Source organism: Sorex fumeus, unplaced genomic scaffold, assembly GCF_029834395.1.
Source record: "Sorex fumeus unplaced genomic scaffold, SorFum_2.1 ptg000006l, whole genome shotgun sequence".
In the NCBI taxonomy this organism is placed as follows: domain Eukaryota; kingdom Metazoa; phylum Chordata; class Mammalia; order Eulipotyphla; family Soricidae; genus Sorex; species Sorex fumeus.
Window position 1 is genome coordinate 66,986,269 of NW_026606063.1, and position 121,285 is coordinate 67,107,553.

General features: G+C 43.4%; 1 protein-coding gene and 1 non-coding gene across 4 annotated transcripts; one reads left to right on the plus strand and one right to left on the minus strand.

Moving 5' to 3' along the window:
• Positions 1-40,874: 40,874 nt before the first annotated feature.
• RFX8 (regulatory factor X8) lies at positions 40,875-115,585 on the plus strand. Of its 3 annotated transcripts, none has more exons than XM_056128386.1 (15): positions 40,875-40,933; positions 45,912-46,035; positions 59,517-59,578; positions 61,948-62,034; positions 80,618-80,681; positions 86,047-86,157; positions 86,927-87,004; positions 89,689-89,802; positions 90,828-90,978; positions 93,520-93,578; positions 94,154-94,310; positions 97,478-97,572; positions 102,303-102,417; positions 106,876-107,201; positions 115,436-115,585. In XM_056128386.1, exons 1-15 carry the CDS (start codon positions 40,875-40,877, stop codon positions 115,583-115,585), a joined length of 1,752 nt encoding a protein of 583 aa, XP_055984361.1. The 3 variants fall into 3 exon arrangements, with proteins under 3 accessions (XP_055984361.1, XP_055984369.1, XP_055984377.1); XM_056128394.1 differs by having other exon boundaries at positions 86,927-86,980; XM_056128402.1 differs by lacking the exons at positions 40,875-40,933; positions 59,517-59,578; positions 61,948-62,034; positions 80,618-80,681 and having other exon boundaries at positions 45,964-46,035; positions 86,927-86,980.
• Positions 110,632-110,733, minus strand: LOC130038099 (U6 spliceosomal RNA). Its single transcript, XR_008794598.1, has one exon. It is a non-coding gene; the product is annotated as a U6 spliceosomal RNA (small nuclear RNA).
• Positions 115,586-121,285: the final 5,700 nt, after the last annotated feature.

Consider the following 121,285-nt stretch of genomic DNA (forward strand, 5'->3'; position numbering starts at 1 on the left):
TGAGTTTAACTTTGCTTAACTTCTGTCTGGTGACACTTCTCTTTTCATCTGTAGAAGGATTACTCAGAAAAAAACTGTCCTGTACTAAATAAGAAAATCTGTCTCTACTAGAGAAAATGTGACTTAGCATGACTCTCAATGCTCACAGAGCCCACATTTCTACTGTTTTTTTTAATGCCCAGGCATTATATGAATCACAGTCGACTGACTCATTTCCTAGTTGTTGCTGCTACAAGTAATAGTGATCTGAACCTTTTATGCACATTGTACTTTTTGTAACCTGCAGATCTTTTTTTCTTAGAAAACATCTTCTGGGTAAAGAGAATGAATTACTTGATGTCTCTTATATAAAGCTATATATTTTTTTAAAAGGCATGATCACATGCAGAGCACTAGCAAAAGTGTAAATGTCCCTCCTCTTTCTATCCTGCTCCCCTCAGGCAAGAAGACCATGCTGGTTCCCTTTATGTTTTGGTAGGCTTGAGAGACATGCCCAGTGATGCTCAGGTGTTACTTCTGGCTCTGCACTCAGGGATCACTCAGAGTTCAGGGGACCACATGAGATGCCGGGGAATGAACCCAGGTTGACTGCATGCAAGGCAAACACCCTACCCACTGTACTGTGGTTCCAGCCTCATGGTTCTCTTTACTTTAACTAGCTTCATAGATGCATAATAGGTCCTTAAATGTATTTTACTATTCATTTGTTTCCTAGGCAGAGCTGTCTCTGTTGTGTTTAATATAATGCCAGCATTCAGGAAATCAGTTACCACTTTGTCAGAATCAGCCACCCTTAGTATTTTTTTCCTGTTCTCAAGTCTGCACGGAGTTTATTTTTAATATTAGTGATTTTTTTTCAGAGATTTGTGGTGTCCAGTGATGAAAGACAGCAAACAATGAACAGGCAAATGATGAAATCTTTTCCCAACCATCACCAGTGTTGGTCGTAGGCCATCTAGTGGACCCAAGTGGAAGAAAGCATACAGAGGGTGTTTCCCAGGGCATTAGGGCAGCCACCCTAAGACACACTCTGCTTCTGGCCCAGGTTCCTTACAGGAGGAAGAGTCGCATTGATCCCCAGCTCCCATCCACCCCTATGTACTGTCAACCCCGATTTGTTGGGCAGCTGAGGAGCTTGTCTTTTCCTCAAGTGAAAATGTGCATACTGGAAAGGGAAATAAACATGGTTTATTTTTCCAGGTAAACTGCAGAGTTGGAACTCCACTGAAGATGGGATTTTAGCACTGGAGCACACACAGAGCAAACTTTGATTCTCATGATTGGTGTCACCAAAATTAGAAGTCTTGATCTATTCACCAAATATTTGTGGTGTTTCTAGTGCATGCAAAACTGTTCTCAAACCACAGATAGCTCCAGCTGGGCCCCATGCTCTAAGGAAGAGAGAGAAGAGGTTGGTGGTAGATGGCAGAAATTTTAAGGAACATGAGAATCTCTGTATAATAGAGAATCAGAGAAGTCTCCATGGAGGAAGTTGATGATTTTTCTTTGTTGAACTGTTTTTCATTCTTTTAAAGCAAAATTATAAATACTTGCAATAATAAAAGCAAGCAAGCAAGCAAGAAACCAAAACCAGAGGATCCTTTTACTCCCCCATTCACATCCATTCTCAACAAGTAATCTCTGTTCCACACTTGCTTCGTATAATTTCAGGAGGTAGATTTTAAACTGGCCTGAGAGGGTGAACAGATTTGCAGCAGGGAAGGGCAGGGAGTGGTGTAATGAGCTAGACTCTTTGGAACAGGACAATGTAATTCCAGGAAGTTAACTCTAGGATTCTTTGGAACAGGGAAAGTTAACCTAGCATCCTCATTGTGATGTCTCAGATCTCTTGAGTTCCTGGATGCACTCATAATTGGGGATGAAAGAGAACACAGAGAAAAAGTGGAGGAGAACCACTTAATTCATTCCAGATACCTGGCTTTCTTCAAATTCCTCAGATTTTTTTTTTCTTCTTCGGTTTGACCACAGAGTGAACCCAGGAGCATAAATCATAAGTCTTTACCTTGGGATCTCTCTAGTCCAAGACCTTTGACTTTCAGAACTCTCATATTGCTTCCAACCCCTTGAGCAGTCCCTCTTGTCCTGCTTTTGCTGGCTTTGGAAAGTCAGGCTTCCTTCATTGTGTGCCTAAGGAAGTTTGCTCCATAGCACATACCTTGCTCCCTGAGCAGTTCTACTAGCTCTGTTTTCCAGAGAACTCCCAGCACCTGTCTATGTGCCCATGTCCTGAATGGCCACTATTTACCCCTTTCAAAAACTCTTCACAGTCCATACTGGAAATATGGATTATTAATGATTTAGCTATGTGTAGTCCACAATCTCCATAAGACCTGTCAGCTAGCTGTGATAGGCTCAGTGCCTAGAATCTCAGCTATTTGCAGAATGAACATCTGAGTAATGGCCAACGTCCCACACAAAAGCTTCCCCAGTGGGATTGGCCATGGGGTCGGTGCACATCTGCCCCTAGCTGGGTGATAAAATGTTATGACATCTTCCCCCACACACTGAGTTTGAGTTAAACCTCCTTTATACAGATTCCAACTTCCTCATTCTTGAGGAGAGAGAGAACCTTCTGGAATCTGCTCTGTGCATCACCACATTCTCTGTTCCTTTCCCAGCCCTGCTGTCCCCAGTCGTCAGGGAAAGCTAGTCAGCATATGACACAGAATCAACATACGCCAATCTCTCAGATGGTATTGCACTGTGGTCTGTGCCACACCCAATCATGGACTTGGAGGGAGCCAAGACACAGCACTAAGTGTGTGAAGCCCAGTGATGAACAGTTTCAGCCTCCATCCAGATCTCTAGTCACTTCATCTTTGGTCCATGTTCCTGATTCTCTTTCTTGGATTCTTTAGTCTCTTCAGTCCCACTCAGCTCCTCACATCAGCCTCAGATCCGCTGTGATAGGGTGAATCAGGTAGGGCTAGGTGTCACCATGAGTGACAACCATGCAAGTATGGTTCCTGCTCCATGATCAGTGTTTATATAGGGTTGTTGGGGGAATCTCTGCTCCTGAAAATCTCATAGGGAACCCAGGTCAATGGGAGCTCCATCTGCACTTACAGTTTCAGGATCACATTGAGGTGGCAATAGAACAAGTCACACACACTTCCAAGCTTCTTCTCATATTTTATTTCTAAAGCATCCATATGGCTTTGTGGAATTTCAGTGTGTGTGGGAAAGACTGGCGGGCTCTGGAAGCTCCTCTTTCCTCTAAGGGACCTGTTTGTCAGGCACATGGCCTTGGCCATCGTGTCCCAATCGGGGTCTTGCTCACTCTTTCTCCACTCACAGGTGTGGAGCAAAAAACTTTCCTGACTAAGGAAATCGGACTTTCTGCAAGAGGAAGGACCAGATCATCATTCACTTGAGACCTGAGTCATATTTTTATAAAGAATTCCCAGGACAATTTCAAACACCTTCTCAGCCCATGGTTTTTGTTCAGTTGACCAAGTAGATTCACAAACATTTGCTGACTCTTGTATGCCAAAAACACGGAGAGGTTCTGGGGCTGCACCTGCCAACCACACACTGTCCCTGCTGAGAGAGGACTAGAAAGATAGGTAGGTACCAAGGCTATGCTGACCTTGAAACTCAGGGTAATGCAGCAGCCCCAAGAATCATCCCGGGGGAGCCCATAGGAAGCCAGGATCAAGGAACAACCTCATTCAGAGACAAAGGGCCAAGCACAAGGGAATGCTCAGGCCCTGGGTTCCCAAAGCACATGCTTGTGTTCCAAGAAAACAGCTGCTTCGAACCAATAAAGGCATGTCTAAGGTGGCTACTTAGAGACCCAAGTTGCAACTTCTCCTCCCACAAGTGTGGGAAGCAGAACCATTCCATTACTGATCCTGAATGCAGGCCCCACTGCAGCAATCTTCTTCTCTAACTCAGAGCTATATTCTCTGGGGGCAAGACTAGGCACTGCCCTGGTTGGGAAGGATGTCTGGAGAGATGGGTGATATTACCCTCCTTCTGTCTCAAAATATTTTTCAGTAATGATCATGAATTAAAATGGACAATAAGAATGGCTCCAAAGTGCAATGGAAGTGTTCTTTTTTTATGAACGATTTCATAATCACAATAGTAAAACATAAAATGTTTGCATACATGTATATAAACCCAGAACCACAAAGAAAAGCAGCAATAAATTAGAGCCTTTTAATGACATTAATGCATGATTTCTGTTTGCTTGTTTTGTTTTGGGGCTGTATTATCTCTAAGTACTATCTCCTGCTGTACTAACTCTCTGGCCCTGAATGCATGTTTTGTGTACAAACCTAAAATTTGGTCTGCCATGGGAAGGAACAGTATGATAGTAATAGATAAAAGCAAGACAAATGGGGGGAAAAATTGAATTTTAAGTACTCTCATTTTCAAATTACTCAAATTTAATCATGTATTTTATGTACAGAGAATATGCACCGACCTAAGATCGTATACCTTGGGGGCTGGAGCGATAGCACAGCAGATAGGGCGTTTGCCTTGCACACAGCCAACATGGCCGACACAGGTTAGATTCCCAGCATCCCGTATGGTCCCCCGAGCACCACCAGGAGCAATTCCTGAGCGCATGAGCCAGGAGTAACCCCTGAGCATCGCCGGGTGTGACCCAAAAAGAAAAAAAAATCATATACCTTGTAGTTTACATGCTTTACCACTAAAAATTATTCAGAATAAGGTCATACATATAATACAGGTACTTGTTTGCCTTGATGATGTAGGTCCAATTTCTGGCATCCTATATGGGTTTTTGAGTTCATCAGGAGTGAACCGTGAGTGGAGAGCCAGAAGCAAGCCCTGAATACAGCCTGCTATGGCCCAAAACCAAAATAAAGTAATATAAAATGAAATAAATTTTTTTAACATTAAAAACTCCAAGGACGGTGCTAGGGTAGAAGTGATTCTTAATCCACTTTGTCTTTGCCATAATTCTACAGTTTGTGGAGCTTTATAAAGGGCTGGGTGTGAACTTCCTCAAAAGATACACAAAGTCAATTTGCTCTCCAAGGTAATGGGTATAACAGAGCCCAGGTTAATTTGGGGCCTACTGGGTAATCACAACTTCTCTGGATAAACTTTCTTTCCATGTGTAACACTGACAATGAGTCGTGGTGGCAGAATTCAAAAAGATTTTTGAGATTCATCCCATCCCTATGTACACACACACACACACACACACACACACACACACACACACCCCTCCTGTTATTCAGTCACACATGAACCTAGGGAGAGCTGGGGGTATTTTGTAGATGAAGCCAGGCCTCAAGGGAGATTAACCTTTAAGAGAGATTATCCAGGTGGTTTGACCTAAGAGCCTTTTCAATCTGGGTGTGGTATCAGAAACTAGGAAACCAGAGATTTAAAATAGGAGAGAGGTTGAGCCTGGCACATGTCTCTCAGTGCTTTCCATATGAAAGACATACAAGACATTTCCGTGTGAAACATTCACATTGTTTTCTGTATGCAAGGGCAAATGCTAGATGGCACATAGTGAGTAAACTACAAGGCTAACCCAGGACTGAGATCTGGATTAAGGAAAGAGTTTGTGTCTGTGGGGAAGAGCTCCTCTTAGGGGCGGGGGTCCTACAGAAGCAGACAGGTGGATGGGGGTCCTTGGCAATGGGAGTCTTGGGAAATAACAGAAACAATATGTGTCTAAAGAAGTTGCTCAGGGGCTGGAGGGATAGCACAGTGGTTAGGGCGTTTGCCTTGCACGCAGCTGACCTGGGTTCGATTCCCAGCATCCCATATGGTCCCCCAAGCACTGGCAGGAGTAACTCCTGAGTGCAGAGCCAGGAGTAACCACTGAGCATCACAGGGTGTGACCCAAAAAACAAATAAATTAATAGATAAATAAATAAAAATAAAGAATTACTTTGTTCAGTAGAAAATACTATTGAATAAAAAAAATTAACATTGTATTAAAACAAAAAAAAAAGAAGAAGAAGAAAAAGTTGCTCTGTTTTCTGTCCAAATGCCTGAAGTTGGACCTCCTTGGTGGAGCCAATCTGAGGCCTGATAAGACTGACTAGTTCAGGCTCTGCCCAGTTAAGGCTGGACCCCCTCAAAAGGGGAGAATCTTCTGCAGGAACAGGAAGCTGGGATAAGAACATGAGAGGGGACTACGAAAAGTCCAAAGATCCTCCCTGTGACAACAATGCAACCTTTATGCATGCAGAGAGCTCAAGGCAAGACATTTGGAAGCCATCCTTCACAGTCACCACTTAAGAGCTCTCCCCTCTGGTAAAGTAACATTGTCTCTTGAATACATTACTCTTCTTCCAGTTTGTTTTCTAAATTAAAGTATTTTATTTCTGTTGTTCAGAAACCCTCTTCTACAAAGATAGATAAAGGACATGGGAAATCTGGCGTGGAGATCAAGACTGACCTTTTCTTCCAAAGAGTCCTTCCTTGTCTCCAGTCTATGGCTACAGCACCCCCAAATGCAGTGGTGGCATCAGTGCCCCTGCCGTAAAAAAATCAAGTCTCTCTCTCTCTCTCTCTCTCTCTCTCTCTCTCTCTCAACTTTTAAGGACTAAATGTAATTTGAAGATTTGGGATAAAGTTGGAAAAGAAGAAAAACACCATTCTTTTAAAGTAGATTGAAACAGTGAACTTCCTGGTGTGTGGAAGTTGGTTGAAATTCTCCTGACTCCAGTTTATAACATCTTTTTTTAAAAAAAAAAAATTGAAAAAAAAAATTGAAACAATCTAACCAGCTAATTTCCCCTCCACTATGCACCCTGCCCCCCCATGCCATAAAAAGGGAGGCCCAACTTTTCTGTAAAAATCTGGCAAATTGTTACTACAGTAACATTGATTAAATGGGCAAACCCAATGTCTCTGTGTGTGATTGAACCCCAACCTGGCCCCACCTGCTTGGGAAATTTGGGTTTGTGGTGACCCCAGGGAGGGGCTGCCAGCCGGAGGACACTGCACTCTTATGAGGAATTTTTCTTAACCAAGAGGCATGCCTCTTGCAGCCTAGTAGAAGTATACACTGAGGGCTGCAGACAACGCTGAAGCCAGAATGTCCATTTGAATTTCCACTTTTATTTGCCACCAAGCTCTGCCCATGTGTGCCAGAGAGCTTGCTCCAGCTTCCCAGTGCAGCAGTCCTACGTGGCCAACCTTTCCTCCCTTGGCACACTTTGACCCTTTGTGGGGTTGGAATTGGCAGGACTCAGCCATAGCCAGCATCGACCTGAGGTCACTGGCATCCTGCTGGCCCCTTTTTTCCAAGAACCCAGGCCAGGAATAAGACCCTCCCTCTGGACTCACAGCCTTTTGGAGTCAAGTTCCATTTGAAGCTCAATAATATCTTTTACATGTGTTTTATATTGTTTTGACCTCCTTTTTTTGTAGAAATAAAAATTGACCTTAGGATGGTCACAGTCCTCCCGTTGTTCATCGATTTGCTCGAGCGGGCCCAGTAACGTCTCCATCATGAGACTTGTTACTGTGTTTGGCATATCTGTTATTGGGTAACTTGCCAGGCTCCGCCATGTGGGCGAGATACTCTCTGTAGCTTGCCGGGCTCTCCGAGAGGGGCGGAGAAATCGAACTCGGGTCCGCCATGTTGGCCGTTTGTAAGGCAAGCGCCCTACCGTTGTGCTATCGCTCCAGACCTTAGAATGAAAAAAAAAAAAATCAAGTGTATCTCGCAGCTTGGTGGCTGCGTGGAAGGCTGGGGGATGCTAGCATCTGCCGTCTGGTGCTCTGGGCAGATGATGCCAGTGCTAACACCCCAAGCAGGCAGGCAGGGCACTCCAGCTACTAACTTCCTCGTTCCCTTCTTCCACATACTCCACCACCATAATGAGAGACTGCTATCACCCATTAGTCCCAAAATTTCACGTGTATGTATGTGTGTGAGTGTTTGTGATTGAGAGTTTGTGTGTGAATGTGGGAAAGGGTGTGAGTGTGGGAGTGTGGGAGTTTTAGGGTGTGTCTGAATGTACATATTATAATGGAGTTTGCTTAATCAATCACACCAAAACCATCTTTAGGCCAAAAAAGCAATGTTTTTATAACTGATGTCAGAGACAGACTTCAGCTAAACAAACTGGCCTGAAGCCACAGCCCAGAATAGAGGCTCAGAGCACCTTTCATAGTGTTTCTTACAATCATAGCAAATGATGAGACAGAGAAGGGCATTAGAATAGAGGTTTTAAAGAATGGGAGACTAACACCCAAGAACAGAAGAGATAAGTACCCGGAGGATTACTCTATAGCTTAGAAGCTGGCCTTGCATGCTGGGTGAAAAGGTAGCTCAGATGGAGAAAGAACCACCAAATAAAAGGTACTAGGAGGGCCCACTCGGGATGGGAGATGCGGGCTGAAAGTAGACTATAGACTGAACATGATGGCCACTTAATACCTCTACTGTAAGCCACAAAACTCAAAAGAAGAGAGAGAACAAAAGGGAATGCCCTGCCACAGAGGTTGGGTGGAGTGGATTGAGGGATGCTGGGACCATTGTTGGGGGAGAATGGGCACTGGTGGAGGGATGGGTACTCGACCATTGTATGACTGAAACATAAGCACAAAAGCTTGTAAGTCTGTAACTATACCTCATGGTGATTCACAAATAAATTTTTTTTTAAAAAATGGAGTTTTTCAATTGGATACTTTGTCACAATTTACCCTAGGGAGAATATTGAGGGGCTGCTGTAGCTAGGAACCTTTGTGTTTAGTACATTCTGTTTTAGATTCCATATAGACATTTATTAATTTAATAATTTTTTCAGTAGCACTGACTCCTTCCTGCCTACGTAACAGGTTGGTTTGGGTCCTCTCTTCTGTTCTGAATCATACCCTATGATTTATGGCTCATTCATCATGTCTGCCCAGTTCCCAGAACGGGTTTCACTTCTTAGTTACTAGCTTAGCAGACTGTTTGTACCCTTGTACCACAGCACATGGGGCTGGAGCAACCCTGTACTGTTTGGCCTCCAGCACCACGAGAGACGCATCCCTTCCCCCAACAGAACAAAGCTTTCCTTTATAACCGGCTAACAACTGGTTGATACAATTTGTGGCACAGAAGATAAGAATTTCAATTTTTAATTTTGTCGTGAGAAGCCCAGGGGAACGCAGGTAATCCCTGGTCTGCCATTACGGCTACGCAGGCACCAGATTGAGATTTTTACACAGTTCTACCAAGCAGCATTTCCTATGTCCCAGGCACTGTCGGTCAGGAAGTGCCATCTTAAGTAATAAACTGTCTGCAGACTCAATGGAGATCAGACAGGAAAAGAAGCAGTGCATAACTATAGAGAAGAAAGCCCCATTATCTGTGATTTGCTTGAGCCCACACTTATTTGAGCCTCACAAACTCTGTCAATGGACCATGGGCACTGTGGGCAGCCTAACAGGGAGGGGGCACAAGAGCAGGAGGAAAGGATGGAAGGAACAGGCATCCAGACACATGGCATCATGTGGAGTCTCAGGAGGAGACTTCAAGAAAGAAGTGTTTGACCACAATGAAAACTTCGTAGGCCTCCATCTTCCATAGAAAGAAGTTTCGTTAAGTTGTTCCATCCTCAAGAACGAAAATAAAAACAAAAAAAAAAGGATAAAGAAGAAAATAAGAAAATAGGAAAGAATGAAAAGGAAAGGTAAGAGGAAGGGAAAAAAGAAAAAAAGGAAAAAAGCGAGAAAAAAAGAAATATGGCACTTTAGCACTGTCCTCCCATTGTTCATCAATTTGCTCGAGTAGGCACCAGTAACATCTCCATTGTGAGATTTGTTGTTACTGTTTTTGGCATATTGAATACGCCACGGGGAGCTTGCCAGGCTCTGCCATGCAGTTTGGATACTCTCGGTAGCTTGCCGGGCTCTCCTAGAGGGATAGAGAAATCGAATCCAGGTTGGCCGCATGCAAGGCAAATGCCCTACCTGCTGTGCTATCACTCCAGTTCACATGTATATCACTGTATCACTGTCATCTCAGAGAGCCTGGCAAGCTACCGAGAGTACCTCGCCCGCACGGCAGGGCCTGGCAAGCTCCCCGTGACATATTCGATATGCCAAACACAGTAACAACAAAGTCTCCAATGGAGACGTTACTGGGCCTGCTTGAGCAAATCGATGATCAACGGGAGGGCCTGTCATCTCATTGATTGTCAAATTACTCAAGCGAGTGCCAGTAACTTCTCTATTTCTACCAGCCCTGAGATTTTAGCAGCCTTTTCTTACTCGTCTTTCCCAATGATTGGAGGCTCTTTCAGGGTCAGGGGAATGAGACCTATTATCGTTACTGTAGCTGGCATATCGAATACTCCACAGAGAGCTTGCCAGTTTCTGCCTGTGCAAATAGAATACTCTCAGTAGTTTGCCGGGCTCTCCAAGATGCATAAGTGGGTAAGAAGTAAATAATGTGTCCAGAAAGTGGCCTGGAGTGTGGTGGTGGTAGGGCAGTGGAGGTCGGCTGCCAGGGCTGGGTCCCTTGGGTGGGGTGGGCTTTCACCCACCCCACAGCCTGGTGCGGAGTCCAGTGGCATGGTTCTGGGAGCCTCCTTTAATACTCCTGTCTGAGAGGAGTATCCGTGAGTTCTGGAGAGTGGCCGATAAGGAGATTATCTGGTGCCACCAGGGTGTGGCTTATATATAAGCCACACACACACACACATATGTATATATGTATATATGTATATATGTGTGTGTGTGTCTGTATATATATATATATATATAGCACTGTCCTCCCCTTGTTCATCAATTTTCTCGAGTGGGCCCAGTAACGTCTTCATTTTGAGACTTGTTACTGTGTTTGGCATATTGAATACATCATGGGTACCTTGCCAGGCTTTATCATGCGGGCGAGATACTCTAGGTAGCTTGCTGGGCTCTCCTAGAGGGTTGGAGGAATCGAACCCAGCTCGGCCAGGCTGGCTGCACACAAGGCAAATGCCCTACCACTATGCTATTGCTCCAGCGATAATTGTTCCATCTTCTGACCCCTATGAAAATTAGACTTTTGGCCCATTCAGCTTCTCTTCCTCTGTTCCCTAAAGAAAGAATCATCTTTTCCCACTCATATTTTGGACTTCTGTGCTGCAGAGTGATGGGGAAAGGTCAGGATGGTAGGGTCAAGGAATGGAAAAAAGACAGGGGTTCCCAGGCAGGTTCCAGGCTCCACTGTGCAGGATCCACTCTGAATGATGACAGAAGCACTCACAAGCCAGACAAGAGCTAAGTGGCTCTAAACGTACATAATTGGGGGCGGGGGGGGGGAGGCACAGAAGGGGGGCTCTAAAGCACTCTGTTAAGGATATTCGGTGGTCTATGGTGAGAACACAGCATAGGGGCCTGGAGATGGTTAATAGGCTTGAGCACAAGCTTTGCATGGGGGAAGTTCCAGGTTCCACCCCTGGCACTGCATGATCCCCTGAGACAGAGACAGAGACAGAGACAGAGACAGAGAGAAAGGATCACAATGGTCTATTAATTTACAGAGGATGATTCAAGCCTGGGGATACTATCTCAGATTTTGTAGGTCATTTCTAACAGCTGTTTCTAAATCCCATGACTTCTGGGCTAGAGGAGATTCATAAAATCATAACAATGGAATTTGCCAAGATTAAAGAGCAGCAATAATAAGACAGCAGCCAGAACAATTTTAGCCATAGAAAATGTGTCCCACGGATGATTGGCCTTCCTGGATTTAGCTTGTTCAAAAAACCATTGTGAGCAACCATTTGTGCCAAGGAAGTGCACGGATCATTTGTCCAAAGCAGATGTGATCAGCTCAACTGCAGAAAAGGAGTCCCTCTTTCAGAAGCACGTGGAAGGAAATTGTGAACTGACTAATTTTCACCAGGGATGGAAAAGCTTCTTGGAGAAAACTCATTTAGTCCCCCATTTGAATATAGAGTCGAGAAAGAAGAAGGGAGCATCCCCAGATTTCTAGCTTAGATGTGAGGATAGGTGAGACCAAGACTCATCAAGACTCAGGATTCAAGGGGAGTCCAGAGGGCATTTGGAGCCAGGACATTAGACGTACCTGAAGACTTTGTTTTGCCTGCTTCTTGAGATAGGACAATGTGTGACAATTCATTTTCTATTTTCAGTAGTTGTTAGGTTTGATTTGAGCTATTTTTCCTGCTTTTCTTTTTTTTTTTTTTACTATTATAATTGTATTCCATCTCACACTCTTTAACGGCAGATTGCTAATCTCCTGTAGCTGAAGTTTTAAAATTATTCTTGGCTTGGATTTGCATAACTCAGGGTTCTTTCTCTTTTGTTTTCTCATCCCCTGCTGGGGGCGACCCAGATAATTTCTGGTCACAGCTGCTGATCTGTGGCTGTAAGTGATCTCCTGGAAAATAGCCGTGAAGTTGCTGGAATTATCCTTTTAAAATTTTTATTGCATTTCATGACACAGAATACTGGAGGATTGTTCTTGTAGCTAGATCTCAGTTCCTGGCATATCCCCAACCACACTGTATTATCAAAGAGCTTCATGCATTTTTAAATAAAATTATCCTCCTTTCCAGAGTCTTTCATTTCTTTTTCCAGGGACTTGTTAAAGATCAATTACACCTCTACACACAGGCACACAAATGCAGAGTATAACTAATTATTGCTTCCATTATCCACTGCATACATGTAGACCTTTTACTTCTCTTTTAAGTCATTCTTGGAAATTATTAAATCTTTCTCTGCCTGCTACATAGGTAATTTTTTTCTTAGCAAGTTATTATTATTATGTAATTGATTTGTCCTTGCAACTCTAAATCTGTTGCTGCTTAAGAATTACCCAACTCCTACTCTCTTCAGACTATAGGAAAGGCTGTAACAACATTAAGACTTATCTTCTAAGGAAGAATATCAACTGTAAAGATGCATTAATTTCCTTTATATAGAGCTGAAATCGCATTTTAAAAGATCACTACATATAAAACATAGGAACTTAAGTCAGGAAGAAATATATGCAAAATATCTAACTAAAATGATTAAATTTTCAAATTATAATCCTTAGGAAGGTCTTTTGCAAGTCAGTAAGAGGGGGAAAAAGTATATCAATGGATAAAGAAAACAATCAATTTTTTAAAATCCATGAGACATGAGAAAAATCAACTTTACCAATAATCAAAGAAATTAAAATATAAATAACAAAATCACAAACATCTATTTTGGGGTGGCCAGAGGGGTTGGGGCTACACCCAGAAGTGCTTAGGGATTATTCCTGGATCTGTGCTAAGAGATAACTCTTGGAGAGGATGGAAGACCACAAGTAGTATCAGGGATTGAACCTGGTTTGGCTATATGCAAAACAAGCACCTTACCTGCTGATATGTCCAGTTTGCAACCTTTTATTTGACTCCTTTTGGTTTGTGAAGTCACAAACCATGGTGTCCAGGGCTTACTCCCATCTCTGTGATCTGGGATCTCACTTTGGCTGGGCTCGGAGAACCATATGTGCTTCCAGGGATGGAACCTGGGCCGGCCATGTACCAGGCAAGGATTCTACCTGCTGAACTATTGCATTTCACTTGTATCAAGACTATAATTTTATTCATTGCTCTGTTATTTAGAATGCATGGAGGGCATAACATTTCATCTTTACTCAACTACAAAAGTATATTGCCTTATAATAAAAATAGAAAGATATTATGGAGCGGGGGGGGGGGGGGTCAAAGTAGGTGATTGAGATTTTTCCCAAAAGGAATAGAATATTCTTTATTGATATGCCATAGAGAAAAGCTGCAATATTTTACTGATTTGACATGCTTTGGAGACCCTGAGGTGACAGAACCCTGGAGAGCATCTGTCAAACTGTGAGAAGGTAAAAGTCAACATAGTGTCAGCAGCTGAGCCAAGTGCAGTGCAGTCAGCTTCAGCGGTTGCTGCGGTCAGAGCTGACAGAATCCATTGTAATAGAGACATGAATTATTCAAGTGAGAATGGCTCTTGTGAAGTAAATTCAAGCCTCAATTGGAAAAATAGTAGTTTCTCAAATTCAGTATTTCCCACAGTACTATGTTTAATTTAAATCTGAGACTAAATTAATGAGTGGCTGCTTAATAATTTATTATGCTTTATCCCGACTTTTTCATCTATATATAACTGTAAGGATGCAATAAAATAGTTCCAAGGTTAGGAAAGAGATTTTGTGAACAATCTAATCTTAGAGAAATTCAATGCATGTAATTCAAGACCGACGGTCTCTCTAACACACACTTACTTTATCACTTCATTCCCTTACCATTTGCATTGTTGCTTGTCTGTTTTTACATTTCTGATGTGTATAAGTGAAACAGAAACCAAAAACTATGCAAAAGAAGTTGGAATTGCAATGAAAAGATGGTGCCATTTCCCTGCAATATCATTCTGGGATATTGTGAGTACTTCGTTCTCAAGGAAATGTGCCTTTGTTTGAGTTGCTGATCACTACCGATGACAGCTTAGACTCTTAATTGTAGATTTTTGTCGTGTAGTATTGAAAACATTTCTGTGTAATTTCTTGTGGAGGTGATAGTTATGACAGTCACTAGTCTTTATTTTTTTTCTTTTTGGGTCACACCCGGAGATGCACAGGGATTACTCCTGGCTCTGTACTCAGGAATTATTCCTGGCAGTGCTCAGGGGACCATATGGGATGCTGGGAATTGAACCTGGGTCAGCTGTGTTCAAGGCAAACACCCTACCTGCTGTGCCATCGCTCCAGCCCAGCAGTCACTTATCTTGTCCCTAATTTCAAGTGTTCTGAGCTAATAAGTGCACAGTCCTCTACCTCCAGGGTCTCAGATAGAAGGCACAGAAGTAATACCAGAAAAAGGAGGTCACATGGGTGGTTTCTGATACAGTCTGAAGGGAGTGACTCATAACAACTCGAGAGTGGGCCCCAGGCATGCATGGAAAGAAGCCACAGGAGGGCGAAGGCTACCTACCAGTCAGAAAACCAAGACTGCTAGACACCCACAGCACTAGCACCTTGACCTCAGACTCCTAGTCCCTAGAATGGTGAGAAAATAGCTCTTCATGTGCGAGTCCCAAGTCTGAAGCTCCTAGTAACAGTAACCCTAATAAATGAACTCACTTAGCAAAGTCATTATAGCATGCCTTTCCCAACTGACTAAACTCCTTCTTGAATTCTTTATTATTTTCCTGCTGAATGTCTCATTATCATGTTAATGAAACCTGCTATATTTATATAAAAGTCAAGTCCGGAGCATATGTTCACATATATGTTTAGCCATAAAGTTATCTTTATTTTTCGTTGACGTGATGTTTATTCCATCTCAGTACTTATTGCCAAAGGCTCTATTGTCAATCCTTTTAGCATTTGAGAACATACTCATGTCAGCCATATGTGTGAGCCAATGTTCTCACTAACTTTATTATTTTGTTTTTGTTTTTGTTTTTTATCCCAGGGGAACTTTCCTCAGAGTGCTTTGTAGCCCATCATATTCTGGTTCAGAACATTCCCCTCATTTTCTGTTATTTTAGATCAAGGTGGGCTTGGAGGATGAAAAGAGTCTTGTCCTTTAGGGCTTCAACTCCTGAGAGGATTTTGAGATTGAGGTAGAGGGAGAAGGAAGGGGTTTCCAGGCCTGAGACAGTGGCCCAGCGACTTCATTTTCTTATTCAGACCCTTGTTCAGGTTGCTCCAAGGGGAGCTGACTCTTATTCTTCTGTACAGGCTCAACTCAGTGATATTCACAGACACACAGGCTAATAGCACCTTTCGTGATTCTTCTGGGACCTTATATTTAATTTCACTGCTCAGAATCTGACACTTAATTCATTGTGAGGTATTCCTATTTATATTACTTAAAATAACTATTTCACATTACCAGAATAAATTAAATTGCTTCCATTCACAATAAATGGAGAACAGATCTGACCATCACAGTGAGATGGAGTGTGGGAATGGGGCAGTGACTTTTCCTCAAAGAATTATTACTTTCACTCCTAGAATCAATAGACTTGTATAGTAAAGTTTCAGGCTATAAAATCAGTACCCAAAAGTCCATGGCTTTCGTATACACAAATAGTAAAAGAGAAGAAAGTGGCATGAAGAAAACAATCCCGTTCACAATTGTGCCCCAGAAAATCAAGTACCTAGAATCAGCTTCACTAAGGAAGTAAAGAACCTATACAAAGAAAACTACAAAACATTGCTTCAGGAAATAAAAGAGGACACGAGGAAATGGAAAAATATCCCCTGTTCGTGGATCGGGAGAATTAACATTGTCAAAATGGTAATACTTCCCAAAGCACTGTACAAATTCAATGCGATCCCTATTAGGATACCCATGACATTCTTCAAAGAAATGGAGCAAACACTCCTGAAATTTATATGGAACAATAAGCCCCCACGAATAGCTAAAGCAATTATTGGGAAAAATAAAATGGGAGGAATCAACCTCCCTAACTTCAAACTCTACTACAAAGTAGTAATAATTAAAACAGCATGGTACTGGAACAAAGGCAGAGCTGTAGATCAATGGAACAGGGTTGAATATACTAACATCTCCCCCCAAGCACATGATCATTTAATCTTTGATAAGGGAAGTGGGGCAAGGAAAGCCTCTTTAACAAATTGTGCTGGCAAAACTAGACGGCTACATGCAAAAAAGTGGGCTTAGATCTCTGCCTAATGCCATGTACAAAAGTAAGATCAAAGTGGATTAAAGACCTCAACATCAGAGTGGAATCCATATGGTACATTGAAGAAAAAGTTGGCAAAACCCTCCATGACGTTGAAGCTAATGGTATCTTCAAAGATGTCACGCCACTGACCAAAAAAGTGAAAACAGAGATAGACAAATAGGACTATCTTAAACTAAGAAGCTTCTGCACCTCCAAAGAAACAGTGACCAAAATACAAAGACAGTCTACAGAATGGGAAAGGATATTCACCGAATATACATTCAACAAGGGGTTGATGTCAAGGGTATCAACAAAGTACTGGTTGAACACCACAAGAAGAAAACATCCAACCCCATCAAAAAAATGGGGCAATGAAATGAATCGAAACTTTCACAAAGAAGAAATCCGAATGGCTAAAAGGCACATGAGAAAATGCTCCACATCATTAATCATCAGGGAGATGCAGATAAAAGCCACAATGAGATATCATTTCACACCACAGAGACTGGCCCACATCCACAAGAACAAAAGCAGCCGGTGCTGGCATGGATGCGGCGAGAAAGGGACCCCCCCTTCACTGGTGGTGGGAATGCCGACTGGTTCAGCCCTTTTGGAAAACAGTATGGAAAATTCTCAAAAAATTAGAAATTGAGCTCCCATTTGACCCAGCAATACCACTCCTGGGAATATATCCCAGAGAGGCAAAAGAGTATAGTCGAAGTGACATCTGCACTTGTTTGTACATTGCAGCACTCTTTACAATAGCCAGAATCTGGAAAAAAACTGAGTGCCTGAGAACAGATGACTGGTTAAAGAAACTTTGGTACGTTTACACAATGGAGTACTATGTAGCTGTTAGAAAAGCTGAAGTCATAAAATTTATATACAAGTGGTACCGCATGGAAAGTATCATGTTAAGTTAAATGAGTCAGAAAGAGAAGGATAGACATAGAAAGATTGCATTCATATGGGGAACATAAAGTAACAAAATAGGAGACTAACACCCAAGGATGGCAGAGATGAGTACCAGCAATTTTGCTCCATGGCTTGGAGGCCAGCTGGGAATTCTAGGGGAAAAGGGAGCTCAGATAGAGAAGGGAACACCAAATAAAGGGTGTTTGGAGGATACTCCCAGGATGGGAAATGCATGCTGAAAGTAGACTATAGACAGAACATGATTGCCACTCATTGCCTCTTTTGCAAGCCATAACAGCCAAAAGGAGAGAGAGAACAAAAGGGAATGTCCTGCCACAGAGGCAGGGTGAGATGGGGGGATGGGGGGTATGAGGGATACTGGGATCCGTGGTGGTGGGAAATGGGCACTGGTGGAGGGATGGGTATTTGATCTTTGTATAACTGAAACCCAAGCACAAAAATTTGTAAGTCTACAACTGTACCTCATGGTGTCTCACTAATAAAAATTTTTAAAAAAGAAAGAATTATTACTTTCAGTCAGAGAAGCCTGTGTTAACTTATTCAACACATGAGATGGCAACAGGAAAGCCCAGGGTAGAGAATGGCCCCATGTTGCTTGAAGTAATGAATTATTACCTTATTTTTAATTAAATAAATAACTTAAGATCATCAGGATCATGGGCTGGAGCGATAACACAGTGGTAGGGCGTTTGCATTGTGCGCAGCCAGCCACCCCAACCCAGGTTCGATTCCTCCATCCCTCTCAGAGTGCCCAGTAAGTTACCGAGAGTAATCTCACCCACACGGCAAAGCCTGGCAAGCTACCCGTGATGTATTCAATATGCCAAACACAGTAACAAGTCTCAAAATGGAGACGTTACTGGGCCTGCTCGAGCAAATCGATGAACAACGGAAGGACAGTGACAGTGACATCAGGATTATAAATGAATAAAAATAATATGTGAGTCCTACTTTAAAGGTTAGGGAACTTGTTGGATTGGAGAGAACGCAGGGCAGTGGTGCTCGGTCTGAAGACTAGGATGGATTGCACCTCATGAATACTTCCCAGGATTGTCACACTACTTTTCATCCCCAAGAGGAATTCAACAATCAGTGTTTTAAAGAAGGACTGTGTTGGCAGGTGTGGTGATGTCTGCCTGCAGTTGAGGAGTGAAGCCTGCCCAGCCTTTGCTGAAATTAGTGCTGTTTTCAGTACTGCATTTCATCACACAATTGTCCCAGCCTGTTTTCTCTGACAGCAATACCAGCACAATTAAACCAGAATTTCTCATAATAGCCACACCTGCATTTTTTCACAAACAGTTGTCATCAAATCTGATATAATGGAGTACACTGCACTCACGAAGCACCTACTCATGTCATTTAATCTTTATTAATAGCCCTCAAAAAAAGTTACTATCATCCCCTTAGCAAGTGAAAAAAAGAACCTTGCTAAGATCAGTGTTAACATGTTCTTAACTTGTCAAGACCCTTGCTTGAGATCACACAGTGGCCAAGCAAGGGACTAAATTCTGAACTCTGACCCAGTCAGTCACCAATTCACTGTCTATTAGGCCCTGTGGACTCCACTCAACCCAGTGTGAAGCATTCAAAAGAACGTGTGAAGTCGAGAATTAGTGCACATTTTTTATAACTGTTTTATTTCTGTGATAAAGAACTTTTAACAGTGACATGTAGCATTCTTTGTTGGTTGGTTCTTTAATTTTGGAATGGAGGGCACACCCAGCATACTCAATGTTTACTCTTGCTTCTGTGCTCAGGGATCACAGTGACATGTAGCATTCTTTGTTGGTTGGTTCTTTAATTTTGGAATGGAGGGCACACCCAGCATACTCAATGTTTACTCTTGCTTCTGTGCTCAGGGATCACAGTGTTCAGGGGACCAAATGGGACACCAGGGATCAAAGTCAGGTCTGCTGCATACAAAGCAAGTGCCCTAACCACTGTACTCCAAACAAACTCCAGCATGGTATTTTGGGATATACCTTTGTAAATTGATTGCTCAGGGACTTCTCCTAGCAGCTGCATCAGGATTTTTCCCAGTGATTCTCAGGAGATCGTGGGATACCGTAGATTGCAATAAAACCTGTGCCTTTTGCACTCAAAACTAGCACTTTGAACAACTGTCTGGTGCATTATTTTTAATATTTTTAAGGAAAAAGATCATAATTCCAAAGCCCCAGTTTTAAAATCTGAAGGACAATCAGTGATATCCCTACCCTCCTATCTTTCAACCTTTGTTCTTTTTCTCTTTTGTTCATAGTTTCCGCTTCCCTGGCTCTCTGGGGCTTCACCCCTGCATGAGTCCTGGCCTAAGCGTCCGGAAAGCATCCTGGAGGGCGTCTGCGGCTGGGTAGCGGAGGTAGTGGAGGTAATGGAACTCTGCCGGGCTGCTGGGAGCAGACAGAGGATCTCCACTCCACTCCTGGGTCCGTTGAGCCTGGAGTCCGAGGTCACAGAGTTCCGCCTCCCTGGCTCTCTGGGGCTTCACCCCTGTGTGAGTCCCGACCTAAGAGTCCAGAAAGCATCCTGGAGGGTGTCTGTGGCTGGGTAGTGGAGGTAGTGGAGGTAATGGAGGTCTGCCGGACTGCTGGGAGCAGGCAGAGGATCTCTGCTCCTGGATCCATTGAGCCGCAGCCAGCAGCCCAGCTGACCTCCACTACCTCCACTACCCAGCCGCAGACGCCCCCCAGGATGCTTTCTGGACACTTAGGCCAGGACTCACACAGGGGTGAAGGCCCAGAGAGCCAGGGAACTGGAGCTCTGTGACCTCGGACTCCTGGTTCGACAGACCCGGGAGCAGAGATCCTCTGCCTGCTCCCAGCAGCTTGGCAGACCTCCATTACCTCCACTACCTCCACTACCCAGCTGCAGACGCCCTCCAGGACGCTTTCCAGACCGTGCGGCCACAACACAGCCACACGACACATCATCAAACACTTAATACAAGACTATTGCACCATATTTGAATGTGTTAAAATATGGTTTGAAGCATGGAAACACCTGTATGGGAGATTAGAGGCCGCCCTAAAAGCCTCTATTCCTCTAGGAGGGCCTGGCAAGCTACTGAGAGTGTTCTGCCCACATGGAAGAGCCTGGCAAGCTACCCATGGTGTATTCGATATGCCAAAACCAGTAAATACAATGGGTCCCATTCTCCTAACCCTGAATGAGCCACCAATATGGCAGCAATAAGAAAGATGAGGAAGGATAGGCTCATAAAATCTCAGGGCCGACCTAGGCTGTCAAAACGAAGAAGGACAAAAATGAGTGTCTGTACTTTCAATGCACGTACGCTGGCATCCGATGAATCCATTGAGGACTTGATGGAGCAAGCGTGAAAGATCAAGTATGACATCATTGGTCTGACTGAGACGAGAAGGCATCAATCACATTATGCCATTTTTGACACTGGAGAAGAATTGTTCCTCGGAACATGCAACAAAAGAGATGTCGGTGGTGTTAGTGTCCTTGTCAACACGAACTTGGCCATAAACATTGATTCATTTCAGTGCCTAACAACCCAAATCAGATGATTACACTTGAATAGATGTGGCTCACTGCCAGCAGTTTCTATCTTCATTGTCTATACACCAACATCCAATTATGATGAAGGAGAAATTGAGAAGTTCTACATGGAGCTGGAGAAGTTCTATAAAGAAGACCACAACTTCTACAAGATCATTGTGGGTGATTTTTTTATTATTATTAGTGAAACACCATGAGGTACAGTTGTAGATTTACAATTTTTTGTGCTTGGGTTTCGATTATACAATGATCAAATACCCATCCCTCCACCAGTGCCCATTTTCCACCACCATGGATAATATCCCTCCCATCCCCTCCCTCCCATCCCATCCTGCTCTGTGGCAGGGCGATCCCTTGTGTTCTCTCTCTCCTTTTGGGTGTTGTGGTCTGCAAAAGAGGCTTTGAGTGGCAAATATGTTCAGTCCATAGTCTACTTTCAACATGCATCTCCCCTCCTGGGAGGCTCCTCCAAACATCCTTTATTTGGTGCTCCCTTCTCTATCTGAGCTGCCCTTTCCCCTAGAATGCCTGGCTGGCCTCTAAGCTATGGAGTAATCCTCCTGGTGCTGATCTCAGCTATTCTTGGGTATTAATCTCATATTTTGTTACTTTATATTCCCCAGATGAATGCAATCTTTATATGTCTATCCCTCTCTTTCTGACTCATTTTGCTTAGCATGATACTTTCCATGTTGTACCACTTGTATATAAATTTCATGACTTCATCTTTTCTAACAGCTACATAGTACTCCATTGTGTATGTGGGTGATTTTAATGCCAAGATAGAACCGAGAAGATTGGCCTAAGAACTCTACATCGGGACCCATGGCCTAGAATGGAACAAAAAGGGTGAGAGGCTGAGTTCATCATGTCGACCAACACCATCCATGGTAACTCACAATTCCAGAATGCCGAATCTAAACGTTGGACATGGGAGTCTCCTGGTGGACGGTTCCAAAACAAAATTGACTACATCATATTCAATTGATGGTTTTGCCTGACCAATGTTGCTGTCGTCCCAAAATTCCAAATGGGATCAGACCACTGTCTCCTTCTTGCAAAATTCTACTTCACAGATTGGGGAGAAAGAGCTGCAGAGTTTAAGAAGAGATCTCCCAGAACGACCACCAACTGGGAGCTCTTTGGCACTATTACAGAAACATGGGAAGATGCCGTTGTTGACAACATTGACGAGGAATACAACCGACTGTTCAGCACCTCCATGATTGTGCGAGGAATGCCGAGAGAGAAATAGCCACAAAAAGCTGACTGTCTTCGAAAACCCTAGAGCTCATTTGCCAACGTGACTTAGTGCAAGCCTCAGGCAACTGCAAGCGAATGTCCGAGCTCGCAAAGCAGTGCAGAGAAGCAATAAAGGAAGACCTCAAAGAGAGAAAAGCAGCCGTGCTGGAAAATGGGGCAAAAGCTGGCCGCAATGCCCGCCTGTCCTTTGCCAACTACAAGATCAAGATGACTGACCTCCGATGTCCTGATGGATCCATCACATCTTCCAGAAGGGCAATAGAGATTATCCAAGACTTCTACGTGGATCTCTTTGATAGCCATGTCCACCTGCCCACATACCAAATTCCTCAGGATGGATATGTCATTCCCAAAGTTCTCCCTTCCAAAATCCAAGATGCCATTTTGTCAATAAAGAATCGAACAGCACCTGGCCCAGACAAGGTCAGACCTGAACACCTGAAGAACCTGCCATCAGTACTCATCAATACACTGGCTAGGCTCTTCACACAATACCTGTCTGAATGCAAGGTTCCGTTCCAATGGAAAACCAGCAGGATGGTACTACTGTACAAGAAGGGAGACATCCATGACACTGGCAACTATCGCCCAATCTGCTTGTTGTCTGTCGTCTATAAGCTGTTCACTTGAGTCATCCTGAATAGGATTAATAGAACACTAGATGAATAACAACCATGCGAGCAAGCCAGTCTCTGAAAAGGATTCAGGACCATCGACTGTATCCTCACAATAACCAAGCTCATTGAGGTTTCTCGGGAATTCAAGATGCCGCTCTGTCTAACGTTCATTGATTTAAAGAAGGCTTTTGATTCTATTGAGATGGAAGCGGTCATGGAGGTCCAAGCCAAACAGGGTGTTCAAAGTCAATAAATCAGGATCCTTCATGAGCTGTATTGAGGATTCACTACCAGGAGCTCACCGTTCTACAGGAAGGTGATCATTAATGTCAAGAGAGGGGTTCAGCAGGGTGATACTATTTCACCGAAACTCTTTAGTGCCACCCTCAAGAATGTCATGCGTCGAGTGGAATGGGAAGGAATGGGAGTGAAGATAGACGGTTGGCAACTATACCACCTCCGCTTCGCTGTTGACTTCGTTCTAATAACACCAAACATCAGCCAAGTGGCACAAATGCTAGCCAACTTTGACTGTGAGTGTGGTAGGATCGGACTACAGCTGAATCTAACAAAGACAATGCTTATGAGAAATAGTCTCATTCCTGACGTTCCATTCACTCTCAGTGGGACAAACATCTCCGAATGCAACAGTTATGTGTACCTAGGTCAAGAAGTCAACATGACGAATGACCTGGCACCTCAATTGCGCAGAAGAAAGAGAGTGGCTTGGAAAGCCTTCAGGAATGTCGAAGAAATAGCTAAGAGGACAAAGAACTTCGGCTCTGGGCACATCTCTTCGATTCCACTGTTCTTCCTGCATTAACATATGCCTCAGAGACCTGGGCCCTACGAAAACATGATGAGAACGCTATTCGGGTCTCCCAAAGAGGAATCAAAGGAGCTATGCTTGGAGTATCACACTTCACTCAAATGAGAGAAAGAATCCGAAGTTCTGACCTTCGTTGATGGTCAAGAATCAAGGACACTGCATTTGCCAAGGCATTGAAAATCAGATGGGCTGGACACGTAATGAGATTTGGAGATGACCACTGGAATAGAGCCATTACCAACTGGATTCCACGGGACATCAAAAGATCACGTGACCACCAACCTATGAGATGGTCTGACTTCTTCGTCAAGACCCTGAACGATCGAATTGAGGCTCTTCGTGTTCCTAGAATGAGCATTGGGCTACATTAGCACGTGACAAGGATGAATTGTGACGTTATTGGCACCCACTGGAGCGAATCAATGAATAACGGAATGTCAAGTGATCAAGTGATCAAGTTCATAGTTTGATTTTTTAAAATTTTGTCCTACTTTAGTGTTTCTTGCAATTAATTCTGCTTTCTGATCCTGGACATGTTCCTAATATGTACCTTTGCTCTCTGGTATAAATTCAGTTTTGACATTACACAAATATTTTTTTCTGATATCTTTTCCCAGAGCAATAGGAGCTAACCCACTCTATCAATCATTAAATATTTAGTCATTGCCTTTTAAAAAGTATGGCATTAACAAATAAATCATAGGTTCTAAAGATTTTTAAAAAATAAACAATACAGTCCCTGACCTTAAATAGCTTTAGATTTAGTGAGAGAAAAAAATAAAAACCAAAAAACTGAACCATTGAAATACAGCTGATAGTCACAAGGCAATTCAGACCAGCCCACCTATTAAAGATAACTTAGAGAGGTGAACAGGGCTGGACAGAGAGCAAAGGGGTTTAGGCACTTGCCTTGCATACATCTGCCCCATTTTCATTCTACCACCAATAATTCCATGAAAACTATTAGGAGTAATCCCTGAGCACAGAGGCAGATGTAAGCCCTAGCACAGCCAGGTGTGGCCCAAAATCCCCACTACCACCAATAAGAAGATTCACTAATATAAAAAAGCAAGTAGAAATTTTACCAAAAAAGTTTACCATATCCACTGGTGGATCTCAAAACAAACTATAAACAAATGGAGTGAAAAAAAATCAATGAATTGAAAAGTAAGTCAGAAAAATTCCACCCAAAGAGTGGAAAAGAACAAAAATCACAAAGAGAATTAATGACCTTAAAAATTGAGTGGGAACATGGAAAGTATCATGCTAAGCAAAATGAGTCAGAAAGAGAGGGATAGACATAGAAAGACTGCATTCATCTGGGGAACATAAAGTAACAAAATAGGAGACTAACATCCAAGAGTGATTGAAATCAGTACCAGGAGGTTTGCTCCATGGCTTGTCGGCCAGCCACACATGCTAGCGGAAAACGGAGCTCAGATAGAGAAGAGAGCACCAAATGAAGGGTGTTGGCAGAAGCATGCTGAAAGTAAACTATAGACCAAACATGATTGGGAGAAGCATGCTGAAAGTAGACTATAGACCAAACATGATTGCCATTCAATGCCTCTTTTGCAAACCAAGAGGAGAGAGAGAAAAAAAGAGAATGCCCTGCCACAGAGGCAGGGTGGGATGGGGTGGGGGGATGGGGGATGAGAGGGATATGGGACCTGTGGTGGTGGAAAATGGGCACTGGTGGAGGGATGGATATTTGATCACTGTATAATTGAAACCCAAGCACAAAAGTTTGTAAGTCTGTAACTGTACCTCATGGTGTTTGACTAATAAAAATTAAAAAAAAAAGTACACCCATCCTTAAAAAAAAATTGAGTGGGAAGGCATTGCATGCATCATTGATATCCCAGAAGATAAAGAGGGCAAAATACATAACCAAAAGAATTATGGAAATGACTCATCAATGGGGGAGCTCATCTTTCCTAGTTTTGCTGGGGGTCACCAGGGTACACTAGGAGATGCTCAAGAGACTGCATGATGTCAATATTGGAACCCAACACAGTGATGCCACAGTGCAACTTTCCACCTTGATAAATTTTCCCACCACTATTGTACAGTGACAGTGATTGTGAACTTAGCTATTTTCCCCTTCACTTTTTCAATGGTTTCTTACTTATTTGGGGACATGTTATTAAGTATTCAAAGCTTAAAATTCTTTTACCTGGTCAATCAATCAAAATAGAAAATCAATGGATAAAAAAGATGAGCAAAGTAAGCTACATCTTATACTTCACCTTTTTGCACTATTATTTTATTTATTTATTTTTAAAAATTATTTATTGAATTTTTGTGAGAACAGTTACAAAGCTTTCATGTTTAAGTCTCGGTCATACAATGATCAAACACTCATCCATTCACCAGTGTATATTTTCCACCACCAAGAGTCCCAATATACCCCCCATCCCAACCCTCCCCATGCCTGTGAGGCAGATTCTTTATTTTGACAAAAGATGCACCATTATTATTTGGAATTTTCCCCCAACAGGGTTGGAGCGATAGCACAATGGTAGGACGTTTGCCTTGCGTGCACCCAGCCCGGCTGAGCCAGGTTTGACTCCTCTGCCCCTCTTGGAGAGCCCGGCAAGCTACTGAGAGTATCTTTTCCGCACAGCAAAGCCTGGCAAGGTACCCATGACGTATTCAATATGCCAAACACAACAAGAAGTCTCAAAATGGAGACGTTACTGGTCCAGCTCGAGCGAAATCGATGAACAACGGGAGGACAGTGTTGACAGTGTTGTCCCCCAACAGTCAGACCTGCTGAAAAGGCATTGTGAAATAATTTGTTTTCTATTGCTGGTGGGCTGGAGCGATTGCACAGCGGGTAGGACGTTCACCTTGCATGCAGCCAACATGGCCGACCTGAGTTTGGTTCCTCCGCCCCTCTCTGAGAGCCGGCAAGCTTCTGAGAGTATCTCACCCGCATGGCAAAGCCTGGCAAGCTACCTATGACGTATTCAATATGCCAAACACTGTAACAACAAGTCTCACAATGGAGATGTTACTGGGCCCACTCAAGCAAATCGATGAACAACGGGAAGAGTATTGCTGGTTATGAAGACCATATGGTGTCACACAGTCACTATCTGATATTTTATTAATTAAGTCTGATATTTTACTAATTAAGTCTGGAGGGATTTTTGCCAAAAGCCACATAGTTCTGAGATTGATTTGTGTGCCTCTGGGTTCATGGCTTTGCTGAAAAGCTGCTCATGGAGGCAACATGTGGTCTTGGTGGGGCAGGAAGGACGTGCCAGTTCCGCTCCCCCATTGCATGAGGCTGCATTTGCCCCATCACCACCGGATGATACCTGGCTGTCCAATAAGCTCTGAGGTGGTGGCCACTGTGCCTCTGGTGGGTGGGTGGGGGGAGGTAGAAGAGACAGACACCCTTTCCCTCCGGTGGGGAGGGGAGCACGGCACCATAGCTTAATGCATAGTCCATTGACATTTCTGCCAAAAGCTGCTGGGTTTCGAATTGTTATTTTCTTAATAGTCAACATTTCAGTTTAAACAGCCTTGCTTATTGCCAATTTTCTTTAGATTAGATCATGAACCTGGGTTAACCCATTAGATTTATCAGAATTGCTAACTAAACTTGCCAATGTGACATCCTGCCTTTACATATTTACTACATTTTTAAAAATTTTTATTAGTGAAACACCATACATATTTACTTTGAATATTGACCCTTTGTTATTGAGCTATAACTGGCATATATCACTGTATCAATTTTACATGTGGAAATATAATTACTCCATATGTAAACACTGCATGAGGACCATCCTGGTAAGTCGAGTCACCAGCTATCATCATGCAAAGCTATGGTCTATTGTACTTATACTGAGTGCTAGGTTGAATTTAAGAAATTAATATCTAACAAGATCTGGGAGAGACACCAATGGAAGGCACAACTTAGCATTTGCAAGGCCCCTAGTTCTATACCTGATACCACCTGCTTCCACCCAAGGACTTCTGGGTGTGGTTCCTATTTAAAAAAAAAACTGTGGCATTTAATGTATTAATTGAGTTAATGCATTAACTAGAACATTTAATATAATTAGGGATATATTTTAAATCTACCCTTTTAAATTAAGACTTGAACTTTCATAAAGCCCAGAAATTCCACCTCTCAGTGTCTACTCTAAAGGTTCCAAAACACTACTTTAAAAGATAAATGCACTCTTATGTTCCTATTATGATTAGCAGAGCTATTCATACAGCAATATCTGAAACAACCTAAGAAAAAAATGGCTTGACAAAGAAACTGTGGTACATATGCATGATGGAATTCTACTCAGCTATAAGATGAAATTATGCAATTTGCCACTATGTGGATGGATCTGGAGAGTATCATGCTGAGTGAAATAAGACAGAAGGAGAGGGTCAAACACAGAATATGCTTGTCTCTCTCATATGTGAGATATAAAGAAATAAAGTTAGGGAATAACAAATGGCCAAAGGCAAAAAACCTAAGAACTGGTATGCAGAACTGAGCTTACCAAGGGTGTATGGAAAGGAAGGAGGAGTGTGGGGAATCTGAGACTCTGGTGGAGGAAAGCAAACATGGGTTGATGGTGTAATGTTGGAATGTTGTATGCATGAAGCCCTAGCAGGAGCAGTATTATAAATCATTGTGTTACAAATAAATGAAGTAATAAGGCCCAACGTGGGCAAGAAGATCTACCCTTTTAACTAATTATTTTTTTTTTGCCCTGCCTTTTTTTTTTCCTTTTGATTTCTACTAATTTCCTTTGTTGGTTTGAACAAAAACCACATTTCCCCCATACTTTTAGCAGTGGTTACTATAGAAATTGGATGTGCAGTCTTAATTTATCTGCTTTTAATGATGATACTTTTATCTTTCTGAGTAATAAAGGGATCTTGAAAATTTAACTCCATTTGCCCTCCTCCATATGCCCTTCCTGTCATATATCATAATCCTCTCACTATATTTTATTTTAATAATGATTTTTACAGATGATATTAATTTAGCTTGGCTAATATATTCATTATTTTCATTGAGTTTCGTTCCTTTTTTGTATCATTGCCATCTACCAGATATTAATTTTCTTTTTCTTAATAAATAATTTTTCTATGTCCTGTAGTGTGATAGACCCAGGTAGTAATAAACTCTTTTCATCAGAAACTGTTTTTATTTCTTGAGCCCTAATTCTATTTTTTACATAATTATTTTTTACTGAATCACTGTGAGATGGACCCTTACAAAGCTGTTCATTATTAGGTTCCAGTTATATCTAATGTTCCAACACCCATCCCCCCCACCAGTGTACATTTCCCAGCACCAGTTCCCCATTTATCCTCCCATTACCCTACCCCTGTGAGTTTCAAACAAGCATGGGCAAGTGGGATGAGAGCATTCGATGGAAAGGGTTAAAGGGGTTATGCTAAGTGAAATAAGTCAGAGGAAAGACAATATCACTAATAAACGTGATATAGAAAGGCAAACCGAACAAAAACGAAAACAAGTCTTTGGACTCAGGACTCAGACAATAGAACTGAGGTTATGGAAAGAGAGGAGATGGGAGAGGGGGTCCAGTGAACTGTGGTGGAGGAATCTGGTACTTTGATGGTCGGTACGATGTGCTAAAAAATATGGTGTGAACGTAAATCTTAAAACATATGCAATCTTGAGTCAGGTAGATTGCTCAAGGAACTGAGCATGTGTTTTGCTGTGAAATGCCTGAGTTTGATCCTTAGAACTGCATGGTTGTCCAAACACCACTAGGAGCGACCCCAGAGCACAGAGCTAGAAGCAGCTCCGAACATTCCTGGTATGGCCAAAACACCAAAAACATAGCTGAACCAAGCACAGTCTTGTAAACCAGTGCTGTAGCACTGTAGCACTGTACTCCTGTTGTTTATCAATTTGATAGAGCAGGCACCAGTAACGTCTCCATTGTGAGACCTGTTATTACTGTTTTTGGCATATCGAATATGCAACAGGGAGCTTGCCAGGCTCTGCCATGTGGGCGGGATACCCTCAGTAGCTTGCCAGGCTCTTTGAGAGGGATGGAGGAATCAAACCCAGGTCGGCCACATGCAAGACAAACACCTTACCTGCTGTGCTATCGCTCTTCAATAAAAATTAAATTAAATACTGGGGCCAAAGTGATAACATGTCAGGTAGGGCACTTGCCTTACAACAGCTAACCTGGGTTCAATCCCTGTGGTCCCCCAAACCCTGCTAGGAGTGATCCCTGAGTGTAAGAGTAAGTCCTGAGCACAGCTGGAAATGGACCCCAAAACCAAAATTAATTAATTAAAGGATAGCCTAAGGTAGAAGGAAATGATATCTGATGGGAGTCCTAAAGTAGAAGGAAATGATATCTGATAGGAAGAAAAGAGGTGAGTAAACCAAACAAACATTAACAACACTAAACAAAAATTTAACCCTAAGAATTAAAAAAATACAATTAATATAAATAACATAATCTACACATAGTTTGAATTTCAAGTGGTTACATATCTTAAGGGTTCTACTACCTAGAAGAAGGCTAAATATTCTGATAGATTTATGCTTTAAGAAGTTAAGTGTTTTGTTAAAATTTTAAAAATAATCACTTAAAATGAAAAACAGATATTACTTTCAAAGTGCTAAAGGATTAAAATAAATGGAAATTGTTTTTCCAAATATTTTTTGTTTGTATAAAGTTTTTCGCAATAAATTCATGACATTTAATATTCTAACACCAATCCCACCACCAATACACCTTCCCACCACCATTATTTCAAATTTTACCACTACCACCAAAGCCAGCCCAAAGACAGATCCTAAATAATTTATTTTGAATTGCTTGTTATGAATATCACTTGTATCACTTGTCATCTCGTTGATCATCGATTTACTCAAGTGGGTGCCAGTAATGTCTCCATTGTCCCTGTCACGTGCCAATGGCATCTGCTTCCTCCAGGAACATGAAGAGCCTCAAACTGTTCAGAGTTTTGATGAAGAAGTCTGACCATCTTGTAGGTGGGCGGCCACTTGATCTTTTGACACCCTATGGAATTCAGTCAGTGACAGCTCTAGCCCAGCGGTCATCTCTAAATCGCATTACATGTCCCGCTCATCTGACTTTTGATACCTTGGCAACCAAGACAATGTCCCTGATCTTCAATTGTTGACAGAGTTCAGAACTCGGGATTCCTTCTCTCACTTGAGTGAAGAGTGATACTCCAAGCATATCTCTTTCAATTCCTCTTTGGGTGATACAAATAGTGTTCTTGTTCTGTTTTCGTAGGGCTCAGATCTAGGTCTCTGAAGCATATGTTAGTGCAGGAAGAATGGTAGAGTTGAAAAGTTGTGCCCAGAGTTGGAGGTTCTTCGTCTTCTTAACAACTTCTTCCACACTCTTGAAGGCGTTCCACGCCACTCTCTTCCTCCTGCGCAGTTCTGGTGCCAAGTTGTTCCTCGTGTTGAGTTCTTGACTCAGGTACACATAACTGCTGCATTTGGAGATGTTCATTCTGTTGAGAGCAAATGGAACATCAGGAACTAGTTTGTTTTTCATGAACGTTGTCTTGGTAAGATTCAGCTGCAGTCGGTCCTTTCCACACTCACGGTCTAAGTTGGCCAGCATTTATGCCGCTTGGCTAATGTTTGGTGTTATTAGAACGATGTCTTCAGCAAAGCGGAGGTGATGTAGTTGCCGACCATCTATCTTCACTTCCATTTGTTCCCATTCCAGTCATTGCATGACATTCTCGAAGGTGGCACTGAAGGGTTTCAGTGAAATGGTATCACCCTGCCGAACTCTTCTCTTGACGTCAATGATCACTTCCTTGTAGAATGGTGAGATCCTGGTGGTGAATCCATAGTACAGCTCAAGGAGGATCCTGATGTACTGAGTTTAAATGCCCTGTTTGGCTAGGGCTTCAATGACCGCTTCAGTCCCAACAGGAGCAAAGACCTTCTTTAAATCGATGAGCATTAGATAGAGTGGCATCTTGAACTCTCCTGAAACCTCAACTAGCTTGGTCACCATGTAGATAGGATCAATCATGGTGAATCCTTTTCGAAACCCAGCTTGATTGCATGGTTGTCCTTTGTTTAGTGTTCTGCCTATTCTATTCAGGATGACTTGAGTCAACAACTTGTAGATGACGGACAACAGGCACATCAGGTGATAGTTGCCAATGTTGTGAATGTACAACATCCATGTACAACCTTCTTGTACAGCAGAATGGTCCTGCCGATTTTCCATTGGGACGGAACCTTGCATTCAGACAGGTAGCATTTGAAGAGCCAAGCTAGTATATTGATAAGTACTGGCGGCAGATTCTTTAGGTGTTCAGGTCTGACTTTGTTCTGGACCAGGTGCTGTATGCTTCTTTACGTTGAAATGGCATGTCAGATTTCAGAAGGGAGAACGTTGGGAACAACATATCCATCCTGTGGAATTTGGTATGCGGGCAGGTGGACATGGCTATCGAAGAGATCGAAGTAGAAGTCATGGATAATCTTCCTTCTGGAAGCTGTGATAGATCCATTAGGATGTCAGAGGGCAGTCATCTTAGTCTTATAGTTGGCGAAAGACATGCGGGTGTTGTGAATACTTTTCCTGGCTTCTGCCACATCAGCCAATACTGCTGCTCTTCTCTCTTTGAGGTCTTCTTTTATCGCTTCTCTGCAAGCTTTGCAAGCTTGGACACTAGCTTGTGATTGCCTGAGGTTCGTGCCAAACCCATGTTGATGAATGAGATCAAGAGTTTCCAAAGACAGACGTCTGTTTGTGACTTTCCCACTCTCAGCATTCCTTGAGCAGTCATTGAGGTGCTGAACCTCCATGTTATGAATAATCCACTAAAAATGATCCAAAATAGTTTCCTTGGAGGAAAGTGTGTGAAGATCATTGTATCTCACCCTGGAGACACTAAGCTCTTGTATAAGAGATTTCTGACAAGTTATTACAGGTTGAGGCTTGTGTGCTTATATCACTACCACTATAATTCCGTTGTTCATAGATATGTTCGATGGTCTCTGACGGCTCCCTGTTGTTTCCCAAACACCTGATGACCTTATGATGTGTGTTTAAACATGTACATCTTGCAGAGGTGCTGTTGCTAATGCATAACTGCTACACATCCCACCTCAAGACTGAAAAAACCTGCGTTTAGGCACCCCAAGAGCCTCACCTCCTTGACTAGCCCAGGAACTCGCAAAAGTCACTGTACCATCAACCTGGACTGGGATGGTTTCTCTCAATCTTGGCAGTGCTGCTTTACTCAGGAAGAAGAATTGCCTTTGTGGGATTTGAGGAACTCTCTTGTCCTTGTAGAAGACAAATAGTTTTTTTCTTGGGCAACATGAGAGCTGAGTTTGGGAACCATTGTTTTAGCTTTCCTGTGCTGGACTCTGTGATAAATGGAGACTTTTGTTTTGTTTTGTTTTTCTTCCTTGCAGAGGAAACCAAATGCAGCAGGCTGCTGTATGGCGCGCTGTATCTGATGTGACAAAGGCAACAAAGTCAGGAAGTTCAAGTGATGGATCCTAGGATGGATTCAAACAAAACTCCCTTCCACATTAGGAAATAGAAAATATGAGGCGCACAAAAGATGCAAGAGCTGGTCCCTTGAGACACGTGGAGCCAGTTCAGGTTTCTCTCTTCTCCTCTGAGAGGTTATTCTCATACTTTCAGTGCCTTGGCACTTTCTTTTTTTCTTTTCCTTTTAAATTTTATTCTATTTTTATAAAATTGTTTACAATTTGATTACATTTAATATTCAAACACCAATCCCACCACCATTACACCTTCCCACCACCATATTTCAGATGTTTTAATCCCAAACCCCAAACCCTGCCACCAAGACAGAACCAAAATAATTTATTTTGTTTGCTTGTTATGAATAATCCTCTAAAAATTATTCAAAAAAAGTTTCTTAGATGAAAGTGTGTGAAGATTGTTGTGTTTCACCCAGGAGTCATTAAGCCCTATTATAAGAAATTAGTAACACATTGTTAAAGGTTGAGCTTTGTGTGCATATATATATGTATATATATATTTCTATAAATATATTTCTCCCTAATATTGGTTGTCTTCTACTTTAAACCCCATCCAATGTGCTGTGCTACTCTTGATATATCAATGGTGTAAAGTATGAGATGTCGCATGGCCACAAATACAGCTGTGCAGTCCAGGAGTAGATTCACTCAAAGGTGAGGCTTGTCCAAGCATGTGGAGAGGAGGGAAGGATGGGATTCTGGAGACATGTAAACTTGGAAACACAGAGGTAACTTCACTGTTAGTGGTAGCTGTCTCCGTGTCTCATTTTAGTGACACTTTGAGGGCCAAAGTCAAGCGGTTAAGAGTGTGACATCATGTGCTCTGCCACTTACGGGCTATGTAGCTGAGGACAATGTCCCTTCAAGCTTCCTTTTCTTGCCTGTAAAACAAGACAATCAACTTTGATGGTCTCACAGACTTTAAAACTTATAGCTCTGATTTTTTGAGCCTTTGAGTACTGGGGTGGGGGGAGTGGAGGCTAGAAAACAAGTTACTGAATTTAGCCAGTGAGTTCAATCACATTGGACCTAGCCCAATGCAAAGCCCTGATTCCTCTGGAAAATACAGTGTACATTTCTGTTTCATCCCCAAGATGGCCAGACCACAACGGGAGGTATTGGGAGTGGGGTACTGTTTATGGGACCATCACAGAGCTCAAGACTTCAGAATGGAAAAAGAAGGAAGAAACAGGTGCATGGGGGTGGCAGGTGTACAGTGGCCTGACCCAGACAAAGCTGCCCACATGGATCCTTCTCAGGGATCCCCTCTTCCCTTCCCCCCCTACCCACCACACACACACACACACACACACACACAGAGTATCTTTGTCCAAAGGGCCACTCATTCTAGAGCAGTCACTCCAGTGTTGTGACTGGAAGAGGAAGCCCTCGGCCTCTCCATCAGACTGACTACCTCTTCTGCTACTTACAGCGCAGGCTCAGGAGGTTACTGAGGCCAGCCTCCCCTAGGGCCTCAGGTTGCCCTACGGCCTTGAGCTAGCTGACCACTCAGCAATTACCCTACCTTCAACCACTATTCTGCATGTCCTGTCCTACAGACATTTGGAGGAAGCCCCTTCTCATTCTTTTTTTTTCGGTCACACCTGATCATGCTCAGGGTCTACTCCTGGCTCTGTGCTAAGGAATTACTCCTGGCAGTGCCCGGGGGACCATAGGAGATGCTGGGGATGGAACCTAGGTTGGCCGCATGCAAGGCAAACACCCTCCCCTCTGTTCTATTGCTCTGCCCCCCTCTTCCCATTCTTATGCCTGTATTTGAGACAATCTCTTTCAGGGGTGCCACAAGAGCAGGTAGCATTACAACTTATCCCTACTGAAGTCTTCTTGCCCCCTCTAAGCATGTGCTTCATAAATACTTGCTATGAATATGGCTTAAATCTCTCCCTCCCTCTGTTTGCCATGGTACACCAAGTTTACTCGAATCTAGTCACTTCTGTGTTGGAGTGGAAGAATCTTGCTTCTCCCAGAACCTTCAGGAAGAAGAGAAGGAATAGACATTAGAAATGTGTTAGTGGGCCGGGGATGTAGTTCAGCAGTAGTGAACTTTCTCTGTGTGTTTGTGACGCCCTGGGTTCCAGCCCTAGTACATCAAAATTAACATCATCATCATCATTACCTAGAAATGTGCCCATTTTTTTCCAGGAAGAATTGTCCATTTGTTTTGAGAAAAGGAAGTCTGCTCTGAGCAGCTCAGATACAAAGACGATCTGCCGGTGGTCATGGGGACTCCTGAAAAACTCAGCTGAGGAAGGATGGCGAAACCATCACCCCCTCCTCCCCCCAGAACTAGAAGGTTTCCAGACAGCTGCCTTCTGCTTTCTCCATCTGTTGCTGTCTCTACTTCTTGGTTTATCTACTTCTTGTGCGAGACTCTAAGAAGTGGAGCCAAATTGTTGTGGCCAGCAACAGCCAGACTTGAGAGAGAAGCAGGATGGTCCATGCTGATGGCAGAGGCAATTCCAGTCCCTGGAGTTCTTCCAAGTCTAGGACTGAGGAAATCAGATCTGAGAAAGATTCTCTTGACAACTGTTTACACCTCCAGAGGGCTTTTTGTGGTCATATGACCAATGATTCTAAGGATTGGCTTCTCATAAAATGTGCTGTGCTAGAACAATCCTTAGGCATCTACTGAGACAAACCCAGCAGGCAGAAATGCTCTTTAGAAAATGTTCTTTTTGCAGCTCTCTGCTGGGGAATTCCAATGGTTCATTAGAAAAAGGGGTCACAAATTCCTCTGAAAGGTAATTGCTGCCCTCTCGGTTCTTTCAGAAAGATGTGTAAACCTTGTATTTTATTCAAGATGCTTTGGTGAAATTTATTTCATGGTGGAGATTGACATCAGGACACAATTCCATGCAGAGCAGAATAGAATTGAGAGCAAGCAGCTGTTTAAGGGTTTTTTTTTTTAACAACGGCGAATAAGAACTACAAGAAAGGCTGAGAACTTGTCACACCAAAAAGTCAGCCAATGCAACCATCTAAAAGATGTTTTTAAAAATAATTCCTTCATGCTCATGCAAATTCTTATAATGGTGCATAAATGGACATGAATCCAAAATCGTTGCTTTCATGTACCTTGAAATTCTCTCAGAAAACTATTGAAGAAACTAAAGCATGGCTTAAGATTTTACACACAACCCTGATTTGAACAATTGCTTTTGAGCACACATTTCTAATGAGGTAGTTTATTTAATTTCTATTAGTGCACTCCAGGAAAGAAAACCACTCTTCCTTCTTTTCTCCATTTTCTATCAGACTGCCTAAACTCCCCCACCTTATTTTTTTATGAAACAAAAGAGTTAGATGTGTTACTTTACAAATTGTAATTTACAAGCATTCTTTGATGAATTAAGACTGTTTCTTTTCATTCCATACATTCTCCAAGTTCTTCTGTAGATAACACTGTTTGTTATACCACATGCAGCCATGGAACCTCTGCAGAAAAAGGGGGTTGGAGGAGAAAGGGAAACTGTGGGCAGAGAAAGCAGCCTCCAGAGACATGATATGAATAATCCCAGGAGCTCCAAATCAAAGATTCCAGATCAGGAAATGGCAAAGCTGTGCTTTGTGTCAAGTTGCATTTCCCATTCTCTCACACATGTCTATAAACTTGGTGTTTTTATCCACTCCAGCTAGAGTGTGGGGAGACATCCATTCAAAAGATGAATCCAGATCAAGTAACATTTCACCATATGATAAAGCAGTTTTTCCTTTCTTCAACGTTTTGCTCCTGTTTAGTCTGAAGTTCTCCATGACTTGCTGGTTTTAAGCCCAGGGGACTGAGTGGGTATCTCACAAGCAACAATGAGCATGGAGTTTATTATCTGTTCTTTGTAATGCATGGACCTTATGGATGCTAACTCCACCCTGCAAGCCTTACTTAGAAATACATCTACTGCCTGTGCACACTTGATCTATCCATAAAAAGTAAATAATTGCAAGGATGGAACGAAACATAGCATCCCAGATCAGCGGGTGTCGTGGCAAGGATAAGGCACAACTGGTGTCCTTTCATTGGGTGAAAAAAGGCTAACTGGATAATCTAGAAACCAATTAGACTGAAATAGGCAAAAGAGAGATATTTTTTCTGGCTCAAGGGAGAAATCTTTGTGCACATAAAATGTGGCACCAAGGGTGGGAATATTCTCTGACGTACATGTTGACATTTATTTTCCCTTGGTGTGGTAGAGGGCTGGAGCGATAGCACAGCGGGTAGGGCGTTCGCCTTACAAGCGGCCAACATGGCCAACCCGAGTTCGATTCCTCCGCCCCTCTCGGAGAGCCCGGCAAGCTACCGAGAGTATTCGATATGCCAGACACAGTAACAACAAAGTCTCCAATGGAGACGTTACTGGGCCTGCTCGAGCAAATCGACGATCAACGGAGGGCCTTTACCTTTACCTTTACCTGGTGTGGTAGAGGACTAGAGTAAAACATCAAACCTCATGTTACATAGAGACTGGACTTTTCAGGTCTAAGAGTACAAAAGTAAGTGAATGTCACAAACTTGAAGGTTTTCTGTTGAGTCCATGGCAATTTAATGTTCTTTGTGAAAATAAAAATATGTTATACCTAATTCCACAGAACAGCCCCTGTGTGTCTATGTTCAACCCTAAGGAAAGCATTCACCACATGGTCAGGAAGCCACGCGTGGATATCCTTTCTCGGTGTAGCACCTGAGGAAGCTTTCAACTGTGAATAAATCTGAGAGTGTCCCTACAGAACACAACATGCACAATATAACAGTAATCAGAGTTGGGCTTCTTATGATAATTGTTTAAACCAGTACACCAACTGCCACAGAAGCAGAAGCCAATAGGTCTCTGGAGTGGGAATTGGGGAAAGTAGCACCGTGGCCTCATTTCCTTCTGTCTAACAGAAGCCACTGAGGCTCCAAGGCAAGGCAAGGTCACAATTGCTTCTTACGGTTTTTGGCACATTGAGTGCAAGGAAAGCATCAGGCAAGCTGAAGTTCCTCTGTAGCGTACCTCTGTGGTGTCCCTTTATAGTGTCCCACTGTGGTGTCCCACTGTGGTGTTCTGCTTTGTCTCCCAGGGCACTGCCTGGTGCTGAGAAGGGCCTGGAACAGCACAAATGCTACCTGCTTATCAGGCACATTAGACCAAGTGGGCCCTGAAAGACCATCAGCTCTTCCCTAGGTTATCCCAGCCTCTGAGAAGATGGTGAACATCTCAGGACATATCTGGGATGGAAAGAGCTGCCTCAGAGCAGGACAAGGAAGAATGGACCTCTGAACTCTGCATCATGTGCCACTGTGGAAGACCTGTCCCTCAGTGCAAGGCCCAGAATGGCAGCCCTGGAGCACAGCCTTGGCTTTCTGCAGGAAGAGCACATACTGGCCAAGTCCCATGGTGCCTGCCTCTGCTTTGAGAAACAATAGGAGAGGGAGGCCTGTCCTTCAGAAAACCTCCATCTCCTTTCCCCAAGGATGGTCACCTCTCCAACTGCCTTCAGGGTGTCACCTAGTTGCCCCTTTGCTCAATCCCTGGGCTCATAGGAAGCAGCTGCAGCTAGCCTCATGGAATCCCCTCTAAAGCCCGAGACACCTCATGAGAGTCGAGTGTCTCCTCCAGAGCAGCTTTTCATTTGTTTATTCTTTTTATTTTGGGGGCTATGCCTGGCTAACTACTGGGGGATCATATCCTTGTGGAACCATTCAATGCTTGGGACACTCCTGTATCTCTGGCCTGCTAAGCTCTCTCCTGCTGCAGGTATGACCTTGTTGTTGTTGTTGTTGTTGTTGTTATTTTGGGCCAGACCTGGGAGCTGTTCAGGGATTAATCCTAACTCTGTACTGAGGAGTCACTCCTGGTGCAGTTTAAGGAAATACCTGGGATGCCAGGGATCAAACTGAGGTTGGCCAAGGCATGACAAGAGTCCTAACTGCTGTACTATCTGTCTGCCTCAGGGATGACTTATTTAAAGCATCGGACCTTCACAAGAGAACTCATCTGCGAATATAAATGGGCAAAGCTCTGTTATGATCAAGGGTTAACTATAAGTTCCTTGAGATTTTTTTAAGCATTTTCAAATTTGTAGTTCTTTGAAAAAGTTATTTTCAAATTGGAAAACTTCCAATAAAGCCAATAAACTAATGCTCCAAGGAAGGGTTTTTGTAGACAGAAGAGTGCAGAACCAAGAACATTGTATTTAGCAGGATAGTGTCCTTGTTATTACAAATTTGCTTTCCTTAGGCAGTGATAAGGTCAGAAACATATTAGCTTGCTAGAACCTATAAATTAATTCCTAATTGGCTAGTTGAAGATTTCTTTTCTGGGAAAGCCCGAACTATAAAGTCTTTGGGTTACACGGCACTTTGCAAAAGGGACTTTATTTGGGGTCAGTTTTCTTGTTTGTAGTACTTTGAAATTACATCTTCCCTTTCCCTGCAAAAAGTTCCCTAAGCTATAGAGCTCCCAAGAGGGAAGTACTTGGCAGATTCTTTGATGAATGTCCTGCACTATCTCTCTGGGAGCCTCTTGGTGCTGGGGTCCCTACTGTCCAAGCAACACTTGTTATTTATCCTTTTTCAATAGCAGCCATCCCAGGCAGTTTAGAATGAAGCCTAGTTGTAGTTTAGATTTGCATTTCCCTGTTGCTGTATGATGCTCTACAGCATTTTGTGCCCATACTGACCACAGATCAATCTTCTTTAGAAGAACCTCAGTGTTTTCCCCCCATTTCTTAATTAAGCTGTATTGTTCCTGCTGTTGTTGGGTTGTCAAATTCTTTGTCATCTGAACTAAGAAATCATCCCGGGGGCGAGGAGCTTTAGAAGCATCAGCACCACGTGGCAGGACTGAGCTCAAACAAACTCCTTTCACTGAACACTTCATTGTAAGAGCTGCTGGAGAGCAGGCAGAAGAAGTGGGGTCGGAGGGGGTCAATGAATTAACTCCGTGTCACCCAGTGTCAGAGCAATGAGTTCCCACAGTCCCCAGAGCACCGTTGCCCTGCGGGCCAAGGGCAGGCGCTACATCTCAATGCACATAGACACCTGGAGGGGTCAGCCACTCAGTCTTCTGCCCGGGTGGTTGCCAGAGGCTCCACTGGTCTTAATCAGAGCCCATAAGCGCCCCCAATCTCCCGGGGTGCTCCCAGCTCCAGATCGCCAGAGCCAGCCCGGACAGACCCACGGCTTCACCCGGGCGGGGTGCAGTGGGTGGGTCCTGGGACCCGCCCTGCTGCAGTCCCGGCGGAGCGCAAAGCTTGCAAATCCACAGACGCAGGGCCTGGTCTCAGACCCGAGGCGCAGACCCCAAGCGCAGGCGGGGCCGGCGGAAAGATTTTCCTCCCCGCTGCTGCCCGGGTCCGACAGGTGACCGTGGCCGGGGAGGTGACCACGGCCGTACTGCGCAGCCCCGCGAGGCTCATGCCCTGGCCCCGCGCGCCCGGTCCCGAGCTCCTGCCCCGCCTGCCCGCGCGCCAGGCTCTAAAGTAAACACAGCGGAGCCGGCAGCGCGGCCACCTCCACCCGCCGGGCCGCCGCGCCATGGCCGAGGGTGTGCCCGCATCCCCCAATCGCAGCCTGCACAGCGCCATCATCCGGTGGTGAGCTGGCAAGGGACTGGGTGGTGCTGCGGGGGGTCGCGGGGACCCTCCTCACACACCCGGCCCCGCGGCCCGAGGGCCTGCTGAAAGTCGGAACACACGAACCTACACACACACACACACACACACACACACATACACATACACACACATCACCTGGGACAGACACACCTCTGAACACACTCCCTGTACAGAAACGCACGCACACATACATAGAGGCAGGCACACACACACCAGGGCAGACACACATGCCTGAACACATACACAAACACACAGGCATACACACACGGAAGATAGTCACACATGTCTGAACACATGCCCAGCACACACACACACACACACACACACACACACACACACACACCTCACCTGGGACAAACACACCTCTGAACATACTCCCTGTACAGAAACACATGCAGACATACATAGAGGCAGGTACATACACCCCAGGGCAGACACACATGCCTGAACACATACACAAACACACAGGCATACACACACGGAAGATAGACACACATGTCTGAACACATGCCCAGCGCGCGCACACACACACACACATACACACAAACATACAGGCAGGCACACACACATCAGGGCAGACACACATACCTGAACACATACACAAACACACAGGTGTATACACACACGCAAGATAGACACACATGTCTGAACACATGCCCAACACACACACACACACACACACACACACACACACACCTCACCTGGGACAAAAACACCTCTGAACACACTCCCTGTACAGAAACACACACACACATACATACAGGCAGGCACACACACACCAGGGCAGACACACATGCCTGAACACATACTCAAACACACAGGTGTACACACACATGCAAGATAGACACACATGTCTGAACACATGCCCAGCGCGCGTGCACGCACGCACACACACATACACACACACGTCACCTGGGACAGACACACCTCTGAACATACTTCCTGTACAGAAACACACGCACACATACATACAGGCAGGCACACACACACACACACACACACACACACACACCAAGGCAGACATACATGCCTGAACACACACACACAAGCACACAGGCGTACACACATGCAAGATAGACACACATGTCTGAACACATGCCCAGCACACACACACACACAAACACAGAGGACACACAACCTCCAGGACACACATTAACAGAACGGACACACACGTCTGAACACACATGCCTAAAGCAAACACCCAGGACAGACATACACAAATACACACATGCACACACGCAGGAAACACACACACAGATGTGTACCCAGGACAGGTGCACACACACTCTTTGTGGGAGTCTGCGAGGTCTTTGTAGATCCAGGGCTTCCATCTGGTTTGCTCCGGAAGTGCTTGGCTGTGACCCTCAAGGGCATGTTGGCTGCAGCAGCCTCTCTTGCATCTCAGAAGCTGGCCAGGACAGTGTTTGCTTAGTGTGAGATTCAGAAGGGGCCTTCTCTGACTTAGCAGCAACAGTGCATTTCACATTGTTTGTGAAACTCTCCTCAGCTGTTTAAATAGAAGCAAAAGAACACCAGAAAGAAAAATACACTCTGCTGTTTCTACGGATGAACACGGGGGGTTGTGGTTCTTCATAAATAGGAAAATAATTGAAACCAGTACTGAAACCTTAGTTTTGTAAGATAAATTACCAGTAGATATAGGATACACCCTAAAAAAAGGACTACTTCAACTTCTCAGTATCTGTATTGCAAACCCTAATGTTCAAAGGAGAGAGACAGAGATAGGGAAACAGCAAGAGAAACAGAGGTAAGGAAGAGAGAGTAAGAGAGAGAGAGAGAGAGAGAGAGAGAGAGAGAGAAGTGCCTGCCATAGAGGCAGGCGGGGGAGGGGGATGGTGAGAGGGAATCTGAGGACATGGGTGGTAGGAAATGTAAACTGGTGGAGGGGCGGCTTCCTAGCAAACTATCTTAAACTGACTGAAACTCAATCAAGAACACTTTTGTAACTGCATCTAACGGTGATTTCATTTTTTTTTCTTTTTGGGTCACACCCAGCGATGCACAGGGGTTACTCCTGGCTCTGCACTTAGGAGTAACTGCTGGCGGTGCTCAGGGAACCATATGGAATGCTGAGAATCAAACCCCGGGTTGACCACATGCAAGGCAAACGCCCTACCTGCTGTGCTATCTCTCCAGCTCCTTTCATTTTTTGTTAAAGGACTATTTATCAGAAAACACTTTCAGATAGTTATGTGAGTTAAGTAGCAAAAATGAAGGGCTTATTTGTGATTGAAACCAATTACACTTAGCCCTTTCCACCAATTTAGATGTATTCTTAGATGTATTTCAGTTTCCAGAAATGACCTGAAGAGTAAACTCTGAAGGACACAGTATTTTCTCTTACTCAGTGGCTCTTTTCCTACATAGTCACTAGCTAGGATCCATGGCCCACTGATTCCTAGACACAGGACTCAGGATAGCTTTGCCAATGATACCAAGTTACATGAAAAGTTTCTGAAGTTTGTATTATGCTCGAGACCCTTGACAGAATTGCCAGAGATTCAAAAACAAAAATCAAAGAACAGAAAAACCTGGATACCCTTTCGGGTGGTTTGTGACCTGACAGAACAGAGGCTGCACAGTTGAGTGCTCTAAGCCACTTCAAATCGTGTATACATGAAGTTCTCTCCATACAGTCTGTCCTTCCCAATGTGGGGGTAGGAGGTAGGGCTGGGATGGGGAGCCTTGTGACCTGCTCCTCAGATTTGCAGACAGATGGAGCAGCCAGGACCAAGTGGACCATGGTTTCCTATGTGGCTGTTCCATAGGTGTCCAGTCTGAGCCAGGACCATTGCCGAATCACTGGCACAGGTGGTTTTGATGCCAGAAGCAAAAAAACATGGCCCCCCACCACCTTAGCCTCATTAGGAGGCTGCTATCAAAACAAGAATATAGAAATAAAGCATTGCCAAGGAACTGAAGCAATTGGAATCCTTGTGTGCTGCTGACAGAAATGTAATCCAATACAGCTGCTACAAAAAACAATCCATCAAAAAGCCAAATATATCATTATCTTATGTTTCAACAGCCCTGTCTCTATACCCCCATGTACTGAAAACAGATATCTGCCCCACCACATTCGTAGTAATCTTGTTTACGAGAGCAACACAAGTGTCTATCTGCCCACAGATGAATGGACACACAAAATGTGATCTGTGCTGAAGTAAAATGTGATTTGGCCTTAAAAAAAAAAGGAATGGGATTCTGGTACATAAGGAAATCCTTAATGAAATAAACCAGTCACAAAAGGATAATACTGTATGATTCAATTTAGAAAGGTGTTCAGTGTGGTTCTGATCATAAAGACAGTAGCATATATTTGAAGATGCTGAATGACAAGTTATTGTTTAGTCAAGAAGAGTTTCCATTTTGCAAGATGAAAAGAGATCTCTGCACACCTGACTTTGTACAAAATATAAAGAAACAACATACATTACAGTGAAACATTACTCTGAACATTGCAATGAAAATAACCATCTTCATGTTGTATATATTTTAACACAAAATTTCAAAACCCAGATGCAACAGAACTCCTGAATTTGCAGTTCAGAACCTCGGTTGAAGAGAGTCAGAATATGCCCAGGGAGACTGCTTGCTTAGAAGAGTCATGGTGACATGGAGTGCACCAGGGCACAGCTCAGGAAGCCCTGATTGCTGTCACATGAAAAAGGTGCTGTACTGGGCTTTATTTCTCCATTTGATATTGCATTCATTCATTTATCAGGCACTGGATGATTTTTTAGGCTATCTCACACCGGAGCAATCTCCCAAAGAGAAGTAAAGGCATGAGAAGACTTCTATGAGGGAGCAGAAGTTTGATGAACAGGAAGGACTGAAGAAGCAGATGGGGCTGAAGAGATAGTACAGTGGGTAGGGTACTTGCCTTGCATGCACCCAACACAGGTTTGATCCTAGGCACCCCATATGATCCCCAGAGCCCACCAGAAATGATCCCTGAGTGCAGAGCCAGGAGTATGCCCTAAGAACTGCCAGGTATAGCCCCCTATAAATAAATAAATAAGTAAATAAATAAATAAATAAAACAGGAAGGACTGCAGAAGTGGAATGAGGCGGTCAGGCCTTGGGGGAAACATAAAGAACAGGGATGCCTGGGGGCAGCCAGCTGTCTGTCCAGTCTTCAATGAGCCCATGAACATTGTCCAATCCCTCTGCAACCTGAGCCTGTCTACAGACAGGCTCCCGAATATAAATAGGAATTTTTCAAATGTCTGCTGAAACTAATAAAATGCTAATTTCTTTTGAAAGAGATAGGAGTCACAATAGCTTTTGATCAGATGAATCAAAGGGGACCCAGATTTCCTGCAGGTAATAGTACCATCTCCTCTTCCCTTTGTCATTAGTTATTGTTAAGATGATTGGGAATTTCACACCTTTTCCTATGGGACTCTGCCCTGTAGCTCACTCTCTTGCTGCTGAGTTTGTACCTGGCATGTGAGGCAGTGCTGGGGACTGAACTCATAGACTCATGATGGTAAGGTCATTTTCTGCTACTGAGTCAGCCGCCATCCTTCAGAAAACTTTTCTTTGTGATCTAAAACTCCTCAGAAAATGTGGGAAGGGCAGGATTAGATGTGTTTGCTATAAAGCTGGCAATTATCAGCTTTTCTGAGTCCTGCACTGGGTCTGTTCAATAGATGTTGCTTGGACCATTCTCTTGTGCCTGATCATTGGCCCTCACCAAGGTGTACTGCTCTAAAGACAACCAAAGGGGCTGGAGCGATATAGCACAGAGAGTATGGGAGTAGGGCATTTGACTTGCACCTGGGTTTGATCCTCAGCATTCCATATGGTCCTCTGAGCACCACCAGGAGTAATTCCCAAGTGCAGAGACAGCAGTGACCTCTGTACATCACTGGGTGTGACCCAAAAAGAAAAAAAGAGACCACCAAAGTCCTCTTTCTTCTCTCTCCCTCAGGTTGGTGGACAATTTCTGCATTTGTGAAGGATATAGTGTGCCTCGCTGCCTCATGTATGATATTTATGTGGAGACCTGTGGGAAAAATGTTCAGAACCAAGTCAACCCTGCCACATTTGGAAAGGTAGGAGTGAACATAAAAATTTTTACTTGGTGAAAAAAAAACAATTTAGTGGGAAAAGAAATGTTAGGATCCCTTTGGATCTAATTGGATTCACTCTGGAAAACTAAACAATCAATATACTTTTTCATTTCCACCCAAAAAGCACTTAGTTTGCCACTGTAGGAGTAGACAAAAAGTTCTCCCTCTTCCTCTGGAGTTTTCTTGGACTGGAAAAGCAGTCAGATTAACATCAGATAGATTAGTAGGAGAAGTAAACGTATTTAATATGTGGAGAATGAAGATTCTAAAGCCATACAGGCTAAATGGGGGTGGGGTGTATATCCCAAGCAGTGGAATGGGCCGGGCTTAGGAGAGGGTGATTCATTTGACCCGAGTCAAGTGTTCTATGATTATGTGTTTTCTCCGATGGAAAGTTTACTTCTGGTTAAAAAAATTCTTTGCCCTGAGCGATGCCTCTCTAGTCTGGGTTCTAGTTAAAAGTGTGATCAGAGTTTCTTGAGAGTCAGAAGGATGTTTGTGAACCTCAATTCAAAGAGAACCACATGCCAAACTGGCATGTCTTGGGGTGGCCTGTCCTATCATGAACATTTTGGGAGGAACCCCCTTCTCTACTCTCCTTGAGCCACGCTTCTCAGCCAGCATAGAGAGGATGACAAGCACCTCAAAGAATGTGACTATAGCATGCAGAGATTCTCTGGGGACAGGTCTGCTGAGACACAACTCCGGGCATAGGAATCACCTGATACCAGGCAGAGGATGCGTCCCACACCCAGCTGTTGGCAGAGTCAGTCACTCTCGCTCTACTCTGTCAGGAGTACTTAGGCTGCACAACATAGTCCATCTGAGACTTCCATGGAGCAACCATTACATTCCAGGAACTACTGTAGACATCAGGATATGATAATGGACAAAACAGATAAAACTTTATACCTTATTGAATTCACTGTAGTTGGAGAAATAGACAGAGAAAAAGTATAAACTATATTATGTAATATGAAAGAGAAAAATAGAGAAGCGGGAATATAAGAACTCTGTTAGGGGATCAGTTGTTTTAGAGGTACAGCAAGGAAAGGTATCACTGATAAGCAACCTTTCAAACCTTTCAACCTTTGAAAATGAGAGAAGGAATATGTGGGGTGTAAGAGAAATGAGTCTTCACAGAAAGTCTGTTCAGAAAAGAAGGTGCAATGACTGGAGAGATGAGATCAGGGAGAAAGGATGGGAGGTCTAATCAGGGATGAGAAGATAGAGGTGAACCTGTTAAGAAGTGGCCAGATTCTGGGTATATTTAGAAGTCAGAACCAATAGAATTACTTATGGAAAGATTAATAGAATTAAGCAACAGAATTGTTAAATTAAATAATAAAAAATTTGCATTAGACAATGTATTGTTTTATTTTTAGAATACTAGTATTATGGTTTTTTAGGAAACAGCCAAAAATAAGTTGAAAGGATAATTTTTCAAGTAAAGGGGATAGCTCTTTGAATCCACTTATAAGAAGTTTGACTGGACGTCATGGAATCAAATCTAACCCAATGAAAATATAATGGGATGCCATTTTAGGTTAAGTTTATTTTTGAATTTAGATATAATTTAAATATTCTAGCATCTGAATTGTAAAAGCTTTCTATGGGTGAAGTCAATTTTTAAGTAATTTTACAATTTAATTCCAATTATTGAAACTTCCTTATTATCATTTGCTCATGAAAACATTAAAAATCATTGAGTTACTCTTTCTTCATGCAAAACCTCCAACACCTGGTGTGTCTTTTCCATATATAGCCATCTTATTTGTGATTGACTGCTTTTCAGGAACTCAGTAACTTATGACTGGGGTTCCCATCTCAGACAGACCGTGACTGACTAGGTTCTAAGTCACTAGCCATATCCTCTCTTCCTCTGGTGTTTCCTTCCACCACAGCCTCTCCAAGCCCTTCCACAGAGCCGACTTCCTCTATCTACTTCCTTATTCCCTATGATGGACTTGCACGGCCCATCCCTCCCATGGTGCTTTACCTGCCCATTGGCCCCAGTACATAACCTTCTGCCCCAGTGCCTAACACAGACTGAGAAAGTGAGGTTTGCAGGAAGGATGTGTAGGTGGGGGGAGAATGGTTGGCATTTCAAACGCTAGACTAGTGCTGCAACCACTAGTTCAGGAAGACATTATTAGGAGTCAAGAAAACAAACCAGATTGGCCGATGGCTCAGTATTAATGGTTGACTGGCCCATCTAGTCCCCTGGGCTGGATTCAGACCTTCTTCCCCTTGTTATATCCTCTAAAATATGGTTGGGTTCAACTAACCCTGGCAGTCTCCCAGTCCAGTGGATATACTCTTTGAGGTATAATACAATATCCCTTTGAGAGGGCCTCTGACTTGGGGGTGCTTAAGAACAAAGCACTGGCTGTGGGCAGAGAGGTCAAGCTGAGGGGGACTGGGTTTCTGTAGAGAACTCTGGGTAGGTGCTGTTCTCAGACTTGGATCCATGACTTGATACATAAGCCGCAGACTGATGGAAACCCACGAGAGCTCTCTCAGGGCCACCACACAGTCCTCTCCATGTGTGCACCATCTGTCTTGTGCTTACTGGATAGATCTGATATGGAGCTTGTTCACCGACCCACAAGCTGCCAATTCCATTTCTTCCTCCTTTCCTATTCTCTCTCCCTTCTTCCCTCTTCCTCTTTTTCTAGAGGGCAAATATAAATTGGTCATTGCACCCTCTCATCATCACCCTTCAGGAAGAATGATACCACTTGCCTCTTCAGTTCTTTTCAACAATGTGATATATGACTGTTAACCTACAACCCACATTGCAAGTTTTTCCACTTTGCATCTCCTTGTCATCCCCAATGGTGGGACTATCAGCATGTTCATTATAGTGACTTCGCCCCTTTTCTTTGTGGGGACCATTCCCAGTGGTGTTTTGGATCATGCAGCGCCAGGGATTGAAGCTGATAACCCCAGCATGTGCTCCAGCCTTTGAGTCCTCTCCCCATCCTTATCTTGCGTTAGAAAAAGGACTTTTAATGCATTTGTATGTCTCTTCCTTCTTTTCTCTCTTCCTACCTTCCTTCCTCCCCATTCTCCCCCATTCTTTCCTTCCCTCCTTCTCGTTGTTCGTTCTCTCTCCCTCCTCCCATCCTTCCAATATTTCTGTATTTATTTTATCTTTTTATTAGTTTTGTTCATTTCCCTAATCTCAGTAATATATCTATGTGCATTTCTTTTTTCCATTTTTATTTTCCCACTTGAGTAAGATCATGCAGTATTTGTCTTTCTTATCTCTCTCACTCTCTCTTTTTTGGTTTTGGGTCATACCCACAGTGCTCAGGGCTTATTCTTGGCTCTGTCCTCAGGGATTACTCCTGGAGGTGCTTGGGGAATCATATGGGAGTCTGGAGTTCAAATTCTGGTCAGTTGCATGCAAGGCAAGAACCTGTCTCTCTGTCCCCAGTATTTTTTATACCCCAGTCTTTTTTATGGGCTTTATTTTATATACTTCTAAAAGAATTTTTGAGTCACACCTATCAGTACTCAGGAGTAACTCCCAACACAGTGCTCACAGGTCTCTCTTGGGGGTGATGGGTGGTTGGGGTAACAATTTGTTTCCTCATGAGATCACACTGGTTTTCCCACACGCATGATCTGTATCCTAATCTTTAAATGAGCTGTTCCTCTAAAGACAGTTCTTAAAAGCATGTTTTTATTTTGTGCCTTAACTTTTTATTTTTATTTTTTTAAACAGTAGACAATTTGTTTTCTGTTGCTGATTATGAATAACATATGATGTCGTGTGGCTGCGGTAGTGGCTGTGCGATTTTGAAATTCCAAAATTTTAACAATTAAATCTGGAGGGATTTCTTGTCAAAACCTGCTGGGTTCTGAGATTTGTTCCTGAATCTCTGGGATCATGGCTATTAAGCAGCTTGATCAGGAGCCAGAGAGGCCATTCGTGGGTGGTGACTCAGGGTCTCGTTGGGACGGGGAGGAAAGGGACGGCTCTACCCCCATCCAGTGAGGCCCCGTTTTTCATCACTGCAGGCCCAAACCTGACTGTCCAATGGCTTTTGTAAGATGGTGGCCACAAGGCCGCCAAGAGGGAACAGGCAGAGGGACAACACCCTTTCCCCCCTGGGTTGGCCCAGCGACAGTAACCTACTGCGCCGTCCAGACACATTTCTGCCAAAAGCCGCCGGGTTTCGAGATTTGTTTCTGAGTTTCTGGGATCATGGCCATTAAACAGCTTGATCAGGAGCCAGAGAGGCCATTTGTGGGCGGCTACTCTGGATCTCATTGGGATGGGGAGGAAAGGGCCGGCTCCATCCCCATCCTGTGAGGCCCCGCGTGTCTCGTCACTGCAAGCCCAAACCTGATTGTCCAGTGGCCTCTGGAGGATGACGGCCACCAGGCTGCCACGGGGGACACGCCAAGGCACAAAACCTATACCCATCTGGGGTGGCCCAGCGCCAGTAGCCTACTGCAGGGACCAGACGCATTTCTACCAAAAGCCCTTGGGTTTTGAGATTTGTTTCTGAGTCTCTGGGATCATGGCCGTTAAGCAGGTCAATCAGGAACCAGAAAGTCCATGCCTCCAATTATATAGCTGAGTCCAAGGTGGTTTGTGGGTGTGGCTCTCACATACCTAACTTTTGGCAGTTTACTTTCTTGGTAAACTTTTCCCCAAGTTTTTGGGGTCTGGCCAAAGGCACAGCAGCAATTTTGGGGTATCTGGAAGTCTGAAGGCACCATCAGGCTGCTGATGCACTCACCTCACAGGTACAGATTGACCTGCTGGCGGCACCATACCTCCGTGCCTTAACTTTTTAAAAAGAGGCATCATTTGTTATCTATCACCTTTAATTACCAGCTGTAACATTAAGACTCACCTAAACTAATTTGACTATAATGTGTGGACCTACAGGGGAGGAAAAAGTAATTGTGCTGTCATGTTGGATCATTCCAATTTTTAAAGTTGTCACTCTAAATTGCCATCCACCAGCAATTCTAGGGACCCAATGTTGTTTCCAAAGCATGAACATTTGGATCCATCCCTCTAACAACATCCTAATCCCTGAAACAGTCATTGATGAAACTTTGGATCATTGTAGGTCATAGAATACAATCTTCTAACATATGAAACAAGGACTTACATCTCCCTGGCTTCCCCTCACATTTTTTTACATTTTATTTTATTTTATTCATATATTTATTTTTATTAACTCACCATAAGGTACAGTAACAAAAAAAAATCATGTTTGAACTTCAATTATACAATCATCAAACACCCATCCCTTCACCCATGCATGTTTTCCACCACCAAAAGCCCCGGTATCCCCCCCCCCCCCACATTCTACATCTCCCCCTGCCTGTGTAGCAGACAATTTGCAAAATATTCTTTCTCTACTTTAGTTACCTTCGATATTCTGAGGCCAGTCCTACCACCCCTCATACCTGCCAAAAATGCAATGCTAGATAATGTGTTTTGTATTGCTTGCTATGGATATAATATGATGTCATGCAGCTGCATGCTCTAGGAATTCTAAGATTTTAATAATTAGGGTCTGAAGAAATCGCTGCAGCAAGTTGCTTGGGTCTGAGATTCGTTTGTGTGTTTCTGGATCATGGCCGTGTGAGAGCTTAAGTAGATGGTGGGTGGATGTGGCGTCATTTCGGCATCCCATTGGGTGAGGGGGTGAAGAAGAAGAAGGGCCCACTCCTCCCCTGTCCCCTGCGAGACTTGGGATTTGCCGTCACCACAACTCATACCTAGAGCTTCTTGCTGACTTCTAGAAAATGGCGACTGCTGGAGCTCTTGGAGGGCAGGCAGAGGGACAACACCTGTCCCATCTGGAGCAGCCCAATGGAGAAGGTCTATTGCAAATTCTGGGCCATCTCTGCAGCAAGTTGTTCAGGTTCAAGATTCATTTGTGTGTCTCCCCTCAACTTTCTGAATACTCAACCCCCAGATATCTGCCTTCTGACTATAAGTTTGACAGGATTTCAATGTATTGATCCTTCTTCTACAAAGTAGGTGTCCCATGAGACAGTTTTGGGCCCCAAGAATGGTTGAACAAGAACTATCACTTTTGCTTTGTTTTCTGGTTGCTATTGGTAGCCTACTAGAGCTAGACATGATTACTATGTCTCTGCTGGCTTTAAGTTTGTCGTCCGCAAAAATAATCTTTGAATTTTTCAAATGTGAATCAAGTTAAACTACACCCCTGACACATACCACTTTGTAAATTGTAAAATATTCTATGAATATAGAGAAAAATTTTGCCTTATTGTCAAGTTGTTGTCAATATGTAGATAATTATGCGAACCTAAGAGTAGTTGTTCACTTACTACTTTATTTTAGCTTTTGCTCTATTTATCCACCTCTTGAATCTTAGATAGTCTCCTCAACCTATGAAACCCACCTGTCTGTAATGCATTCCATAATTCACTTAAAAAATTTAATCTCCCCAAGCAGCAGCTGCAAGGCCTCGGGTGCATGCCAGAGCTCACTGAGCATCTCTGAGGGAAGGTTTCCAACCAGCCAGGAATCCCCAGCTTTTTTGTTCTGCTGACACTTGACAATTCAATTCCTCGTCATCTTAGGAGACTTATTGAAGGTTTTACTGAGTTCTGGACATTGTGCATGAACCTTTTTTTTTCTTACCTACCTTCCTGACACCTTTGCAAATGAAAATGGTGTGACTTCAGTTTATATGGTGTAGCTCTTTATCGCTACTTTGTTTTCTCACAAATCATTCTTACAATCTTTTAAGTGATCTACAATGATTCATTGTTTCATGGTTAGGACAGCCTCTCTGCAAAATGTCCTAAAGTAAAAAATTAAAAATCAGTTTTTGTGTGACAATGTGCATTTGCTTAGCATTTTTCAATCTTCATCCAACCCTTAAAATTCATTTCCCAAGATGCAGCTAGCTTTTATTTCTCTTTTGTAACTGTTATAGGGAGCTGATACTGGGAAAGGTCCCAGAGCTGCTGGATTTGTGACTAAATGCAGGAGGGACAGGGGAAAGGGAAAAGGAAATGATCACCAAGCATGTTTACAAGAGAAACAACAAAATACCCAATTCTCATTTCCTCTCTCCTCCCCTGGGAATGGAGTTGAATCCAGATTCCACACAAAGTTCCTGTGCAGATGTTAGAATGTTTCTTGCTCTTTTTGGCAGGTCTGGGCATAGGGTGGGTAATGCTCAATCCTCGTGCAAGGGCTCTCTGAAATGGATTAGGGAATTTCCAAAATACTGACTTCCTCTTTTAAAATAGACTTAGTGGTGTTTTTCTGATGATAAAGGTAGTACATTACTCTGAGAGGTAGTGTGAGAAATAGAGAAAAGTAAAGGTAAAGGCCCTCCCGTTGATCGTCGATTTGCTCGAGCGGGCCCAGTAACGTCTCCATTGGAGACTTTGTTGTTACTGTGTCTGGCATATCCAATACTCTCGGTAGCTTGCCGGGCTCTCCGAGAGGGGCGGAGGAATCGAACTCGGGTCGGCCATGTTGGCTGCGTGCAAGGCAGACGCCCTACCCGCTGAGAGAAAAGTAGATAAAAGGAAAAATAGGTCTGGAGAGATAGGGCAGCAATTTAGGCCCTTACTTGCTTTGTATGTGGCAGATCCTGGCTCCATCCCTGGTCCATGCAGGAGGCTGTGCAGCAGTTGAGAAGAGTTCAAAGAAGAGCCTCCAAAACCACTAGATGTGCCCCCAATTCCACCTCCATGAAGAAGAAATACCTGCTGTCTCCCCCTTGTTCCTGCACACACACATGTGTGTGACCACAAGAGCAATAAGAGTGAACACACAGCATATTGCCTGTTTCCTGTGTCTTTTGGAACCAGCTCAGTAGGTGACGCTTCATTCACCCTGAATGAACATTTGAGCAGCCAGCCAGCGTGTCCTCTCTGAAGTTCTTCAGATGATAACAAATCCAATTAATCTGTCTGATGCCTGATCCCATATAATATCCATAGTCTGAGCAGGTTTTAGGATGTCATCCTTTCTTCCAGCATGACACCCTGACAGCAACAGGGTGGGATGGGAGGGAGTCATTACCCTTACTTCCTCACCCTTCTCTTTGCCTCAGCTTTTTTTTTTATTTGACCTTTCTGAGAGAGGAGAGGGAATTTCCAGCAGACACAGAAGACCCGTGTCTCAGGGGAGTGTTTGAATAAGTATCCCCAGTCTTGACAAACACCTCTTTCTAGAGCTTCAGTAGCCATCCTGGGGGTTTTACTGGCAGAAATGCTATACTATGGCAGATATCAACTCTTTCTCTTAAGTGGCTAGCTTGTGGCCATGGAAACTACTCATTTGTGGCCTGAGCAGACCATGGATATTGTGGCAGAAGTCAAGATAACAGACATTCTCTGTTGTCTAGTCACTAAAACCACTGTCCAGCCCTCTTCCCATCTCCTAAGAGTCCTAGGCCACAGCCAGACACCAACTACAGGGGTCTCACAAGGAGCTGTTCAAGTGACTCCATGAACCTCTGGAGAGATTCTGTTAGGTCTGAAGTACTGGACACTTCATCCCCCATACTCCTCATAGGGAGGAGCTGGTCTTGGCACAAGAAATCCCCTCACGTGTTTTTCAGCCCCTCCCTCACTGAGGGTGATCTGCATCAAGAGTTCTCTATAGTTTCACTGAATGACTCAAGGGAGCAAGTTCTGTAGGTGTGTGTTTGGCAGTTCCCTTTGCTCTGAGTTGTTTATTGTCCTCATGCCTCAGCCTGTTGTCTGGATACAAGGATGGCTGTGCGATGACTACAGAGGGATGGATAGATGGACAGACAGGTGAATGGGAAGACACACAAGACAGACCAACAGTGTGGACACTGCACTTTGAATAACAGCAATACAGGGCTGGAGTGATAGCACAGGAGGTAGGGCATTTACCTTGCACATGGTCAACCCAGGTTCAATTCCCAGCATTCCATATGGTCCCCTGAGCACGGCCAGGAGTGATTCCTGAGTGCAAAAGCTAGGAGTAATCCCTGAGCATCACCGGGTGTGACCCAAAAAGAAAATAAAAAAAGAAAGAAAGAAATAGCAGCTATCCTATAATTAGGTATCGGAGACTATAACTTTGGGTAAGTTATTAAACCTTTAAGTACATCAGCTTTTGTCCCCTATAAAATGAGAATATTCATTAGAATAATGTTAAAAATATTGGCTATGTCATGGAATTATTTTAAGAAATCAAATCAGAACATTACTAGCATGTTGGAATTACTAAACAAATATGAATATATATAATAACTGTGATGGCATTCTTATTTTCACCTAAAGGATTATATACATTTGGCATGAAAACATCACAAAATACACTTATATATTGGCTATACATATCTTTGGATGTTTTAGAATTCATTTAATCATTTATCTTATTGGAAATTTAGATTTTTTATTATTTTTCTATGATCCAACTAAAATGCTTCCACTTTTATCTGGTAATTTTCTTGATAGAGTTTCTAGGCAACTGTTACCAAATTCATGCCCATTGTGATAGTTCTTGCTATTCTTATAAAAATCCATTTTTCTCCTAATCTACCAATTTGTTCAGAAAAATAGTCTATTAAAACTTGTTTCAAATTTCACTAACTAAATGAGTAGAAAAAGTGAGCACTTTTGCATAAGTCTTAATCCTAAGACTTGTGTGTATACTAGACGACTTTATGTTGGGATCTTGATGCCGTTCCAATTATTAACTGTGCGAGCTCTCTCTATATAAAGATTGCACATTTTCTACTTACATTCTGGAATTAATCATGTGGGCTGTTTAATTTTAAATTGTGTGTACCTTATCACATGACTGTCTGGGGTTGGAATCATTCAATAAACTAAAATGCACTCATGATTTTATTGTCAGATAATAAGGCAAACTATCTCTGCCTCTCCCTTCATATAAAACCAAATTATATTCCAAGGCTTTGAACCTGAGACTGCTATAAAGTTTGAAATGACACCTTTAGGGCTGGAGAGATAGTACAGCAGATAAGGTGTATAGCAGATAAGGTGTACTCTATGGGATACCACGTTTGGCAGCATGCATCCTGGATTTGATTCCTGGCATCCCATATGGTCCCCTGCCCCCTACTAGGAGTGACCCCTGAGCACAGAATCAGGAGTAAGCCCTGAGTACAGCCAGGTGTGCGCCCTAAACCAAACTAAAATAAAAGGACTTCTTTAGGTAGTATACAGGAAAGATTTTGAGAGGTTTTTTTGTTTGTTTTTTTTTTGTTTTTGTTTTTGTTTTTTGTGAAGAGGGACAAGGTTGAGCTATATACCTGGCAGAGCTCAGGTTTCACTCCTGGCATTGTGCTCAGGGATCATACCTGTTAGTACCATATGTGGTACTGGTGATAGAAGCTAGGTTGGATTTGTGCAAGGAAAGCTAGCTCCTCTGTGCTATCTATTTGGCCCCTGAGTTGATTTTTTGGGGGGTGGGGGGTTGGTGGAACGCACAACGGTCTGTGCTCAGGGGTTACTTTTGCCTCTTCACTCAGGGGTCACTCCAGGCAGGTTTGGGGGACCATATGGAGTGCCAGGAACAAACCTGTGTGGACTGCATGCAAGGCAAACCTTCTACCCGCTGTACTGTCTCTCTGGCACTTTGAGATGATTTTCTTAAGAAAAGATGAAATTGCCAAAATCTGCTGTTAAAAAATGGCATTTCTGGCTTCTAACTCTGCATTGAGACTTTTCACTTGTTCTTTGTTTGGGAGGCTACACCCTGATCAGGAATCAAAGCCAGGGGCCCCTGCATGCCAAGTTTGTGCTCCAACCCCCTAATGAATTATCTCACCACACATTCAGACTTAACTGACTTTCCCCTTATCTCCTACCTTTCATTTTCATGCTTATATCTTGGTTGTCCTGCCCTGAGGGAACTTCTTAATCCGATCTTCTGATCTTGAGTTAGTTCTGTTCCTCACTTGGGCACTTCCTCTGGGAACCAGCCCAGAGCCAAACAGAAGCAAAGTTCTACCACACTCTCTCTATCCAAGCCTGTGACCTGAACTAATAAAGAAAAAGAAAGGGGCTCCCTCCCCAAGCCTATGTTTGCCCTTGAACACATATCTCACTTGCTTATCTCTATGTTTCTTTGCTTGCTTATTTTCATTCTGGAGAAATCTGTGTTCTCTCTTGAACACATATTTCCCCTCTTTCTCTTCTCACATCTTTCATTTCAGCAAGGTGTTTTTTTTTCTTTTTCTTTTTCTTTTTTTTTGCTTTTGGGGTCACACCCAGAGATACTCAGGGGTTGCTCCTGGGTCTGCACTCAGGAATTACTCCTACTGGTGCTCAGGGGTCCATGTGGGACGCTAGGGATCGAACCTGGGTGTATCACATGCAATGCAAACGCTGTGCTATTGCTTAGCCCCTCTTTAAGCAATTTTCATTCAATAAAAACTACCTTACAAAAATAAAGAGAGAGAGGAAGAAAGGAAGGGAAGGAGGGAGGGAGGGAGGGAGGGAGGGAGGAAGGAAGGAAGGAAAGAAAGAAAAATAAAACAACACACCATAGCCAAGCCACCAGACCCCACAACACCAGGCTGTTTCATTAGGGGCAATCCAGAAGGAGGCAGGTGAGGCCCCTCCCTGCTCCAAGGGATCCAGCTTTAGCTGCCAAAAACCTCCAGAACTCAACCCCCACCGTGCTCATGGCCTCTCTCCACTCCCTCAAGCTAAGCCTCACCCATGAGTGAATCTATTCCTGGACATCTCATACTTTACACCACTAATATAACAAAACTAGCACACCACATTTGATGGGGTTTAAAGTAGAAAGCAACCAATCTTAGAGGGATATATATATATATAAATATATATACATATATACATATATACATGGGCTGGAGCGATAGCACAGCGGTAGGGCGTTCGCCTTACAAGCGGCCAACATGGCCGACCCGAGTTCGATTCCTCCGCCCCTCTCGGAGAGCCCGGCAAGCTACCGAGAGTATTCGATATGCCAGACACAGTAACAACAAAGTTTCCAATGTCCAATGGAGACGTTACTGGGCCCGCTCGAGCAAATCGACGATCAACGGGAGGGCCTTTACCTTTACTTTTACATATATACATACACACACACATATATATATATGCATGCACACAAGTCTCAACATTTAACATGTTAGTAATCTCTTATAGAAGGGCCTAATGGCCCCTGGGTAGTACTGTAGCACTGTCCCCTGTTGTTCATCGATTTGCACAAGCGGGTCCAGTAACGTCTCCATTGTGAGACTTGTTGTTACTGTGTTTGGCATATTGAATACGTCACGGGTAGCTTGCCAGGCTTTGCCATGTGGGCGAGATACTCTGGGTTAAATAAAATATTCACACAATTTCCTCTAAGGAAACGTTTTTGAATCATTTTCAGCGGTTTATTCATAACAAACAATAGAAAATAAATTATTTTGGCTTTGCTTTGGAGCAAGGGTTGGGGTTTAGGATGGAAACATCCAAAATATGGTGGTGAGAAGGTGTAATGGTGGTGGGATTAGTGTTCAAATATAAAGTGTAACCAAATATTGTGAACTACTTTATAAAAATAAAATAAAATTGTTAAAGTCATTAATAATAATGAAAGAAAGAAAGAAAGAAAGAAAGGAAGGAAGGAAGGAAGGAAGAAAGGGAAGAAAGGAAGTAAGAAAGAAAAGATACAGTAGGAAGGAAACCAAACAGACTGGAATTGTAGAAAAATAGCAGAAACCATTACCTGCCTACTCTGAACACTATATTTTCCACATTAGTTATTTCAATGATTTCATTGCTCTTCAAATCTTAACTTTCAACTTTGGGGGTCTCTTTACCAAAGCAGCTAAAGTTGATTCATTTTCTTTAAAGTTACTGTTCACAAATGTAATATTAGCACTATCTAACAATATAGACATCAGAAAGATAACTGGGAGATGAGACACTGGATTAGAAGGCAGCTATGTGTTGTGTATGTTCATAGCTTTGAAACCTCAAAAATCAGGTAACACATGGCTAATCAAAAGTGGGGGGGGAAACATCAATGGAAGAGGAAGAAACTCATCAAATCAAGGCAAACTCACATGAGAAACTTTTACATGAGAAGCTCTTAATAACCTATTTTCAGAGAATTCTTAATAGGAAGGGTTAATATTTATGGTCCAGTGTGGAGGAAACAAAACAGAAAGTGAAAGTGCACACATGCAGTTTCTGTGATGCATTTATGGCCTGTGCATGCCCAGAGAATGCACACACACCGAGGCTCTGGAGGAAAGACTAGAAGGAACTGCACTGAGGTTTAAATGGTATTCTTCAGAGCAATATGTTTCCTTCCTTATGCTTGTTTGAGTCTTCCATATTTTATGTGCATATGTTTTATTTATAATCAGCAGAGAAAATTGAAATTTGGTAAGACCGGGAAAAAAAGGCAAGTTTTAATACCTACAGTTTTGAATTGCAACTTTGGATCTGGCTTATTCTTTTAGCTCGTGCGCTTGGTTTTTCCTGATCTTGGCACCCGGCGATTAGGCACAAGAGGAAGTGCCAGGTAGGTTAATTTTTGCTTTATTTTAAATATCAAAATTAAATATTTTGAAGAAAATAGCAGAATGGGTGACAAAGTAATGTAAGCCTAAGCAAATGGCAAATACTAGCTCTTAACCAAGGAGTGTACACAACTGAAATGAAATCCTGGTGCCTGAAATAATTTCAGCATTGCTAGTTCCTGTTCTTGTATGTATTTTGTGAAAACACAATAGTCACAGTGAATTTTTAGTTTCAATACTAGCATTTAAAAGTGTAAATGTCTAATCAATGAAATATTTAATTATTGACACACATAGGCGAGAACTGCTTTATTACTCTTTGAACTTACATTTCTAAGTGTTCTAATTAGCATATTTGCATTATATTCAGGAGATGGAGGACTCAGGCTATATTTTTAACACAAAAGGAAATTCCAGCCTTATCGGGTGTGTTGTGTCATAATTGTCACTCAATTATTGTTGTTTGTTTTAAATCAAGGAAAGTCTGGAGAAGTCAGTGAGCCAGGAAGTCAGTGTGAAGGGAGGGAAGCCAAGTTTGCAAAGGGGTCCGCCACCACCCATGAAGGAGGTGCTTGCCAAGCTAAACATGGGCCAAGAATTCATTTGAAAATGTTTTGTTCTGCTTCTCTGAGCCTAGACCAGTCGCTGCAGCTTACCAGGCGCAGCTGCAGAGTTCTAGGCTTCAGAGCAGGCCCAAACATCACTGTTGGAGTTCTGAGGCCTGAGCCTGGATTTCACTTTATTTAAAGGTGGCCACTCATGGGTACAGTGCCACCAGCAGGTCAACTTATACCTCTGGGGTGAGTGCCTCAGCAGCCTGATGGTGTCTTCAGGCTTCCTGACACCCCCAAAATTGCTACTGTGCCTCTGGCCAGATCCAAAAAGCTTGGGACCAAATTTTCTGAGAAATTAAATGGCCAAAAGTTAAGTATATGGAGAATCACACCCATAAACCACCTGTGGTTCAACTATACAAGCTCATTTTTTGGCCTTGCTTCAGAGGCCCATAAATAAGTCTTGCAAAGAAATCAAAAGCTGTGCAAGGCAGAGCAGACTGGGGTAAACCGGAAGGGGGTAGGTTAGCTTAGTGCCTACCCAAGCAGACCCCCTGTCAGCTGCTTGCTTCCACAGTCCAAAATCGCCACCATGCCCCTGGCCTGACTCCACCGTCTCAGGACACACCTCACTGAGATATAATCTGTTGAAAATTCCCATATGCTGGTTTTGTGACTGAAATCTCCAGGCTTTCTCGAGGTCAGGATGGTCTACCTCTCCCTACCTCCCTGAACTTTCAGAAGCCTCAGCAGTCACAACCACACCCCAAAGCTGACACCCAGTTAAAAAGCTACTCCAGTCTTACCATTCTGATAAAAATATTGAATGCCCTCAGCAAACATGATGACCTTTTAATACCTTTATGGCAAATCATAATGCACAAAAATAGAGGGAGACTGGGAGAATGTGGTGGGGTATTAAGGGATGGTGGGAGGGAAATAGGGGACATTGGTGGTGGAAAATGTACACTGGTGGAGGGATGGGTGTTGGATCACTGTATGATGGAAGGCCAACCAAGAGCAACTTTGTATAGTCTATCACATGGATATTCAATAATTGTTTTAAAAAATAAAGTAATAGGGCTGGAGCAATAGCACAGCAGGTAGGGCGTTTGCCTTGTACACGGCCGACCCGGGTTCGATTCCCAGCATCCCATATGGTCCCCTGAGCACCGCCAGGAATAACTCCTGAGTGCAGAGCCAGGAATAATCCCTGTGCATCGCCAGGTGTGACCCAAAAAGCAAAAATAAAATAAAAAAACAAATAAAGTAATATGGAGGAGCTGGAGTGATAGCGCAGCGGGCAGGGCATTTGCCTTGCACACAGCTCACCCAGGTTCGATTCCCAGCATCCCATGTGGTCCCCTGAGCATCTCCAGGAGTAATTCCTGAGTGCAGAGCCAGGAGTAACCACTGTGCATTGCCAGGTGTGATCCAAAAAGCAAAAAAGAAAAAAGAAAAAAGTAACGTGGAGTTCATGCCTGCTTCAGTCAGCTTAATTAGTGACTGAATAAATAGCAGTACTCCTACATTTTTTTTTTTAAAAAAAGGTGATGAACTTTTTTTTTCTTCTCCAACCTCTCTCTCTCAGATGTGTGCCATACATTGGGAAATCAAAGTAGGGCACTGACAGGCCAATTAAAGGCTGATGCTTAGGAAACACTATGCTAATGTGTAGGCTGATGTGTAGGAAATACCAGCTTTGCTACTGGAGTCATTCCTGAGAATGCCAAGTCTTCATGAACAGTCTGTTTTGTGTCTTTCTGAAAGTGTGTCAGTGGTTTGGCATAATCTTTATGGCATCTTCTGTTTTTCAGATATCATTATGATGGAATATGCATCAAGAGGAGTTCATTCTTCTATGACCAGTATTGCTACCTTCTGGGTGAAAAACAGTATCACAGGTTAGTGTATAACTTTTTGGTATTGTGGTCATAGGTCACAGCCTAATTAGTCTTAGAACTACTCATATTTTAGTTGACTCTAACTTTTTTTTTGCTTTTGCTTTTGCTTTTCTGCCATTAATCCTTCATAAAGATGAAAACATACTCTTGATATGCATAGAAATTCAAGCTCATGTCAAAGCAATGCATTTTAGGTCCATTTTCCTGGCTACTTTTCATTTTGCTCAGCATATCAATTGAAAAAGCCACTTTCTATAGAGTGAATCTCCATTCTCAACCCCTCTGCAAAATTTGACACAATTGATCAATTATTTCTTGAACTCTCATTAGTTTTTGGGACAATGAATCATCCAAATTCTTCCCCATAGTTACTCTCCTTTTCTCCCAATCTCTCTACTCCCCATTAGGTACAGGCATTTTTCTCTAATCTGACCCTGGGTAATCAATGGTGGTTTCCCTACTTCTTTTTGGGCTCAAGATACCGCATTCTCTTTTTTTTCTTTCTTTTGTGTGTGTGTGTGTGTGTGTGTGTGTGTGTAATCTTTCAACTATCACTCTTTCCAGTGAATGACTCTTCCTCCAAATCATTTCCCGCTGGTCCTTATCTCTCTCTCATGAGGCATCCCTCTCTGACTATCTATTGGGCACTTCCTGTTAGATGACCCACTGCTGCCCTATCCTTAGTTGTGGAAATCTAAATTCACAATCTTCCTTTAAATCATCTCTGCCTGTTAACTTCCTCATGTCAATCTCTGTAACCAAGAGATTAAAATCTACACAAAGCCCTGCCCCAAAGTCATACTGACTCCCTTGGTCACAGAATCTTGTTAACTCTTTCTCTTCTGTTCCCCTAGCTCACCCTTTGGAATTGTTGGTATTTCCTTTAAGCCCTGAACATCTTCCATTCAGATACTCTCTTGGTTCCTCTGTGCCCTCCCTCCCCCTCACTTAACACAGACAACCAGATTCATCTTTGCAAAAGTTTGCATTTTCATTATCTAGGAGGTTTGAAACACTCAAGTGATTATTCTCCTCCCCAAAATTGATCAAGGGAATGTTTCTTCTTTCCTTTCCAGCCTTGCAGCCCAGTTCTCTCCAGCTATCCACTTCAGCTATGTTTGTTTCTCTAACAAAGCCTTTGCTCTCACCATCCTACTTTCCTGGGATGCTATTCATTTTTCTGTCTAATTACACTTCCTGGATCCTATGCCTTCCCTCTGGAGCTGCGTCAGAGACTACCTGCGCGTTGAGATCATCTCTAGTCATATCAGCTTTTGTGATTGGTTCTTCCTCCATTTATTCATGTTATTCTAGTCACCCCTTATAAAAGACACCCTCTGTGTAAGGTGTCTGCCAAGATGGAGTCATGAGAAGCTTCCAATGTAGACAAGACATGGACCCTCATATTAATGGTTAATATGGGAGCTATATGCAATTTAAATAGATATTACCTGTTATGAGTTGGTGTCAGACATGTTCAAAAGGCTCCAGAGATAAGTAGAGATGGTGAATAGTACCTGTCTTTGACCAAGATCCATGGAAAGATCTATAAAAGAATGCTCTGAGCTGAATTAGGAGGGAGAGATGTGGGAGATGACAACAGTGTAGTAGAGAGGATAACCAGATTTATGGAGGAATCCCTGTATCACTGTCATCCCGCTGTTCATCAATTTGCTCACGCGGGCGGCAGTAATGTCTCCATTCGTATCAGCCCTGAGATTTTAGCAGCCTTTCCTAACTTGTCCAACAGTGCCATATTGGAGGCTCTTTCAGGGTCAGGGGAATGAGGCACGTTACTGTTACTGTCTTTGGCATATAGAATATGCCACGGGGAGCTTGCCACATGAAGGAATATGAGCAAGAAACAAAGGAAAGAGAAGGCAGAGACTTCTGCTCAGGGACTGCTTTACAGACAGCCTGGAATATGAGTTCAAAAGGCCTTGATTGGGGAGTGGGGTGTCTATAGGTCTTTTGAAGTCCTTTTTGACTGTTAGGGAGTTTTGGCATGAAAATCTTCACATGGAGAGGAGCCATGTGAGGGCTTTGGTCGTATCTATTACCCGTGTTTGGCCTGAAACACAGAGTAGGCTCTGACCTTGCTATTGAAGAATGGGCAACTCATCTTAGGCCTTTAGAAGATGAATAATCCAGAGCTGGCTCTGAGGCTGCTACTGGCATTCTGCTCATACCCGAACCAAAGGGGAAGCAGGTCTGGAAGCCCTTGTGGAGGAGGGCTCTGGGGTGATGTGAGTCAGTGTTCACAACAGGGAGCAGAGATGACTCAGCCAAATTTGTCCCACTGAATCCTCAAACTCAACCTCAACTCAGGTCAGTGGGGTCTGTTTCAAATTAGCTCTTCCCTCAAATCTCGTATTCATTCCTGAGTCACTAAAATGGAAAAATTGCATCAACAACAGAGCAGCTAAGGGAAGGGAAGGAGACCATGAGAAACTGATTTCAGTCATGGTTAAAGCGTGCCTGGGGCCTCCCTCTGGCTCTCAGTGCTGACAGTACCCTCCTAGGCTGGGTCCAGATGGGACATTTCTTTGTTTGCTGCAGATGCCCCAGCAGACAGGCCAATAGCTGGCAAGGCTGGCCCTTAGCTGGAGAGCCGGACACTGGTATGGTGAGGCTGATCTCACAGAGAAGGGGGACGAGGAGGAGAGAGAGACAGAGATAGAGACAGAGACAGAGAGAGACAGAGACAGAAAGAGACACACAGAGAGAGAGAGAGAGAGAGAGAGAGAGAGAGAGAGAGAGAGAGAGGCTAGAACTGGTCTTTGCTGGGGAGAAAACTCCAGTAAGGAAAGAGAAAGGCTACCAGGGGACAAAGATAAGGACAAAAATGACACTAACTTGTTCAGGACATAGGTACTTGCTGACCCTTTTCACATTATCTGTGCTTTTCACAGATTTGATCCTTGAAGTCTTGACCTATTAAGATTTTTTTTAGCATTAAAGGTTAAAAAGGAACTTTTTGACTGATGCTACAATTCAAGAATTTCTAGATTTTAGAAAGCAGAAATACAGTAAATGTGAGCCTTTTATTAATAATCAGTAAATTGGTGACCATGGCCTCTATTTTTTCATATAAGGAAACTGTGACAAATTCCTCTCAAAAACTAGAGTGATTTCTGGCACTGTTTGAACACCAATGGGAGTGACCCCAAGTACCTGGCCGGGAGTAGTCCCTGAGTTCCATGTGGGGGTGGCTCAGAACAAAACATGCAAACCAACAAAAGTATGTGTGGAGGAGCCTGCCCTGGGTTCTATCTCTGGCACAGTCACATGCCAGTGCAAACCCTGCAGCACAGCCATCTTGTGCAACATGGCAGCCCCCCAAAACACACATGAGGTCTTCCAAGTGTGTGAACCTGGGTTTTAGCAATGGCACAACAATGGGAAAGTCACAAGAAAGAGCCTCAAAAGAAAAACACCAACTCTCATGGGTTCAGGTCATGCAGATTTCTCAACAGCCTTCGTTCAGTTGTTTGTTCATTCAGCAAATATTCAGCAAAAATAATTCAGGCTCTGCCCTTGCTGCCAGAGATAAAGCAGCCAATGAGATAAACAAGGCCTCTGCTCTTATCTAGTTTGTTGGGGGAGGAAGACAAAAAGAAGCTTGATCTGGAGGCAAGAAAATAGTTAAAGGCAGGTTTCTCTAAGTAGGACCATTTTAGCTGAAATGAAGTCAAAGGGGGAAAAAAAGCCTGGTAGAGAGCTCTGGGTCAGCTCTGCAGAGGTAAAGAGCAAGTGTGATGGACTCAAGATAGGGCCAAGTGCAAAGTCTGCAAAGTGCAAAGAGAGACCCAAGATAGAGCCGAGTGCAAAGTGGTTGGAGAATGATGGAGAGTAGGTATGGGGGAACCTGAAGGCCCTGGCTGTCTTAGTAAAAAGGGACCATGTATTTCTGATTCTGGAGCAGGAGTAAGCTCTGATTTGTGTCTTCTTTATTTGGGGAGGAGGATCCACAACCTGGCAGAGCTGGAGAACCGCAAAAGGCTACAGCAGAGAGGGGGCAAAGGTTGGGTGAGGGTCATGGGGTCTTTCTTGCACGTGTGAGGTATGCCTTTGCTACTTGAGCCCCATCCCTGGCCCTGACTTTCGTTTTGCTGAGTGGTCTGAAGACAGCAGGCAGAGACAGTGAGGAGGCTTTTGTGCATAAAAAAAAGAAAAAAGAAAAAAGAAAAAAAAGAAACCCAGAGTTGAACCATTAATAGATTGCATTCCTTCATGCTCAGTGCCATAATTCATGGGTTTCAATGGAACAGACTTTATTGTCCACTGGCTACGTGACTCTCCAGGCAGTGTCAATAAGCACTGCGCTCACCCACCCAGGTCTCCCAGCCACTATTTATGCCTTTGCCATCCACTGAGCAAGGGTGATGATATCAATTTCACTGGGCCTTTGGAAAGTGCATTGCTACAAGGCAAACACTTGAAACTGTATCTGGCTCATGGTAAACACTTAATAAACTTCTGAAGCAGATTGTTCTTGGCATGATATATTCATTTTATCATACTTGAATGATTGTTTCATGATATTATGTATGCTTTTTATTTCTGTTAAGATTTTTGTATTTTTAGCTGTATACTTTCCATTGAATTTTTTTGTATGACTATTTATTTTTGGGGAAGGGATCTCTATTTTTCTATTTGTTTCAAGAGAATTCATAACTGCTTATTGGAGCACCTTTATAATGTCTGCTTAAAATCCTTTCTCAGATCATCCCACTGTCTGATTCATCTCAACACTGGCAAAAACTGATTCTTTTTCCATTCAAATTTGGGCCCACCTGACTCTTGTATCACATGATTTTCTACACTATCCTTGGCATTTCAGTTAGGATGAGTACAGTCTCCCGAATAAGCTCTGGCTGAGCTCCTGGCCTCATTTTGTGAGTGCAGTTCCCATGACAGTTTCATTCTCCGAGTCTGAGCTAGTCCGACCTGCTTTATTCTCTGGACATTCTCTGGACACACCAAGTCATTCGTGGTGTGACCTGTCAGGGTTAGACCCATGTTTCTGGGCTGCTGGGTGATCTCTGAGCCACTTTCTAGGGGCGAGGTAGGGAAAGGATAGCCAGAGACTGGGCGTGGGCCTCTCCATCCCAGGCAGGGCCTCAGCAGATTCTGCTGGCACCACTGCCCAGACAGAATGTTGCTGTCTGTAGCTGCAGTGCTGACTAGCACTGTCAGTGCAGGTGGGTGAGGCTGCCTGGCAGTGCCTGTGTGTGGAGAGGGGAAGGGCTCAGCTCAACAACATGAGTCTGTGGCTATGAGCATTGTGCTTGCCAACCTGTACTCCCCACTACACCCCATTATAAGGTAGGGTCCAACCCTCTCGGGCCCTGCTGGAATTCCTAGTAACTTTCCTAGTCTCTAGGCTTGAGAGGCTTCTTGAGTCATACCTGCATCTGTGGACAGTTCTGGGTTTCAAGATTCCCCAGGGCTTAGCACTCAGATAGTACAGATAAAGACAAAGGAAACTCAGGGGACACCCAACATTGCCCTTCTCCATCCCTTGCTCTTTCCAGCTCATAGAGTCTCTAAGTCATTGCCTAATGACTATTTTCTAGGGCATGTATTTGTCCTCGAGAGCAGGTTCAAGGAAAAGTGGCTTGATTGCCCCTTATTCTCTTTACATCATCTGGGCTACCTCAGTTCTTTTGTTGCAGAGCAAATCATATGTGCATCATGAACCAGGGATACTAGCGAAGGGATCAATTCATATATGATGGTGCCTAATGAGTCCAATATGGAGAATTAAAGTAGGGTTGTTGGGATAATATAGCATAAACACATTTCTCTCTACCCCTGCTTCAGCACCCAGACAAAGCCTGGAAAGATGTCAGGAGACAAATCTAGGAACACTTCAAGATGATGGAAAGAGACAGAGTTGATTTGGGAACTCAGGACATGCACTCAGAACCATAGCGAGTTCCCTACATCCCCAACCCTGACCTGTGTGACACCTCAACCCCACCTGCTTGCTTCTGTTGACCCAAACAGACTCATCTGTTCTTTTTGGGATTTCTCTAACAATGTCAGGCAAGGGGGAGCAATAGGTAGTAGCACAAAAATAAGCAAGCAGGGAACCCCCAACCCCTTTACATCAATAGACACTGCAGATTCAGAGGTAGACCCAGCTGCAGCCAGTGGCAGCATCCAAAAAGCCTCTTTGTTGCCCCACTGGTTCCTCCCTCAAGCTCCCCTCCCTACCCCAGACAGTTGGAAACACCCCCAGGAGAGCCTCCCACAGCCCTTCAGACTGGGAGCCTCAGTAGGCTAGATAAGCCAGACTGACTCAAGTAACATGTCTGTGCTCTCAACCAAGATGTCTTGCAGGTCCAGTGACTATCAGGAAAGCTGAGAAAAGGAGGCGAGTCTGGAGGAAAACCCAGGCCAGCTCCTGACATTCTCAGTACAGGGGTCAGAGCATGTGCCCTCCCCACTTCTGCCAACAGAGGGACCACAGTGTGTAGACTGCTCACTAGAGACTCAGCACCCAAGATTTTTTTTGGTGGAGGAGTTGTGACCAACACCCACACTATATCTTCCCCTGAAAGAAAGCAGACTATTAGACATAAGCTATAGTGTTCATACAAATGGTCCAGCACAGGGAACCGCTCTTATCCATTAACTGTGCTTATCTCTCAAGCTCTCAACTGTGAACACACTGGAAATAAAGTTTCCAGAAGCTAGCCTAGGTACAGCCTTGCCAACAGGCCTTTCTGAGGATCACAGTCTCAGGCCAGCTCTATAATCTCTGCATTGCACAACTGCGTATTGCTAGGCCTAGACAAAGCAAACCCTGAACTGCATCTCAATTTCCCCCCACCCCCTTTTTATTGATTCACTGTGAGGTGCAGTAACAGAGCTTTCATGTTTGAGCATCGATCATACAATCATCAAATACCCATCCCTTCACCAGTGCACGTTTTCTACCACCAAAGTCCCCCAGTATTCTCCCCCAACCCTTCCACACCTACCCCTGCCTGTGTGACAGACAAATTGCAGAATATTCTCTCTACTTCAGTTACCTTCGATATTTGAGCCCAGTCCCACCAACACGTACACCTGCCGAGAATGCAATGCTAGACAATGTGCTTTGTATTGCTTGTTATGGATACAATATAATGTTTGGTGGTCTCGAGAGTGGCCAGGCACTCTAAAGATTCTAAAATTTTAATAATTAGGTTCTGGAGAGATCGCTGCAGCAAGTTGCTTGGATCTAAGATTCGTTTGTGTGTCTCTGGATCATGGCTGTGTGGGAACTTAAGTAGATGGTGGCAGGTGTGGGCATATTCTCAGAATCCCATGGGGCGAGGGTGGGGGAGTGGGGGAAGTGGGGGGTGAGGGAGGGGAAGAAGGTCAGACTCCTCCCCTGTCCTGTGAGGCCTGGCATTTCCTGCCACCGCCACTTGTACCTGGAGCTATTTGCTGAGGCCTAGAAGATGGCGGCTCTCGGGAATCCTAGAGGGCAGGCGGAGGGATGGCATGTGCCCCCAACTGGACTGCCCTGGTGAAAATGGCCCATTGCAAAGTCCACAGCCATCTCTGCAGCAAGTTGCTAGGGTCTGAGATTCGTTTGTGTGTCTGCATCTCAAATTTTTTTAAACCTTCTCTTTCCTTTGCTGTTATGATCATCAGGGTCACACACTTGTTTGCGGTGTTGGCTGTGGGGCCCTAGGAGAGCTCATCCTTACTGTTGTGGTCCTGTGATCCCAGAGTCAGTGCTGCTTGGCCTCATTGAGTGTTTGTACCCCTATCCTTTAAGGAGGGTGCCTGATCAGAGGCACATCTCCTGGCCCTGAACTGCATTCCTTCACTCTTTCCAAGGGCAAACTGGAGTGCATGTGAATAATTTTCCAATGAAGTTGCTAAAATAAAATCCCAGCAAGTGGTTTTGGAGTTTTGAATTATTGGGTTTTTTGGTTTGGGGGTTGTTTTTGTTTTTGTTTTCTTTTTGTAGTCACAGACAAGCTTATTCTAAAAGTTATCTGTAAAGGCAAGTCCTTAAAAAACATCACAAAGAACCTGAGCAAACCAGAGCAAGTGGAAAGAAACTTTGTAGGTGGTGGTCAGGTTGACAATGCAAGGACAATAAGACAGTGTGGTCTGAGTAGAGGCATAGACAAGTAGATCGATGAAACTGAGAAGAGAACTCAGCAATGTATTCAGTCAATATGTACAACTAAATTTCTTCACAGAGGTATAAAAATAATAAAAGAGAGGGCCTGTTCCCCTGCTGCCATCTCAGCTTCTTCCCAGGGGCCAGCACAGAAGATGGTGCTGGACCCACCACATTCTTACATGGACAAAAAAATGAGTTTGACAAGCACACTTCACAAGTTACACAAAATTAACTCATATGCAAGTATTGACTTATAAAACTAAATACCTGGACCTACATAATTTTAAAAATCAGTGTTACTTCAATTATTACTTCAATATTTTTAAAATTAATTAGTTGCAAGAGATCCATGATGAAGTATTGTAGCAAAAACAGCTGTGGCTGGAGGTAATTTTTCCATAAAACGTAGTGTGTATATAAAAAATTAACTCAAAACAAGTCACGGGCTTTAAACCTAAGCATATTAAAATTCAAAAAAATGGGGAAAATCTTGGGACCTATATCTAGGCATATATATATATATATATATATACATATATATATATTACATTTTGTGTGTATATGTATTAGACTTGACACCAAAACCAAGACCCATGAAAGGTCACGACCCAAATATCTTGGACTTCATGAAAATAAAAACTTTTCCTATGGAACACATAGTTAATAGCATGCAAAGATGAACTGTAGAATACTGGTAGATTAATTCGTAAACCTCATGTTGCATATCCCTATATATCTATATATATACTAGTTTCTAGAACATATAAAGGACTTGCAATGCTCACTGGTTTGAAAAAAATCCTGATTACAAAATGGACAAAATACACAAACTTACATCTCACTGAAGAGAATGTGAAAATGGCAAATAACTCAAAGAAAGCACAAATAACTCTAAGAAAGCACAAAATAGCAACATTGTGAGATATTGGTCCGGATGCAGGGAAATGGGATCAGAGAAACATTGCTGGTGGGAAGGAAAATAGGCCAAGAACTCTGGATGATCATTGGACCACTGCTTATGATCATGAAGCATACATTTACCAGCAACTGCATGTTCTGGAATGTTCTGCTGGGACATTCTTTCCAAAGAAAAGAAAACTGCATTCACACAAAAGCCTGTGGACATAGTCATTCACAGTAGCTTCCTTTATAGATGCCAAACACTGGATCAGCTCTGACATCCTTTATGAGTGAACAGCCCATCCAACTGGGAGGTAGGGTATCCCTCAATAGTTAAAGTGGCAGCTATCAGTGTGATAAGCCTGTGTGGGTTTCAGGGAATCCACCAAGTGGAAACTCCAGCCTCGGAAGACTACATAGGACATGATTCCAACTCTCAGTGCAACAGCCTGTGTGGGTCCCGAGAAATCATATTCCAGTCTCAGAAGATTCCATAATTGTATAATTCCACTTAGAAGAGTTTTTGAAATGAAACCAGTGTTAAAATGAGGTTATTAGTGGTGGCCAGGGTAAGGGGCTGGGGAAAGTGGGAGTAAGAGATGGACGATGTTGTAGAGAGGCAAGATGAGGCATCCTTGTGAGTTTGAGAATGTCCTGTATGTTGCCTTTGTTGGAGACACATACTTCAATATGCAATAAAATTGAATACAACTGAAATAGCACCGACACGAGTTTAAGTAAAACTGCAGAATTTCACTAGGATTGGTGAATTTCATCAATGTCTGTATCTTCTCTGTGCTATAGTTTTGCATTTTAGAAACTTGGGGAAGTTGCATAGAGCATAAAAGGGACCTTACAACTGCAGTGAATGTGCAGTCAACTCAATAAAAATGCTAGCCCTACAGGTAAAAACAAGATAGGATGTTCCAGACATCAAGACTGCTTTGCTCTGAGAAAGCAGAAACTTTTGAGAGACCAGAATTCTTTTTTAACCAAAGTTTTTTTTTGGGGGGGGGTGGCGGGGAATGAGGGTGGGGGATGGGGAAGGGAACTTATACTTGAGTACAAGGGATTCAGCAACGTGCTGTGGCTGATACCCAGAGGGAACAAAGTCAGGGATTGATTTTCTGCTTTAGTTTAGGGGTTCACACCTGGCTTTTCTCAGGGATCACTTCTGATTATGACCCTGAGGTCAGTCCTGGTGTGATTCAGGGGAGGGCCCTTGTGATGCTGTTGATGAACCAAAGGCAACTGCATGCAAGGCAAGTGCCTTAACAATTTCAAAGCTCTCTGGTCATGGTCAGGGTTTCAGCATAATGGCAGCATTTGAAGGCAGCTGTGCAATCTGGCAATTCATTGAACATCCCCAGAAAACCTGAGCCTGGGCTCAGAAGCTGCACACAGCCAGGGCAGTGCATACAATGTTGCTAAGGCACCTATGCTAGATGTTGACCACTCAATGTATGGGCTGCAGGCAGATGGTTGCCCTCAAAAGTTTGCTGGTTGGCAGCAACTTGCTTGCAAGTTTTCTCAGGAATCCAAATGAGGCTCCTTGCAGGGGTGAAGAAGCAATCTAGTTCTCACTCATTTTCAGGGGTCCCACAAAGTGCCTTCACCAGCTCTTTCTCAGGGTCTGACTCTACCATGCATGGCCAATTAGTTGCCTGGGGCCTCTCTGGATGTGAGTACAGCCCTGCAAAGGGAGGAGCCCCAGGATTTCCCACAAAGACATGGAACACAGTGCCCCAAGTGTGCTGTGACAAAGTGATGCAGTTGTGTGGCCTGAGGCCTGTTTGCCACTATCTGCTCCCCTGTATCTCAGAGAGATGTACCTCGATCCGATCCTGTAGCTGGAGTAACTCCTTGCTGCCGTGGGGCCGTGACATGGCAGGGGCACAATCAGTAGTACGGCAGGACTGCGGTGTGCTGAGTGTGGGAAGCTTCTGTTCCAAGGAGAGAACAAGGCTTGGCTTCTAAAACAAGGGAAATACTAACGTCTGTTAAGGAAAATGACTTCATATGCAATGTGTTCCTTATGCAAAAGACCCCCCCCCCAACCCCAGCCCTCCCAAAATCCAGAACATTCCCCTCCTGCTCGTCACTCCAGGGGAACAGGGAACATGATTTTAGAGTAAATTTGGCCTCTGGATTCCAGTCTTCTTCAGCCAACAACCAGACAGAGTTGGATATGGTGTCGCTGCTGACCCAGATTGCAAATTTGCTTGCAACAATTGAGACTAAAGTATAAAGCGCAGTATAAAATGCTTTGTTTATGTGTATTTATGTGATGTGTATATATGTGTGTATTGTGTGACTATATGTGTTTGTATGTCAGTTGAGTATGTGTATGTTGAGTATGTGATGTGTGTATATGAGTACAAATGTATAAGTCTGTGTGTGTTGTGTTTGTGCATTTATATGTGATATGTGCATATGTGTATCTGTGTGTGTGTTGTGTGTGGGGGGGGGGTCATACTTAGAGAAATAGCTCTGTTTGACTCACTTTTATTCTCTACCAGATCCTTGGTTAAACTGTTTCAAGTGCAGCTTCTTTGTCATTTTCCTCCTTAAATGAATCTGAAGTCAGCTGCAGTCTCACATTTCAGAATATGTGGAAACTAACCCTTGCCATCATCCCCCCACACATATTCACATATTCAGCTTTTCCAACTTAGCATATTAAAAGCCTTTTAAACGCTTCTCTAACTGCCTTCCCTGGTCCCTGCCTTTGTTCTTCCATTCCTTTGTTCCTTTGCCAGTTCCTGAGCTGCTCAGTCTGGTGCCAACAAAGTAGGAAGGCACAGGGTTCATCTTCCAGCCTGCAACCCCTGGAGGAACTGGGGTTGCAGCAGCCCCACAAGCCCTCAAGTCACAGAAAAAACACCCCTGCTTCCTAGCAGCCCCTGCAGCCATAGGTGTCTTTCTCTCCCTATGGACCACTGCAGACACAGAGCCTCCTGTACCCCAAAAGGCCTCCCAGGATCCTAGAGGGCCTCTGGGCTACTAAGAAGATGCCCAAGTTGCAACCCGTTTTGGGATCCTGTCCACCTATGGTTTTTCAAGGCTGGTTGGAACTTGTTAGGTTAGAAAACAAGTTCTGTCTTGTTCTGTCTTGGTTGTTATCTTGCAGCCCCAAAAATGTGCACACAGAGAATCACCCCATATCACTGCACCCTCACTAGGGGAAGGTTTTTAATGCTCCTAAGCATGCTGACCCTGGACTCGCTCATCCAAGTCCACCTCTCGGGGCTCCCCACCACCACACTGCTGCTGCCCACTGCTTGTGGGAATTGGCTGCCTACTGCTCACTGGGTTTTGCCTCAAGGAGGTCAACATGAATGAGTTCACTTTTCAACACTTCCAAAGCTGTTCCTAGGTCATCATTTCATGATGACAGGGCTCATAAAATCTCCTGGGTTTGGATACAGTTAAGTAGTTTAAAAGCAGCTATCCTTAATGATGTAGCAGGTGGCTTATGTGAAGTGGCTGTCTTGGGATAGACATCTACCGCTTCCCTCTCTCACCACCTCACTCACTCAGGGACATGCCGAGGAAATCTAGGACTTATGAGAGCCTGTGATGAACACCTGCCTGACACAGACCTCATGGCTCACTGGCCCCATGAGACTGTTGTCCAAATGCACCTGGGTTCCATTTGTTCTGCCCAGCATGGGATTACAGTCTGTGACCAGATTTCTTGGAGAACTTTTGAACCCCGGCTGGAGTGAGGAATTGCTTTTTTGCAGGAAGAGAGTCCATTCTCAATCGTACCCAGGTTCTTCACAGGTTTATCACCTTCCTTCACAAAAGAAAAAAAAAAAGAATTTCAGGAGGAAATGAATAGTGAATCAAAGCTGTTCTATTTAGAGATGATAGGAAGGCAAGAGTAATGTGTTAGAGAGCTGGCTTCTCCAGGGGGACAGCCAAGAGTGCTTATGCCACTCAAGTAGAGAGGCATGGGACACCCACCCAAGATGGGTGTGCCCAAGCCATTTGTCTCAGTGGAGTTGGTTTTATTGGTTTTCTTCCAAACTGCCCCCTCCTAAGACTGTCTTTCTATGGACATAAGATTCTGTTTCTATAGAGTTGCCAGGGGAAAGAGCTTTGTTTGAACTTCCACCTTCATGTCCTTATCACAACCCTTTGCTCCTTCTAGAATTTGTCTTCTGCTGAGAAGGCTCAGCCTTCCTGGATTAGTGCTGGCTCAGTTAGAGCCTAACTGGACCTCAGTACACTTGTCCACAATGTGGGTCCAGCCCTAATGCATTTTTGGTACTTTAGGGCTAGTGACAAAGTGACTTCTTTCAATCCTATCTTTTTTTTTTAGGGTTCAATAATATTTTTTAATTGAATCACCATGAGATACATAGAGAGCTTTCATGATCAGATTTGTGGGTACAAGACCAAACACGATGGCCTCTCATTATCTGTACTGGAAACCATAATGCCCAAAAGTAGAGAAAGACAAAGAAGAAAAGTGCCTGCCATAGTGCCTCCCCAGGCAGACTGGGAAGATAGGATGGTGGGAGCGATACTGGGGCATTGGTGGTAGGAAATGTACACTGGTGGAGAGATGGGTGTTGGAACATTGTATGACTGAAACCCATCTTGGTTTTATTACTTTCTGAGACTTCATTCCCAGCCACCAATCCACCCCTACAACCAATACCACCAATCTACCTACCTATTTCATGAGGAAAAAAATGAACCCACAGTTCCCAGCAAACCAATTTCAGAAATTGCTCTTTTCCATTTTAAGTTTCAAAAGCTTGATCTTCATTTGTCTTCTTTGGGAGTGCTGTTTTTTTCTGTCACATCCATGCTGAACTTAAAAGTCAAAATAGCAGAGTCAGCATTGAGAAGAGGCTCTGAAGTCCCAGACAGATTTCAATCTCAGAATATTGTCTCTTTTTGACCTATGTGTGATTGAGCATAATAATTATTATCAACCTACCTAATGGTTAGTGTGAGAATGAAGGTTGAAGAACTAAGTACTTGGTGGTGCTTAGTATATTTTAGTGATTAGTGTAAGAAAGACTATATTAAATAAATGCTTTAGCAGTCTAGATGGCTCAATGGGCTGGAGCATAGGCTCTGCACATGGGAATCTAGGATTGTAGCTCTACATAGTCCCCTGATAACCTCATAGTCCTGAGCACTGATGGGTAGTAGATCCCCAAATGATTTTGCAATTTGATGATATATGTTTTCACTTCAATATGTGTGTTTACTATTTTTAACTTCATATCTAAAACTGTCATTAAGAGTATTCTTCTAAACAAAACTAAAAAAAATAATTCTTGTGCTTTGAGTAAGATTTTAATTAGGTTCTTTAATAATTGGAAGATGAAGCACCTTTGCTCTGAAATCTGACACTCAATGGATATGGTACATGAATTAGGTTTTATTACATTTTTTTATCATCTTACCTTTGTAATTGCTTCACATCATTTCACTGCTGTTAGAGCGATTTGTGAGGGCAAATTACATTGCCAAAATGATGTAAATGAAAGTCTAGATTAATGACAAGTGATGTCAAAACCAGAGAATGTGAATGCAAATTGCAGTTAGACTAAAAGGAAGTTAAATGCCAAAAGCATATTAAGCTAATACTCATTTGAAAGGTTTTATGAGGTGGGGGTAGGGCTGGGAGAAGCACTGTGTGCCATATAGTCATGTCTCAGTCCTCTTTACGCTGAACCCTTTTGTAGCTAAATTGATCATAAACACTAATTAAAATAAAGCATGTTCACTCTACAGGGAAAGTGGGCAGTTTTCAGGACCCTAGTAGAGACAGAGTTTCCTTCAGTCTCCCTGTGGAAGCTCAGAAAAAATCTTCTGATCATCATACAGACCCTGGAGGACCTGGATTCAGATTCAGGAAAGGTCTTAAGCTCGAAAATAGGAAACAATCTTGGGAGGTATCAGTTTCTGGCCTCTTCCTTTACAGGGATGGAAAATTGATGTTCTCAAAGCTTCAGTACTGGCTTACGGCCACATATCAAATTAGTGGCAGAACTGGGCAAGGATGCCCAATTTCTGGCACTGAGAGGATTTCAATCTTCTGTGTTTTATGATCTGTCTCTTCCTCCATTCCCAGCTGCTCCTTCCTGCCCTTCTTGGCCCTTTGACCTTTTCTCTAGGGGTGAAATCCTGACATCCTGGGCCCCACCTAACTTGGGCCCTCCAAAGCTAGAAGGGCAGATTGCAAGGACCCCACAGACTTCACCAGGCGGAATCACCTTAGTCTCCCTCCTGCAGCCTCAGTTAAGGCCTTTTTTTCTATCATCTCCCCTGCACCAAGTACCTATCTCTGGCCTGTGAGAACTGTGAAATAAGGCTTCCATTTGAACTGGAAGCCCTGCCTTCATATCATGGCCTGCTCTGGGTGTTTGATATGTGTTTCTGAAACCTCAACTGTGCATTAAATCACAACATGACATATATCTCGAAGTCCTGAATGAGAACCACACAGGAAATGACATAGGGCAGTGACTCTCAGAATATGAGGCACCTAGAGAGAAACCATCTTAAACCTCACTTCTAAGGTTGCTTTGGCCTCCCCCTCACTTCCCATCATCCTGGGTAGTAGATCCCAGTGCGGGGAGGGGGCGGTGGGAGGTGTCCCTAGCTTTAGTAATCACTCAGCCAAGTCCACCAGATCTTTGGGTTATTGAAGTCCTTGCCTGGACCTTCATGCCCTGCCCCACCCCTTCTTGCATGGGGCGGTTCTCCAGCTGGTTCTCTTATCATCATCTATTCTCCTCTAACTCATGCATATTTTCACATGTCTTTACTTGTATTTAATGTTCAAAACTAGGTAATTTTTTTTTCAATAAGTAGGATCTCACTAAACCTGCATGTTGACCCATGCTATGAGCCATGACTTAAATCATAAGGCATGCCAAAGGTGGGAAGAGACAGCCTCTCATTCCTTAGAACTAGTAAGCTGTCTGTCACTGGATGGGTGGAGCTAGGACTGTTTTTAAACAGATGACAGAATCTCTCCACAAGGTTAACAGTTTTTTTTTCTGTTATTGTTGTTTCAGTAGCTAAAATCCCCCCAATTAAATGCTACAAAAATACCACCCCCCCCCCAGAAGGTGAGAATGCTACTATCAAGTTTCCCCGAGTAGCACAATCCTCCTTTTAATGGTTATTGAATTAAACATTCAGCTAAGAAAAGATAGTAGAAGCTTGGGTGTTTAATTTCCAATTTTGAAATAATTTAAGAGCATGTCAGTTGGTTTTTAAAACTGCCAGGGTTGGAGGCAGGTAGGTGAGCAACTGGGTGTAGGGTTTCCCTCATTGTTCTTTTAAGTCAATGACTAGATTTAGTTTCTAAATTTAGAGGATCAGAAGGAATGTCTCCTGAAAATTATTGTCACTATGGGAAGTTTGACAAGGCCTGTCCAAGTGTGGTGCTGTGATGAGTACCTGCCAAAACTGGTTAACCGATCACAAAATCCTGATTTGTTGGCATGTAATAAGATACTAGGATGGATGGATCTCCAGTCTGGGTTTTCCTAGCACTTTAACTGTCATTATCTCCACTGACAATTATTTGTGTAGCACTTTTCTTCTCTATGAGCTTTAACTATTCTTTGAGAATGTTTGCCTTGTATGATGTGATCATAACTATGATCATAACACCTGACTCACTGTAAATACTGATGAGTGATGAGAATGGATGGATGGGAAAATGGATGGATGCGTGAATGGATGGATGGGTCAATTGATGGATGGGTGGGTGGGTGGATGGATAGGTGGGTGGATGGATAGATAAAGGGATAGATAGGTGGGTTGATGAGTGGGTGGATAAATGTGTGATTGGGTGGAGAGATGGGTGAGTAGATGGATGGATGAATGAATGGATAGATGGACAGATGGCAAGGTGAGTGGATGAATGAAAAATGGAAAGATAGGTGGGTCAATGAAAGTGAATATATTTATACCATGGTCTTACATTATTTTTTTAAAAAATACTAGACTTAGAATACTTACACAATGTGGAATTTTAGAGAAATTGATTTCCTTTCAATTAAATTGAAAAACATCTCACAAGACATTTTTAAAACATCTCTGAAAAAATTATGACTACCTTTTTAATTTAAATTCATTTATATTAACCTTTAATCAGTGAGCTCACATTTCTGATATGTTCTTCATTCATTCTAGGCATTATTTATTGTTTGAAGTTTTATTTATATAATCCCCAGAATCTGTGTGGCAAAGGTATAAATGTCATTTTTGTCCATGCTTCCCTGAGTTCTGATTGAGAAATGACAAATAGAACTCTTAAGGCATTTTAATTCTTTAACTTTGGCTCTGCTTGTATCATCCATCAATGCAGGTATCATCCAATTTATTCCTCTACGTGAATCAGATACCATGTCCCCAAACCCTACTGCCTTTGAGCAGGAGGTGAGAAGGGAAAACATCACATTTTTCATTGTGATAACATCTCTTACTGAAAGATACAAAGTGATCATCTAGTTGATTGATATCCAGACTCTAAATCTATTTACCTACTTTTGTGTGTGCCTGCATTTGAACCCAGGCCTCATATCTGCAAGCCTTGTGCTCTACTGCTAAGCCACACTCCCAACCGAACTGTCCTTTCTTTTATGATGAAGTGTCAGTTGCAAACATTAATCTGATGATACCAGACAGTTTTCCTAGTGGAAGGAGCTGGAAGAGAGCTCACCAGGCTGCGTCCCACATCACTCCTGTGCAGTAGACCTTTGGCATCCATTCCAGAGTCTACTGAGTTTTCACAGAGCTGTAAGGTCTCAATGTTGAAGCCAACAGAGCAGCGACAGCCCTGAAAACAGCACGGGCATGGAGCAATATCCCCCACCCCCCTTTCCTGGCATTCAGAGAAAGCATATTTCCTGTGCAAAGGGGAGATTTTGAGCTCTCAATTTCTCAGATGCCCACAACTAACTAAATGGGGAAAGGTGCCACATTGCATACACATTGTATAAATAATAATAACAAGCAATTAAAACAATTACTAAGATGTAGAATGAATAAAGAACACAGCAGAAATAAAAGAATCTGCTCTCTGTGATGTACAGCTTTCTCCATGATCATGTATGGAGCCAAGTGGCATGGTGAATAGGGATTGTATCTCCGAATGAATTCTCAATGTCCTTGCTTTGTGAAGGACAAACTCCTGCAAACATCCATGTGGAGGAGGTTATTGTTTTCAAAGCCCCATATCTGAAAGTATGAGACTTTATTTACATGATGGGTTTTTTTTCCCCTCTCACAGGAATAAACTCTACTCATGATCACATTAGACACTTGCCTCTGAAGAAAATGACCCTTTTAATAGAAATAAATGGCTGTCCTAGTTACAACAATGAACTTTCAAAAAAAGTGATATTCCAAAATTGAAATCATTTGTGGATAGAAACAGAGGGGAATTTTGAAATAAAACTTGAGCCCTGTACGAATAACTATGCAGCAGAAGAAACTATTCTTGGTCTCAGAAACAGGTGTCTAACTAAAATTATTTCTCTGTTATCTGTTCTGTCACAGTGGAGATGTCGCTGCCTTTGAAAAATCCCCTAATTTTAGCAGCCTTATCCAGCAAGAAGAAACAGTGAGTCTGATCAATAAAACCTGAAATGCTCACAAGTAGATGAGACTTTCTCTGTATGTCATGTGTTCTCATGGACAACTGCCCTTTCCCCCAATGTTGATCCTTCACCGGGAGCCACTTACTGACCTGGTACAGACAAAGACCCTGTCTTCCAGCATGACAGCTGTTTAACTGTGACTTTCCCCACTGTCATTTCAAAAGCTGCATAAATTGTTAGCAATAAGTTTGTGTGAAAGTGTTGCTATGTAACAGTAATAGCTCTTTGAATTAGGACACCAGAACTATTCATAGCTAATGTATGATATCATAAGTTGACTATTACTTTAGTTGGCCAAGAAGACATGAAAATACTTGATACTGTCTTGTTGATAGGGTGAGTGGATAACCTTTTGGGGAAGGAGGGGAGAGTGTCTACAAAGTTGTCCTCAGGAGGCACAGGCTCTTACCCCACGATTATCAGACACTCAAATTGATGGTCCTATGAGAGAGCCTGAGGCTACAGCACTGCTGGGAATGCTGGGGGCCTTCAGGGGTGCACCTCCAATGACCAGGAGACAATGCAGTGCCAGGGATCAAACCATATCAGTAACATGCAAGAGACACACCTTAACCCCTGCACTATTCCTGGCCCTAAATAGAAAACATTTAAAAACCTTGTTTTGTGATAGTCTATCTTGAGGGTCTGAATGGGTTGTAAAAGAAAAGACAAACATGGTCTGGAGCTGTAATACCGCAGGCAGGGTCCATGCCTTGCACAAAGCCAATTTAGGTTCAATCCCCAAGACTGCATATGGTCTCCTGAGTACCACCAGGAGTGATCTCAGAACTCAGAGCCAGGAGTAAGCCCTGAGCACTTCTGGGTGTGGCCCCAAAAAACAAACAGGGAAACAAAAGACACCCATGACTATGCTTGAATAGAATCCAGTGTTATAGTTGGGGACATAGACAGAAAGCAGCTTCTGCAGAGTCACAGTGCAGGTTATTGGGGGGCAGAGGAGGACTCTGGAAATGCGAGTGGGAGGGAGGCTCTGGTAGACCAGAGGCATTAAGAAGTTTTTGTGGAAAAAGAGCCTTTGGTGTCTCCTACTGCTTGAGTAACACATCAGCATACATTTTATGACTTAAAGCAACAGAAACTTACTATGTCACTGTGGGGACAGTCCCAAGTCCATCATGATTCTCACCAGCCTATGATCTAAGTGTTAGCAGACCTTCATTCCTTGGAAGATCTAGGGGGAATCTGTTCCCTTTCTAGCTCCTAGAGGCTGCCTTGTGCCTTATGGCCCCTTTCTCTACCATCAGAGTCAGCAAAGGCAGGTGGAGTCCTAACTGCATCTCCCTGGGTTTTGGTAGATGGAAAGGTTTCCACTTTTAAGGATAATTATGATTACAGGTGCTGAACTGAATAGTCAAGGCTGTTGTCTGACTTAGGTCGTTAACCATAACCACATCAGCAAAGTCTATTTTGCTATGAACGTTAGGATGTGAACTTAGGGAAAAAATATTTTGCCTGCTACACTAGCTCTTGAGCTAATCCTCACTGGGTTCCCGGGATTTATTCTTGAGGATGTGTGGCCTTTATTTGTGCCAGGAGGTATGTAGGCAATGAGGTGTCCTAGTGGAGGGTGTTGGAGAGCAGAAGACTCAGAGTGAGGTCCAGACGGAGGGCAGCTTGTCACTGACAACCGAGGGATTTGAATTTCTTTCAAAGATTGTAGGATTCAGATGAGAACACTCCTTTAAAAAGAGAATGATAGGGTACATTTGTTTTGGGGAGATCATTTTGGGACCCATGACTTTAAGGATTCAAGAAGGACAAAAACATCCAGAAGAATCAGCAGAGACACTCAGGGAGGGAGAGACAGTGATTTGATCTCTCCATACCATCTCTAGGAGCCAATCCATAGTTCTGCTCACTGAGAGTTGGTGGAATGTATGGATAATAATCCCAGTGACATTTCTCAGAGCGGTTGCAATGTCAAAACCCCAAATTATATAAAATACTCAGAAAATATAAATAGGATCACTTACATTTTTTTCCATTGTCATGTCTTTGAATTCACTTCACTTAATCTCTTAACTTCCCGTTAGTTGTCGAGTTGCTCGAGCGGGCGCCAGTAACGTCTCCATTTGTCCCTGTCGCGTGCTAGTGTAGCCCAATGGCATCTGTTCGCTCCGGGAACATGAAGGGCCTCAAACTGATCGTTCATGATCTTGAGGAAGAAGTCTGACCATCTGGTAGGTGGGCAGCCACGCAGTCTTTTGACATCCCGTGGAATCCAGTCGGTAACAGCTCTAGTCCAGTGGTCATCTTTAAATCTCATTACGTGACCAGCTCATCTGATTTTCGACACCTTGGCAAATGAGACAGTGTCCCTGATTCTTGATCGTCGAGGGATGTCAGAACTCCGGATTCTTTCTCTCATTTGAGTGAAATGTGATATTCCAAGCATAGCTCTTTCTATTCTTCTTTGGGAGACCTGAATAGCGTTCTCATCTTGTTTGCATAGGGCCCAGGCCTCTGAGGCATATGTTAATGCAGGAAGAACAGTGGAATCAAAGAGATGTGCCTGGAGCCGGAGGTTCTTCGAATTACTTTGAATTACTTCTCTAGAAAGAGAAGCACTCCTATTCCTTCCTGAAAACCTTGTCCTGCAGAAATTCAAACGTTTGTGATTTTTTTCATACTTTCACATTCTATTTCTGTTTGCTTCATTGTTCACAAAAGAATTTGGTCTGTGCCTTTTAAAATACTTTTCCCCCCTAAAAGATCAGTTCTTTTAACAGAAAGAAGTCAAATAGAGCTAACTTCAGGCAAGCATGAATTTTCTTTCTTGTTTTGTTAATAATAAGTTTACTTTCTCATTCCATCTATAATGATTTCTTAAGTGTCTTTAATACAATATTGCCAGATGACTCCTCTCCTCTCGAACAGGTAAAACAGATGTATTTGCCAAGTTGAAAGGTAATAATTTGCTAGAGTTAGACAGAGAACTGTCTTGTCTACAGCTGCTATTCTCAAATTGAGTGTTAGTGAGGTTCACTGGGAAGCTGGTGACAGTGATAGATTTATGGACTCCCCTGGTTTACACAGACCTGTGAGGTGTGAATCACAAGCAGTGTCAGTCAGCAGGGATTCTGGTCTCACAGGTTTCAGTATAGCACTTGAGAACAACTTGCTCTGATAACAGCTGCATCTGTGTGGGAGAGCACCAGTGAGTGAGTGCCAGGAAGATGTGCTTTGGAGAGGAAGGAGGACAGAGCAAGGACAGGATGTGGTAGGTATGTGAGATTAGTGCAGAGTTGGAATTGAAGAGTCCTTAGTTTTTTCCTAATAGAAGTACTGCTGATGATCAGTGAGTATCATGAAATAACCACTTCCTCTTTGATGACTGTCTGAAGCATCATCATCCCCTGCTGTCCAGGGGACAGTCAAGCCAGTGACCTAAAGTGGTTTTATTTTTAAAAAATAAATTAATTTGGGCATGAGGGTTTGGCTCATATACAGTGGTGCTCTGTGCTCAGGGGTCTCTCATAGTGGTCCTTGGGAGACTTTGTGGTACTGGACATCCAGTCAGGGTCAGCTGCTGCAAGATGAAACCCTGTATCATCTCTCCTGCCCTTAACATGATTAAAATGAGGATTAAACAGCACCAACAGAGACAAAAGGAGACAATGAAAACAACACATGAAGTTGTCACCTTCCTGTGCCACCATTTTATGTATTGACTTAATTAGCTAGACTCCTGCTTTATTTCAAAACCTGTTAGCAGACAGGATTTTTATGTGACATCTTTGCCCGGCAAGCTACTGAGAGTATTCGATATGCCAGACACAGTAACAACAAAGTCTCCAATGGAGATGTTACTGGGCCTGCTGGAGCAAAGCATATAATATGTATTTTTATTTTCAAATCAAATCAAAATGTTACCATTGAGAAAGAGAGAGAAAGAGTAATGCAGACATTAGGATTTTGAGAAGACTGTTCAGCATCAACCTGATCTTCAGTACAGTATTAATTGATAATACAGAACCTCACAGGAGGGGGGAGGGGAGCTAATAATACCTCTCTTGCTTTGTCATTGTGTGGGATGGAGCTAAGCCATGCCAGACTTAAGGGTGATCCCACGAAGTTCTAAGGGTCACCCTCTCTTCGGAAGGCTGTACTGTTTCCTAGATAAGCAAGGACAGAAAACAACTGACGACCTACATAACGCATCTGCTAAGCAAGAAAAGAGTCAATAGGCTGGTGAGACGCTAAGCACCTCTGAGCCAAGGAAACTGAGGATGAAGTCTGACCTTGGGACTGTACTCCTGTGATCAAGCCCTTAAATTCAAAGAATGAAGAGGAAAATCCTTGTGCAGTGTGGCAAGCTCTGCAGCACAATTTCCAACTCCTAAGAATGACTTCATCCTGTGTGAGGAAACAAGTTATTTGAAAGAAGATTGAAAACCCTCAAAGAAATCATTTATAATAAAATTGACGTCTTTTCTTCTGACCAGGACTAATTGTGAGAACAAAAACCTGCATGGCAAAGGAAGGAAGTTGAGTTTCCTTTTTTTCAACATTATTATGCTTTCTTTTACACCTTAAAGAAAGTGTTTTAACATTCTGTAGTTTGCTCCTCCAAAGAGAAATTGGTGCCTATCATTTTCCCTGTTAGTGAGGTCCTGAGATTTCTGATATTAGTAACCATTTTTTAAATGTTGGCGTGATGACCCAGGTAGCATGTGGCATTACTTTTAGGTGGAAGAATTATATTGTCAAGGGAATTATAAATGTGTTTGTAGGGGCTGGAGAAATAATGCAGTGGGTAGGATGCTTGCCTTGAATGCAGACAACCTGGGTTCAATCTTTGGCACCCCCTATGGTCTTCTGATTCCCACCAGAAAGTGATTTCTGAGTGTAGAGAAATAAGAAATAAGCCATGAGTGCCATCTGGTGTGAACAAAAGCAAACAAGCAAACAAAACAAAAAAAGAAGAAATGTATTTGTAGCATTAACTATTCATAGATAATATTTTGTAGTATATTTGTGCATTGTATAGTTTTGTATCATACATTTATAAAATACTTCCATATGACAAGAGTAATACATCTGGGTGATATATAAATTTCTAACTTTTCCTTGATAATTATGTTCACAGAATTAGAGAGGAAGGGTAGATAGTATTGTTTAGGATGAAATCAGGGGATAAGTTGCCCCAGCAACTTATATGAGACCAATCAATCATTTGACTAGAAGTGTGGATAAACAGTAATAGAGAACATTAACTTTGAGTAGCAATAGGATTTTCACATGGCTTATATGCAAGAATATACATGCAATTTAAAATAAATAATTTATTCCGTAAATGGTTTGTAGTGTGAAGATGTTTTGCCAGTGAAGACAGACCCAGGAGAATCAACTTTGTCTGAATTCAGAAGATGTCCATTCTGGGAGCAAGAACTGGCAAAGAAATATTCCTGCAAAATGGTGGGCTATCACAGACACTAACTTTGCATGCCCTAAACCTGTAGGGCAATGGATATCTTTTTATTCTGCTTGTGATCATTGTAGTAGCAGGATGAATAATGCTTTCTTTCACTCAAATTCATGGGCTTGGCCAAGGTGGTCAGGACATTCATGCCTGCTCCCCCTGCCCTAATAGAAAGGCTCCAACAAGAACCATTCTGTCATCTTCTAGTGGGAGGGCCTTCCCTGGACAGAGAAACAAAACAGAAACATAAATTTTCTAGAAACTGGGTCTGGGGAATATGTAAAAGGGAAGCTGGGGATCAGGGATAAAGGAAGATCAGTGGCCTTTGTAGCAGATTCTATAAACCCTGGAAATAGAGGTGTCATGGCATCAAAAATGAAAATTCACCATCTTAGCCATATATGTGACTCCATATCCCTGAGAGCAATTTCCTGCTGGAGATATGATTCAGTGGACTGAGAATATGTTTTTCAGAGAGGAGGCGGAAGTTTGATTCCTGGCACCATCTGGTCCCTGGGCGCATAGCTTGGAGTAGGCCGTGAGCACCTGGGAATGACCCTAAAAACCAAAAGCCAACCCCCACAAAATAACAAGGCCTGGTTTCCTCCCAAAGGCACAGCCTCTGAGCCAAACCACAGTATTTTTTTGTTGTTGTCATAGTGAAATTGGAACTAAACAGCCTCTATGTGCTTCTAGGAGTCCTTGAGGATCTGCTGCTTTTTGAAACGGCTTGAAAATTGAAATAATTTTTCATATGCTTCCTAGATGGCCTTCCTAGCTGATGAATATTGCAACTATTGTCAAGACATTTTACAGAACGTGAGGAACCAAGAACTGGAAAGGGTAGGATTTTCTCTATAGAATTCAAGCATGTAGAATGCATATTTAAGAAAAGCACCCTAAAGGGATGTTTGTGATGTCACTGTGCTGATGTGCTAGTGTGTGTTGGTGAATTCTGAAGATATTTCCATGTACCAGTGTTTGGAAATCGTCCTTGTTGCTAATAGGCATAACTTTATATTTTAAATACAAGTTCAAGTATGTTTCTAGATTCTAACTCTAGTCTATTGTGCATAAAACATTAATAATATTATTCACTCTGAATAATGCCAAAGAAACATTTTGTTTGTATCCACTGACTAAAAATGAAGCAAGACTTTGAAGCAGAGGGAAACTAACTTGAGTAATAATATGATTGAATTTGATCTATAGTTGGTTGTGGAAAACATGAATTAGTCCTTTCATCCTTCTGAATCTTATCTTTTGCAGCATAAAAATAAAAATGTGGGGGCTAGAGTGATAGCACCACGGGTAGGGCGTTTGCCTTGCACACGGCCAACCCAGGTTAAATTCACAGCATCCCATATGGTCCCCTGAGCACTTACAGGAGTAATTCCTGAGTGCAGAGCCAGGAGTAACTCCTGAGAATCTCCGGGAGTGACCCAAAAAGCAGAATAAATAAATAAATAAAATTAAAATGTGGGGAATCTAGTATACATTTAAATCAAAGTTTTTCTTACACATCAATGTTCTATTGAGAGAGAAATGCAGATGTCTACAGTGTGTCCCTGTACCCCCTGTACATTAGTGCAGTAGAATGCAACTCTATTCACACTGGTTCCTCAATACATTTTTCTTCCTGCATTCACTCATTAAATACTAATTTGATAGTAATACTAATAAATTAGTATTATCAATAGCACAGTGGTAGGGTGTTTGCCTTGCGCACAGCCGGCCCAGCTGAGCTGGGTTCAATTCTTCCACACCTCTCGGAGAGCCCGGCAAGCTACCGAAAATATCTCGCCCGCACGGCAAAGTCTTGCAAGCTACCCATGACATATTCAATATGCCAAACACAGTAACAAAAAATCTCACAATGGAGACGTTACTGGGCCCACTTGAGCAAATCGATGAACAACAGGAGGACTGTGACCGTGACCAAATAATTTTAAAAGTAATGAGATAATTAATAATTAAGGTCGTTATCTTAATTTTTAATACCCTGTGACCAGTATCCTTTCTGAAACTACGAGGATATATTCTCCATAAGAATTATAGTCTGGTGCTAAAAGAGTACTTCAGTATTGTATTTAGAGTCTGCTACTAAAAAGAGAAATATAAGCCATCACCTGAGACAGTATAACAAGTTATAGAACAGCAGCATGATTAGACTGTTCTGGGTGCCCTGAGATGGCTAAAGAATGCTTCCTCCCAAGAGGAAGCTATGTTGCTGGCTCTGTAGCAAGTCTGAGACCAACGGAAAATGTGGAAGAGAAGGAATTCCATATAACATCAATGACGCTATCTAATGAGGCAGTGCTGACTGCCAGGATGTGACCGAGATGGGAGATTTGTCTTCTCAAAAACAGAGAGGTCAGAGAGGAGGTGGAAAAGTTGCTGGCACCCAACAGGACCTGTGTGCCTTGTGGAAATTGTGATTGTTTGATAAGATTGTGATTGTTTGATAAGATTGTGATTGTTTGGAAGGTTTCAGTGACAGAGACCGCCATATTGGTGTGAAGAGGGTGATGAGGATACTGGACTCTGCATGTGGTACAGCCATAGAGACATTAAAAAGAACAGGGGACAAATCAGAGGAATATTTCTGAGATAAACTTAGCCAGGCTTGGTGACACTTAACATCGTGGTGAATAATTGAGAAGACTTGAGCCCATGGTTTCTGATTTTTAATTCTGATCCATCAGGCCCCATGGACCACACTGTGGTCACCAATCCAAGAGGGAAGGGATTGGTGCACTGTCCAAGCCATTGCTGTGTTTTCTGTCTAGTCTCTTTAGAGAAGTCTCTCTACAAATGTTTCCAACAATAGGGTTTTGTGTAAGAGGTCCATCATCAGGTAATTCAAAAATTGGCCCTAACTTTTTTGACAGTCTCTGCAGGGGAATAGCACCAATGATAGTCATTGGTGGGTCCTTGTATTCCCCTGTGCTAAGCCAGTGGGAATTCCAGAAAGGCAAGTCTCTAAGCTGGAAACTCAGTTCAGTCACTTGGATTCTGAAAACTCATTATTAGTGAAAATAAAGAAAATCAAAGTAGCTGCCATTTTGTTCCTCCACAGATCTTGTCTGGTTTTTCAAGAAGGCTCCTAGTAAAAACACTCCAGTCCCCTTTTTGCTTATACAGTTCTTAGAAGAAGTACGTCTTGGTGATGAAGATGATGCCTGTTTGGTTACATCTCTTTCTGACCTGAAAAATAATAGAGATATTCCATCAGTTAATGAGCTTTTTTTGAAAGCCATTGTCTTGTGCCTGTGACCCAAACCTCATCTTATTGTAATCAAGAGGAGCCCCCTGGTGGTCAGAAACAAACTTTCTTCTGAAAAGTGTCCTGAAAATTATGTTCCACATTATCCCATCCAACTGGTAGGGGCTCTGATAGGCAAAGCTCTGGATTGATTGGATGAAAGTCCTCCCATTATCATTGGGAGCTGCTGAGTTGAGATGGGAGATTCATCTTCTCAGGTATAAAATGAGTTTTCAGAGACGTGTTCTTTGGTTTACCTCAGGTGGAAGATTTGCTTACTTCCTTCTGGAAATCTCTGCAGCAGGACACAGTCATGCTGATGTCATTGCCTGATGTATGCCAGCTCTTTAAATGCTATGATGTGCAGCTGTACAAGGTAGGAAGCTGTGTGTGTGTGGGGGGGGGAGGTGGAGGGGTTTACTCCTGTGTATTTGAGGCAGAAATTGATAGCAGATGCGGGGATTGGCCTCAAGCTCCTTCTCTGCAGACTCCTGGTCTCCAGGCTCACTGAGCGGTCAATATAGGCCCAGATGGACCAAATCCTTTATGTCTCTCTTAAAGAACTTTTTTTTCCCTTTTGAATGCTGAAAGAGTCTAAGTGACCCCATGTCAAAAAAAAAAAGTCAATACATAAGGGGACTTATGATTCCAGTAAACCCCAAAACAGAGTCAGACTTTTTTTCCTCTGGTACTTTCAACAAAATAAGACTGTATAAATGAATACTTGGAATAATTCATTTGGAAATGCTAAGATTCTTTTATGAAGTTCTGTCTCTAAAGTGAATACTATATTTAGGGAGTAGATAGACATTGGATGCCATAATTTCTGCTGTAGAAATATGTTCTCCTTCAGCTAATCATGAACCTTGGCTTTTATTTTAATTTGTGGGAGAAGGACTGGGGTCATATCCTGTGGTCCTCAGGGCACTCTCCTATCTCTGTGCTCAGGGGTCACTCTGGGTAACTACAGGGGCCTGATTGTGGTGCTGGAGATTGAACCTGGGTTGGCCAAGCACCTAAGCCACTATGCTATCTCTTTGGGTTTTGCATTTTAACTCTTTAGGAAAAACACTGCTGCTTCTCAGTTTTTAACCCAAAAGCTAAAGACTTTAACCCAAAACTGAAGACTCAGTCCACCCCATAAGTCTTTTGTTGGACCCATTTCAGGACTACCCCCAAATTTTAATTTTTTCAGTCAATCGTCAATATCTTAAACTTGATGGGAAAAAAATTCAATTCTGCTGACACAACATATGACAGTGAGCAGGACAGGAGCTACCCTCAGGCCAGGGAGCTGGGGCTGCATTCTGAGTTGTGACAGACATGACCCTTGATCCCTGGCCTTTGAGGCCTGTCACCTGCCTGGTGTCTTGACTTTGGTATCTTTCCCACCTGCTGTAGGGACTTGAGAATGTTCTTCTCCGAGACTTCTTGGAAGATGTTTCTATTCAGTATCTGAAATCTGTCCGCTTATTTAGTAAGAAATTTAAGCTGTGGCTACTTAACGCTTTGGAAGGCTTCCCAGCCCTCTTGCAGCTCTCCAAACTCAAAGGTGGGTCTCCACAACAAATGAATACTGTGAGAGCAGATCAGCAGAATGGACTCTCAGATGGGGTCCTTTTCCCTCCAATAGTACATCCCACAAGGCCTGACCTCAAAGAAGGACAGGCCCTCAGGTCGTTCTTTCTTGTCCATGTATATTTAAAACTGTGGATATTTATGTATTTTATAAGGGCCACTCATGGCAGGGTTGGTGGTGTCAGGGCCTCCAGCCATGTCCAACAGCGTGGGGCGGGAGTGTATGTGCTGGGGATGTTTTGGGGGGGTGGAATTCGGGCCTTACATAGGCTCTGTGTATTTTATACCACTTGTTTGTCTCCCCCACACATACATCAGCCCACCATGGTGCATTTCTGTGTTGCTCCATCTGTACTTTCACATATTCACTGCATGCAGAATGCCTGCACTTGCCTCCAGCCTCCAGCATTGCCAATGCCCATCTTCTTTTAAAAAAAAAAAAAATATATATATATATATATATATATATTTATTGAATCACTGCGAGAGCAGTTACAAAGCTTTTGGGTTTAAGTCTCGGTCAAACAATGAAGAAACACCCGTCCCTTCACCAGTGCACATTCTCCACCACCAAAACCTCCAGTACACCCCCCATCCCATACCCTACCCCACCTGTGTGGCAGATGATCTCCACACCATTCTCTCTCTACTTTGATCACACTCAACATTTCAACACCAGACCCACCACATTATTATTTGAGATTTCACCCCAACACTCATATCTGCCAAAAAGGCAACATTAGACAATCTGTCCTCCATTGCTGATTATGAATAGCATATGATCGTGTGATTTTGTAATTCTGAAATCTTAATAATTAAATCTGAGGGATTTCTGCCAAAAGCTGCTGGGTTCCGAGATTTGTTTCTGAGTCTCTGGGATCATGGCGTAAGCAACTCGATCAGTAGCCACGGAGCCAGTTCATGGGTGGTGACTCGGGGTCTTGTTGGGGCGGGGGAGGAAAGGATCAGTTCCACCCCCATCCCATGAAGCCCCACGTGTCTCATCACTGTGGTCCCCTACCTGGCTGTCCATTGGCTTCTGGAAGATGGTGGACCCCAGTGCCCATCTTCTTAATCCAGCTCCCTTTCCTGCCCCACCAATAGGACTAACAAGGGTTATCTCTCCCACATCCTCCCCCTTTTTGCTTCCTCTGTCCTTCAGAGAACATGAATGGTTGGTCAGGGGCCTGGTTGCTATTTAGAATGATAACAGGTGTAGGGAGTCTGTGACTGAAAGAAATGCGCGAGGTGAGGGTGTCCATGAGGAGCTGCTGATGTGGGTGAGAGGAGGGGCAGGGAGAGGCTGAGGGCAATTGAGGGCAAGTGTAAAAGGGGCCTTGGGAAAGAAGCTCAGGGGTGTGTCTTGCCTTTCAAAGCAAGCCTTAGACTTCCTCTCTCTGGGAAGTTCCTGCCTCTGGAGGGCTTTTCCATCCCTGCTCCCCCTCCCCCATAAGTGGAATATTTCCATCAGGTCCTACTGGGACCAAGATTTCCAGAGTGAGCACTGAGCATAGCCAGGGCTGCAGGACTGGGTGGAAACAGTCCAACAGTTGTGCCAATAAGAGCAAACTGATGCCTCTCCCTTCCTGCCTCAACCCTTCCCTCTGACCTCACCCCCTCCTGCCTCTCCCTAACCTCTATTTGCCTCTCCCTTCCCTCCTTACCCTCCCTCCCATCTCAATCCCTCCTACCTCACCTTACCCTCCATTAGTCTCTTCTTTCCTTGCCCATCCCTCCCCTCCCACTTCAGACCTCCCACCTAACCCCCTTCAACCTCACCCTCCCTGGACCTCTCCCTTCCCGCCTCACCCCTTTCCTTCTTCCTCCCCCTTCTCCCCACCTCATCCTCTGATACCTGACTCTCCCTTTTCTGAGCCTCACTCTACCTCCCACTGGATCCCTCCAACCTTACCTTTCCCCTCCACCTCACCTGGTTCCTTGGTTCCTCTCTGAACTGCTCCCTTTTCTCCTATTGCCTGGGAGCCTGACCCTGCTGTGGGGTGGCCCTGTGTACATTTGTGGACCAACCTGAGAGACAAGCCCCTGGAGGGAAGAGTTATCAGCAAACACTCAGAGAGCAAACACAGCAGCAGTGTCCCTTGTAAATATTTGTCAAGTGAAGAGATGGACTCTTTCTTGAGCAGAGAACTTCTCTCTGTTTCCTCTTTCGTCCCTTCTTTGGATTACTCTCTGAGGACAGCACTGTAAAGATGGAAAAGTTGGAGGAAACTCAGGGTTCTTGGGCAAAAATGAAAAATTCTTTGGTGCATGTCTGCGGGGCTGGGCTGATGTGTTTTTCTGGCAGGCAAGGATACCTTAGACATATCCCTGCAGAATGTGCTGGTCAGGGGAAGGGCCAGGGCAGCAGGGAGGCTGGGACATAGAAGACTTCTGGGGTTCAGAGAAGTTGGGTACAGGCCTCCCTAGCTAACCTCTGCACCTGCCCTTCCCTGAGTGGAACTTAAGAACAGGAAGCAATAGTATCAGTAATGGCCACATGTCTTGTTGTTCACAGAAGTTACTGTGTTTGTGAAAAGACTCAGAAGAAAGACATACCTTTCCAACATGGCGAAGGTAAATGCCCGCTGTTTTCAGTTGAGCACCAGAAGCTGGCAGTGTCCCTGAAAGAGACAAGTTCCCTGTACAGAAGGAGCAAGTCACCCAGTGGCCAACAGGCGAGGGGTGGTGACTTCATAGCAAACCTGGTACAACCAAACAGTCAGGCAGTGAGATAGACAGACCAACAGACACCTACACTCTGTGCATGCCTCCATGATCCTGACACACTACCTCTGACCTTATCTCTCCTGGGATGACTCACTGGTGTCAGTGTTTGAGGAAGTCAGAGGAGAGCTGAGCATGAGATGATGTCATTTCAGCAAGTGGACCCTCCAGAAATGGGTTTGCGAATCCTTTGGCAACCAGCTCAGGTTAGAGCTTGGGATACTCCGCTCCAAGTCAGTGTCAGCTCTGCAGGACTCGGTTGGGGCTTCTTCTTCACTGTCTGCAACTGTGTGCTCAGGGCATGACCTATTCTTGACGCTATTCATGACCCAAGAATAAATAAGTAACCTTGATTTGTAAAGGGGTTGGGCACAATAAAATAATCTTCAATGGTGTATGTTTTATGCTTCCCCCACTATCTCTAGACTATGAAAATGGTTTTGAGAAATAACAGAAGAGTCAGCATTCTGAAGTCTGATCTCTATGCCATCATTAGTCAAAACACTTGGGATATTTCTAAGACACCTCAGCCCAGTGACCAGAGCAGCATGGAAGAGGTGGAAGACGACACAGAGACAAAATGTAATCTTCCTTCTCAGCTTGCTTTACTGGAGCGTTTGGTAAATCCCTGGGCTGGCATGGTCACCATTGATGTGCAAAGTTCTTTATAAAACTTTACCTTATATCTGACACATCTCTTCCTGCATGCGGGTGTGTGGCCTTGCCTGGTCTGTCAGAGCTAATGCAGATCTGTTGGGTGAAAGGACAGGTGAGTGTGCTCGCAGTAACAGTAATAAAGTCATAACAATATTTGATTCTGATGTAGAGGGCTCAGCTGTCACCTGAGGAACACACAGATGCATGAGATGCATCACACACAGATACATGCATGCCATTGAGCAGAATTAGATTCATGGAGAAAAGAAATGACTCAACCTTTCCAGGGCACAAGTATTGGTAGAACCAGGTGCTAACTGTGGCCCTAGGTTCCCAGGAGGACCCTCACACAAGGGTCTGTAGATTGGCCTGCAATCTGGGAAAGGGTCAGACACCGACTCCCACATTTGTTCAGAGAGGGGAAGATCTTCTCCCTGGAGCTTCTCCTTCAGGGTCCATTTTCTCCATACACAGCGGCAGCAGATTCTGTCTGAACAGAAGTGAGTCAGCGTTCCACCTTGCTGATTTGTTGCCAAAGAGATTTGTCTCATATCATGTTAATTTCTCACTTGATCACTTGATCACTTGACATCCTATTACTTATGGATTTGCTCAAGTGGGTGCCATAACGTCTCCATTCATCCCTGTCGTGTGCTAGTGTAGCCCAAAGGCGTCATGTTCGTGTTAATTTCTCACAGCACAAAATTTTAACCTTGGTGATTTTACTCCTTTACAAACAATTGAATTAAGCATGGTCAATATTCTTACCCTGTTCTATCTAATCACTATTTTTGTTTGTTAATTTTGGGGCCCACTCAACAATACTCAGGTCCCCATTCGCCTCTGCCACCCAAGACCCAGGGTTACTGGGCTCTTGTCTTGCCTCACAGAAAAAAATTTCAGGAGTAGACAAGCAGTGAAGTAAAACAGATTTTATTTGGAGGTTTTGAAGGGAAGGAGGAAGAGAAAATGGGAGAGAGTAGAGAGTAACATGCTCAAGAAATAACCCGGGCTTCTCCAAGGGCTGAGAGAGCCCCTACACACATCCCAGCATTAGGCATGGAAGCATGAAAGTCCACATCTCAAGAGGGGAGATGAGTGTGACAAATGTGCTCTGGTAGCACGTTATGCTTGGCAGCGTGGGCACAAGCAGCACAAAGGCTTAGGCAGTATAGACAAAGGCTACCTTTGTTCAAGGAGGCCTTTAAAGGGTTTCTCCAACCTGCCCCCATGACCTAGGTAAAAGTCCACTGCTAAGGAGGTTGTCTAGGGGGATTGGGAGTGGTGATGGTCTTCTTTGAAATTCCTTTCCTGGCCTTTTGTTTTAGCAGGAGCTTCTGTCAAAGGGGGTTGGTCAGGTGTCAAAGAAACAACTTGGAATTGCTGATGAATCATTTTCAGGTCCTTAATTGGTCTCTATCTCTGCTTCTGTCATTTCTGTAACGGTCCAGCCTCCTCAGGGTCTGTTAAGGACTGTCACTGACACCAGTTCTCCATGAGATCAGGGCTATTACTTCCCAGGACATTTACTGCTGTTGCCTTGGGAGGGGGCCTTCCCTATCTGCCTGCCTGCCTACATCAAGTTGACTGTCAATGTGGTCACTTCCCAGGCAAGTCATTGGAGAGAGGGAAGATCTTCCCCTCTCTGAACAAATGTGGGAGCCGGTGTCTGACCCTTCCACAGATTGCGGGCCAATCTACAGACCCCTGTGTGAGGTTCCTCCTGGGAACCTAGGGCCACACTGTTTGTACCCGGTCACTTTTGTGCCCTGGAAAGATCAAGTCATTTCTTTTTTCCATGGATCTAATTCTGCTCAATGGCATGCACGTATCTGTGTGTGATGCACCTCATACACCTGTGCCTTCCTCAGGTGACAGCTGAGCCCTCTACATCAGAAATTCCCTGACCCAGCTCTGCTTGTGGGGTAACTTCACAATTTCACATCTGCATGTGTCCATGTCGGTGCTATACACAACAGCAGCACCCATCAGTTCCCCTGTCCTCTTTGACTTTAAGCAGGACTGACTTTGGTAAGATTGCATCTGTGATAAAATATGAAATGTTAATTTTTTTTGGTAAAGAGCTTCTGTTTTATTGACCGCATTCCTTATCTCCCCTGCTCCAGTTGCCTGCCCCTTTCAAATCCCAGATCTTCCCCTGAAGTATTCCCTTAGCCATACACACTGGCCTCTGAAGGTGAGTTCCCAGCCTAACAATCTTCAGAGCTTGAAGAGCAGTGTCACTTAATCTGAGGTCCCCTTTTCACACCACTGGTGCCCTCAGAAACTCAACACAAATGTCTAACCCATCTGAATCCAATCCAGGAAGCCCCAGGGAGGCATGACCCATTCGCCCATTTTCCTGTCAGCCTGCCTAGAACTTATGTGCTCTACTGACATATCTGTATGTGGCTGAGCTAGCAAGAAGACAGCACACTGGTGTCCTCTGCTGACACCGGGAAGGCAGTGCTTAAGATACATCTGAAAGATCGTCTACATGAATTGTGACTCAATGTCTGGACACATCCTGCTGGATTCTGTAATCTCCTCATGGTCCATGACAGCAGTGAAAGATGGCAGGGTTGTTCCTTGTTCCTGCATTGACTGTTCAGGTGGAAAATCAAGGACCCAGGAGCCACGGTTTCACCCTTTGGGTCTGTCCTCACTGCGTCTCTGACCCCAGGCAAAACACTTCATGTCTCCCAGTGCTTTTGATGGCCACCACCCATTAAGGGATATTCATAAACCTCCCCCTTTTAGGAAATGGCAAGGATAGGTGAAGTCATGTCTGTATTGTGCCATGAGCTCATCTGAAGTCAGGTTCTACATAATTACCAGGTGGAGTTGTTTCAAAACATTTCTTTCCATTTTAACAAAGGGCAGAGGTGGTTCTAAAGAGGTGAGACTGTGGTGAAGTGATGATGAAGAGGTGATGACCTCAGAAGTGACTCCAACCCAAGAATGCTTCCTTTGTGTGCTCAGCCCCAGGGAATTCCTTTGAACTATTATTCATCTGTTGTCCCCTAGGTTATACAGTATACAAATACCTGCAGAAGAGTTTACCATCTTTTTATTTGTTTGTTTTTTTATAGGCCTGAGCACTTTAATTTCTTTGTTGGGGACAACAGCAGATCTCAGCATATTCCTGAACTGTCTGTCTGCAAATCTCCAAGCTTTTGTCTTCCAGGTACAAAGCCACAAAGGATTCTTTCTTCCTTTAACGGGCATGAGGGCAGTTTAGGTCACACCTGGCAGTGCTCTGGGATTACTCCTGGCTCTGCATTTAGGAATCACCTTTGGCAGGCTTGGGGACCCATATGGCATGCTGGAAATCAAACCTTGTGCAAGGCAAATGCCCTATCCACTGTAAGATCTCTCCAGCCTGTCGTAAATTTTTTTGAAAGGAAAAAAAGAGTGTAGTATAGATCATAATAGCTAAATTGTGGCACAGAGTGTCCATTATCTACTGGAATAAATAAGAATTTTCTCTAGAGTTTTCTCAAGTTAGAAATATATCAAGACTGGTATGGCTGAGAAGGAATGTCTGCAGAAATCACCTGTCATGCATGTGTACTGTGTGTGTTTACAGGTGAGCACATATGTGCCTGGGTATTTGTGCTCAGGTGAGTGCGTATGTGCCAATTGACTGTATGTACATGTACAATCACTGTGTGGGCGTGCAGAAGTTAGTGTGTGTCCATATAGGGTAGGGGTATATGTAAGTGCAAGGGAGCAGCTTCATAAAAGTTATGTGAACAGAGTGGATCCCTGAAGAGGAGGAGGAGTTTTGACTCTGGGAGTGAACAGTGCTTTTCTGGATAATTTGCAGAAAGTGCCTGTGAACTGTCAGGCTCGAGCTCACAAAATCTAAGGTGAACTGGTTTCAGATGTGGGTCAATTTTTGTTTATTTTTGGGGGGCCACACCCTGCAATGCTCAGGGTTTACTCCTGGCTCTGCACTCAGGAATGACTCCTGTCAGTGATTGCGGGGGTGGGGGGGGGAGAGGGAACATATGGGATGCCAGGAATGGAGCTTAGATCAGCCGTGTGTAAAGCAAACACCCTACCCTCTGTAGTATCACTCCAGTCCCGCATGTTGATAGATTTGATCTTTCTGAGTGACATGCCTCTCACAAGTCATTACACTGGGATTTCTGGGCCTGGTTTTTGTCATCTGCTTCCGCAGTCACACTTTTAGAGCCGACCATTGTTGATCTCAAACAAAAAGCCACAACTGTGACACCAACAAGATGGATTTATTGGAAGCAACACAGAAATGCCATTTGGGTAGTGCAGTCTGCTGGGCAGACACCCCACCTTTCCCCCGTTGAAAAGGCAGAGCCAGTCTGTGTAGTTTCTGGAGGGATTGCTACAATTCAGGGGTTCTTTTGGAGAGAACTGAGAGTTCACTAGGAGGATGGTGTCTCAGCCTTTGTCTTATGGCGCTTCTTTCATTGGCTGATCTGTTGCTCTCACTGTCTCATTGGCTGAGCGGTTGCTGGGAGCCGAGGAGCCGCCTCCTTCTACAGGGGCAGGGAACCAACTCCCTACTTGATCTAGGCGTGCAAGCACTGCTGGGCTTGGCGGTGATTTCCTTACTCAGCATGCCGGCTGCGCCCTTATAACCTTGCACCTTCATTTTAACAGACTGCATTAATTCCCACGAATGCCCTTAGAGAAAGCCGCAACACTTTTGCTCCGTGGGCCCATGGTGTGCAAGGGAACTGGGAGTGTGCAAGAGACCTTAGACCATGCAAGGCAGCCAGGCTTTCATCTTATATGAGGCTTCCTCTGAAGATAAGAAATTAGGAAAAGCCAAGGGAGGGAGCAGGCTCTGAAGCAGAAGTGCAGGGTAGAGAGGGTCAAAGCAAGTTGGGCACGCCCACTTTTACACCTGTGCACCTTTATACCTGTGCACCTTTACACCTGTGCACCTTTACACTTGTGTATCTTTACATCCTGTGTAGCTTTTACACCTGTGTATCTTTACACCTGTACAACTTTATACCTGTGCACCTGCACCATGGTGCATGACTGAAACCACCCACTGGCAGAAACACCACGTCCTGGGTCTGCTGAAGGAGACAAGCTGAAGGTTGTCATGTCTGCACCCTTCACAAATGTGACTTACTCACAAAACTGTGTTTTTTGTAACTGTGTGCCTTTGAAGGACATGTGTATGTGAAAGCATTGGCCTGATTAAAAGCTGACTGTTGTCCATAGAACAGTCAGACTGTGGAAATCAACACCTTGAACTTGTCAGGGCTGACTGAAGGCTCCTATGTCTGGCAGCGGGCAGTGTGCTAGCAAGCGGGAGGCTCATCTGAATCCCATGGACTCTGCACCTGGCTCCTGTCTGCTATGGGTCCCCGGTGGAAGGGACAAAAGCTCAGCCACAGCCATGGCTCACATCTGAAAGTCTTCTTGGCTCACATCTACCCAGAGCACAGGGCCAGAACTTTTCAGTGTCTTTAGGACACTTTTAGAGTTCATCTGCATGTTGGTGAGCAGTGGGCCCCTCCTGGGAGCCACAGGTCTGGTGGTCAGAAGCTGAGGGGAGGGGAAGCTGCTAGGAAGGGAATTCACACCTAACAAAGCTCAGGACAATCCTTTGATTCACTGGGGGCAGATGGGAAGAGAAAATTCCAAAATGGGAGAAGGCATCTCATCTTGGCAGTGGCAGCCTGTCCTTCATCAATTCAGACCAACAGCTCGAGGGGGACTTAGAAGGGCCACAAGAGACAGTCCAGCCGGCATTGGCTGTGCTGATTGGGGCTTCAGCGGGAGAGGCTCTAGGCTGCTTTCAGTGGAGACAGGGCTCCTCTCTGTGTCTGTGCCAGAGGAGTGACTCCTTGCTGCCTTGTGGTGCTAGGCCTTCTGGCCCTATGATGGCTCACAAGCCAGATGCTCTCCAGCAGAAGCACCACCACTTTTCATCATCTGGAATTCCATGCTTCTTTTGCCTAATTTGACTTTTAAGTAACTGCCTGTTGTTTTTATTATTTTTTTAATAACGTGGAATTAGAAAAAGTGAAGAAGACTAGTTTCTCACCTCCTTCCACCTTCTCCCCACCATGTATCACCATGAGATACAGTTACAAAGCTTTTATGTTTGAGTTTCAGTCATACAATGATCGAACACCCATCCCTCCACCAGTGTACGTTTTTTTACCGCCAATGTTCCCAATATCCCTCCCACCACCCCCATCCCACCCTAACCCCTGCCTCTATGGCAGACAATTTCCTTCTTACTCTCTCTTTACTTTGGGGCATTATGGTTTGCAATACAGAAATCAAAGGGCTCCACCCTGGAATCCTCTTCCCCAGGCCAGGAAGCAAGAACAGAGAAAGCCACTTTTTTATTTCTTTAATTGAATCACAGTGATATACACATTTACAAAGTTGTTCATGATTGAATTTCAGTCATATAATGTTCCAACACTCATCCCTTCACCAGTGTACATTTCCCACGACCAATTTCCAGTTTCCCTCCTGCCCCACCACCTGTTCCACCACCTGCCATTATGGCAGGCACTTTTCATCTCTCTCTCTCTCTCTCTCTCTCTCTCTCTCTCTCTCTCTTTTCCCACTCAATCTCTTTCCTTTTGGGCCTTATGGCGCACAATACAGATAATGAAAGGTTATCAGATATATCCCTTTACCTGTGCCCTTCACTCCTCACATACTCTTGTAGATCACATTGTTTTTTTAAATTAACTTTTTAATTTTTTTATTTCATTGTTATTTTTTCATTGAATCTCCATGAGATAGTCACAAAGATTTCATCTTTAAGTTTCAGTCATACAATGATCAAATGCCCATCCCTCCACCAGTGTATATTTTCCACCAACAATATCCCCAATATCCTTCCCACCACCCCCATCTCATACCACACCCTGCTTCTGTGGCAGACAATTTACTTCTTTCTCTCTCTCTACTTTGGGGCATTATGGTTTGAAATAAAGAAACTAAGAGGCCGTCATGTTTGGCCCTTTGTCTACTTTCAGAACACATCTCCCATCCCAAGAAATCCCTCCAATCATCATTGACTTAGTGATACCTTCTCTATCCCAGCTGCCTTCTCCCCCAGTTCATGATGCTGGTTTCCAAACATGGAGCAACCTTCCTGGCCCTTGTCTCTACTGTCCTTGGGTGTTAGTCTCACATTATGTTATTTTTATATTCCAGTAGTTCTATGTCTCTGTGTCACTGTGAGTGCAGTAATTCTATGTCTGTCCCTCTATTTTCTGACTCATTTTACTTAGCATGATACTATCTATGTACATCCATTTATAAGAAAATTTCATGACTTCATCTTTCCTAAGAGCTGCATAGTATTCCATTGTGTAGATGTACCAAAGTTTCTTCGACCAGTCATCTTTCTTGGGCACTCAGGTTGTTTCCAGATTCTGGTTATTGTGAACAGTGCAGCAATGAACATACAGGTTCAGATGTCATTTCTACTGTACTATGTTGCACCACTGGGATATATTCCCAGAAGTAGTATTGCTGGATCATATGGAAACTCAATTTCTAATTTTTTGAGGAATACCCATATTGTTTTCCAGAAAGGCTGGACTAGTTTGCATTCCCATCAACAATGAGAGAGTCTTTTTCTCCCCACATCCAGCACTGGTTGTTCTTATTCTTTTTGATGTGTGCCAGTCTCTGTAGTGTGAGATGATGTCTCATTGTTGTTTTGATTTGTATCTCCCTGATGATTAGTGATATATAGCATTTTTTCATGTGCCTTTTGTAGTAGGCCACACTCTTGTCCTATCATTTCATCTCCCATCCCCACTTTACTGAGTTACTTGACAATGTCTGCATGGTACATATGTACACTTGAAACATATTCTTCCTCTTGATTTTATCATTAAACCCAACTTGTTTTTTCTCCTTACAAATATGTTCTAGCCTAGCAGAAGCAAAGAGGATTTCATCAAGCTGGCTGCCAGCTTTCAGCTAAGATGGAATTTCCTTCTCACCACTGTGAGCAAAGCCATGACTCTCTGCCACAGGGAGAGTTTTGGTAAGTCAGTGAATGCCAACCAGTTTATATTCTACCTTTTCATGGAGTTACTATTGTACAAGTATTTTCCACATCACCAAGTAGAATATCTTTGTCTCTTTTACTCTTTTTACTTAAAATATAACATAAAACCTTAATAATCTTTTTGGTTTTTAGTTCCTCATGCTAGGGCTGTAAAGGCTATACCTGAGTGTCTGGAGTGTGAGATGCAGTGCTGGGAATCGAACGCAGGGCCTCACCCAGGGGAGGCATATGCCCCATCACTGAGCCACATCTCTGTTCATTACAGTTTGTTTAAAAAGTGATGTGATCATTCATCTAAGAGACACACCATGTCTTTCTTATTCCATCACCATTGGGTATATAGAAGTTTCCTTTAATATTTGTAATTAGCATATAAAGGAGGAAATATATTTATTTCACTACCCTTCTGGGTTCTCTGGATAGTCTAAAAATTAAATTGGTATTATACCAATTAACAGGAGAAAAATCAAAGTATTACATTAAATATAGGGGTCCCAAAGATTGAAGTCCCCATAGTAAATAAGGCAGTTGAGAATCAAGTGACTTATATGTCCTCCGAGGAAAGGGATAAGGGAGTGATTTACCAACAGGGAGTGGGTAATTCATCTGGTTCAAGAAGAGCAGATGTTTGGTGATTAGATGCCTGTTTTGCTGAGCCCATAGGTCATACAAATGCAAAGCTGTTTCCGTTAATGGCTCTTTTTCTAGGTCAGGAACCCTTTTGTATGTTTTTGTAGGTAGTTAAGGGAGAGAAAAACATTTTTCTGAACCTGCTGGTACTTGATTGTCTTTGGTACAAACAATCCTCATGCTCAAATTAGTATGACTACCCTGAGTACCACCAGTAGTGGTCTTCAAGTACCAAGCAGGGAACAGTCCCTGAACACCTCTGAAGGTGACTCAAAAACCAAAACATATTTTGTGAAACAACACAAAACATGTGCCAAAGTGGCACATGTTGTGACCAGAGGCCACTGATCATGGCTATATCTCAGGAAAGATCTCTGAGCAGACATGTACTTACTGACAAAATCAGAGACTCCATTGGAAATGGTGCTGGAGTGTGGGACAGAGGGGCGAGAGCAACCCAACGAGGTTACTTTCCTCATAGTCTGCAGCTGGGGTTATTGGCTATTAAGAGGGACCAGTATCCTGGGTTGCCACAGACAAATCCAGCAGCCGAAGGGTGCCCATAGCTGGTTGACTTTAGGTCCCTTCCTGGCAGTGCCCCTGGTGCTTCCTGTTTCCAGGTGATGAATCAAGACCTGTTAGAGGATGTTGCCTCCTGTTCTGAGCCCTGAGGTCCTTTCCATCGTGGCAGGTGGTTCCCACAGTTCCTGCAACAGTCACTAATGCTAGCTCCATGCAGTTCACATCAGAATCTAGTTATGAGATAACTAGTGGAGGGGCTGTTAGAGGTTTGTGGGTGTTTTCAACTTGGGTCCTCAACAACCGATTCTTCTCCCCTTCAGTGCTTTGTCACATTTTGAGAAAGAGCCCCAAAGAAGACCACTGAGCTGGAGAACAGAAGGATTCTTTCTAGCCCTCACATATTTAACATTCAGGAATGATCACTGGCAAAGTTGCCATTATATCCAGATGCTGGGAAGAGTGATGTTCTTTTCTGCATTGCACAATTTCTAGTCAAACTGTCTCCCTCTGATGAGGAAGGCTGTCTCTGACATCTGTGTCACAGAAGTAGCAGAAAACAGTTGTGGGTGGGAAGATGACCTTTGACCTTTCTATCCCAATGAACGGGTATTTAGTGTGTTGCTACAAAGTGGTGGGCATTGTCCTGGTTACTAGAAATATAACCATGGAAGAAACTCTACCTCCCCGAGCTCTCATCTTCCCAGGATGAGAAATTACTACTGCAGATTGCTCCAGATGCTTTAATAGTGGGGATGTGGGACAAGGAAGAGAAGGCAAACCTATTTAAATCCATTTTTGCCAGTATCCCGGATCTCCTTTGCCAATTGCTGCTACAAGCCATCATGTAAGAGATCCCCATTTGTAGTAGGGCCTTCCTCCAACAGGACTGCTTATGCTAGTGCTCTTCTAGAACAAAGTGGTAATGCACAGTTTATATGCAGTCCCCAGAAGAAATCCAGCCCAGGACCTGTGTTTGCTTTACCCTGCTGCCTTCTCTGTATGTTCAGGGGAGATCAAACTATCAACAGCAAGAATCCTTTTGTCTAAATTAGGCCCTGGTTCCTCAAAGTTAAATCTATACCTGGAATTTGCTCCCAGAGTTGTTGGTAAGACCTATTCTAGATTTTTAATATATAAATATAATATATAAAATATAAATTTAGAATATTTAAATTTTTTAAAAATAAATTTAAAAAATTTAGAATATTCAAGACTGTTTTATCCTTGCCCTCCAGCAGAACCAGTCTCTCCCCTCAAATCCATGAGAAAATGGTGATAATTGTCAAGATTTTGAAATGGTCAGAAAGTTCCTGTACTCCTTTCTGGGTCATCTCTACTTATCATGTCCCTTTAGTGTTTACCACTGTGCCAGTTGGAGCACATTGATAATGATGCAACAGATTCTCCTCTTGCACAGAAATGCAGACTAGCTGTGTGAAGTGGGTACAATGATCACAGACTCACTTTGCATTTTTTTATAAATCAACGTCAGCTACTGTTTACATATTGTAGACAACATGTAATATTATTTTGAGTTTATTGTTTTGAATTGTCCTTTAACTGTGTGGCACTATCTTGTTAGATATCTCATTAATTGATAGATTATATAAAAATTTTAGAAACATAAAATATTTGCCAAGTGTTAGTTTCTTAGGTAGATGAGTTGTGGTTTTACTGTCATTGAACATTTGTTTTTTAATCTCTGGGAGTGGAGATAGCAGTAAAATGTGCTTACATCCCCAGCACCGTATGCCCCTCCTAAGCCTTCTGTTAAAATTACCTTTAATGGTTGCAATAGGACAGCTCTCCCTCTCTGCTTCTTCACAGAACATCAGTTACCCTCTTCCTTTAGGGTAGAGAAAAGATTTGGCAAATCAGTATCTGCTTACCTCTTGCACAGTATCCCCAATGGGGATTGCTACAGTCTCTGTGAGAGATGGGGGTTATCCCCCTTCCTTATCTGCTGCCACACACACACAGAGCCACAGGGAAGTATTCTCCACTCCAGCATCAGAAGTACAGCCCAGACCTCTTTACACCCCTTGCCTGGATGCCAGTCACAGAAGTTTGGGGGTCAGCATCCTGCCTCTGAGTGAGGTGTCTCTCATATCTGCACTAGTTGAGTCTTTTGGCTGCTTTCACACTTCAGTTGACGTAACATAGGTTAATAGGAAGAAATGAAGATCAAAGTTTGGAGGGAGAGCTCAACAGGCTGAGAGTGTGCTTGGCATGCAAGAGATATGGGTTTAAGCCCTTGTACCCTGAACCCCAAAGGGAATAACTTCCCCCAAATGAGGACCAGGATTAGCCCTGAACCACCACTGGGTGTGACCCATACACAAACACAAAAGAAAATCAAGTTTAATTCCCAAAGATAGGAGGCTCAAAGAAGAGACCTAGGCAGCAAGTCTTTATGCTTTTTATAAATAAATAAATAACCCTGTCACAATTTGACAAGACAAAGAACTTTTGGCTTAGGGTAGAAAGTTGTGAGATAACGAGATATGTCAATCCCACTTCTCAGCTCAGGTGCAGGGATGGGATATTTCACCCAGGATGGTTATTGCCTGCAGGATCTTAAGGACATGAGGACAAGGTAGAATCACCTTCTCCAAGTATCATTGGCAATTTCCCAAGTATTGCTAAAGTAGTTGGTATGGCAGAGCAGAACATTTTTTTAAAATTTTATTTTATTGAATCACCATGAGATATAGTTACAAGCTTTCATGTTTGAGCTACAATCACACAATAATCAAACACCCATTCCTCCACCAGTGCACATTCCCCACCACTAATATCCCCAGTATCTCCTCCCTTTCTAACCCTCCCAATACTTCCATAGTAGACAATATTCCCCATACTCACTCTCTACTTTTGGGTATTGTAGTTTTCAGTACAGATAATGAGAGGTTATCATGTTTGGTCCTTTATCTACTTTCAGCACACATCTCCCATTCCAACGAATTCCTCCAACCATCATTTTCTTAGTGATCTCTTCTCTATTCCAACTGCCTTCACCCCTCAGAGTGGCACATTTAGGGGTTCATATTTCACTCTCCTTCAGTTTAAGTTATTTTCCAGGCCCAACCTGCCAGTTCTTTCTGACCAGAGACTTCTGTAGTGGGTGCCCTTGGTTCTCTGTACATGGAAGGTTTCCGAGGACATAAAGGCCCAGAAATATTGCCACTTTCTCAGTGATTTATCAGTGTCCATCTGTGTGTCTACCCATCTCTCTCAGTTTATCTATTCTCTAACCATTTGGGTGTTTTTCTTTAAATGTAGGCTCCTGGCATCTATTTCATTTGCTGCTTCTGGAATACGTGATTCATATTCTTCAGTCATACATGGAAGAGGAAGAGGAAGAGGAGGAAGAGGTAGATGTGGGACAACTCAAGGAAGGGCTCCCAGCTGACCAGCTTCTCATCCAGCCAGATCAGGCACTCTTCCACCCTCCAGACTCTTCGCCCACTCAGGAGAACACCAACTCGAGCCTGGACCTGCCCCAGGTGACGCTGAAGCATGTGAGCCAGAGCCAGTGTCCCGTGGGCGAGAGCAGCATGACACTCAGGGTCCTGGGCTTCCTCACAGACATGGCCACAGGCAATAAGGTAAAGACATGGGCCTGTTCCCACCCCATTTCCTGGTGTTCAAACAACAAGAAAGGGGTTTCATGGAATCTTGGTTTTCAGCAATTTGGCTGAAGTGATTCTAATAACTTACCTGTGAGCTCTGGTCAGTTGGACACTCACCTAGAATGTTTGGAGATGTAGAAAACTCAGTCTTGTCTTCCCAGAGCCTAACTGGCATGGTTAGACTAAGTGAGCAATAGCTTCCTACTAACTGTTCATCTGAGCAGTATGTGCTGAAATGCCTCTGCATTCAATAAAAGGGATTATTGAATAGTTAGAAAAAGAAGGATTTTTAAAAAGATGGAAGCAGGGCTGTTTCTTTCCTTCTTTTCTTTTCTTTTTTTTTTTTTTTTTTGCTTTTTGGGTCACACCTGGCAATGCGCAGGGGTTATTCCTGGCTTTGCACTCAGGAATTACTTCTGGCGGTGCTCAGGGGACCATACGGGATGCTGGGAATTGAACCCAGGTTGGCCGCATGCAAGGCAAACACTCTACCCACTGTAATATCACTCCAGCCCCAGGGTTGTTTCTTGAAAGATATAAAACTATGCTGTTTATCTAATACCGCATATCTATATCCTTAAAGTCCTATAACCTTGCAGAGTGTTATTTTCATTGCATGAATGAGGAAACAGGCTCAGAGAGCTAAATGAGGTGCACAAGTAAACAGAGGAAGAGAAACTGGCGCTTACACCTCCTGACCTCAAGTGCTCCCTTCTCCTTGTAGATCAGAGGAGGGAAGTCTCTGTCCTGAGAGCAGGACAGAGATTGAGAGGTCAAAGGCCTGGCTGTTGAATGCTGTGCAGATGGGCCAGGTTAGGCAGGAAACAACATAAACACCTTCAGTGAAGCTAGGGAAGTGAGTGAGCTGATTCAAAAAGATCCCAGGAGTGCTCTTAGTACTCATTTCTAAAATTCACACAAACATTTGAAAGTTTAGCTCCTTTGCATATATATAAATATAGACATAGATAAAAATATGGCACCATGAAAAACTTTATTTGAATATATAGTAGTGACCATTGAAAAGGGGTGTCCTCCGCCTGGGCTCATCATGGCTCTGATCATGGGAATAAGGCACTGCCTGATGCTGTGCATGACCCATGCCTGGAAATCACTAGAAACTTCCATAAATATTTCATTTTTTTCTTTTTTCTTTCTTTTCTTTGGTCTACACCCAGTGGTGCTTTGTGGTTATTCCTGGCTCTCCACTCAGGAATCACTCCCGGCAGGTTTAAGAAACCATATGGGATTCCAGGGATTGAACTCAGATCAGACATGTACAAAACAAACATACTACTGGCTGTACTATCACACCCACCCAGGATATTTCCTTCCTAACAAACCCTCATTCCATTTCTCCAAAGCACAGCAAGCATGTCTAAACTGTAACAGAGCACATCTCTGAGAAACATTTTGTGCTGGACAAAAATGCTCTGATGGTGAGCAAAAGAAATGCATGCCTCAGGTTTACAGAGTCCCTACTGGTATTGACCCTTTATTTTCCTTGTAATGGTAAATTTGTTTTGCCAGCTGTTGCTGAGGCCACAAAGCCCAGACCTGTAGGTGTAGAGAAACTGACCTGTCTGACAAGACATGAGACAGCGAAATACTGAACCCAAGTCAGGGCCTCCTGTGTCCATGGTTGAGGGTTTGAGGGTGTGCTCTCTCTCTCTCTCTCTCTCTCTCTCTCTCTCTCTCTCTCTCTCTCTCTCTCTCTCTCCCTCTCTAGCTCACACACACACACACACACACACACACACACACACACACACACACACACACCAGGATCTCTAACATCTTCTCTTCTTTCCCAGCTAAATTCTTCTGACTAGTTTAAGTAAGCCACAAGGCAGATTAACGAGAAAAACAAATTTCCCTTCATTGACAAAGGTCCCATACATATGGAACCAGCACAATGACCAAAATAACAAGTTCATATGAACCTTTATGACAAAGAAACAATTGCATTTGTGAGGAATTGACCCATCAAAGAGACTTGTCTGGTGTAGGAAGGAGCAGGGATGTCCTGGAGTTTGTTTACTCAGCCTGTGGGACCTGAGCCCACTCTGCTTCCTGACGCAGGAAGGTGGTTAGAGAAGAGCCTTCTTGTTCTTTCTGTACTGACTGTTTCTCACACAGCTTTAGTTCAAAATAATCCACACATTCTTTCGGCATGCTTGTGGTTGACTACCTGAGCCTTAGCATTCCTCTGTCACTACAGTAAGTAGGAGTAAATTTTGAACTCTGGACTCAGAAGGAAAGGGAATGTGAAGAGCAGAGATGGTTCCCTGCAGAAATCCAGTAAGAAGTGTTATCAGCTTAGACATCATTCCCTCAGCCACCTTGTCTAGTGACTAGCAGGCAGGAACTCAAACCTCCACAGATCACCCTCTTAACCCTCTTTGTTTCCCCAAAGTATGCTTTCATGTACTTTCATTCTCAAGGAATCAAGTTAGAAGTAAATTTTGAAATATTCAAGCCTAATTGCGGGGGGGGGGGGGGAATAAGTAGATACAGTACATAACTTCCTGCATTCAAATTCTACATCTTTTACTTGTTAGTAAGAATCTTGGACAAGTTACTATATCTACAAAACAGGAATAATAGTACATAATTCTGTAGACCTGTTATGAGGTTTAAATAGGGAAATCATTATAAAGATTCTAGAAAATAGCAAACACTCATAACCACTACTCATCATTATCATTTCTCCTTTACAGCCTTCCCCACTGAGCACCTTTCCATAACACTCTCTTCTCCAATCCCTAACTCCTACAAAGTTCATTGCTATGGGGTTTGACCTATATTTCATTTGTGGCAATAATAGAGAAGATATTAAGTACTTAATTGAGCAACATAATAAAGCAATAAGAGCAGATAAATGTCAGCTACTCCAAGGTAATATGTATTCAAGATTAATTAAACCTGCTTCTGTTTCTGCATGCCTGCTGAATTAGCTATAATGACTTTCCAACACCAAAAAGTTCCACTCCTCTAATTTTCATTGTATTCATTTCTGAGCACTTGCCCTCCTCATCAACAGAAAGCACACACTCTGTGTCCATCTGTGGCCAGTTAATGCCCCATTCAGCAGCACATCTGTGCAGCTCAGTTCTCTGAACAATTTAGCTCTGCCCTACACCTATCAACAAACCAAGTCAGCATTTCAGTACTAGAACCCATCTGTCGCTCTTCCACATTTTAACAACAACCCAAATAGTAAAATTAAAGATGTGTTCAAGAACAAAGTGAAAAACAATAGTGTTATTAAATTCTCTTCTTTTAAAAACCATCATAGAGTTTTTCACCTTAGGTCAGAACTGCAGTAAAAGATTTAAGTATAGCAAAAAAAAACTCCTAATAAGTGACACAAACTGTACAGTGAAGAAGAACCCCCCCTTTTTTTGAAAATATGGAACGCTTCACCAATTGTGTTTCATACTTGCACAGGGCCATGCTAATCTCTGTATCATTCCAATTTTAGTATATGTGCTGCTGAAGCGAGCACAACCCCCCCATTTTTTTGAGAGAAGAAAAATGTTTTCTCATGAGGTGATGGTGGTGGTCAAATTTAGAAAGGGTCAGAAATATACTTTTCTTAAGTGCATTCAAAGTTCTTTTTTGTGTATCTTCATCAAAATATTGGAAGGGAGAGGAGTGGAGAGGGGTGGACAAGAAGGGTTAAGCACCTCCAAAGAAACAGTGACCAAAATACAAAGACAGACTACAGAATGGGAAAGGATATTCGCTGAATACACATCTGACAAGGGGTTGATATCCAGGATATACAAAGTACTGGTTGAACTCCACAAGAAGAAAACATTCAACCCCATCAAAAAAATGGGGCAATGAAATGAACAGAAACTTTATCAAAGAAGAAATCCGAATGGCAAAAAAGCACATGAGAAAATGCTCTACATTATTAATCATCAGGGAGATGCAGATCAAAACCACAATGAGATACCATCTCACATCTCAGAGACTGGCCCACATTCAAAAGAACAAAAGCAACCTATGCTGGCGCGGATGTGGCGAGAAAGGGACACTCCTTCACTGTTGGTGGGAATGCCAACTGGTTCAACCCTTTTGGAAAACAGTATGGACGATTCTCAAAAAATTAGAAATTGAGCTCCCATTTGACCCAGCAATTTCACTCCTGGGAATATATCCCAGAGAGGCAAAAATGTATAGTCAAAGTGACATCTGTACTTGTTTGTTCATTGCAGCACTCTTTACAATAGCCAGAAACTGGAAGAAACCTAAGTGCCCAAGAACAGATGACTGGTTCAAGAAAGTTTGGTACATCTACACAGTGGAGTACTATGTAGCTGTTAGAAAAGATGAAGTCATGAAATTTACATACAAGTGGTACAACATGGAAAGTATCATGCTAAGCGAAATGAGTCAGAAAGAGAGGGATAGACATAGAAAGATTGCATTCATCTGGGGGATATAAGGTAACAAAATATGAGATTAATATCCAAGAATAGCTGAGATCAGCACCAGGAGGATTACTCCATAGCTTAGAGGCCAGCCGGGCATTCTAGGGGAAAGGGCAGCTCAAATAGAGAAGGGAGCACCAAATAAAGTGTGTTTGGAGGATTCTCCCAGGATGGGAGATGCATGTTGAAAGTAGACTATGGACTGAACATGTTTGCCACTCAATGCCTCTTTTGCAGACCACAACACCCAAAAGGAGAGAGAGAACAAAAGGGAATGCCCTGCCACAGAGGCAGGGTGGGATGGGGGTGGGGGGTGGGAGGGATATTATCCATGGTGGTGGAAAATGGGCACTGATGGAGGGATCGGTATTTGATCATTGTATAATCGAAACCCAAGCACAAAAAATTGTAAATCTACAAAAAAAAGAAAGAGAGGGACAGACGACAGACATAGAAAGATTGCATTCATCTGGGTAACATAAAGTAACAAAACAGGAGACTAACACCCAAGATTAGCTGAGATAGGTACCAAGAGGTTTACTCCATGGCTTGGAGGCCAGCTGTACATGCTAGGGGAAGAGGCAGCTCAAATAGATAAGGGAGCACTAAATAAAGGGTGTTGGGAGGATCCTCCCAGTATGGGAGATGCATGTTGAAAATAGACTATAGACCAAATATGATTGCCACTCAATGCCTCTTTTGCAAATCACAGCACCCAAAAGGAGAGAGAGACCAAAAGGGAATGCCCTGCCACAGAGGCAGGGTGGGATGGGGGGTTGGGGGGGTGGGAGGGATACTGGGATCAGAGGTGGTGGAGAATGGGCACTGGTGGAGGGATGGGTACTCGAGCATTGTATAACTGAAGCCTAAGCACAAAAATTTGTAAGTCTACAACTGTACCTCATGGTGTTTCACTAATAAAAGTTTTTAAAAAAAGTCTGTGGGGTGAGTGGAGTGGGAGGTGAAGGGGTGTTATTCGTGAAATAAGACCAAGAACAAAAGAAAGATCCTGAAAAGAACTCTGATCAGGGTTTGTCAGCTACTCAGGACCCCAGAGCTCAAGGGAAAATGAGAGTCCTTACTTCTCTAATGGAGACTTGCTCAGATTTATTGGAGATCAGGCATATGAACTAATATCAAAATATGCAAATCTCCCAGATTTTTTACTGCCCAATCAAATGTTAATTTAACTCAAACTATTCCAAAGTAAGTTGTTCAACACATAAATAATGAAAAATGAACTCAGTACTCCACATAATTACATAATATGATACACTTCATGCCAACTCTATGTGTACAATTTCAACATTTCTCAGTAACTCATCCATAATTAACAATCAAATATGAGTGTGGTTGCCAATAATGCAATGAATGGTCTTTAATTTAATTTTTTACGGTCTTTAATTTTAAAGGCAAACATCATACTCCTAATTTATCAAGGTATGAAAATTTGATTCAAGTCATATTAGCTTCATTGTTATAACAAACAGGATTTTCTTTTGTTAAAATTTATCCAACATCCTTCTCCCCTATATTTTGTTTGTTTGCTTGCTTGTTTTTTGGGGGGTGTGCACCACACCCCAGCAGTGCTCTGGAATTAATCCTGGCTCCACACTGAGAAATCACTCCTAATGGGATCAGGCAACCATATGAGATGCCAGGGATCAAATCTGGGTTGACTGCATGAAAGGCAAATGCCTTCTGCTGTAATATCTCCCTGGTCTATATTTTGAAGAAAAACTTGGCGGGGGGGGGGGGGGGGATTTTGTGAGGGTTGGGTACATTTAGAAGATTAAAGGAAGAGAAACACTAAGTACAAATGGAAATACTTAAGGCCAACAATTGTCTCCTCAAAGATGCTCCTGACTAAGTGAACCTAGCTCATTGGTAGACATTTCTGTTCATGGTTTTTTGAGGACAACGTAAAGCATATTCCACTAACCTTGATTATTTTCACATTCCTATGCCCCCTGTCCCTTTTATCTACTGATAAAGCAGACACTAACCTTATCTGAGGGACAGAAGGCAGGATTCTTGTACAGCCTTGAAGTCAGCTGAAAATATGGGGTTTGATATCCAGCGGGTAGCAATCAAAGTGATGAGCACAGCCCCAAAGAGACCCAGACACACAGTTTCCACCTCAGCTCTCCCTGCTGATTGGCCTTTTTAGTTTTTTCATTTTTTTATAATTTTATTTATTGAATCACCATGAGAGCAGTTACAAAGCTTTTGGGTTTAAGTCTCAGTCATACAATGAAACACCTGTACCTTCACCAGTGCCCATTCTCCACCACCAAAAACCCAAGTATACCCCCATTCCACACCCTCCCCATTCCTGTGGGGCAGATGATTTCCATATTACTCTCTCTCTACTTTGATTACATTCAATATTTTGACACCAGACCCTCCATTATTATTTGGGATTTTAACCCAACACTCAGATCTGCCGAAAAGGCAACAGTAGACAATTTGTTTTCTATTGCTGGTTATGAATAACATATGATGTCGTGCGGCTGCAGTAGTGGCCATGCGATTTTGAAATTTCGAATTTTTAACAATTAAATCTGGAGGGATTTCTTGCCAAAACCTGCTGGGTTCCAAGATTTGTTCCTGAGTCTCTGGGATCATGGCCATTAAGCAGCTTGATCAGGAGCCAGAGAGTCCATTCATGGGCGGCAACTCAGGGTCTTGTTGGGAGGAGGAAAGGGTGGAGGAAAGGGCCGGCTCCACCCCCATCCTGTGAGGCCCCACGTGTCTTGTCACTGAGGACCCAAACCTGACTGTCCAATGGCCTCTGGAGGATGGCGGCCACCAAACGGCCAAGGGGGAGCAGACAGAGGGACAGCACCCTTTCTTTACTGGGGTGGCCTGGCGACAGTAACCTATTGTGGGCTCCAGACGTATTTCTGCCAAAAACCACTGGGTTCCGAGATTTGTTTCTGAGTCTCTGGGATCATGGCCATTAAGCACCTTGATCAGAAGCCAGAGAGGCCATTTGTGGGCAGCAACTTGGGGAGGGGAGGAAAGGGCATGGGGTGGGAAGGAAAGGGTGGGCCCTACCCCCATCCTGTGAGGCCCCATGTGTCTTGTCACTGTGGGCCCAAACCTCACTGTCCAGTGGCCTCTGGAGGATGGCAGGCCGCCAGGGGGAACAGGCCAAGGCACAAACCCTATTCCCACCTGGGGTGGCCCAACACTGGTAACTGAAGGAACTGTACGCATTTCTGCCAAAAGCTGCTGAGTTCCAAGATGATTGGCCTTTTCAAAGGCCTCGGTAGAGGAGTACTGACTTGCTCTCTGTGTCACACATATACTTCATGCCCCTTCCCTTTTCTAAAGTCAACCCAGCTGCCCACTCCCTAGAACCCCACTCTCCCACCCCAGTTATGGCTTAAGGTTCCTTATGTGATGTAATCACCAGATTCTGAGTATTCTCCCTGAGAAGTTCAGATCTCCTGTAGTAAGAATAAATGCACCACTTCCCATTTAACATCTAGGGCAGGGACTAAGGTGTGGAAGAATTCAAACAACACAGGTCAAGCTAGAGAGTTAGTATAGGGTTTAAGGTGCTTGCCTTGCATAGGGCGTACCCTGTTTTAATCATGTTTTTTAAGTACCTCCTGGAATGACCCCTGAGCCCAGCCACAGGTGGCTCAGATTCCTTCCCCCCAAATAAAGTAAATAAATTTTTAAAAATGGGTTCCACAACAAGGAATAATAAAAATTTTCTTTTTTCACCTTTTCCTTTTAAACATTTCTGTCTCACAGCTCATCCAAGTATTGTTAGAAGACAAGTCCACTTCAAGCAACATCAAACTCAGCCTTCCTGTGGGACAAGAAGCTCTTGTAACCCTCAGAGATGGACAAAGATTTGTGATTCACATATCAGATATACCCCAAAACTCTGAGAACATTTAATTCAGGGGTAACAATGCTAATGTGTAAGGCTTTGATTTGGGTAGAACAAGAAAAAAACAATTTTTTTCATTCTGAAAAAATATATTACATGCTAAAGCTTTTATTTGGAGGATAAGGAAGGTTTTATGTATATAATAGGTATAGCATTGTTTTTTTCTTTATATGTATTTCACAGAGTTGATTTTGGTGAAATGTATAAATAGATGTGGAGAATAGTTTTCTGACTCTGTTGTTTTTCTTTGGGGACTTTCCAAGTATTTCTTTATGAAGACATCTCAGAAGATAAATTTGAGAAATCTTGTTGGGAGTCAGGAAATGGATAGGTCTCAAGAGAAAGATAAAATTTAATGAATCCAAATGGCACAATCAGTGAAAGCCCAGTGGTAATACTTTTCTTCCCTTTGGTAATACTACAGTGGAAATGGAATAAACAGAGCCACTCAAACAATGTAAAGGTAAGGTAAAGGCCCTCCCGTTGATCGTCGATTTGCTCGAGCGGGCCCAGTAACGTCTCCATTGGAGACTTTGTTGTTACTGTGTCTGGCATATCGAATACTCTCGGTAGCTTGCCGGGCTCTCCGAGAGGGGCGGAGGAATCGAACTCGGGTCGGCCATGTTGGCCGCGTGTAAGGCGAACGCCCTACCCGCTGGGCTGGAGCGATAGCACAGCGGTAGGGCGTTCGCCTTACAAGCGGCCAACATGGCCGACCCGAGTTCGATTCCTCCACCCCTCTCGGAGAGCCCGGCAAGCTACTGAGAGTATTCGATATGCCAGACACAGTAACAACAAAGTCTCCAATGGAGACGTTACTGGGCCCGCTCGAGCAAATCGACGATCAACGGGAGGGCCTTTACCTTTACTCAAACAAAGTGGAATTAAAAAAAAGTGTCATTTGATCCCATTGTTAGAAGCATTAAATCCACCCAAAGACTTTGGTTTACCATCACAAACTCTTCAAGTGAGGCTCAGTTTTGAATGTCACCAGGTCTGTAGTATTGTTAGAAGACAAGACCACTTCAAACAACTATAAGTTACCTTTCATTTCCCCTCTCTGTTGCACAACACTTTAAAATTTTGAAATTAAGAATACTTTGTTGTTAAACAAGATTTACCTTAACAAATTCGATTATATTTTTCTAATTTTTGTTTGTTTTGGGGACACTCTGAGTGGTATTCAAGAGCTACTCCAGACTCTGTGCTCTGTACTCAACACTCAGCTTGTAGAGCTATTTCTCCAGTCAACTTTTAATGACATTTTTAGCAACCTATGCTTAACATGATTTCTGATCCCCAGCCCAGGGATGTGTGGCTCAGTGATCAAACCCTGTCTTGTGGGCATGAGACCACCAGGTTGATTCCCCAGAATCCCAACACAGTTGAATATGATCCCAGCATCACAGCTGTTGGGATCTCTTGTGCACAGCGTGACATGTCAATCAAGTGTGTGATCCCCTTACCACAGCAATAAGGACAACAACAAAGAGAGGGGAAGGGGGGAAAATAAAGATTTCTAATACAAGTGAAAACAATATAAAGCATTTATTGATCTAATATTGTATAGGAAATCAGGGACTGGGGAGACGGCTCGAAGGGCTAGAGCTTAGGGTGGGGGAGGCTTGGATTCAATCTCCAGCATGTTCTCTATATGCAGACAATGCACTTCAACCTGCTGAGCCATCTCTGCTGCCCCTGAGGTAGGATCACATTTCTTAAGCTATCTAGCAGTAGTCATTTAGAAAAGAAGCTCATCAACATTCCTTGGCACACTGTTCAGTGACTGCATATTTCTTTTTTGCTGGCATGTATGCAGACCTGTAGCCAACCAGGTAAACAACAAAGACATCAGTGAGATCAGTCTATGAATGGTTCATTTGGTTTGTATATTTTGGTCTAAATTAATTAGCTGGCAGCTAGCTGAGAACTCACTGTCCTTGAGGAGAGAATAGAGGACAAAGCCTTGCATGGGGCCAACACCGGTTTAGTTCTCAGGACTGCATGCCCCTACCCCAGTACTTCCAGAAATAACATCCTGAATCCAGCAGGGTGTTGCCCAAAAAACACCCAGAAGAAAGGAAAAGAAAAGAAAAAGTTCACCCACGGATATTAAAGATCGTATCACTCTATCACTGTTATCTAGTTGTTCATCGATTTCCTCGAGTAGGCACCAGTAACATCTCCATTCGTCCTAGCCCTGAGATTTCAGCAAGTGCCACATTGGAGGCTCTTCCAGCGTCACGGGAATGAGACCCAGCATTGTTACTGGGTTTTGGCATATCGAATACTCCATGGGGAGCTTGCTAGACTCTGCCATGCAGGCAGGTACTCCAGGTAGCCTGCTGGGTTCTCTGAGAGCAAGAACTAGACAATAAGAGGTTGAGCGGCAGCAAATGCGGCTGTGCATACTTCCAGGAGCTCGGTTTTACAGTCTTTGGATCTTGGCCATTGATGGGATTACATGGCGCCAGGGGCAGTTGGTGGGTATGACCCCTGCCTACTGGAAGATGGAGGATCTGGGTGGAGGATGCTCAGCCCCGATGCGAGCAGGCATGGAGATCTCAGCCCCGGGACCCGCATGCCTTTGTTCCTCTGCTGTGTAATCCCACCAATGGCCAAGACCCAGAGACTATAAAACCCAGGATTCTACTAGCTGAGGAAGGATAGCGTGCGGCTGTGCGACATCTTATTATCTCATTCTTACTTTGGACAACCTGGCAGGTTACCGAATGTAACCTGCCCACACGGCAGAGTCTGGCAAACTCCCCGTGGTGTACCCAATATGCCAAATACCAGTAACAATGATGGGTCTCATTCTCCTAACTCTGAAAGAGCCTTGAATATGGCACTTTTTAAAATCTCAGGGCTAGGGCGAAGGAGACGTTACTGGTGCCTGCTCCAGGCAATCGACAAACTAAAGGATGATCATGATCAGATCTTGGCCATTGATGAGATTACAAGGTGCTGGGAGCAGTTGGGGGGTGTAACTGTCTAGCTACTGGAAGATGGGGGATCTGGGTGGAGGAAGTCCAACCCTTATCTGAGCAGGCTTGGAAATCTCAGCCCCGGGTCCCACACACCTGGGTTCCTCTGCAGGTTCCTTCATGCGTGAGGCTCGTCCGAGCGTGTAGAGAATGGTCTTAAGCATGGCTGTGGCTGGGTTCTGGAGGTCTTCAGCTGCTGGGGCTCTGCTTGGGGTGGAGAGGGAAACTCAACCCACCCTCCTCCAAGGGACCCTGGTGAGGACAGCCAGGCTTGGGGGCAGCAGACTCTGCCATTAAAGATAGTAGATGTTGGATAACATTGGGTTGTCCTTGCTCCTCCCACAGGGATCTTAAGGTTTATTGAGCCACTCCCACAACAGTGAAACTGAGGCACACCCAATTCCATCCAGCACTAATAATCCTATATTGCTTTTATCCTTCCTCAGCTAGTAATCCTTTTAAACAGTCATAGTAAATTTACTTCTTATAGTATTTCTAGCAATGTCATTTTGTATGAACAGCGATATATTAAGCTTAAAGGTTGGCTCTTCCTGAGGACATCTCACTATATATTCCAGGCCATAGTCCCCAGGTTAGGTTAGTCTTTACTAACTCCAGCAGGGTCCTTATTCAGTTACTTCTTTTTGGGTCCTGACAGAGTTTGTCCATGACCATGCTCTTAACTTATAGTTAAGTATTATGGTGCATGGCCTGGCCCATTTCAATGCCAGGTTAGTCACATCTTGGCCTGGGCCAATCCAGTCCCTCATTGGGATCCTGCTCTTAGAGTGCTAGGAACTAAGGGCAACTGAGACTTAAGTCAAGTAAATATGATGCCCAGGAGTAGATATAATTTTGGAGCCAATTAACTCCCATGTTACAAAGCATAACATCAATTATCTTCCTGTGTCTATACAGAAAGGACATTACTAAATAAACCATGCAAATGACATAAAGGAAAGAGAAAAGTAATATAGGATTATTAGGAATGGAAGAGAGAGGAGGGATTGTTCTGGGCAGTGGTCTAACAGCATGCTCACCTTGTAGAAAGATGCCACAAAGTTTACATTCTACTTGATTGCTTTTCTGCACATGCTATCCATTAAAGTATATTGTCAATAAAAGATTGTCATGCAGGGTTCAGAGACAGAGAAACATATCATATGTTTATTGATGGTAATGACAGCTACAGCCACTTCTTGGAATACAAATTTTCACTTGTGATGAGGACAACTTGGAAATCCACTAACATCCTAGAAGCAAATAGGTTTCCAAATGTATATTTGATCTAGAATGTATAGCAAAATGTTTCAAACTTCTGTTTCTATAATGAACTTAATTTGTGTGTGTGTGTGTGTGTGTGTGTGTGTGTGGCGGGGGGTGAGGGAGTGGGGTGGGGTGATGCTACTTTGGGCCTTGGGGAGCAGTGCTTGGGACTATTTCCTGCTCTGTACTTGGGAGGACATGTTATGCTAGGAATTAAATTGGGGTCTGCTGCTAGCAAGGAAAGCATGTGTGTGTGTGTGTGTGTGTGTGTGTGTGTGTTTGAATTTTGGGCCACACCTGGTGATGCTCAGGGATTATTCCTGGATCTGCACTCAGGAATCACTCCTGGCAGAGCTCAGGGAACAGTATGAGCTGTTGGGGATTGAATCTGCTGCAAAGCAACCACCCTACCTGCTGTACTATCACTCCAGCCCCTCTCCCTTCAATTAATGACTGCACTGTAGCACTGTAGCAGTGTCCTCCCGTTGTGCATCATTTGCTCGAGTGGTACCGGTAACATCTCCATTGTGAGACATGTTACTGTTTTTGGCTATCGAATACACCAAGGGGAGCTTACCAGGCTCTGCTGTACAGGCAAGATATTCTTGGTAGCTTGCAGGGCTCTCCGAGAAGGATGGAGGAATTGAACCCGAATCAGCCATGTGCAAGGCAAACCCCTACTCGCTGTGCTATCGCTCCAGCCTGATTTCAAGTCCTTCCTTCTGAAATTCATGACTATTAGCTTAAAATAGTTGAGAGATATAAAACTCATTTTTTGCTTCCAGAAATATGGTACATTCATTTATTCAAATTAACACAGGTGACAACAACTGTAGATGCTGGGAAAAATATAAAATACCTTTGTATATGTAACAAATTGATGTGGTACAAAAGACTCACTGATAAAAATCTAAGAGAAAGTGGGATGTAGCAAGATTTGTCCAAGCTACACAACTTTGAATTTCAGTTTTACTGAACTATAAAGGGTAAAGAGGGCAGTAGTCAAATACCAGAACCTACTTGGGGTGGGAGTCATCTAACAGACCTCACAAATCAGAACAGCCTAAGGACTATAACTCCAGGGAAGGGGGAAACAGACAGGAATCCACTCTGCTCTCTGCCAGGCCTCCGTCCTTATCCAGAAGATGATGGTCAGGGAAGAAGTGTTTCCTTTACTCTTCCAGTTTCTATCAATTGGTCAAACAATTTAGTGGACTCAAGACAGACTAATAAGAGAGAAATAATTTTGTTCCAATGGAGAGTCCACATTGGTTTGAAGAGCTGGAGACACCATCTCGGACAGACCCTGAGAGAAAGAGATAGGTCTGAGACCCCAAAGCAGAGGTTGGTGATTCTCATGAAAATATGTTCATTGATTAGATGTTGGCAGTGTCATACAGGTCAGTCATGAAAATGGATTATTATGAGAGTAACTACTCTCATCTGGGCTAGAGG

Coding starts and splice junctions, on each gene's coding strand:
- RFX8 (XM_056128386.1), top strand. CDS start 40,875: ATGGCCGAGGGTGTGCCCGCATCCCCCAATCGCAGCCTGCACAGCGCC. Junction 46,036..59,516: donor ACCCTGCCACATTTGGAAAG/GTAGGAGTGAAC, acceptor TTATTCTTTTAG/CTCGTGCGCTTGGTTTTTCC. Junction 62,035..80,617: donor GGTGAAAAACAGTATCACAG/GTTAGTGTATAA, acceptor GTTCTGTCACAG/TGGAGATGTCGCTGCCTTTG.